The 132,320-nt window shown below is 46.2% G+C and overlaps 5 protein-coding genes and 4 long non-coding RNA genes across 19 annotated transcripts in view; 6 read left to right on the top strand and 3 right to left on the bottom strand.

Annotated features, from left to right (window-relative positions):
- LOC149916580 (uncharacterized) overlaps nucleotides 1–206 on the top strand; it is a 7,829-nt gene extending 7,623 nt beyond the window's left edge. Inside the window, exon 3 of the long non-coding RNA XR_016469568.1 lies at nucleotides 1–206. This exon is cut by the window's left edge and continues 128 nt beyond it. This is a non-coding gene — a long non-coding RNA (uncharacterized LOC149916580).
- Nucleotides 207–340: 134 nt separating this feature from the next.
- Nucleotides 341–1,892, bottom strand: LOC116230835 (transcription cofactor HES-6). The gene is made up of 4 exons (XM_031596211.2): nucleotides 1,748–1,892; nucleotides 1,592–1,678; nucleotides 1,433–1,508; nucleotides 341–1,317 (listed from the first exon to the last, which is right to left on the bottom strand). The coding sequence occupies exons 1-4, from the start codon at nucleotides 1,826–1,828 to the stop codon at nucleotides 917–919; spliced, it is 645 nt and encodes a 214-aa protein (XP_031452071.1). The 5' UTR covers nucleotides 1,829–1,892; the 3' UTR covers nucleotides 341–916.
- A 20,802-nt stretch (nucleotides 1,893–22,694) lies between these two features.
- On the top strand, nucleotides 22,695–38,688 carry LOC149916579 (uncharacterized). 3 transcript variants are annotated; one of them, XR_016469567.1, is made up of 5 exons: nucleotides 22,695–22,972; nucleotides 23,533–23,655; nucleotides 24,344–24,466; nucleotides 27,899–35,578; nucleotides 37,495–38,688. It is a non-coding gene; the product is annotated as an uncharacterized LOC149916579 (long non-coding RNA). The 3 variants fall into 3 exon arrangements; XR_016469565.1 differs by lacking the exon at nucleotides 22,695–22,972 and having other exon boundaries at nucleotides 22,997–23,655; XR_016469566.1 differs by lacking the exons at nucleotides 22,695–22,972; nucleotides 24,344–24,466 and having other exon boundaries at nucleotides 22,997–23,655.
- Nucleotides 23,673–26,399, bottom strand: LOC116230837 (transcription factor HES-5-like). Of its 2 annotated transcripts, none has more exons than XM_031596212.2 (4): nucleotides 26,100–26,399; nucleotides 25,357–25,452; nucleotides 25,135–25,213; nucleotides 23,673–24,437 (listed from the first exon to the last, which is right to left on the bottom strand). In XM_031596212.2, exons 1-4 carry the CDS (start codon nucleotides 26,292–26,294, stop codon nucleotides 23,992–23,994), a joined length of 816 nt encoding a protein of 271 aa, XP_031452072.2. In that variant the 5' UTR covers nucleotides 26,295–26,399; the 3' UTR covers nucleotides 23,673–23,991. The 2 variants fall into 2 exon arrangements, with proteins under 2 accessions (XP_031452072.2, XP_090003301.1); XM_090147175.1 differs by having other exon boundaries at nucleotides 25,135–25,210.
- Nucleotides 38,689–38,845: 157 nt separating the features above from the next.
- On the top strand, nucleotides 38,846–74,853 carry CAB39 (calcium binding protein 39). 4 transcript variants are annotated; one of them, XM_031596427.2, is made up of 9 exons: nucleotides 38,846–39,009; nucleotides 54,633–54,789; nucleotides 61,342–61,506; nucleotides 66,272–66,390; nucleotides 69,217–69,385; nucleotides 70,077–70,136; nucleotides 70,772–70,837; nucleotides 71,820–71,963; nucleotides 72,358–74,853. In XM_031596427.2, exons 2-9 carry the CDS (start codon nucleotides 54,676–54,678, stop codon nucleotides 72,544–72,546), a joined length of 1,026 nt encoding a protein of 341 aa, XP_031452287.1. In that variant the 5' UTR covers nucleotides 38,846–39,009; nucleotides 54,633–54,675; the 3' UTR covers nucleotides 72,547–74,853. The 4 variants fall into 4 exon arrangements, with proteins under 4 accessions (XP_031452287.1, XP_090003298.1, XP_090003299.1 ...); XM_090147172.1 differs by lacking the exon at nucleotides 38,846–39,009 and adding an exon at nucleotides 43,792–44,084; XM_090147173.1 differs by lacking the exon at nucleotides 38,846–39,009 and adding an exon at nucleotides 45,946–46,951.
- Nucleotides 74,854–75,370: 517 nt separating this feature from the next.
- On the top strand, nucleotides 75,371–86,033 carry LOC149916578 (uncharacterized). Its single transcript, XR_016469564.1, has 3 exons — nucleotides 75,371–75,805; nucleotides 78,573–79,276; nucleotides 81,598–86,033. It is a non-coding gene; the product is annotated as an uncharacterized LOC149916578 (long non-coding RNA).
- A 2,622-nt stretch (nucleotides 86,034–88,655) lies between these two features.
- ITM2C (integral membrane protein 2C) lies at nucleotides 88,656–104,985 on the top strand. Its single transcript, XM_031596428.2, has 6 exons — nucleotides 88,656–88,818; nucleotides 96,476–96,613; nucleotides 98,074–98,262; nucleotides 98,549–98,659; nucleotides 101,381–101,531; nucleotides 102,734–104,985. The coding sequence occupies exons 1-6, from the start codon at nucleotides 88,705–88,707 to the stop codon at nucleotides 102,823–102,825; spliced, it is 795 nt and encodes a 264-aa protein (XP_031452288.1). The 5' UTR covers nucleotides 88,656–88,704; the 3' UTR covers nucleotides 102,826–104,985.
- Nucleotides 104,986–107,811: 2,826 nt separating this feature from the next.
- Nucleotides 107,812–109,855, top strand: LOC149916577 (uncharacterized). Of its 2 annotated transcripts, none has more exons than XR_016469563.1 (3): nucleotides 107,812–108,066; nucleotides 108,163–108,326; nucleotides 109,346–109,855. It is a non-coding gene; the product is annotated as an uncharacterized LOC149916577 (long non-coding RNA). The 2 variants fall into 2 exon arrangements; XR_016469562.1 differs by having other exon boundaries at nucleotides 109,343–109,854.
- Nucleotides 109,856–112,791: 2,936 nt separating this feature from the next.
- Nucleotides 112,792–116,374, bottom strand: LOC116230955 (lysophosphatidic acid receptor 6-like). Of its 4 annotated transcripts, none has more exons than XM_090147169.1 (4): nucleotides 115,970–116,374; nucleotides 114,392–114,658; nucleotides 114,161–114,219; nucleotides 112,792–113,949 (listed from the first exon to the last, which is right to left on the bottom strand). In XM_090147169.1, the coding sequence occupies exon 4, from the start codon at nucleotides 113,934–113,936 to the stop codon at nucleotides 112,995–112,997; it is 942 nt and encodes a 313-aa protein (XP_090003295.1). In that variant the 5' UTR covers nucleotides 113,937–113,949; nucleotides 114,161–114,219; nucleotides 114,392–114,658; nucleotides 115,970–116,374; the 3' UTR covers nucleotides 112,792–112,994. The 4 variants fall into 4 exon arrangements, with proteins under 4 accessions (XP_090003295.1, XP_090003296.1, XP_090003293.1 ...); XM_090147170.1 differs by having other exon boundaries at nucleotides 114,161–114,446; nucleotides 114,518–114,658; XM_090147167.1 differs by having other exon boundaries at nucleotides 114,161–114,658.
- Nucleotides 116,375–132,320: the final 15,946 nt, after the last annotated feature.

The following is a 132,320-nucleotide window of genomic DNA, read 5'->3' as shown; positions in this document are numbered from 1 at the left end:
TCTTCAGAAATACTTTCCCCATCCTCTACATGCTCCAACTAACCCTGCATTCGAAAACAAAACCAATGTGTCCAATGCCTCTGGAATCAGGACTGCAGCTGCACCGACACTGCTGTGAGAAGGGAGCAAGTAATGTGCAGCTGGGGCACAGATCACTGTGTGCCACTCAGTGCAGTAACATCAACTCCAATACTTAAGCTAACAATGCTCAGTATGTGAACTGATTAATTAGCAGCACTGCTCCCCAGACACAGAAATACTTTCGTTCCTGGTTAAGATGCAGCACAATGCAAAAAAATCCATGAAATCACTGCGAATTCAGTTTTTTTTTTATTAAAGATTAAAAATAAAAAAAACCACTTGATTTGATACCCTAATATACATAAAGTCACAATGAACTCAAATGTGCTAAAAGCAAAACGTGAATCAAGATGCTCATTTCTAAAGGCACCCCGCCATCAGTCCTGGATGGTTGCAGAGCTCCAGCAGCTCCTGCTGCTCTTCCTTCCCTGAAGGCAAGAGCTGGGCTGCTGCCACGCACAGCTGCTCCGTGAGCCCCTTTCAGGGGTCCGTGCAGATTGAGCCTCTCACGGAGCTACCCGTCAGGATCTAAACCACACGAGGGCTTCTTCTTAAGAGAACAAGGTAGTGAGCGTTATCTGGGCCACTTATAGGGGCCAAGAGGATGAGGCAGGGTTAAGAGACCACGGCTGTGCATCCAAAGAGCTTCGCTACTAAAAAAACTCCCTCCTCCCCATCCCGTCCCCCCACTCTCAGACAAACGCCCCCCAGCTACAAACCGCCGCGCACGCACGCCGTCCACGCGCCGCGACGGCTCTCGTTCAGCCGTGAGCCCGGCGGGGGTGACAGGAGGGCCGCGTTCCAATCCCGAGGCGCTGCCCCGCCGCTCGCAGCGTTACCACGGCCTCCACATGGACTTGGGCGAGGGCACGCCGCGCGTCTGCGCCGCCTCCAGTCCGAGGGCGGGGGTCCGGCCCGGCTCGGCCTCCGCCTCGTCCGAGTCGGAGCACGTCTCTTCGCCGGACGACGGCGAGGGCAGCGCCGGGCCCAGGGCCGCCTCGGCCAGCGGGAGCGCGGCCTCGCCGCCCGGCCAAGGCTCGGCCAGAACGTCCGCCATCAAGTCCCGCAGGCCGCCCTCGTTGAGCGGCATGGACTCCAGCAGGTGGTTCAGCAGCTCGGCCGCCGTGGTGGCGTCGATGCCGGGGCAGCCGGAGACGAAGGTGTGCACCTCGTGCATGCACTGGATGTAGCCGGCGGCGAAGCGCTCGCTGGCCTCGCGGTGCAGCCGCCCGCCCTCTGCGGCCCGGGAGAGACGGACAGACACACAGACACGCAGACAGACAGACGGAGCGGGGTGAGGCGCGGTGCGGCCGGGCCCCTCCTCCTCCTCCCCCCGGCCCGCGGCACTCACCGAGCGCGCGGCGCTCCAGCACGGCCTGCACCCGCCGCACCGTCAGCTCCAGCACCTCCGCGTTCTCCAGCTTCGCCTGGAACCGCCCCGGGAGGCGCCGCGGCCGTCAGCGCCGGCATCGGCCCCCGCCGCCGCCCTCCCGCCGGCCCCACTCCTCACCTCGCCGCCGGCCAGCAGCCGCCGCAGCTCCCGCAGGCTCTCGTTGATCCGCGCCCTCCGCTTCTTCTCCACCAGCGGCTTCCGCGCCTGCGGGCACACGGCGCCGTCAGCACGCGCGCCCCGTCCGCCCCGCTCCGCGCCGCGCCCGCCGCTCACCCTCCTGTCCGCGCGCGGCTCCGCGCCGCCCGAGCCGCCCCTGGGCGCGCGGCCCTTGCCGTGCCGGAAGGACGGCGCCATCCCCGCCGCGCTGCTCCGCGGCCCCGCGCCGCTCCCCGCCCCGCGCCGCCCGTCTTATAGCGGCCGCTTTGCATCGCCGGCAGCCCATTGGCCGCGCCGCGCGGGCAGCGCCGGAGCGTGGGCCGAACGGCCCAATGGCGGCCGCGCGCTTTGTCTGCTGCGGGGCCGCGCGGGCGGGCGGGCGCTGCGTCGCGTTGTGCCGCGTTGTGCGGGGCCGTGCGGGGCCGCGCTGCGGTGCCCGGGGCTCCCGCGGCGGGCTGCGCTCTCGGCCCCTCCCTGCACGGCCCCAGCCCCGCCGGGGGCCGCTCCGGCCGGGTGTTGCGTGCTTACGGCGGCCTCGGGCCGCGCGGACGCCCCTTCGGGAGCCCCCCGGCCGCAGTCCGAGCTGGGTGTCCCCCCGCCACGGCCGTGCCCCTGCGGGAGCGGAATTGCGGAACGCCCGCTTCGGGCGGCGGTCCCCGCGGCCGGAGGCTGCCGGCTGCTCGGCTCTCCGAGCCCTTTGTCTTCGCCCGACCGAAGACGCCCGTGGCGCAGCCGCTGCTCCGCAGCCCGAGGCGCGCCGCTCCGAGCCCCGCCGTGCCCTGCCGGCCGTGCGTGCCGGGATGGCGGCCGCGGCCCCGTCCGTAGCCGGGACGCGTCGTCCCCCCGCCGCTCCCCAGCGCCGGCCGAGGCCCCGGCTTTGTGCCGTAACTTGATGCTGATGACAGTTGGCAGCTGCAGTTCCCCCAACAGACCGAACCGAATAAAAGCATCGGGTCTCTTCCCCGAGGAGAGCGACAGGTGTTCGCTCTCGCTCCTTTGTTTCCCTCTTTTCATTCTCCTCGCTAATGTGTGTCATATTTTTACCGCCCGAGGGAACGCGAGACGCATCCCCCGCTGGAAGCGGCCCCGCGCGCCCGGCCGCCTCCCCGACGTGTGCAGCATAACTGCGCGCTCGGCAGTGCGGGCCCGCGGGCTGAACCCGCTGGAGGTGGGGCTCCTATGGCTCCCCTTATCCGAGGCACAGAATGGCTTGGGTTGGAAGGCGCCTTACAGCCGGTCCTTCTGGCTTCGGCCGCGGGCTGGGTGCGCAGCACCAGCTTGTGCTGCACGGGGCCCCGTCCGACCCAGCCCCGAACACCGGGTATGGGGCGCCCGCGCTTCTCTGGGCAGCAGAGTGAGGGCTTCACCGCCCTCGGGGTGAAGAATTTCTTCCTCACATCTAACCTAAATCTCCCCTCTGTTAGTTTAAAGCCTTTCCCTCTCATCCTACCACTGTCAGACCGTGGGATGGTTCGTGTGTACGTGCCATGGGATGGATTTGTTCCATGCTGTCTCCAGCAGCACAGCCATCAGGATGGGGCCACCCTGTGTCCAAGCCACCCCATGCTGTGTCCCAGCCATCAGCCCTTACTGCCAGAGCCGTACTGCTGCTGGTGGTCCTTGTTTTTCCCTTGTGTTTTAAGGAAATGGTGCTTGGATTTTGGCAGGTTGCTCTATAGGTGATACATTTCATTGCGCTATATACAGGAGCAAAATTGGGTCGTAGCTGTGAATGTGTGGTTAAACATGTTCCTGAGGTTCCTACGAGCTCGATGCACATGGGGCATGATGCTGAAACAGGCACATGCACGTTATTATAAAATGAGTAGAAAAGTTACATGCACACTGATTGCACAGAGCAAGAACAAACCCAAGGGGATGCATCTCACCCCTACTGATGGTTTTAGGATCCAATGTGCAGCACACTGGTGGTGGTCTGCTAGCGGAGCTTGGGCACAGAGCATGTGCTCCATGGCTGTAACATCCCGTTTGTGTTCTGACTGCCTGAACCAACGGCAATGAGCTGCACAAGGTGCCAGCTCTGGCTCTGGAGCCTGTCTTTCTGTGTACTATTTGGAAAGCTGCAGGTGAAATGGGCTGACAAATACTGGTGTCACTTGTGCTGTACATTAAAGATGTATCATAAATAAATATCAGGGCACTAGAAGAGCTGTGGTTCTGGAGGAAAAGCTCAGTGCAGGTTCCCTGCTCCGGCCCACAAGGCTAATGTGACAGATTTGTGCCACTTTAAATGAGCTCCGTCACAGCAGGTGAAACGATTCATGATAACCTCATGCATTTTAATGCAAATGTCAACTGCAATCTTGTAAAAGCAAATGTCCCTTACATACTTTGTCTAATGCTTCACTGCTTGCCCATGCACTGTGGTTCCTGAAGGATGTTTTGGCAAAACTCACAGCTTATCCATACGGCTCTGCACAGGTTAAGCCCATATCGCTTCGTGCATTCCTCCTGCATGGAGGATGGGAGTTTCACTTCAGCTAAAGCTGAGTCCTGCCAGGAACTGCAGCTCCCTCATGTCATAGCACTCATAGCTCAGCCGAAGAGCAAGATGTTTTAGCAGAGACGGATGAGATCAGAGCTTTGCAGCACGCGTTATTCTGCTGGTTTGTGTGCAGAGTGCAGTAACACAGCACACAATGATGGTTTGTAAGTCTTTGTAGATCATATGCAGTCACTAACGTACCTGTGACAGCAGTGGCTGGGACAGCAGTGGAAGACAATCCTGCAGCCTTGGCCCTGCACTGTGTGCTCTGTGGCCCAGATGAGGCCCATCCCCATGAGATGGGGATGCCATGTGCATTTGAGCCATCAGTTGCATCTGAAAGCTCTCCAGAAGAACATCCACAGAGATCCAACACGACTCTGAGAAACTGTGAGGAGTCCACAGCCAAATGTGTGGCCATCCTTGTTTTTGGGCTCGAGAATGACATGATCTGAGCTTTCAGTAGGTCATCCAGCCTCTGTGAATAGTATCATCAGAGCCCGGGATGCAGACGTGATGAGCATGGGCAGCATCCTTTGGGAATGCTCGAGTAGCTTCTTTTGTAAGCAGTGTAACATCTGTTGTCGTTGGAGGCAAAAGTTCTTGTCAAAGAGACACGCCATCCTTATAAATATTAATGGTGCCCATGAATGGCGGTGGGTGTGAGCTGTGGTGGATGTTTGGTCAGCAGGTGGATTGCTCCTTAGGCATCAGTTTGCTGTCATCCAGTTTATTTTTAATATTACCAACTGATAATGTGGCACGGCGAGCAAAGAGCTGCTTTCTCCCTCCTCCTCTCCCCAGAGCCCCTTCACAAATTGAATGTGTCCCCTTAGTGAGTCTCCCGCCCAGTCTTGGATGAAAATTGGTCCATCTCCCAGAACCAAGTAGTGTGCTGGAGCTGGAGGAGCTGCGGGCTGCAGGCAGTAAATGCAGGGAATAAGGAAAGCTGAACAGAGGGGTTTGCAGCGTTGGCCATCAGATGGATCCCTCTTGTGCCATTGATTTCTCTGCTGCTAAAAGCAGGTGTTTAACCCTAAGAGGAAAATCTGCTCTCACACTCCAGCCTGCCTGTTACTGCAGCCTATGTCTGTGCCTTTCAGCACTGAGTTTCTGTTGCCTCTTTCAAAACCATAAAGCTTTTCCTGCCCATTTCTGTTTATCAGCCAACTCAGCAGCAGTGCTCGTGCTCATCAGCTGGGGCACACAGAGCAGCTCGTGCCAGCAGCAGCATTAATCAGTAACGTTCACAAAGATCTCATGTCCGCTCACAGAAGAGCCCCAAGTCTACATTTGCTCTCTACAAAGATTTGGGTTCCCCTTGGACTGCAGGATGTCCTGTTTCTGCTGCCTCAGTGGTGACATTCAAACACAGCGAGTGCTGGGGAGGGCAGCGTGTCCCAGGGTGAGCGCTGGGCACAGCGCTGGGTGCTGGGCTCTGCTGGGGCACAAGAAGGAGCATCCACTGTCAGATCTGCTTCACTCAGGTACAGCCTTCTCATGCACACGAAGCGGCACTGTGGTCTTCATCCCCTTTACTTTAGCAGACGCTTTCATTGCCTTGACATCCTTGCCCCCCAGCCTGTTGGGCTTCAGCAGAGAGCTTGCTCAGACATCACTGCAGAGCGCTTCAGCCTTAGCACTGCGCCTGCTCTGCTAGCAGTGACGGTGGCAGAGCCCCGTGCTGTGCGGTTAGGGACCGTCGCTCCGTCACACTGTAATTGTGGAAGCTGTTTCAGGGAAGTGGGAACAAACTGTCTGAGTACTGAGGCTTTTTAGTCAGATAAAGAAAAACCCGCCCGCGGTGTCGCAGGGAGCAGTTCTGTGGCATTTCTTGGGACACCTCCTGTATTTGATTCCTCTTCGGAAGCTATCCTAATTACGGGCTTCACTTCACCATTCCATTTACCATCTCTTTGTAACAGTGATATTTACATCACTGGTTCCCCTTTCTGATATTTCCATGAGTTCCTAAATGACTTTCAGGCATTCCTATTAATTTACTTCCCAGCTGCTGAGGCCGTAGAGCTCAGCCTTCACCGAGGCTGCAGGCTTCTTTAGATGTGTGCCCCTCTGAGGGGTGACTCAGGATGACTCCCAGTCTGCACCTCTGGCACTGACACTCCACATCTGCTGACAGGACACGGGTTTTATTTTGATCAGATTAACACATACATAATCAGGCTTGGAACTTTGCTCCTGTGTGTTTTGTGAAATGCTCTAGGAAATGTCTGCTTTCACGCTCTGCTGCAGATTTGCATCCCCATTGCAAATTATTGCATCTGTTTAGCAATGCCAGCGTGTATTTTATGGTCAGTTTTGATAAACATCGGGCTTCTCTGAATCAAAATTGGAAATATTTTATTAATAGAGACCAGTACCCATTTCCATGGCTTGTGTTTTCTATAAGTACTGGTTTATACAGACACGTTTCCTCGAAGTATCCAGACAGCAGGGGACATGCCTACAATAATAGTTATTTGTGGACTGTGTCTAGTAGTTCAAGACAGAAGAAACAGCTTCTTTTATCCACTGCACCTTGTCTGAGACATGCGATGCTCACTCTGCTGGCTACTTCTCAAAGGAACTGACACTGTATAGTCCAGACTGCTTTTAATGAATGGGAAAGCATCTTTCTGGGGACGTGCTCTGTCATAGCATCATAGAATCACAGAATCATTGAGGCTGGAAAAGACCAGTAAGATCACCACATTAACCCACCATCACCATGCCCACTGACCACGTCACTCAGTGCCACATCTACACGTCTGCATGTGTTATGGAAGAGATGTCTACTTATCTGTGGGAAGCATAGAGCACATTTTTGCCTCGCTGTCCTGCACAGCTCGTTTACTTGCCATACCACTCTGCCAATTTATGCTGGTGATTGGATTCTGTAATCTGCTGCCTGACAGAGCTCCTTCAGTGGGGAGAGTGGTGTGCAGTGCCATTGGGCTGCCTGCATCCCAGCAAGATCTTTTGGAAATTGTACCACCTAAGCTGTGGGCAAAAATCATCCAACCAAATGTGGGAGATTGGGCACTTCAAGAGCTGCTTCTGCCTTGTTGAGGGAAAGATTTGGGGAAGCAGGAATTCCAGGATCACGGCTGGTGGCTTTCTGTGCTCACTTGTGTCACAGGGAGCACATGCTGGACAAAACACAGAAGCTGGCCTTTGCTCAAGGTAGGCTGAAAATGCTGCTGGCTTATGGGAGGTGGAGGAGCTGCGTACCTGGGAATGTGTCACTCACCTGCTAGGTAGCAGCTCAAGCAGTTGGCCAACATCAAATCTGCAACTGCATGGTTTTGAATTAGAGCTGATGATGAGCCCAGCCCTAATTAGAGACAAGCCCTGAAGGAAAAACAAGATCGATTACCTGCAGAGCTCAGGTGGAGGGTAGAGCAGGTGGTTTTGGTGCAAGCCCTGAGATAGGTAAAGCTGTGTGCAGGCAGCCTTCAGGCTCAGCCCTGGGTGTCACTGTAAGCAGATCCTGGAAGGATTTTTGTCATGGAAAGCACGAGCAGAAGCACAAGTCCCTGCTGGTCAGAGGCTGCAATTCAGCACAGGTGGGGCAGGTAGGGCTGAGGCTGCTTCCTGCACTGCCTGGCATTGCTGCCCTCTCTCTCCTGCACAGCTCTGCATCCCCTGGAGCAGGTCAGATGGAGGTGTAGAAGTTCTGGTTATGCTTTTCAGGTGCTTCTCCTCTATCAGATTGTTACCTTTATACTCAGCATTCGCTATGCTGTCAAATGCATTTAGTGTTGTTAAGTGTTGTTAAGTGAGACTTCTCTGGTGATAAATGCAATCCCTGGTGGGCACAAGGTGCTGTGACAAGTTCCCTTTGGTTGTCACACGTGTTGTGCTCAGCAGGTGCTGTGAGTGCTGGAGTCTGCTGTATCCCCCACACCTCCCCACAGCCATTCATGTTTTCTGGGATAGCTCCTCTTATGTTGTTGTTATGGCTGTTCTTATTCTACGTACTTATTTGCTTCTTGGAGCTTGGTAAAGGGGAGTTGAGCTCTTGAAGGAACTCGAGAGGGAAGTGGAACACGAGCTATAGGTTAGCAGTTAGCAGGGGGGTCAGATCCTGAAACCAAGACCTCCTATTGTGCATTCTGTGTTTCCTAGGAAAAAGCTTTATGATGTTTGTGGGGCCTGAGTGGGGAGGGTACGTGGCCAATTTACTCAAGTGACGTCTGTCTCTTTGTTATATCCATAAAATTATTTGCACAGATTTTGCTTGAAAGAGGAAGTGATCTTAAAATGTTTTGGTCTAAAGAAAAGTCTCCTGTTCCTTTTCCACAGTGAGCTGCTGCCTGTGTCTCCCTCAAGGGGCTGCATCGTGGCGTGCAGTAAGAGGGCAGGAGATAGCCTTACGTTGGCTATTGCAGCAGATTGCTGTCCTGGCACAGCAGGGCCAGCAGGGATGGCACCTGGGCTGCCCCTTTGGTGATGGAGCAGCTTGTCAGCAGCTGACAGGCAATTCTCAGTGACTGCGTTGCTCTTCACTACAAAACATTGGAGGCTCTCTTCTCCTGTGGTGCTGTGGTCTCCTATGATCCGTTTGAAGTTGCAGTCCAGGTCTTGGTGGAAGCTTCTGCTCCATCTTATTAGGGCATTACGATCTCAGTATGAGGAAAGTTGGTTTGGTGAGTGAGGAGAAATAGAGGGGCAGGTGTAGAAAGAAGTCATTTTTTTCCTCAAGCAGGAGATGGGTATGAGGACAGGGAGCAGTTGCAGCAGTTCAAGGTGGCTGTAATTCTGCTTGAGCTCACAATTTTGCAACAGAAGCAAGGAAAAGTTTGCTGTGGAAGCAGAAGATTTCTTGTTCTGTATACGCAGCAACAAGCTGCCTCTTCAGTTCTTGTGCAAGATGAATATCCAGTGAAAGAGAGGAGTGACATGGGGCTATCTTTAATGTCTGCTGTGCTGTGCTGTGCGCCTTCAGGAGAAAGTCTGCACTTGTCACCTGGCAGGGCTGTTCTGTGGGCAGTGGAGCTGGGTGTGGGCACGGCTTTTATCATCTGCTGGATCCTCTCCCCGTCACATCCGTGCATTTTCCCTCTGCAGCCCAGCAAAAGGGGAACCTCTGTTGTGGGATCTCCCTCCTCAGCCCGGATGCCCATATTCACAGAATTTGCAGGAGCTTCATCTTTTTTTTTTTTTTTTTTTTCCCTCTGTTAAATGCAGCTGGACAGGCTGAGCATTCCTGGGGAGCAGCAACAGGCTTGGGAAGGGATGGGGCTGCAGGGGGGCAGCTTCTTCAGCAGAGGAGGTGAAGGAAGCCTGGGGAACCAAGAGGTTTGCCTCCACTCTCTTATCTGCAGATCTTGAGCTTAATAATCACAAGTATATCATCACTGCTGAAGACTTAATTAAGTTCAGCGTTTTACCATCAGCATAATTGCATTAACTGCCTTCCTTTCTTGGTATGCCTTGAAACGCAGTCTTTATAGACTCTCTGCCAAGTTATTCAATTTTAATGTAGCTGGAAACAAGCTTTTATAAAACACACCTCAAACACAACGAATGCCCGCGGATCACAAGGCCTGCCTTGTTTGCAGCACTGAATCAGATCAGCGGAACAAGCCGGGCGTGAAGGCTCTGTGCACTCTCCCAGCTGAGCAGACAGGCCCTGAGCAGCAGCACGGAGCTCGCAGCATCCCCTGGCCGTGCTGCAGACAGCGGTGCTGCTCCGGCTTTTCCATCAGGACCTGTGAAATGTTTGCATTTCTCTCTTCAAAGCCATGTTGCCAGAAGAGCTGTGTCCCCTGCAGCACTGCATTGCTCGAGCGTAACTGAGTTTTCACAGTGCAGCCACTTGTCTTCTGAGGGTAGAAAGAAGCAGCCGCTCTCCCCGCAGGGTGCCGTGTAGGGGTGCCCTCCTGCCCATCGGCTGCCCTGGGATGTGGTTTGTCTGTGCAGACAGACTGCTGCCTCTGCCAGGATGGGCTGTATCTCAGCAGGGGGCTTTTCTGGCAACTGCTGTACAGCTCTAATTAAGCCTTTGGTTGGTTCCAGCGTTTGTTTGTTTGTTTTACTTACACTGAGTCATCTTGTAAGCTAGAGGAAACGCATCCAGCCAGAGCCACGAGTGCCATTTTGGTTGTTAGCACCGCCGTTACTGATACAGCCTTCCTGCTAAGCAGTGCAGGATCTCCCTCATCTTCCCCATAAAGGTTTAACCCCTTTCAAAACCATTAAGGAAGAAAGCTAGATTTGCAATGTGACTCCAGGAGCAGGCAGCGCTGCGGTGCCTGCCCACAGGGTCTGAGCACAGCATCCATTGCAGCAGCATCTGACAAGAGGAAAAGCAAAGCAGAGGGTGCTGCCCCTTCCCCAGGCACTCGGGTTGGGCTCGGATGAGTGAGGGTTGAAAGCCTCGTGTTGGCCGCATCCTGCATCTGATGGGAGGTCTCTGGAGACCACGCCAAGCAGGTGAACTTCAGAAGTGTGATGTGAGCATACTGCTGTGATCTGCCTGAGTGATCCTTTGCTTGTGAATGTACCGGAGATATTTGTGAAACTGCATCAGAGCTTTTGTACCGCTGCATTGTTCTGTCAGGGCACTAAAATTGGATGTCTGCTCTTCTGTCTCCAGGCAGCCATTTCATCTGTTGAACAATCTGTCAGCTGCTGTCTAGCGTCCATCCTGCCATTCCTTCCATCCTCTGAGAGAGCTGTTGTGTTACTGCAGCACTCACACCTCTCTGTATATGGGTACATTCCAGGCTGGATCAAGCAGAAGGCACAGTTCTGTCACAGCCTTTTAGAAGGGCTGCTGAGCCCTGCCTGCCTCAGGGCTGTGCTCTGCATTGGTGCTCCTTGGTGTGTCTGCTGGTTTTGACACCACCGACCACGGCATCCTTGTGAAAAGCCCTGAGCAGATGGTGCATCATCTGTGGCTGCTTCAGGTTGGTTCAGATTAGATCTTACAGAGAGCTGCTCACGTGCTGGTTACACGTTCAGTCCTTCCAGCAGCTTTCTGTCTGCTGCTTGGGGACCCCTCCGTTTTAGTGCCTATTGATTTATTTAGTCTAAGCTGATTAAGCACGTACTCATTTCTGTCTGCCTTTGGGCATTCCCCTTATATCCTGCTCTCTTCCCCAACCTGTCACTCCAGCAAAGCAAGGCATATTTGCAGCTTTTCTGAGGCTATGTCAGCGCAAACAGTGTTGGTCTTGGTTGGATCAGTGCCCTAGGAGTTCCAAGGAATTCCCAGCCTGTCTTAAGCAGACATCCCTGCGTGTCCTCGCTGTGCCAAGGCACAGATGTGCACAGCTGGACATCGCCACCTCTATAGGGCTATACGTGGAGATGAGTGAGCTGGCAAAGGTGCAGCAGCTCCTGGACTTGGTGCAGCACAGGGGAGAGGCGGGGGTTGGGAGCGGTGGGTTTACTTCTGCTTGCTGTGTCCCCTCATGTCAGCAATCCCAGGGTGCTGGCGGGCCGTGCAGAGCTGTCCCCAGATCTCAAAGGGACCAAGGCTGGCCTGGAAAACTCAGGTGATGTTAGCCCATGGGGTCGTTTTCTAACAGATGTGGCAGAAGTCCCAAATACTCAGGCTCGTTCACCACCTGCTTGTTACTATGGGGCAATTCTGGGCTCCCCGTAGTATTTGAAGGCTGTTACCTCCTTTGCTGTGCCCTTCAGTGGTGTAACACTACGAGGACTGGCAGGTTACTTTACACCTTAGGGTCACTGCGGGGCTTTAGATGTGTCAGAGCTGTTGTCAAAGAAAACAAGTCTTTAATTTTAGCTGGAGATGATTGGCTGTGTTTTGTTTATGAAAGACACAGAGAGAACCGGGCCCTTTTCTAAATACAGCAAACAGAAGCCACTTGGGCTTAAGTAGGCTTGTTTTATATATTGAACTTTTGTTCTTTAGTTTGCAAATACTGTTATCTAAATAAGTCCACAGACTGGAAAAGTGAGGTGGAGAAAGGCCGTGACTTCCCCACAGCCACGTGGCAGGCAGCCGGCAGATGCAGCCACAACCCACCCTCCTGCTGCCTTCCTGCACAGTTCCTTGCTGCTGTATTTTTCCTTTCCCTTCTTAAGACATTTCCTTATGTTTCCCCTTCCCTTATTCTTTCTTCCTTCCAACCTGTGGAGAAGAGATGGAGAGGAGATCACAAAATCATTAAGGTTGGAAAAGACCCCTAAGATCCCCAGGTCTCCTGGAACTGAGAGCTGCCATCTCAGAATGGAACTCAAGGGGTTTGTTCTTTATTGGCTACACACTGTACCTGAACTTTACCATTGGCGAGGCAATCCCGGCCTGTCTATCGTTACATTCCCTGTCTGGAATTCACCACGCAAGCAATAGCAGTGTAATAAAAGCCAACAGACAATCTGGTTGCTGCGCAGAGCTTTGAAGTGGGAGCGATTGGCGTGTTGCCCTGCTCCCGTTGGGGCTCAGCCATCCATGTGCCCAGGAGCTGCACCGAGCAGATGGGTTCGGTGCTGTGCAGCCCCTGCTTGCTCTTTCCTAGCCCAAGCATCTAAAGAAATGAGCCGAGTGCAGCTGCACCATGCCATGCATGCACGTGTGTGTGTGTTCCTTCCAAAGCTCCCTTCACCCCCAAGTGACTGGAACCTGCTGGGGCAGTTTCAGCCACGTGGGACACAAAGGCAGAGTAATGCATTAAATTCTTACAGTTTTGTGAAAAGAGGTGGTGGGGTGAAAGAAAGAGGTTCCACTTGTGGTGAGCAGCAGTGCTAGCACAGCCTTTCTCAGGGAGCAGGGGACCCACGTGGTGCAGGGCTGTAGGTACTTGTGGCTTTGCTGTTCGTGGAAATGCTGCTGGTTTTTGTCTTTCAGTTCCTCCCATTGTCTCTTGGTGAAATCTGTCTCTGATGCAGCACTAAAGGTACTGCATCAGCTGTCCGTCTTGAAATCCTCACACCTCAGCTCTTGCTTCAAGTTTTCTGTGGTTCCATGGAAATCCATGGGGTGTTTGTCTCATCTCCCAGCAGGACACATCCTGGCAGCTGTATTTGTGAGTACTCTGTTAGCCAGAGTTTCACTGAGTTCAGCAGCACTGCATTTAACAGGGCTTCATGTAGCCAAAGCACTGTACAAATCACCTCAGTGTCTTGGTGAAATCCAGCCTGCTCAGAGCCAGTCTGCTGTGGAGATGCAGCACTGAGGGGCATGGTTAGTGGACGTGGTGGGCTGGGGTTGGAGCTGGGGATCTTAGAGGCCTTTTCCAACCTCAGTGATTCTGTGATTATGTAATCACCTTTCATTTCCTCAGATACATCTGCCCTGCATAGAGCCAGTGATGGTTTGAAGCCTGAGGAAGCACTGGCGTTTGGAGCAGTTTCCTTTTACTTGATTCAGAGTGCAGAGGAGGATGGGAAAGAAACTGATCATAACTGATCATTCAAACAGCAATTAAAAATAGCAGGGGGAAAGTCTGCAAGCTTTTGCTTGGGGTTGCACGAGCTACTCTCCTGCTTGCTCTTCTAAGGAGAATGGGGCAAAGTCCTCCTCACCTCCTGCACCGTTGGTAGAGGAGCAGGGCAAGGGACAGTGCCCCAACACCCAGCTCCTGCTCTGTAAGGAGCTACAGGTGGAGCTGTGTATGCCTGCACTGCATGCACTGATCACTGGCACTGAAATCTGGCTTTGCTCAGCTTTTAGAGGCACCACTATCTCTTGCAACCAGTGCCTCCAGCAGAGTTGTCAGTGGAGGTCTGTTTCTCAATTTGTTCCAGTATGATTTCAGGGTTTCACTTAACTTTTGCAAACAGCACCAACTTGAAGAGAAGAAGGAAGAGATGTGGCTTCTTGAGAAGAAAATATACACAGCCATCAGCATTTTGGTAGCTCTCTCTCAGAGAACCTTGCCAATGCTGATAAAGGTCCCTGTGCCTGCACCCCTCCTTTTCAGAGATGGCAACAGCACCAAGGGCTCGTCCTCAGCTGCCTGCAATTTCAGGTTATCCTGTACTTGGTCTGTTTACCTTGCAAGCAGTCTGGGATGCATGGAGCGTAGAGCAGCTGTCGTACTGCAGTGTTGTATAAACACAGGGCAGGTGCTAGCTGGCATCCCATCTCTCGTATGTCAGGTATAATTGCAGGAGACGGCCACGGTTCCGCCAGCTGGGTGAGTCCCCAGTGTATTTATGTGGTTATTGTATGCCTGCAAACACAGATTGCCATACCACACACAAACCCTTTCCCCATCAGGATATCCCCCAGCAGCTACCATTGCAGATGAGCCCCTTGCTGTGCTGCTCTGATTCTGGATACTGCCACAGAGGTGTGATGACCCCAGCTCAGCACATTGCTGCTCACTGTTGCTTTTGGCCTTGCCAAATTTCCAGGCAAAAAGATGAAAATTTCAGAGACTGGCATGGAGCTCCTCCTCCCCTCCTCTGCTGTGCTGTACCTCCCCCAGGAGACACTTCACCTCCTTGTTTACAAATCTGTCTTCATGTAACACAAATGAAAGAAAGCACTCAGAAAACAAGTCAGGGCTCCCGATGGGCTGAGCTGCTGTGGGAACCTGGAACATCATGTATATTGTTTGGTGGGGTTTGTTGTGCAGAATCCCAAATTCCCCCGGACTGGGGAAGGAGTGAGGTAGATAAACTGCCAAAACTCAGCTCTGAACTGGTTTCTTTTCCCTCCAGATTAGGCACTGCTGATTTGATCTGAGAAGTGCTCCATGTGGCTGCAGATCTGCGAAGGAGAACAAATGTTGTGACCACAAGGTGTGGTGAAAATGCTGGAGAAAATGGTCCCTGGCAGGGCAGCTGGGACCCCCACCTGCAGGCATGGAGCCTACCCCAAGTGGAGGTGGGAAGATGAGCCAGCTCCACATGCCTCTGCTTTTCCTGCCCATTCCTCACTGTTTTCTCCCTTGGGGGAACTCCACATCAGGTGGGTGGGTCCCTATGGAGATGTTCTGCTGCAGAGATAGCTCCATGGCTGCAGCACCTTGGGATGCTTCTCACCTGGATGCTCCTTTCTGGAGAAGGGTTGCAAGGCTGCTTGGCTTTGAGGTTGCCACTGTTCCTACAGCACAGGGAAACTGCTGGGGCTGCTCAGAGGTGGAGGCAGCAGGAGCAGTGCCCATGGACTGCGTCAATGGGGTGAGTGTAAAGAATGATGCCCCACTTGTATCTCTAGGCCTTGCCTGTGCAGTTCATAAATCCCAGTGGAAATTGCCTGCCGGATCTCCAGCCCTGCGTCTGGATTTGGGGTGGGTAGAGCTGAAGCTGTGCGGTCCCCAGCACCACAGCTCCTGAGTCCTTTTGGCAGGCAGGCAGGTGGTGGTTCATTGTGCCTTGGCAGAAGGGGAGCAGCTTCCTCCCTCAGAACTGGGGGCCTTTGCCATGCCTTCCATTTACAGCTGGCTTTTGGAAAGAGCTCGTGAGCCTGGTACAAGGCCCATGTTATCTGCAGGGGAGGCAATGGGTTTGCTTTTCAAGCTGCAGGCACAGCATTCATGGCTTTACAAGAGATGAGGTTCTGCTTTGTCGCATACCCTCTCCAGGGGGACAAAGTTAAAACAACACCATCGCTTTGAAAATGAGATTAGGGCGAATACTTTTTATATCCCCCACACAAGAGCACTGAGCTTTGAGTATTTGATAGATGGAGGTGATTGGTCCCCCAGCTTCCTCCTTCCAGCTCCATCCTGCCAAAGAACAGCAGCTAAGCCAGGATGCTCAGCACCAGGAAATTCCTCGTGGCACCGCAGCCTTTGAAGGCAAATGTGACCCTTTGATTGACAGCCCTAAATCTGACCGGACTTAAAATAGGAACCTCAGCATTAGTGCTCTGAAATTCAAGTCTCCACAGTCTTCAGATTTTGGCCCAGCTTAACTCCGATTTCAATATACAGGGGTTGTAATTAGGCATTGTGCAAATGGAACCGTTAACAAAGGAGCAAGCTATTACGTGCTCTGTCTATTGAACTCGCTTTTGCTTTGCCTCAGAAAGATCTGGGTGCATGGGGAGGATGTAGTCCTGTCCAAAAGGAGAGGTTTACCCCCACATTGAGGCCAGGCAGCTCGGGGCAGGCTGAGGGGAGATGAGGTGCTGCAGAGCAGTCCTTTCCCTGCTGGGAGCAGAGGGCTGTGCTGTAGAACAGCAGCTCCACGCGCTCTGCTCTGTGCCTGCACCCACCAGCAATAGATGCTGTGCTAGGTGGGCTCCTGGTCTCATCTAAAGTGAACCTCGTTCTCTTACATCTTAACAGGTATATCAAGGAATGGTGCAAACAGGGAGACTCCTGTGTCTGGCTTGGCTGCCAGACACCTAACACATACCTCCTGTAACTCAGAGAGACCAAATACACAAGTCCTGGAGTAACAGCAGCCAAAACATCACACGAAGAGCTTTCCTCTATTTCTCTGTAATCTTCCCCCATTGCCATCTGCTTACAGTACTTTTGCTTGCTAACCTCAGCCAAAGCACCTGCATCAAGCTGGTCCTCTGTTTCACCCCAGAGACGGGAGCTTTTCACAGGCAATAATCTTCTGTCTCTGGTTTGCAAATTCACGCTTTAAAGTTTGGTTGGCACAGAATGGTGGTAAAGGTTTGTTTATTTGTTTTATTGTAATGACACAATTTCACTGCACAATCCCTTCCAGTTATACCAGCATGAAAGTGTTGGCTAAATGAGGCTGATTTTGCTTGTCTGATTTATAGATTCCAGTCTTCAATTTTGCTGTAGTGGGGAGTTTCAACATTAGGGACGCCCCAGCAAAACTGGTAAGTGCAGGTAAGAGTTGCTGGATGCATATCAATTGATTGGCAACCAGTGCACTGTATCTCCTGTTCAGTCACTGCTGTCTCCATGATCCATTGACTGAGGGTGTTTTTGCTTCCTAAGCAAATTCAGAGACAGCCCCAGAAACAGAGCTTTCAGCACCCAAAGCCCAAGTTTGAGCTTTTTGTAGAACCCACATCCTAAAACAAGCGGTGCACCCCCAGCCTGTGCTGTGCAGTGATCTCTCTCCACATCTGTACTGTCTGTCTGCACAGGAACATTTCGGTTGATGCTTTATACCGCTTTGCCTCGCATTCAAACTCTTTGGGAGTCATCTGCTGGGGAGCTGCCAGTGGCATGCTGGTTGTGTTTGGGTTCAGGTCGTGCGCAGACATGCTGGGGAAAGCATTCCTCCCCCGTGGCTGTTATCTCTCCCAGGAGGAATGCAGTGTCTCCTTTATATAACGTGTGCACACTGCACTTTGTCGCTGGGAATGGCCGATGCAAAACAACTGCTGTTGGAAGGATCTTTTATTTAGGTGTTTGAGAAGGGTGCTAAATAGGGACTGATGGTTCTGGGGGTGTTAGAGAAGCAGGGGAATGGAGAAATACTTTGCATTTTTAGCCTTCTTTTACCTGAAAATGGCAGTCCCCTCCACTCACACGTATATATACACACCCAGCAACACACACGTGGACGTACGTGGAAACTGTTAGTTGTTGAGTTACTGAAATGTCCCTTAAAATGAATGTGTGTTGCAGTGATATATTTATGGAAAGGGGCATTTCACATGTACTGGAAGGAATTTTAGTGATGGCAGCCATGCGTATTAGCAGAGCGCAGAGCCCTGGCATGGTGACCACCACCAGGTCAGCCCTACGCTGCTCAGCAACGTGAGCTCCTGGGGTTTCAATGCAGCCACGGATGTTCTTTGGCTCTGAGCAGAGCAGGCAGCCAGAACCCTCTCCTGCTCAGCCCTTTGCCTTTCTGTGCAGTGGAGATGGGGCTGAAATGAGGACTGTCAAAGCTGGGAAAGCACAGCTGGAACGTGGGTATCAGCACTGACAGCTCACATCACAGCTTTAGGACATAGGATGTCTGGCTGGGGATGGCACTGAGGCACGTGAGCATAAGCCTGCTCCCATCAGGATAGCAGCCACAAAAGGTTTTCCAGCTCTTATAAAACATTCACTGCTGTCCCAGTGGCAGTTTAGGTGGAGCAGTGAGCCCTTGGCAGGCAGATCCTTCCCTCTTAAGCTTGCTCTGATACCCAGTAGTAGCGTGGGCTGACTTTCTGGATGGAGGTGTCAGGCAGCTGGAGCAACGCCTGGCCCTTGTTTAGGGAAGGGAATGCCTGCCTGCATGCTGGGTGAGGCCTCTCTGATCTGTGTGCCAGGAACTGGATATAGACACAGACAACTGGATGAAAGGTGAAAGGTGTGTGAATTCCTCCCTGAGGGGCTGCGATTGAAGCTGTAAAACCAAAAGTTTACAGAAATGCTTTAGACCTAGTCTTAGAGTAGCCATGTTTCCCTAGAAAACCAATGGGGATTGTGAGCACGTAGGCTCCAGCTATACTGGTGTTTTTCTTTGGAGCTGCTGTGTGGTTTTGAAGCAAATTTTCTAATTGTCTGCTCTCTCTGCATGCTGCATAGTTTCCATGCATGCAGACGGGGCTTATTTTGGTCAAAACTAAATCAGATGTTCTGATCTGAGCTTGCACCAGGTATACTCTCACCACAATGGAGAACGGGGTGGCAGCAGAAGGTCCTCTGGGGAGCTGTGAGCCATGCACACAGCCACAGGTTTGGCTCAGTCTGGCTGGAGGCCCTTAAAAAGCATGCACAGTAGATGTAACGGCCTCAAGAGCTGCTTATTCAGCCACCTGATCTCCTCCATCACACGCAATTGCACTGCCAGCACTGGAGGAAGGCTCTAGCAGTAAGAGCAGTATGTTTGTGCAGACGGACTTTGAAGAGGTGAGTGCTGGAGTTAGAATGACAGGAGATGTGATTCATGCGATAGGGGGTTGGAGAGGTGCTTCTGAAGTCTTGCCTCACCTCTTTCATCTGTGCAGCCCTTGGCATGTTGTTAATGCTTTTCATCTAGAGATCTCAAAGGTGAGTGCAGTCATCTCTCCCAAGAAGGAGATGAGAAACATTCAGGTGTGGAGCGATGGAAGTGAGAGCCGGGCTTAGAACAAGGCTGATGTCCCATGGCCCATGCAGTCCCTTCACTACTACCCCGTGCTGCTCCTCTGTAACTGCGTCAGCTCGGAGCTACTGACAGCCAGCCCAGCTCTATGAGGAGATAAGCTGAGCTGGGGGGCTCAGAGCTTTCCTCTCAAGATCTGGGTCTGTGTTGGAAAGCTTGCTCTTCTTTTCTGCCCCAGATTCATCAGATTCCCTCAGATGTTATGGCCGAGGAGAGCAGAGGTTCAGCTTGCTGCAGTGGTCCCCCAGTCAGCGTACGTTCCTGTGTGCAGTGCTGAGCAGCAGGGAGCACCGGGAGGCACGGCGCTGCTTTTCCCCAGGGAACACTGACCGCAGGGTGTCTGGCTGGGAGAACCTGTCTGTGTGGGTATTGCTTTGGTTGTGGTCAGTGACCGGGTGGTTCCCTTCTCACACCTATCAAAGTGATATCTCAGCACTTCTCAGGAGCGCACGATGTGATGCGATCGCTATCCCATGCGGATTGCTTGTTCTCACAGCCTCTGTGGTGGGAAGAGTGCAGATCTTGGAGCTTTGTACTTTGCACTCACATAGGCTAGGTGTTAGTAGGGCAGAGGTAGGGAAGCTTGGGGTTCTGTGGTTGCTCCCGAGTAGCTGTTCCCACAGCCTGGATGGACCCAGGGGAGCTCCAGTGTGGAGGCTGGCTCTGCCCTGCAGTGGGAGCTCCTCTGGCACAAGGAGCTCAGCCATGGCTCTGCCGGCTCCCTTCTCTGTCCTGCTAAACTGCTGTTCTGTGGAATGCTTATCTCTTCCTTCTCAGTTCCCAGAAGGTAGAAAATACAGCTTTCCTAAGGGAGTGCATCACTCCTGGTGTGCAGGGGAGGAAACATCGAGCTCTGGGCTGAGGGGGAGCTGGGGGTGCTGCCTCAGTGGGGTCAGTGTGCTGGGCAGTGACAGATGGCTCCTCAGAGCCTGACCAGGACCCCACGTAATCCCATTAGGGTGCTGGGCAGAGCCCATCTGCTGACAGGAGGCAGCGGGCTGAGGAGAGCTGTAAAAAATCCATTTGATTGGTTGTGTTAGCCAAAGAAAACATGATGGAAATGTTAGAACAAGCTCTTTAACTCCAAATGCACAGAAAGATTGGTGACACCCAATGCAAGGACCAAAGCAGTCCCAGAAGCAGACGGAGTTCCCAGACTCTGGAACGTCTGCAATTAGTGCCCGGGGCAGCAAACTGCATTCTTAGAGGGCTGAGATGTACAAACAACTCGTCTCTGCAGCACAGATCCAGAGCTGGTTTCAGTTCTGCTACTTTATTCATGAGTGTGTGAAAGCTCTGACAAATGTGACAGACTTCAGGTTAGGTTCTCAGCACAACGTGACTTCTGGTGAGATGAAATATGAGTAAGGCTCTGTTAGGAACGTATACACGGGAAGCTGTGAGATAATGACACATATAAAGGGAAGCTGAAGTCTTTGGTGTCCTGCTTTCCCCCAGGACTATGGTGCTATCTAGCTGCTGGCACTCACAATCATTGCTGTGTACTTAAAAGCAATTTAGCAGTGTTCTGCTCCTTTTGCACAGGGCTTTGCAGGGTCACCTGCTTTTAAGTGCAGAGGATTAGGAGCCCTTCTGCAGGTCCCGTAGAGGTCATGCAGCGGTCTGTAGCCTCATCCTCACAGAGTGAGCACTCTGAAAATGTGGCTTGTGCTTCTTTTTTTAAGCAAAGTGCTCGACTCCCATGGGTAACAGTCTGTGGGGGCTCAGTACCAATCCTCAGCCCCTGGAACAGCTTGGCCTGATTGCTGGGAGTGATTGTGGGACTGCATGGAGCAAGGGGAGAAGTAAGGGAAGGTGCAGAGATGCCTTGCAGAGCCTGGGTTGTGTGCTGTGCAGTCGTGAGTCTGTTATGTACCCGTCAGCCTCTTGGGAAAGGTTTCAGTCCCGTTTCCTGAGAAAGAAGTGGGAGTTCTCCTATTAGTTTCAGTGAGAGCTGCTCTGGGAATGCAGTTTGTATGACCAGAGCTGCTGTGTACAGGAGTGTTTTGTCTACTTGTGCTCGTGGTATTACTGCATAAATCTTTAACTGCTTTGTGTTGAAGCTGCATGGGAGTCCTGAGCCTCAGGTCCAGCTGTCCTCATAGGACATAGGAATCATAGGATCACAGAATCATTAAGGTTGCAAAAGACCCCTCAGATCCCCAAGTCTAACCTCAGCCCACCCCACCATGCCCACTGCCCACATCCCTCAGTGCCACATCTCCACAGCTCTGAACACCTCCAGGGATGGTGACACAACCACCTCCCTGTGCAGCTGTGCAGTGCCTCACTGCTCTTTCTGAGAAGAATTCTTTCCTAATATCCAACCCGACCCTACCCTGGCACAGCTTGAGGCCATCACCTCTCGCCCTATGGCTGTTACCTGGGAGCAGAATCCAATCCCCATGTACATCAGGACTGGCCTCTTAACTCTCAGCTCACAAATACATATTTGGAGCAGCACTTTGGCAGGGCACAAAGCCCAGCCAAGCAGCAGGCTGTCCCAGCCCCATGTGTGCTCCATGCTCTGTGTGAGGTTTGACACAGCTGAGCAATCTGGCCTGGGTGCATTGTCTTGACTGCTTCCACTGTGTGTATTGGGTTGAGGGCTGAGATCTGAATGTGTGGCACCTCTGTGCCTTCAAACCCCTCATTCCTTGTGCATGCAGCCCCCGGTGGGAGCTGTGCTGCAGCCCTGCTTGCAATGGGGCACAGCAGCAGCCAGGAGGCACCACTGCCAGAGCCCAGAGAAGATGTTTGGAGACATATTTCCTGGAGAGGAGATGGTACAGCTGACAGTGCTTTTTGGTTGTTGGGGAGGAGGTGCCCGTACCAAAGAGTGAAGTAGCACTGCTCTTGTACTGTTCTGGTTCTGATAAAGCCCAATGAATCTGAACTCAGTAACCAAGTTCGTGTGTCAAACACAAGTAGCAGCTGACTTCATGTGTGTGAAGGGTTAGGGATAATCACCTTCTTTACTGAAAGCTGTTGGTGTGCAAAGGATTCTGTCTGACCAAAGTAGGTTTGTACTTAGGAACGTGGCATGGGATCACTTAAAAGAGTCCCTTGGATGGAAAAGAAGGCACTGAGAAATGAGCATCGTGTACTGGAGGCTGTTGGTTGAGCACTGCAGTCTCACTTTTCTATTTTTAAAGCTCTCTCCAGCTGCTGTGTGACCATTCCCTCTGCACCCACAAAATAAAACTAAAAAAAAAAAAAAAAGCACCAATTAGAAACAGGAAATAATAAAACCCACTGACCACAAAGTATGTCCAAATGCACAGAGTAAACAGCCAGAGATGGGGAGAAATACGTATTTCTCACTGATCTCTTTTCGGTGCAGTAACCAAAGCTGATAATTATAGCCAATGAGGCTTTACAGCATTAGGGGAAAGTATGTTTTTATGTTCATGCTGTCAAAACAGGAGAACATTGGCAGCACAGCAGTGTTTCCTAGCCCCTCTCCCAGCACAGCGCTGAGGTTACCACAGGTTGATGAGGTGCATTACCAAAATGATCGAGAAGAAAACAGTGAGTTTCAGGCCCTATTCCGGGTTGGGATCTCTGCTTTACCTGCCCTGTGGCCCAGCTCTGGGCAGAGGAGGTTCCTGTAGCAGTGCAGCAGTGGGTGCTCAGGTCACATGCAGCTTTCTCTGACCTCAGCGGTGTGTGTGGTCATCTCTGCCACCTGTCTTCTGTGTCTTTTCTCTTCCCAGATCCCTTTGGCTGATTGTTATCACAAGCTGTGAGTGCTCTGTGGCTTTGCTGCCTTTTTCTGCCAAGCAGAACAGAATGCTAAATCCAGAGGTGATGGTTTTCACTCTTTCAGCGCATCATCAAATAGATGGCTCTGCATAATTAGCCCCTCTGAACTGGGCGGCTGTTAATTGGTATGAGCAGTGTTTGTTTTCTTGCTTGTTTGTTTCTTCAAAGTGTTTGTTTCTTTCTTCAAAGGCTTTCAACTGCCTTTGAGTTGAAAAACTGAGACCAAATGTCATGAGCTGTGCGGGTTTGTCCCAGTCTGATGGGTACAGTCGGCAGAGTTGTGCCTTCTGCTTGTCAGAGCTGTCTGCAGTGCTCTTGTAAGTCAACCCCAAAGTACTGCTGCAGGTTGACAAGCCCAGCTCCTGACTTCTTTTGTCACTCACAGACATTACTGTAATCCAGGTGATTCTGTGCGTGTGTGTACACACTGCTTTTATCCAAAGCACCAACCGTGTTCAGAGCAGGCAGAAGGAAGGGAGAAACACAGTCACTATCTTCCAAGAGTTTATTTAGCAAATAAACAAAACCAATCTCTAAATGTAACTACAGGTGGCATATGCATAGCTCACTTGTTGGACAGTTGTGTCAGTATGTTCAGGAACAATGTGTGGACACTGAGCAATACAGAGAATATTTCTAAACAGTTTATAATGGCTAAACCAAGTCTTTCCCTTTGTGTTTTCAGCACTGCAGCATTCCTACAGGAATCAGAACTGAAATCTCCCATGGTTGCACAGGAATAGCTGTAACAATAACAAAAATAAGGAGATTGGCTGTTTGCTGCTTTGTTCTGCATGAGATCCCAGAGGTGAGCTTGGTGCAAGAGAGGGTTGTTGTCATCGTCTGATATTCATTGATAGAACATTAATTATTTTAGGATTGTAAGACAAGAAAGCTATATAATTAATATACACTAAAGAGCATGAGAGGATTCTATACAATAATTTAGATGTATTAAATAAATACAAAATAATAGCAGCCTTCTATAATGCAGGCTACACATAGGTTTACTTCGGCTTGAAGTACCCTGGTCTTTAGTACACCTACGGGAGCAGACCTGCTCCACAAGTGTTGTAAAGAAACATATCTATAAGATACATACATAAGAGTGTCTAAGGTTAGGATAAACATTTGAAAACACATTTTACCATGGTCTCCACATATCTAATGACCCCATACTAGGGTTATTATGGGAAAAATTGGGTTGCAGGACCTGTCTGGGAGGCACAGCATCGACCTGGCCAAAACCCGACAGTGAGGGTGGCTGGAATGAATTTTTCAAAGCCTGTTTGTGTTCCGCTGGGTAGAAGTGCTCCTGAGATGGATGTGTGCTGGGAGTATTCCCTTTAGGACTCAGTGGGGTTTTTGCAGTCAGGAGAGGCTGCTGAGACGGGCTCGAAGAACTTAATGCTGCTTTGGAGGTGTCTTCTCCAGACCTGGGTAGGGATTTCAGCAGGTGGTTTAGCAGGCGTGCCCCCAGCGTCTTGTCCATCCAGTCGCAGGTGAGGAGAAGGTTGTGGACCTCATGCATGCACTGAATGTATCCCGTGCTGTACCTCTGCTGAGCTTCGAGGCCCACTTTGGAGTCGGCTGCGTTGAACAGGAGACAACTGGAGTTGGTAAGGGTGCAAAGCCTGCACATCCCACTTCAGCACATTCAGCAGGTTGCTGTTGCTTCCTATTGCTTCCTACCACAACCACTGTGGGGTTGTGGCGGGCCAGTGCCCTGCTGCTCTGGGGGGACAGAAGCTCCGCATGAGGGGAGCAGTGCTAGGCTCCAGGATGGAGCAAGTAACAGCACTCGGGTTTCTTGGTGGAGTTTCCCACTGGGGCAGTGATATCACAGGGTATTGGCAGGCATTCCCCTGCCAGTCTGACACTGTGCTCACAGAGGCCCCTCAAAGACACTGGGAGGTGCAGAAACACCTATTATTTAAGAGCCAGATACCGGCTTCTGGAGAAGGCAGATTGATTCCTGTAGGGATTTGAGCTTGGTTTAATGCTTTACAGGAACGTGCGTGGTTTGCAGGGCTTGGGGAAGGGTGCAGGGAGCGGGCAGCCCCCAGCATCCTGCTGGGCAGGCAAAGCAACAACGGAACAAAAGGAGAAACAGGCGCTGGAAGGAAAATCTTCCGTGGGTTAAAATGTGTTTGGCTCCATCTCCCCATCTAGCGGTGAAAGCCAGTCCAGAGCAGCAGCATGGCATTTGCAAGAGGCTTTGGCCGAGCTGCAGGGGGGTTGAATGTGCAGCCCTGTGCCCCAGGGGCTGCAGAGAAGGGGCACTTACCCATCAGCTTGCTGTTCTGGATGTTCTGGAGGTGTTTCACTGTCATTTCCAGGATGTCTGCTTTTTCCAGTTTAGACTGCTAATAAAGAAAGAGTTCATGAGCTGGGAGGTCGTGAGGTAATTGTGGATTTTCACAAAATACAGAGACCCTCTCCATCCCCTGGAAAGCCAAACAATCTCCATCAGCAGAGGGACATAATCAGCATCAAAACGAGCACTTACATCCAAGTGAAACGCACCAACCACGGTCTCCTTCAGCTGGTCCAAGCAGTTGTTAATCCTTTCCCTGCGCTTCCGTTCGATTAGGGGTTTCCTTAACTGCAGGGAAGAGAATCAGAGAATCACAGAATGGCCTGGGTTGAAAAGGACCACAATGATCATTAGTCTCAACCCTCCTGCTATGTGTTGAGCTGCCAACCAGCAGACCAGGCTGCCCAGAGCCAGATCCAGCCTGGCCCTGAATGCCTCCAGTGATGGGGCATCCACAACCTCCTTGGGCAACCTGTTCCAGTGCTTCACCACCCTCTGTGTGAAAAACTTCCTCCTAAACAGGAGGAGGATGAATTGCATTGATTTATTTTTGGTGGAGAAGGGAAGAAACTGGACTGTGTGGATTTCATGGGGGCAGCTTGGGGTCGGCATGAGCTGGGAGCCACATCCCAGTGTGCAACCAGTGTGGGATGGCATGATGCTCAGTAGGGTCTGTATGGATGGAGAGCCTCCAGCTCTGGTAGGGGCCGGTCCTTTGGGTCACGCTAGCTCTGAATTCTCTTACTTCCACCCCCTATTACTTCCATTACTGAATTTACCCACCAGAAACCAAAGGCAGAGGAGGGAAGCAGAAAACAAACTTACACAGGTCAAATTCAGAGAAAACATCTTTATAATAATAGAAAAAAAAAAAAAAAACCAAACATTCTTTCCCACAAGCAACCGCAGCACCCATCCCTGCGCCGGGCTCCTACCTTCCTCTCCTCCTTGGTGCTGGACAGCTTGTGTGCACCGCCGGCCATGGCTGCGGCCGTCATTGTAATCCAGCCTGTCCGCCCGGCGCTGCCAGGACGGGGCGGGTGGCACTCGGGCAGCGGGTGCTGCCAGTCCCGGCGGGCGCTTTGCCTCTCCTCCGCTCCTCCGCTGTATTTATAACCCAAAATTAGCATGTGAAAGGGAGCTCGCCTTGGCGGGACTTCTTTTCCCACACGAGGGGTCGAGCCCAGAGGTTTGTGACCATCAATCAAAGCTGACAGGGCACCGCTTCTTTTCAATGACCGCGGCGGCCCCCCCAAACGGCGACAGATGTCCGGCCTCCAAAGCCTTGCTTTGTAGGGATCTTTTGTTAAGGAAGAAGAGAAGCAAAACGGGCGTGCTCGGAGCAGCTTGCATGGCTCCTGCTCAATTTGCACAGATTCCCAGGGAGGGAAACAATGGTGGGACCCAGTTGAGTTACACCTGGGAAAATGCCCTCAGCGTCTCTTCTCCCCTGCGTCTCCCTGAGCCAGTGCTGCTTTTTACCTGCCAGCCTGAGCCTCGAGCATCTTCAGTCCTTGAAGCAGCCTCTTAATTTGATAATAGAGTACTGGATTGACCAGTTCCTGCAGGAATTGTTATTGCAGGATAATGGCGATCGATTAAAAAGTGTTGACAGCAGGCAGCTATAGAAACCTCGCTCCCATCACAGAAACCCTCCAGGGAGAGCACTTCACGGACCTCCCGAGGATGTGAATTCTCTGTTGCACACAGCTATGTGCAGGGAATACAGAGCTCTTCTAGTGTTGTTGTTGCTGCGTGCTATTTGATATTAAACTTGCAGACAGCTGCAGAAGCAAACCAACCTTGAGGTGAGCGTAGTCCTGTTGATTCTGTGGGATTTTTACTTCTTTGCTTTCCCCCCTTCTTTCATGCTGCCTCGGCTGTTTTTTTGGGGAAGGGTGTTTTTCTGCTTGGTTCAGTCCTCTGAAATGCTAGTGCAGAAGCAGAGGGGCCTTTACAGCAGGCTTGGCACAGGATGGGAACATGCTTTTATGCTTCCTTACTTCTGTCTGGTTTTGAGGGGGAGCATGAAGGCATTTTTCATGGCTGTGCTTTTGCTTTCTGACAACTGCTTTGGTAACGGCAGGATCCGGCAGTGTCCTACAGAGTCACCCAGGTGAAGCCCTTCAAGTTGGTGTCAAATGTGCCACCTTATGTAAATGGACAGGAAGAAGCTATGTTAGTTTAGAAGCTCCAAAAGCCCTCAGGATCCACTCTTGGAATTTCCCATCACCAAGCACAACGCTGCAGCTGCAGAGCCCTTACTCCACCCCTTCAGCTGTAGGTGGTGATGTACCCCAGGAACGGAGCGAGGACATTGCGTCCTGCACTTGAACACTGTGTGGGTGTATGCTTGTTTGTGTGGAAATGCAAACATTTCCAGCATGTCTGCACTCAATGCTGTCTGGGCTTATAAAGAAAATGTGTCCCCAGACATGTTATCATGCAGGCAGGGGTTGTTTGTCAGCCAAATGCAGGTATTGGGTGCAGTTGCCTGGTTTTATAAGCACCCTACTTGGCAGGGGTGCATGAGGGAGAGGCTGAGATGGGTGTTTGTTGCTTTGAGAGAGGACAGATAGTATCTTGTCCTTTGTGATGCAGCACTGGAGTGGGAATGGGCAGCTTGTATCAGGTCTGTCCCCCGCACAAAAAATGGAAAGATGTTCCACTGGTGTGAGAGCTCTTCACATCTGCCAAACCCCGGAATTTTGATAGATACTTTTGTTTTTTGCAGGTTTTTTCCAGTCGATCAGGAGAAGTGGCTGCATGACTTCTAGCCAGGTTTTGCTTTGCTGGTGGAGAAGAAGAGAAGTCACCTCCCCTGCTCCTGAAGCACACCCCCCCCCAGCAGCACCTTGCACAGAAGAGGCTCCTGGCTCAGCGACCATCCCATGGTTGCCCAAGGCCATATCAGCTCCTGGCTCAGCTGGGCATTGCAGAGGTGTCTGAGAATGCAATATTGCCCAAAGGCTCTGAAACACACCAGAAGAGGTGCTCAACCCCAGCCCCAACCCCAGCCCATGCCCGTTCCTCCCTTGGGCAGCAGGTTCAGGGCTCTGGGAAGCCCCCTGCTCACGGAGCCCCACTGGCTTCTGCTGGCAATGAGTTCATTTCAAGGTTCATTTGTAAGACAGCATTTCCGTGAAAAAGAAGAGCAGCTTTTGCTGTAAACAGTTATTTTACACCTCTCATTCAGGGCAGAACCCTTTATGCTCCAAGCGAGGGGGTGTGCGGGCAGGAGGGCCGTGCTGCCTTTCAGGGGAAGCCTGACATCTGTGCTGGGGATTGTATGGCCCAAACAGGCACATGCAAATGAGCACGGCGCATTAAAGGGAGAGCTTTTTGCAAATTCCCGCTTCCCTTTTGCATTTCGCACTGCCAGGTTTCGCTGAAAGGGGATTCTCCATAGCAAACAAAGCCTCTCTTTTTCCTGGGCTTTCCACAAAAAGCAGAAGGAAAAGGGTCAGTGCCGCTCGGAGTTTTCTTTTTTGCTATTTGTCTGCATTTCACACCCTGTAGAAAGAAAACAACTTTTAACATCTGTTCCTGCAGTTTTTAAGATGGAAAGAAAAGCCCTTGGAAATGGGGAAAGCGTGGCAGATGTTTGCAGATTCCCTCCAACGCAGATGTCTTGCTCTGAAAAAAGTTCCTTTAGGAATCCGTGGCCACAGCTCCTCTTTGACTCGGGACACGCGACTGCTGAGCGAATGAAGAGACGTGGGAAAGCTCTATTAGGACAAAAGAGCTTATTCAAACAAACCTGAGAGCCGTGAACAATCTAATAACCAGCAGAGAAATGGTCAGTGGCCCCAGCCCTGCCGGAGGGGCAGCGCTCCTGGGGCAGGGGCAACCAATGGCCGCAGGAAGGGGCCTTTAGTGCTTCTCATTGCAAAGCTAACTTCACCTCAAGCTGGGATGTGTGTCCCTGGGAAGCAGGGAATGGTGCCGTCGAGGTCTCTTCCACCTGGGTGACATCCACGTCCCATACATGACCGCTGATGCTTTGTGATCTGCATGCCAAGGCCTCACTCTAAGAGGCAGTTGCTGGACAGAAGGGCATTTTGTAGACCCGGTTCAGCTCCTGCTGAAGACAGACAGATGTGAGATGTAGGGATGTGCAGTGGGGCTGCCGAGCTGCTGGGTGGAGGCCCTGCGGCAGGAGAGCCCCAGGAGGAGGCAGCGCTGCGCTCCCAAGGCTGCGGGCTGCCCCTCTCTGCATCCCAGCATCCTCCCCCAGCACTGACATTGTGGTGTAGCCAAAGGCTTCTTCCTTGGGGAGCTGATGTCAGCCCTGTCTCAGCCATCTGTAGGCCAGGCCTGCAGGATCCTCATTTGAAAGCACTGGTCTTTCTTTACTGCCTGGGTGCTCTCAGCTGTGACATGCGTCGAGTTCTTCAGCAGTGCTGTGATGGCTCTAGGATGAAGGGACATGTTTTTCTGGCATGTCTCAAGCAATTTCAATCCCTAGGAGACCAGAGAGAGCACAGGGATGCTTCCTAGTTTCCCATGCTGTCTTTTGGGGTCTATATATTTCTGCTGTATATTTGCTAGAGATTAGAGAGAACAGCATAACGTAAACACAGTGTGTCCCTCAGTCCTTGCTCCACTGCCATGGATAGGAAATTCTCTCCAGCAGCCCCAGTTTGACCAGCCTGAACATTGCCACCACTGCCTTCCCAGTCCAAGGCACCATTTCCCTGCCCTCTCCCTGCAGACAGCATGGTTGCTCTGGGCAGTTGGCTCCAGGCAGCTCCCAGACAGCCATCCTGCTAGATTTGCTTTTGGGTAGGAAAGATTAAATCCAGGCTGCTTCCTTAGGAGCTGCAACCTCCCTGCTAAGTGCCCAGATAGGCTGGAAGCCAGGAGCAGAGCAGGGAGGAGTTAAGCAGAATCATTACAGGTGCCTGAGTACAGCCTGTTAGCACAGCTGCTCAGCTGCAGGGCTCAGGCAGAGGTAATAGCGTGCTTGCAGCTCTGAGCAGGTTTAGGAGAGCAGCTATCAGCAGCTGCAGGCATTCAGTCTGCCCCAGCTTCTCCCAGCACAAACTCAGTACAGCCCCCCGTGTGTTGTGGCCTGGGAAAAGGAGTGGTGTCAGCAGGGTTGGAGAAGGATGCTGCACGCTGTAAGTGTGGGTCCCTGCTCACAAAGGGTGCTGGTGACCAGGCTGCTGGGCAAACAGCACGGGTGGGAGGGGTGTCCTGGCCCTCTGCTGCCAGCTGCTGTGTTTGATTTTGCCCTTTCTGCTGTTAAGGGAGAGGTCTTGCTTTTGGTGCAGGCAGTAATACAGCATTTGTGAAGGGAGCTGCTGGAAGGGTGAGGCCAGAACAACCACCACGTAGGGTGCTGAGAAAAACTCAGCCCTGACATGAGAACTCAGAACCCCCTGCACCCTCCCCAGGGCAGGGATGGCCTGGATCTCCATTGCCATAAGCAAACATTCACAAAGGAGAGGCTGTTTTCACAGTGATTTCAGTCATTATGACTAAATGGTTTTAGTCTGGTGGATTTCAGAAGTTCAGCTCTGGTTCAAAGTTGAAGTTTAAAAACAAAGGTTAAATCTCTTCATGAAAAGGCTCAAATCTGCTGCGTTTGGAACAGCTATAAATCACACTGCTCTGACTTTCTCTGTTGCCCAAGGGTGATTTGCTCCCCAAATGATCCCGGCACGAGAGGAATGTGGCAAAGAGCTGTAAGTGCCAGCGAGGTGACTGCATGCACCAGGTCAAGAGGGAACAGTCAGAGTCTGGGCAGGTAGGACTGCTCCCAGCACAGCAGCATGTTAACCAGTGCTGTTCAGGGATTACTCACTGCCAGATTGTGCCAGGGCTGCACTTCCAGCCTGGCCTTGGTTCAGGACACCCCAGGAGATCTTGCAGTGAGAGGAGCTGTGGCTTTGCTGGGGAAAGGCTGCTGCAGGGACCCTTTGTAACGGCAGGTTATGGGGCTACTGACTTATGCAGCAATGGTTGGGAGGGAAAGACACTGAAAAGTTGAGTTTTCAAGTGTTTGGTCCTTCTTGGTGTCATTGTTTTCCTTCTGGCCAGAAAGGAAACAGACGGGACTCACAGTGTTAGCAAGATCTAATGCTAACATTAGACAGTCCCTTCTCCTCAGCTGTGTTCTCACTTCTGGTGAGGACTGACGGTTGATGTTCTCAATGCTGTCTTTGTGGTTGAGTGGTGGTCTGTCAGGACAACATCCCATGGAATTCTTCATTGGATAGACAGGGACAGGAGCAGGGCCAGAGGTTCACCTGCTGCAAAGGCATTTATGGACAGAGAGGGACACACAAGGCATAGGGTAGTGCTATATGGAATATCTTCATTGTAAGAGAATTCCCACTCCAGAAGCAGTAGGGGATGTCTTTGGAAGTGCTGTTGGTATCTCTCAATCCAGCTGTTGTACCGAGTGCTCCAATCCTCACCAGCCCCAGCTTGGCACGCTCAGTATCCAAAGAATGAAGCTGTGAGGAGTCTGGGGCACAAAGTGCGATGGGGAGCAGCTGAGGGAACTAAGATGGGTCGGTCTGGAGAAGAGGAGGCTCAGTGGAGGCCTCATGGCTCTGCAACTCACTGAGAGGAGGCGGTGGTGAGGTGGGGGTTGGCTTCTGCTCCCAGGTTAACAGCAATGAGATGAGAGGGAACAGCCTCGAGTTGTACCAGGTTGGATCAGTTTGGATATTAGGAAACATTTCTTCTCAGAAAGAGCAGTGAGGCACTGCTCAGCTGCACAGGGAGGTGGGGCAGTGACTGTCCCTGGAGGTGTCCAGAGCCATGGAGATGTGGCACTGGTGAGTGGGCATGGTGGGGTGGGCTGAGGTTGGACTTGATGATCTCAGTGGTCTTTCCAACCTTACTGATTCTGCAATTCTATGATCACATGACTGAATCATCCTCAAGAGTGGACTCCTGGTGTAGGGAATAATTACAATGCTGGTACCAGCTGAGTAGTTTTCAGCTTTTCTTTCACACACACCCCTCCAGCCTTTGTGTTAAGGATGAGCTGATGTTCTTGCCGTTGCTCAACACATCTCCTGTCTGGCAGGTTAGCAGAGCTCCTGGCCCTGCAGGAAGTCTTATCTGCTCTTCTCAGCCAGAAAGCTGCTGGTTGCAACATGGACTCTTAGGCCAAGAGTGAGTTATAGGAAGAAGAAAATCTGATAAGCAGTGTGGGTGGTGACACACTGATAAGGTCTAACCTGCTGTGCTGGAGTGGTGTCTGGGGATGAAGAGCCGTGCATGGTGGATAGAGTGTTCAAAGTGGTTCTTGAACTTTCCTCACTGGGCATCCCTGGGTTTCTTTTTTTTTCAAGAGGGCAGCTCTGGGCTTTCTCACACTTCCTGAAAGTGTAATGTTACCAGATGCCATCTGATAATAGGCCTCATCTATAATGCAGCAAGTGCTTGGTTTGTCCAGCGAGTTCCGTTTTCACAGCAACTTCTGCATGTGTGCCTGGCTCCCAGGCGTCAGAAAACCAGAGCTGGGCACCCATTGCAGCCTCTGCACATCCCACACAGCCCATGCCTTTTTGGCCTCTCGGTTCCTGAGGCTGCAGAAGAAGCTGAGAATGAGAGGCCTTTGTGAGACAAAACTGTCCTATGTGCCTATGAGTAACTTTAGCTTTCATCCCAGTTTGGCCACATGCCAATAGCAGCTTTCTTTTTATAGTACATATGTGTACGTGTGCTGACACCACATCCTGACCCCCTGACACAAAATACCTTGTCAGCATGAATGAGGCAACAGGGATGGCCAGCATTCATGCGTTCATCCTCTGCAGGAAGAACAACTTGCAGCCTTCGTGCCATTATATTGTCCTCAGCCTTCTGCACACCGGCTTCTTCTGCAGGGTGCAAAAGGACAGCCTGCAAGGCAGTGGGCTCACAAACAGTACTTCCTTTGTGCTGCTCACTTCTGGCCTCGCAGGGCTGGGATTGCAGCACCCGAGGAAGTGAGGAAACACTTGGTTAGGTTTTTGTGCTCGTGGGTTCAGTCCCACGCAGCCCAGCTTGGTCAGCAGAAAGACTGCAGAATGGGATGGCGTGTGCCTCAGGGACTCTGGTCCTTACCAGCCAAATCCAGCCTGGGTTGCACGTAAAATCACATCCTGCTCTTTAAGGTAATCTTTGTGTACACACACACACACACACACACAATTAAAGCAAAGAGCTGTAAGATTTCTTGTGGGTTTCGATAGTCATAGAATTATAGTCATAGAATCAGAGTTGGAAGGGATCTCTGAAGACCATCTAGTCCAACTCCCCTGCAAGGAACAGGGATTTTTTTTTAAAGCCAATGAGAGAAAGACAGTCAGGTTGCAGTGCTTACTGTAGAAGTGTCAGAGTCCAGAGACGGGAGCTGATCTTTCACTGCAGATCTGTTTTTAGTTTTATAAATACAGCCTAGTTTTAGCTTTTAAGGTAAAGTAGTGTTTCCTCCTGTCTCAACTTTCCCCAGTGTGTACACAAACACACATGCAGATGGCTGTGTACTTGCATACCTGCAAATTTAAGATTTTCAACAGATACATATTTAGGCATAGAGCTGAGTAAGTTACCTGTGTAAACGCATTTACTTTCAAAGGTGTCCAGGTGAGTGATGCTGAGCTGCAGAAGGGGCTCAGCCCCACCAAAAAACAGTGCCAGGCAGAGAGGCAGAAATCCTGAGTGCCTTCCTCATCTGCAGTCTGTGTTCTCATCAAGGGAGTGAGGAGGAGTGGTGCAGAAGGGCTTTGGAGAGGCCTGGGGAATTGGATCAGAGCTTTGGAGAGGCCAGCGTATTTGCTGGAGTGGCTCAACACAGGCGTGTTTCAAATGAGACTGCAGCAGCTCTGCTGCTAACCCAGCCCCACAGCAGCCCAAATCTTGCTGAACCACACAGAATAGCACTAATCCCATGCTGTTCATTGTAGCAGCACTTTGTTGCGAGAGCTAATTAATTAGTTTCTGTAAAGTCCTTTGAAGGTGTAAAGTGCTAAGTAAGTGCAGAGCGGTATTACCCAGAAGGTGTGGGCTTCCAAGTGTAATGGGCACTATTTAAATACGAGCATTAGTAAACTCATCTGAAAATTTCCTTAAAATGCAAAAGAGCAATGTGCCAAAGGAGGGTCAGCCTCTGGCCAAAGCTTCACACGTGGTGAGGGCCAGGGCTGGGGTACCCAGCCCTGGGTGGGAGGGAAAGGGATGTAAATGGGATGCCCCATCCCTGGAGGCATTCAAAGCCAGGCTGGATGTGGCTCTGGGCAGCCTGGTCTGCTGGTTGGTGACCCTGCACATAGCAGGGGGTTGGAACCAGATGATCATTGTGGTCCTTTTCAACCCAGGCCATTCTATGATTCTATGAATGGGTTGTGTGCTTTATAGATAACTTTCAATTGTTCTACAGCAATAAAAAGTTTATTAAAAGGACATGGTTCAGAAGGGCAACATACTGCTCTTGTTGTACAGGAAATGAATTTGCAACCGGGTTTTTTTCCTGTGATTTTTCTGGCCATTGTTTTTCTGTTTCTGGCAGACTTTACGTGCTGAATTCCTGTGATTTGCAATTGTATTTCAAAAGCAAGTTCTAATTCTGAAATGGCAGCTTGAATTGAGGACAAATCATAGCGAAAAAAGAAATCCTGATCTGGATGACCATTCCGTGTACTCATGTTTTCTGTTGTAAACACTTTCTAGGGAGTGAGAGTCTGTTCGTTACATACTGCTTGAATGAGCAGGCAGACAGCAACCAGCAGGTGTTTCTTTGAGGCCAGGAACAGCCACAGCCTGCAGCAGGGGTGAAATGCAGCTTCAGGAAAATCACAGGCACTTATGAAACTGGGAGATTAGATTCAGCCACTGCCTCTTGGCCTGGTCCAAAGTCCATGCAAAGACTCAGAATTCTTTTCCTTCCAGACTTTAAGTAGAAGGTACCTGAGTAAGTCTGAGTCTTAATGTTTTCTCCCCAGAGCCTTTTCCCTGAGATTCTTTGTCAGGAGGTACAAACCTGGGTCTCCGTCTCTGAATTACATCAATGTATTGCCATAGCTGAGCAGTCATGACCTGAAAAGTAAACTGGGTGTTGGTTTATTTCCTCACTGTATATCTGTCAAGGCACTCGTTGTTTTTTCATGTGCCATATGTCGTGCCCATTGAACTGGCCTTGTAGTTAGCGGGAACTTCTCCCTGCCAACCACGTGGAGAGGTGTGAGATACATGAGGTAAGGGCATTTATTTCTAACTTCCTTGTCTATTTTTCTACTGCTCCCCTTAGCCTCTGTTCCCAGTGCCTCTGCCTGAATGAAACGAGGGAGATCTCAGAGATGATGAAATGATAAGGTGATGAACCACTCTCCCTGCGTGAGGTATTAAGGAAGAGGAGGGATTAAGAAAGAAGCCTCGATCCCCATTTGCAGGACATCACCCATGTTCCCAAGTAAGGATGAGAGTAACCACAAAGCAGCACAGTCAGAGTTCAAGATGTTTAAAACATGTCCTCTACTTCTTTGCTTTCTAAAGTTCTCCCTCTGTTTTTACTTATCCATCTGTGTGGATGTTCCCCATTCCCTCCTTCCTTTCTGGGCTCTCCACTCCATCCCCAGGCCCTGGTTCTTGGGAAGGGACATCCTTGTGGACGTGGTGGGACACAGACCCCGGGGCAATGGGGTCTGTCAGGAGGAAGATGGGATGCAGAGAGGAGGCGGCCGCTGCCTCTGCTCCTGTGAGCAGACACGAAGCTCTTTTTCATCAGATACAGCAGCAAGAGGTCGGGTGCCGTTACGTCATGGCTATAAAATGCGCGTTAGTGGCTCAGCAGCTTGGCTCCATATTTGGTGGGAGGGGAACACGGTGTGTCTGTGTGTCTGGCAGCTCTCGGCCCTGCAGCAAACCGCAGTGCCTTGGTGCTATGGTGGTACTGGCCCCAGCTGCTGCTGGGTCTTTTTTCTTTTATTTTAAGTGGAAAAAAAGTAAATCAAACTTTGGCTTCTGCTTTACACTTTGCCATCAGCTGCTTTTGCTGATTTTGTTACTTCAAAGTCATATTTTAGAGGCAGTTGCATCGCTGATGTCTTAGAGAAACCATCCTCATGTGAGTAACACCCTGAAAGTCTGGTGTCCTTGCAGGGATGTGTTGGCTGGTTTTGGGCTGAGCAAAATGAGCCCTTGGAGCCTTAAGATCCCATTCAGCTGGCTGTGCCTACAGAGCAGAGCATCTGAGTGCTGCCTTTATAACTGTTGTTTTTTTTTTCTTCAGTGAAGTAACTTGGATTTTTGAGTCATGTTTATTCACTTCCTAATTTGCAAGAATTAATTTACAATGGCTGTCTTGGTCAGGGTTGTGAATTAGTGAATTGCTATTGTACCAAGAGGTCCCTCACATGTTGAATTTAATTTCTGAGAGCTTGGAAGAACCGTGCTCCCCCTGCTCACAGATTTCCTTGATGTACACTACATGGTGATGATAATTACACTGAATGAATTACTTGCGTGCTCTTTTTTCCAGTGGTCATCTGTAAAGCAGTAGTGTCTATTTTCCAGGTGTTCTGTTGAATCATTGTACTGGTGCTTGTCTTTAATTCTTCCTTCTCTCTATTCAGTACCCTGACTATTATCTGTTTAAACTTGAATGTTTTTAGCATAACTGCACACTAACAATTTGAGCTCAGACATACACACCCTTTCAAAGCTGGCTTTTATTTCCAGCTCACATACAGGACATACAAACTGCCAACATTCTGCCAGCTGCATGCTTTGGGCCCAGACAAGGCTGGCAAACCATCCACAGCAGCCTTGTCACCTACCTGGGCAGCATGTCCCACCGTGCATTCAGGTCCAGAGCTGCTCTGTCTGCCTGTGAGATGAATTGACATCACAAGTGGATGTTTTTTTCCTGCCCCATCTTCCAGTTGTTCAGGAAAACAACCCCACGGGTGCAGCACTGCTGCAGCTAGCCATGGAGCTGAATGCAAATATGTATGAACTTTGATGCTGGCAGACTCAGGGATTGTTGCAGGTGTGGTCAGAAGTGTTTTCCTGAGCTGACGAAGCAGGCTGATGCATGTGGGCAGTGCAGTGCACAAGGAGGCAGAGCATCTCACAGGTTCCATGCCATCTCTCTGCATCAGAGACAGCACCAGGACCTCATTTTGTCTTTAACAGCTTTTTCATTATTAAATGCTCTCGTTACCCAGAAATACCTTTGCTACTGGTCCTTGGAGAAGGGGAATACCTCCAATACTAGGATCCCCCCCTTCGAGTGTCCTCTCAGTGCTCGTAAGATTTATCTCTCTTTTAAAAAATGTTATTTTAATGACAGACTTCTATGGTTAAGGTGCTTGCTTCTTCTTTCAGCACACTGCAGAGGATCTCAGGGAGAACAAGGGGACTTTGAACAGCGAACAGAATGGGATGTTGCAGGTGGATGACTTGCAAATGATCCAGGAATGAGAAAGTCTCACAAGGGTGAGAAGTTGGACTGTGAAATACTGGATGTTGCTGGCAAAAAGACACAGAAACACATAGATCCAAAAATGCCACACATGGAACAACGCAATGGCTGAATGTGCTGCTTGGGCACATCAGCTGAGCTCTGCTGAGCTGTGTGTTTCCTGGGCCAATGGTTGCTGCTGTACTTGTTGTCTGGGTATGAAGACTTATTTTGTGTGTTCGTGTTGTTTTTTGTTGTTTTTAGTTTTGTTACACTTCTAGCTGGGTGTTGGGGATGAGAATTTCGCCAGGGAGACCCTTCAGGTCCTAAGAGCAGCGTGTAGGTACAGGGGAAAATCCAATGCAGTAATTCAGGTGTTATTATGGAACTTTCTTTTGCTTTTCACCTGCCCAGTCACCTCACGATGGCTTGAGTGAATCCATATTCTCTCCAGGACAAGAGTTCTCTCTTACCTCCCGTTTCCACTCCTTTCACAAAGAAACACCAGGTTGCCTTTTGCCAGCAAGAGGCTCCGATCAGCCTTCATGCTTCTCTGCAAACCTCCTCCTGGCTCTGGTGCTGGAGGTTGCCAGATACAGGGCAGGAGAGCCATAGGAAATGGGAGGAAGAGAAAACTGAACGTCAGATTTTTTTCCCATCCATTCCTTCACGTTCAGACTGGAGGCGGTGGCTGCTGTGTGCGACCTCCCTCCGTGGGGAGCCAAAGGCACTGGCTGCCCTTTCAACTCCTTCAATTCCAATTCTCTTCCAGAAAACGGAGCCCCCAGCACACCTCGGCTGCTGCTCAGCAGTGACACGCCGGGCACGCAGGTGCAAGTTTGCATCGAAAATCGCAGCTTGTAAGAAGTTAACGTCTTGTTCCAGAAAAACACGTTTTATTTGTCCGCTTTAAACTCGCGTTGCGGATTACACCTAGCGGGCGCCACGTGCGTGCCTTTGTTCCGGCCGGGATCATCCGCGCCCGTCACACGCGCAGCACGGCAGCGGGGCTGCGCGCTGCCCCAGGCGCCGCTCTGCTCTCCCGGCTCCGCCGCGGGACGTTCCGACCCTCCTGAACCTTCCGGCCCAGCGCCGCGCCGCAGCGACCGGGCCGGGCCGTGCCGCCCCTCGGCCGCCCCGACAGCCCCGCCCCTGGCAGAGCGCGGCGCCCTCGGCGCTCGGACCTCCGCCCCGGCAGGGGGCGTCCGCGTGCGGCGGCGGGCGGAAGCGTCGCCTCGTTCCGCCGCCGCCGGCTGCTCGCCGCGCTCCGCCGCCGGGCGAGGACGGGCGCGAGGGACGGGCAGCTGCGGCGCCGCAGCACCGCGGGGCGGGGGCCGGGCCGCGCCTCAGCCTGCAGCCGCCGGAGCCGGGCGGTCGTGCCGCGCCAGGGGCGGGCCCCGCCGGACGCGACGCCGAGGAGGCGCCAGGCCGCGGCCCAGGTACCGGGCGGGAGGCGGCGGGCGGTGCGCGCGAGGGGCCGGGCCCGGCCGTCCGGTCCGAGCCTTCGGGCCCGGGGGCGTCGCGCGGCGGGGCGGGGCCGCGCCCTGAGGGCCGCGGGGGCCGCCGGGGGAGCGGCCCGGCCCGGCCGTGCCCGCCGCGCTCCGGCCCCGACTCGCTCGGCGGCGGTGCGCGGTGAGGCGGCGGCGGGCGGGTCCGGGCGCTCGGAACTTTCCCCGGCGGTGCGGGCCGGGCCTCGCGCGGCGCTTCCCGGGGGCGGCGGCGAGCTGCGTGCCGAGGCGCCGGGCCGCTGCGGGCCGAGGCGGCGGGGGGCTCCGCGCCGGGCTGCCGCCGGTCGGGAGTGCGCGCTCGGAGCTCCCCTTCCTCGCTCCCTTGGCCGCGTTGACGGGCCGAGGCGCGCAGCGGGCACGGTGCGGCCCTCGGAGCGTCCGGCGCTGAGGCCTCTTCCTACAATTGTTCCCGGTCGCGGTCGCTGCGGGCCCCGCGCAGGAGTAGCGGTGCGAGGGCGCTGCTCGGAGCCCGTTTTGTGTGAGCTGCTGCCCCTGAAAGCTGTGCCACGGCAGGGAAAAGTTGTTTCGTTTGTTCTTTTTCCTGCAGCCCCGTGGTGTGCTGCTCGCGTTAAAACTAGGAAATATTCAGGGGTTGTTTTTTTTTTCTTCCCTTTCTTAAAACTAAAATTTAATTATTGTATAAGTCACCGTGAAGGTGCACGTGATTTATTTAAAACCTACACGCTGCCTTATGGGAATGGTGTGATTTCATTTGTTTGGTGAGTCAAAGAGTCAACGGCATGACCTGGCCCATGCAGTTTCAGTGGGGCAGGTAACAGCGCTTGGGGAAGCAGCTTAAGTGTCGACCACAGGTGAAATCTGATTAGCATCAAAACATTGGCGAGTTTTTTTTTGTGTGTGTGTGGTTTGCAACCTACCTATCAGAAGCTCCAACACAAGGCCGGTGTTTTCCTTCCAGCAGTGCAGCTCATCTCCAGGAAGCATCTCTTCCTTTTCAGCACTAGAGCTCGTGAAATCATACGGTGTCAGAGGAAGTGTCACATCCTGAGCTCGCACCTTAGCATTTCGACTTGGAAATGATAGATTTTTATCACTTAAAACGCCGTGTGCCTGTAGCCAATACCCACTCCCTTGTACCTCTTGATGTGGCGAGAGCCTTTAACTGGAGAGGAAAAAGAGGCCAGGAAATACTGTGAGATTCAGAGTGAGCACGGCACCTGCTTTGGTGTCAGAAGTCCTGAGCAGTGACAGCCCAGCTGAGCTGTAAGAACAGCACGATGCCCCCGGCACCGTGTCTCACTGGGATCCTGTCTGTCACTGACTCACTGTTGTAAGAGCATTATATTTTACAATTAGCTTCGTGGCTGTCTTGTGACATGGGAAGCTATTGAGTCAGCCAGGTAGTGCTCTCTGGGCTGAAGTCTGCTTGAATGCTTATCTTGATGGCAGCGTGGTACAGGTGGTGTTAGGGGTTTTCTTTGTCAGGCTGAGAAAGTGCCTTAAGACAGGAGGAGATTGTGTCTGGAGTTTGTATGTATGCAGTAACGTGCTGCTGAATTTTCTAGGGGCTGATAGTGTTGATCTTTCGAGTTAATTGCATTCTCTTAGATTGACTGGGGGTTCTGAAACCTCCCTGCCTTCCATGGGCTTTAAAACCTGCTTACAGATAGAGAAGTGTTGAAAAGCAGCACTGCAGTGTAGAACTGATGCTTCTTTAGAGGGTCTGTATTTACACAAATAAAGGAGACTAAGCAGAAGCGCCAGCTAAGTACAGTTTGTGACAATATGTCTTTGAGAGATAATTGTGTTCTTTGGGTATTATCAAGTGCAGACAAATGTGTATTCCTGGGGGTGGGGTGTATGACAGTATTAAGAGAACTCCACCTCTTGGAATTCCTTGATTGCTTTTCAGAAACATTTATGCAGGAGGGAATGGTATCTATTTTGCATTCTATTGTGGAAGCTAATGAGTTTGTTTCATACTAATTAACTGATAGTAGTCAAGAGAGGCTTTACTGTTGTGCTGTACATGCTATGCTTTTCAGCTTTTCTAAAGGCATTTTTGTGAATGCTGAAATTAGTGACCAATGTCCTCACTTCTGAATCCATTCTGGACTATTTGAATTGTTCCAGAACTGTTGATGAATAGTTTGCAGCCTTAATATCTGTGGAAAATATTTCTGCAGGCTTTGATAGTCTCTGCCATGCGCTCAGAGGCTCAAGGCAGGGGCAGGAAGGCGTTGGGATGACCTTCTGAATTCCCTCCTGGCCCTGCTTTTCTGTAATTCTGACACTTTCTGATAGGGTTTAATTACAAGAGCAGCTATTAAAATATGATTACCACTGTCTAATTGGAGACATCTTGCAGCTTTCTATCAAAAATAAGGTTTGAGTCATGTGCTTCTTCAAAATTAATAGTGCCACAGTAGCCACCTCCCCCCACCCGAGTGTGAGCATACAGGTCAAATTAGAAGATGATGCTGTCTTCAATTATTTTAGCAGACTTGATGGAGGCTTTTATATGCACACTTCACTGGTACCTACAGCTTAAGCTGGTGTCATATGAGTTTGGTCTTTCTTTAGCCTGAGCAGATTTTCATGCTTTTGCTATTTTATTTTACAGTAAAATGGCCCATGTGTTTGTCCTATGAGGAGTCCATAAGGACTCCTCATGAAGAGTTGAGTTGAGGATTGACCCAAACTGGAAACAGCCAAAATGCTGTGCGTGCACAGTAAGAGCTGTGCTCCTTCCTCAGCAGCCTTCATGTGCTGTCTTTCTCAGGCAGCATTAATTTAGAAATAGAAAGTGCATTTCTTAGCTTTAAATAAACAGCAGCAATTTGGTTTTTAAGTCCCTTGTTTGGAGAATTTTAGCTGATATTTCTTAGAGTCAGAAGAGATGCTTTAAAAATTCCTCACTGGATTTCAAATATGCTGGAATGAAGCAAACTGTAAGGCCACCCAGGGGGGCACAGAGTTGTAGGGGATATCACAGAATGTTGTAGCCAAGCTTTCTGTTCCTTAGGATTCTGCTCCTGATGAAATCCCCAGCTTGCTTCTGAAGGTCCGTTTGCTTTGTCATTCCTCCTTTCCCTTCAAACACTTGTAGAATTCCTCACTGAGAAGTGAAATGTGTCCAAAACGAAATATGTCTGAAGGCAGTTCAGAAATGGTGAAGCTATAATTAGTGTAGGACTGTATGTTTCACTGAGTTCAGAAACATCCTTCAGTGAAGTTATTGAACAGTTACTGCTTTGATTTTGAAAAGCTCAGGTATAATCCAGCTTCTCACCTAAAAATGGCTGCGTTGGTGACAAATTCCCATGGGCTGCTTTAGCTGGGGACCTTTGGCATGCGATCATTCTCAGGTATCTGACTTCCCAGCATCCTACTCAGGAAATTGCTTAAATAATCTGCAGGCCTTGACTTCCCAGTAGCACCGTGCGCGGTGCCATCCTGATGCCTGAGCACTGCTGGCAGCTTGTGCTGCTGTTGTACGACTGGGGCAAAAGGTATTTCTCTCATTATGCTTTGCTTCCGTTGCTGCGTGTAAAACATGCATGTCACTGCTTCAGGAGATCATAGTTCTTGTAGTATATGTCAAAAGATTTATTTTGGTTGATGTGTTTTGTGTTGGAATTACCCACAGTATAACAGTCTGACATAATCTATCGGCAAAGAAAAAGCAAAAGAAAAGCTTGTTTGCAGAGAAATATGATTTTAGGAAGGAAAACCTGTCAGCTTTTATTCTGTGTAAGCTTTTGGGGTGCTGCCATGTAGTGAAGGTAACGTAAGGAAGCACTGGGAAGTGTCTCCCACACAATTTGTGAATGCATCACTCTTCTAACCTGTAACACCTGCTGCTCGAGTCCTCCGTTTCTGCTCAGCAGAGGTTGGCAGTGAGGGAGGAACTTTGCAGGGGGATTTAAAGAGAGGGCTTGTCGTGGAGGGCTGGGACCCTTCTTTTGCAGGGCTTTGTTCAGTATCTTGTTAGAAGGATGTTGAGGAAGTTAACTTCATCTCTCAAAAGTAGACTGAGAAAAATCAGGTCTTTCAATTTGTTTCACTGATACAGGTCTCAAAAGTTTGATTCACTGATTTTCAGTTTTTTCAGCAGGACCTTTCGTTCAAGTTGTGCACAGGAGCACTCAGAGTACAAGTTTGAGTTTGTGATGTTGTGTCCCATATTGTCTGCTACAGCTCCTGAGTGCTTTCACAGCTCCTTTCCCAATGGCTTCCACTCGCGGTGGGTTACCTTGTTACCTGGTGAATCTGATAGGTGCTGTAAGATGGGTGTACAGCTGGAGACTTTCTGCACTGTGTTGACAGGACAAGGGAGAACGGCTTTAGGCTGAAGGAGGGGAGATGTAGATTAAATGTCAGGGGGACTTTTTCACAGAGAGGGCGGTGAGGGGCTGGCACAGGCTGTCCAGAGAGGCCATGTGTGCTCTGCCCCTGGAGGTGCTCCAGGCCAGCTTGGGTTCAACAGCCTGAACTGGCGACCCAGTACACGGCAGGAGTGGGAATTGGATGGTCTTGGAGGTCCCCTCCAACACAGCCATTGTAGGATTACCAGGTTTTCCCTGTGGCCAGGTGAGATGGGTGCTCTCTGTGGATATCATGGCTAATAGGCAACAGCGAAGGAAGCTTCTTGAAAATACTCAATTTTCTAAACAAGTGTTGTTCTCCACACGGCCATATAGGTTTGTAATCTCTAAGAAAAGCAGTATATTGACTCATCAGTATTGACTAATATGTTTCCGTTTTACATCTCTAATTGACATTGAGCAATGTGTAAGCTCTGCTCACGCAGTAGCAGGGTGGAGCTGGAGTAAACAGTGTTCTGCTGGGAGCTGCCTCCATTCACAGGGCACTGGCTGTGCCATCCTGCTCTGCAGCACACACCCCACGTGTCACAGCAAGGGATCAGCATCCCTGGATCCAAGAAAGCCTCTTTATTGCAGGGATGGGGAATATTTCCAAAAGAGTCACAAGAACTGTGTAGCCACAGCGCAGGGTCGTACTACTGGGAGGATGACAAACCTGTGAGTGTATTGAAGTTTTGAATTCTGTGAAAGACTTTTTGTCTGTTTTCTTCTTTCTTGCCACTTAGAAAAACATGCTGATGTTTTTATTCCTTCATGCCTGTGTGTATCTGCTTTTATCTAGCTTAAAGGAAAAGGGATTCTCTTTACTTTCCTTCTTGCTGGGAACCTCTGTGTACATGTGTGTGCACATATGGATGAACAAAAAAACAGTGGCCATGTAAGCATGGATTTATGATGCATCTCGAACACAAGATGATATTTTTGCTTTGGGACTGACTGCACAAGGCTGCTTGCTTGCTGTAGGAACTGCACTGCATTGCTGCATTTGGGTCGTTAGATTAAATGTGAAGATGAGCTGTGCCCTCACTGGTGTTGACAGGCATCCTTGGTGTATTTTCCAAGGCTGAGAACTTAACTGTGGCAAATCGGGGAAGAAATTTCAAATCTGTGTTTCAGAATGAGCTGTTCTTGAGCTCTTTAATGAATGAAGAGAAGGGCTCTTGGCCATGAAAACAGAACTTTGAATCTCTCAATGAATCTCTCTACTTTTAACTGTCAAAATCCTTACAAGCACTAGAAAGTCTTAGTGCAGCAGAAGTTACTGCAGCTTGTCCCTAACTGGGAGTGTTGTGGAATCATACTTCCAAGATTGATGTCAAAACAGAAAATCTGGCTTTCCAGATCTGTAGGCTAGCTAACCAAATTAAACAATCAAAGCTGTTGAATAATTTGAGAGTTTACCAAGGCTGAGAATTCTGATAGCTGCATCGTTTTTGTTTCTCAAGGCTCCTGTAGAGCCTGGTTTCCTTGGCTAAACTTCTGGAGATGATAACCTCAGTTGGGTTTCTCTTGGTAGTTTTCTGCAGTAACTGCATTCAAGGAAAGCTGGGAGCTTTTATTTTAAAAATTGTGAAACAATGCTAGTTCCTTTCTCCAGCCCAGCTCTTGGAGGCAGATCAGATAAGTGAACTCTGTCCCTCAGTGATGATTCAGTTGTGTTAGTTGGGTTGGCATTTTGCTGTGTTAGTTGGGCTGGTATTAGTTGCTTCCTGATTTCCTACCTGCTATCTCTGGTAGCTGTCAGATGCTTTTGATTTGCAAACGTGTAAATGCTTTGCAGGAGAGATACTGACTCCTGGATAGAAAATACCAGCTATTTCTAGGTTTGGTCTTCGTTGCTTCTGGTGCCTTGTGAATAATCAGATTGACTTGGTTAGGTTGCCATGAAAAGAGCCTGGGCAGATCTGTGAGAGCAGTCTAGACCTTCCCCCCTTCTTGATTCCTATGCTGCATAGCATTTCCTAGCATGGATTGAGGGGTTAAGGTGAAACTTCCTCCTCTCTGCCCCAAAATACATGCTACAATAGGAAAACACAACTGCTTAAAGTTCTGATTCTCACTGCTGATAGTTCTCCTAGCGCAAGCACGCATCGTCTTTGGCCTTTAAGTATGTCTTCCTGTGCTCTACCCCCAAAGAACACACCTGTCTTGGTGTTCTAGGCAGCTTTTGATGCAGCATCATTTTGGAATTAGTTATGTGGAGTTTCTGTATCAGTGTGGTGAATTCTGTTCTTGGGAGGAGGCGTGAATTAGAGGTTGCTGTTTTGCTTGTTCATTTACTTTTCCTAAATTCTTCTCTAGTAAATGCAGTGACATCTTGCAAGCAAGGAGGTGTGCATCTCAGTGCCACAGATGTGTTCTGGCCTATACTGTGTCTTGGTGTTTTTCTTTTTGCTGTTTCAAGTGAAAGCTAATCCTTGATCTTGAGTATTCAGTGAAAAGAGCCTGGCTAGCCTCAGATTTTGCTGATCTTAGCAATGTTTTTCCCCTCTGTCACACTGTCCTTGATACATTGTGCTCAGGATGAAGCAGAGATTTTCATCTGAGAATAAGCTGGGCAGAAGTTCCTTTTGAAGAAAATTAGTTTCACATCCAGTTTGGGCAGCGTGGACACTGGGTTTAAGGTGGTGAAGGAGAGAGCACCAGGACAGTGCTAGCACAGTTGCAGATACAGTGGTCAGTGGGTTGGTTGGTTGTTTTTTTTCACTCATGCAAGTTGTGTCTGCACTGCTAGGGTTTAACAAGGCAGCTGTATCAGTAAACTATTTGTATTGTCATCAGAACTCATCTTCAGTGCCAGAGCCCGGAGCAGAAATAAAGATTTGGCAGAAAGCAAGTTCATCAAATGGATCAGTTCAGAGACTGCCTGTGCACCAGCTCCTTGTGCTTGTTAAGAGGTGATGGAAGGAAAAAAATAACCAAGCAGTTTTTCCCTTTACTGAATGGGGATGTGATGAGCTAGAAGGGAAGAATTCACAAACATGTTGGGATCATGCTTGTGAGCTTGTTTATCGATTACCCCCTTCACCACTGTGACTCAGTGTGTGGCTCCCATCGCTTATTGGCCAGGAACTCCCTTGCAGAGGAGATGTAATCATTGCGTAGGGTGCCAAGTTCTCTCCGTTTGACGTAGCAGGAATCAACTTGGATTCATGAGGGCTGATCTCAGAATAAGGTACACGTTAGTCTTTGTATCGTGCCAATGGGATCTCAGAGGAGTTGCGAGTGGCAGAATGGCGGTGCTGCTTGCGGTGCGTGTGGTTGTGGGTCTCTGCCCTCCTGTCAGGAGAACGCACAGAAGAGAACCCATAGCCGTTAAGCTACCCTTGACCACATGTCATCTCGGCTGGTTTTGAAGTGACTGTTGGAACTGAGGTGAATTGTACAGTATCCTAACAAAAAGAGCCTTTAACTGTGAGCTCCCAAATCTCTTCTTTCAGAAGGGAAGCCTTGACAGACACAGCACGTCACAGCAGAGACAGGTAGTTCCTTATGCTCCAGAGCGGTCAGTAGGAATCATTTAGGTAAGGTGGACACTCCCTGATCTGTCTTCTCACTTCTTAAGTCAGTGGTTTTAGGATGTTTCTGTGCTGTGTCTGCGTTGTTGATCAGTAGCCCATTAACGTGATGTTTTAACATTGTCATTCTTTTCCTGTACAAGTTATGTTTATTAAAGATGCTGTCATTCTTCAGATAAATTACATGGAGAGCTGTGATGGATTTTCTTAAGTGGAATTGGGCTGAGCATGGCAAGTTTCATGCAGACCACAAAACTTGGTCTCCAAAGAGAACTGTAGGCAAAATATTGTTCATTTTCTTGACGTTATTTAAAAAAGTAATACTAAAGCAGAGTTCTTGCTAATAAAAATTGCATCATTCTTGTAGTTTGACCATTGTCAGCTTCTCTTAAAAGAAACCACCTCCCAAAAGTGCGAATGCATTTACATCAGTGTCTTGTATTGATGCTTACCGTTGTCAGCCTCCTTCCTTAAGTAATTGATTCATGCTACAGATGATCTGTTTTCCTTGTGCCCATTGCACCAACTTTCTATCTTAAAAACAGAGCCCTGATGCTGCAGTGCTAGTGGGGTTTCCTGCGCTTGTGCAGTTTCTGAGTTAAAACTTCATGCAATTGTATGTAGTTATGAAACATTACATGTAGACCATATTGCAGTGTGTGAAGGCAGAGGTTAAACTGCAGTGAATTTTTTGCTGCTTTCTTCCCTTTAAAAATTAACCCCTAACTGCATATTTAAAAAAAAAAGAAAACAAAATAACCTGATATGAAGGGCAAACCACTGGAAAGGAATGGGAATAAAACATACAGAGGAACAGAAATAGTTACAAAGGAGATTTTTGCTTTTGCATTTTTACTTCCAAGGCTGAGTAGAATGACGTGTACATAATTGCAGCCTTTTTTATCATGGAAGAAATATTCTGGGTTTTGTGATGATGTGATGAAGGCGTCTGGGCCATGGGGGGACTGACTGCAATGCCAGGTTATAAGAAATGTATTTGACTTTCCACCTGGCCAGAAGTGGGCATTGTCTTACTGCATTTCTTAAATAAGTTCTTGCTTTTTATGTAGTGTGTTTGAGATACCGTTTACTTTTTGTGTGTGTGTGTGTGTATGTATCTATATTAAGCTTACCAAGGAATGGGTGAGGCATCTGCATGCTTCTCTGTATACCATATTGCTGTATAGCACTAAGGTTTGTGGGGAAATGAATGGGTGGGGTAACTCCAAACTGCACACCAGGGAAAGAAGCTGAGTCATAAGATTTCCTTACATATGGAGAAAGAACTAGGATTTCAGATACTGAGCATTAGTACTAACAAGCTTTTGAGCTTGTGCTGGATCTCTGAAACCCCTTAAGTACAGCAGCCTTCTTTTAAAACAATTCTTACTTAGTTTCTGCAAAAGCTTTGTGGCAGTGTGGTAAACTGCAATGAATAAAATGATGCACAAGCACCAAAGCAGAGCGTAGTCTGGGGAGTCTGCAGTGGGTGAGCAGGAGCTAATGAAAGTGGCTGCCCTGTCTCCCCAGCAGGATGCAGATATCTGCTGGAGAAGCAGGCTCTCAAGGAGGAAGAAGGATCAGTAAAGTAATTGAATGGCAAGAGAGAAGTCTGCTTAATGAAGGGAATCAGCTGGCATTCGGTGCTAAAGAAACAAGCAGGGCTGTGAACTGCTGGGGACTTAATTAGAAGGAAATTTTCACAAAGGATGAAGCTGTCTCGTATTATGTGTCTCATTCTTACATAGACATTTATTTTCTGATTCTCCATCTTTTCTGAATCTGTTGAATTGGTCTATTCTGTTCTCTCAATTGTTCGTCGTATTACAGCAGAGAACGGTCAGGATTTTCATTTTTCTCTGAAAGGAGTTTTAATTCTGAGATTTTTTTCCGAGTTTTCATCTTTAAATGGGTGAGACCACGAATAATGCTGTAATGCAGAATTGTGAAACTGCTTCAGGTTCAGCCTAAAGCTTCTGTGTGCTGCAGAGTTAATAGAACAAGTTAATGGTGGATTTTAAGGAAGATGCTGGTGTTTAATGACAAGCAGGAGACATCAGCATGAGATTACATGCCTGTCTTGTACAAAGACAATGTACGTATGAATTCTGTTCCTCACAAGATGTTAGAGCAGTCCAGACTGTTCTAATACTGGAGCTGTTGAGCAGATCCTGGTGGGAGTCAGTGGTGCTTCAGGTACACAGTGTGCTGGAGATGTGACTTCATGCATGTGAAATGGCCAATGTAGACCTTGAGTCCGTGCTTTAAAAGTCTTGGGAGTGCTGGAAAGATGTACAGAAGTGTTTAGAGAACAGCAAAAATGCCTTAGAGTTGTAGTGTGCTCCTACAGCAGTTGGAAGTGCCACTAATTGCTATTTACAACCGTAGCCATTTTGTTAATGGCATAGTTCTGCAGGCAGAGCCATGGTTACACCAAATACTTCACTCTGGAGCTTCCAAGTAGTTGGAGGTGTGGGTTATGCTCTATCAGTTCCATTTCCTGCATGATAAGGAGGTTTTGCCTGTGTTTCGTATTAGCAGGTTGTGCTACTGAGATGTGTTTGAGTGAGTGATGCTCATGCTCCAGTTTGGTTAGCTGACCAAAAAGAGAAGTGAGAAATGGTTCAGGTGCAGTGCCTGGGCCCTAGAAAGCCACTTGATCTTGTGGAAAATGCTTATCCAGAACCAGGGTATGGAGAGAGACAGCAAGCAACAGGAAGTGAAAAACATGGGAGATATTTTAATGATGAATGCGAGTACCCAATTTAAATGATAACCTGAAGGAATGATGCATACTGCCTTTGGCCAGCTGCTCTTGTGCAGCTAGAGGTGGTGCAGCAGTTTGAGGGGGTGCGGCCGTTTTGGGACCATGCAGTGCCCAGAGGCTGGCAGTGCTGGGCTGTGGGGCGGCACTGGGCGCTGCCTGCCTGTGCAGAACCTGCAGGAAGAATGCTTGGGACATTGCTACAGCTGCCTGCCAAAGTAAGGGTGATGTTCTGTCATCCTGCGCGGGAAGGCTGCACTGCTAATACCACACCACTACTGTCTTTGAAGTTCTGGAGTATTTTCTTCCTGAAGAGTATGGCAGCTTGCATAAAAACTGATTCCTGGATCAAAGCAGCGGCTGTCAGGCTCCCTCTGATCACTGGGAACGTCTGAGTGGAGCAGTGCTTTTAAAAATGCATCACTTCTCTCTCTTTCTGTTCTTGTTATTCCAACCAGCCTTCGGAGTGGTGATTTCTAAGTGACCTAACAATAAGGCAAGATAAAGCTGATCTATGATGGTGGTGTTCTTCATATTGGCTTTCTGAAGTCCTTAATGCAGGAGGTACATGAGAAAACAAGAAGTTCTTGGGATAATTCAGTTCTATAGGGACACACGTGCTCCTGCTCCATCAAACTGATAGTACAAGCATACTTTTCTTCTGTAAGAGACAGCAAGTTTTGTCAGTAGTAGGTTGGTGAATTGTTGATCACAGGGTGGACCTCATTGTTTATTCTGACTACGGGCATTTTGTCTTTGTAAATGCATTAACTTATGTATTTGTCTTTATTGAAGACCATCTGTGTGTGCTGTTAGCACTGCTGTATGAACAGGGGAGGGCATGGGATGGGAGTGGAGCCTCCCCTGGTTACACGGGCTCCTTTGCCTTGGGAACCCAAGTGGTTGGCCCTATTGAATTTTTGCTAGATCTTGAGTGGTTTTCTCCATGTTCTGACTACGTACCACCTGGACGCTGGATATGCATTTTCAGTGGGCCTGAGTTTGTTAACACGCAGCCACAAGGGACCCGAAGGAGTTTTTTGCTCCTCCCTCATTAGTAAAAGCAGTCACCCAAACTCTCCTCATGTGAACAAAGCAGCAGGCTCTAGCAGACTATTTTAAGGGAAGCAAGAGTAATACCATGTAATACTGTAAGGCCTAAAATAGAGCAAGAAATTAAGGTTAGTGTACCTGGCTGTTTCACAATGTGGGCAGTGAGATTTTTCTGTACAGAACTCAGGTAGCATTGGCTGAAAGACCAAGAGGGCAGCACGCATGTTGGAAGGCATTAAGCATGGCATGACCAGCCACTCTGCAGAGGTGTTGGTGCGGCCTCCCCTGCGGTGTGCTGTGCAGTTCTGGGCTCCATGACCTAACAAGGAGCTTAATTGGAAACAGGAGTGCATGCTTCTTACAGCATGCTTCATTTAAAGCAAAACCAAAGCTTCCCACTGCCGAGTAACCATGGCTTGTTCTGTAACACTTGTATTATTGTATGGGCAGCATGGTCTCACCCTTCCCATAACAGAAAGATTCCAACTGAAAGAGCAAAGGCTCTGCGCTACTGCATCTCTTTTTTGAGAATTAAAATGTATTTAAAGAGAGAGATTTTGCTTATCATGCTCCTGTATTTGCTCCTGCAGCAACTTCTTGGAGCAGGGTTGTCCACGCAGAGAAACAAATGTTTTTAGCATTATCTGCTGAGTTACAAATAATAATAATAAACGTTTTAGATGGAGCGTATGAAATTGGATTTAATTTGTGTGGTCAGTAAGGACATACAAAGCAAAGTACAGGTGGATCCTGCTGCATGGTGGAGCTGGGGTTCCTGTGCAGGTGAAGCAGGGGTGCTGCTGTCCCATGGTGCCCAGAAGCCCAGCTGTGCTGGTCCAGCTGAGCACATGGCCGTGGCTCTGTTGGCTGCATGCTGTGCTGCTGTTGGGCAGCCCCACTGGGTTTGTGATGTACTGTAAGGTTTCTGCCTGTGGCTGCAACACCAATACTTTGAAGACCCTCTTTTTGTTGGCTTTGCCATGCTTGAATATTGGTGAAATGAAAGGCATGCCTAAGGAGTCCAGAGATTTGTAAAATCCTGCCCAGGGTCCCTTCCAACAAGCAGCTGAAGGCAGGGAGCTCTCTGGGAAGGTGAGGGAGAGCCAACGAGCCTGACGGAGCACCAAGCCATCCATGAACTTGCTACAGCTTCTGGGATCCCTTTGTAAAGCTACAATTAACATTTTGTAATGAGTTCACAAGAAATCCAGGTGCTGGGATGTGAAACAATTACCATTTGACACGATGTGAGGTCTGTTCTTCAGTTATTCACAGAAAATGTCATTTGATGTTGCTTCCTTTTTTTCACTCTGCAGATGTGGGTGGTGGCAGCTCTTTCCGATCTCACACAGATGTTGGCATTGTCTATTGTTGCAGGGTGTTGGTGTGGCTTTGCTGGGCTGAGGAGGGAACAGTTGGTGTGTGTTCTCAGGGCCGCATTAAGCACATCTCTGCGAGACAAGGGGCTGCCCAGCTTTTCTTGGCAGGATGGGCACAGGTCTGTCAGCACAGTTTTGCTCCAGGGTTGGCTGGATCTTCAGTCTTGAGGCCTCAAAGGATGTTCCTGACAGTGCATTCCCTCTGGTAATACAAGTGGAATAGAAATAATATTTATTCCGTTATCTGGAATAAATGAAACACCTTGAAGCAAAAAGCCACCTTTGGCATTTGTGTGCGGATTGCCTTCTTCCTTCCTTCGTTTTCTAAATTGCTTATGAGAAATTCATTCAGAAGCGTCCTTGATTTGAGAACAACACTTAGTATAAATGTATGCTATTATTAATTGATTATCTTCTAATAGATCTGCTAGTAGATAAAGTTGTTTATGACTTGTGCATACGACTTATGCAGATACTGGCACGTTTCATAAGTCAGTGCTGGGCTATTTTTAATTTGAAGAAGCAGTTGAGCAGTCTCTGGAAGGAAGTCCCGTTTTGCAAGTGTAGACACTGGGCAGATCTTAACAACAGATATTTGCTGCTGTTCTTTGTATGCTATGTCTGTTATCCATGTTGTCTTTTAGATTAGAAGTAATGTAGTTGTGACCAAGAAATGAATGCGGACAGACGTTTTCCTGTGTTCTGCTTATTCTCTATGTGTATTGCTGTGGTACTCTTAATTTTGTTTCCCTTATTTTTTATTCTCTCAGAGAAATGCTTGAATTCCTATTACTTTTTTTTCCCCCCTGTTCTTCCATTCATGTGATAAAGTTGAGGCACAACATCCTCTTGCCTAAGGAGTGATGTGTGGTTGGTTTATATCTCCTATGGAATCTGGCCGGTGTTTGTAGCTTTGTTTTTACAACCTTTTGTTACTGCGGAGAGCACAGGAGGTATCTGTGATCTGGAAAAGATTGGTAGTTGGTGGATGGATCTTGCAGCTACCTTCATGCTGTTGTTTTACCTTTCATCTGCAAGTATTCCCATTTGAAAAATGACCTAACTTAGACCTTTTGTCAGCTGTGCTAGGCTGGTGGCAGGTGTGAAATGGTGAAGGCAACATCTGTGCAGCTGCTTTCCTGATGCATGTTTTTATGGACACTTTCTTGGCAGAGGATTGAGTTACTTCTGTCCTTCATCTTTTAACTGCTATCCTTGGAGCAGCCCAAATTGTTTGCGTTAAAAATCGGCATAACTCAAAAATAGTGTAAAATCAACATTTTTAATTCTTGCGTAACATGATTGGATCAGATCAGGTTTAATAAAGTTCACAGCAGATGAGCCAATGTTTGAATCAAGGATCAAAGTACTTGGTGTTAGATAAGAAACTTTAAAGCTATGATTGGCTCGTTAATAACCTCACTGGCGTTGTCTGAGTGCAGAACTTACTCATTTCAGGTTCATATCCCTTCTTTGTAATGACAGTTATCAGTGCTCTGTCAGCTCTCACTGGCTTTTGTGTCCAGCCCAAGCAGAGCTGGCAGCATTTTGAATGCAGGATTTCCTGTTCTTCGCTATCTAGATTAGAGTTCTAGAAGTGTATTCATTTGTAAGAAATTTTTATTGTCATTAAAGTGGAGGCATATGTGTTTAGTAACAAAAGCTTTTGTACACTCATTTATACTAATAATATTTGTCTATTTTGTACACAGAAGTGAATATATACAGAGGAACCAATGTACTTGATTGCAGAAGCCAAGTATTATAGTGAAGGAAAATTGCTACCATTAAGTTTGAAAAAGGTGGATTTGATGTTTAGTTGTAATATTTCCACGTGCTTTATTTAAGCCCTTGCTAGTGATGACAAAGTTGTCTTCCCTTGAAACGAGTCAGGGAGAGACAGTATTTCCAAATGAAATTATAGCAATATTGGCATGAGAAAGTCAGGGCATAGCAAGTGTTAGGACCTACATGAGAGCTGCTGTCTGCAGACTCACCTGCACCGAGCTCTGAGCTCCTGCACTATGTAGGCCTTGCTGTCAGCTTTGCTTTTGTTGTGGAATGAGTATGTATAAAAGTGTGTACCTGAACAGTCACTGCAGTGCAGCTGAGGCACAGTGCCTTGTGTCAAAAATCTAATATAAAAATGTATTTTGCTTGATGGAATTGATTACAATAGCTTACATGTGTTAGTCTCCCCTCATGGGGCTTCTGTACCATATGTGGCTTTGGATATAGTTAATGTACTCTTCAATTTCTTCCTGTAATATAAAGTAATTATTTTAATATGAATCGTTAGTTTCTACATTTTGTGCTTTAAGGGAAACAGAAGCACAGTTAGCATATAGATTTGTGATGGCAAGCTCTAGTTTAACTGTCAAGGGTGGTTATTCCATACATGAATGCCTTTGCTGAATTCTCTTCATGTATGTTGTTACAGTGGCCTTGTGCTTCTATTTATGACATGTTTTTTTTTCCCTTTCTTTTCCAGGTGAAGCAGGAGCTGTAGAAGGAAGACCTGGTGGCTCGCAATCATGCCGTTCCCCTTTGGCAAATCCCACAAGTCTCCTGCAGACATAGTGAAGAACCTGAAGGAAAGTATGGCAGTTTTAGAAAAGCAGGATATATCTGACAAGAAGGCAGAAAAGGTATGATTGGGACTTAACAGTAATTAAATGGAAGAAAACAAAAAGGAAACTTACACCTCTTTGCCCTGAACCAGTTAGGATTTTTTTTATACTGTGATAAAGGACAGCCTATGATGTTCCTTTGAAATGATGTATTTCGCATTGCTTGGCTTTGCATTTTTATACCACTGGCAGCTGTTGTGATACTTAAAATATTTGTCTTGGAGTTGTAGGACATTGCAGGTGTTAATAAGCAGTTCACAGGCATACAGTGTTCCCATGCTCATGCCCACTGTAGTAGCTTTACTGCTATGCTTCTGTGCTTGGCTGTGTGAGTGGTCACAGAGCAGAGTGGCTCTGTTAGTGAAACTAAGCAGCTTTGAGTCCCTGTGGCTATCAGTGGAGTGTATATACTTGTATCTTCTCTTTCTCTTTCCTGTGAGCTTTTTCTTCAGCCCACAAGAAGGTGGCAAGGCGTAAAATTCCTGTGCTACTTTAAATAGGATTGTTTGCTACTTCAGAATCTGTACCTGTTTTTCAGGATCTCAACCTTGCAACAGTCATTTACTTCTCAACTGGTAATCTTGATAGCTTCATTAAAAATTACCTGCAGATTCAGCCTGCGTGCAGCTGCTTCCTACCTACCAACTTGTCAAAGAGGGGTTATTTACAGTTCAGATAAAGTTTTTCCTTCAATCTCAGTACCAGGGCATAGATGCCAACACTTCTTAAAAAAAAATAAAATAAAAAAATCCCTGAAACTGAAGCACAAAACAGAATGACCCCCCTCCTCATGTCTGCCAGCTTTTGAAGCAGGCTATGCTATGCCCCTTGAATCCTCTCCCAGCGGTAACTGTTTTGTTAATGCCATTCTTGGCATCCTTACAGAGTCAAGCACAGGAGTTAGTCACAAACTTTTCCAGTGTTTCTAAGCACAGTTCAGCCAGCCTCTCCACATTGCTTCATCCAGATTTGGCACTACTGCCGAAAGCGTAAGAGAAGCTGGATCTTAACTGTGTAGCAGTCTTTATCCTAATACTGTGTAGGATCAGCATCTTATGCCCCAGTGCCAGGATATGATGTGTTCCAGATTTCTTGCAGTGTACCACAGTGGTTTTTCCTAGATGCTTTTCTGTCTTGCTAGGGCTTTGTGGTCCTGTGCGAGTGCATGCTCTTGTCTTGTTCTGTTCTTTATCCTAGCTCATGACAGAGCGTTAGCACAAAAGCTGGGAGGGTTTTCATTAGCTGCTGCTTTTCTTCTTTCTCTATTAAAGACATCTGCCATGAGAGGAGGGGTAGGTGCATTCTCAGGAGTGTGAGAATGAGATTTGGCACTGCCTTCTTCATGTCAGCCTCACTGTTAATTCCTGGAGATGTAGCTTGATGTTGGAGTCTGTACTCTTTAGTGTCATCTTTTCTTTTTGTGTAGACGTCTAATAAGAAACAGGCCAGCTTCATTCCTTCGTGCATAGCTGTGCACTGCATCACATGCCTTATTCTTGATGCTTTAACTACAGATTATTATGTACAGCTGGCTTCTTGCTGGTCTTTAATCCCATACCTCCATCTTCTTTAAAGACCTCATTTATAAGCCATCTTTGACAAGAAATAGTGTACTAAGCCTGTATGGCTTCATCCTGTATTGTAAGAGGCTATACATTTTGCACAAAGGAGGAAAGACAAGACAAGTTCACCAGGTTAGATGTGAGAAGAGTTAAATACTGACAATCACAAGACTGAGGTGGGTGGTGCTGGCCTCTGTTATCCTCATTATTCACAAAAGAGATCAGCTGGTGAATCTGAATTTTCACAACGCCCATTCCTGTGTGTCCTTACGTGGGTTCTTCAGGAAATAATTGTTTTGTTGGCAAGCCAAGACCTCTGTGAAGGTGACTCTGGCTGTAGCAGGTTATCTTGGGTTCTTAGATAGTTTGCCAGTTTGACAGAGAAAGCTTTTCATTATATTACAAGCCAGTCATATCTTCAGAGGTCTAACTGATTAAACATCTTGAATTCATGCCCACTTCCTATCCAGTCTGTTAGTGCTTTTGTAGCCAGTCAGATAACAACAGTGAGTTTTCAGGGCTGAGTATCATGCTGCATATGCAGTGTTTGTTACTTTCTACGGTGAGAACACCCCTCTGGGTGTTACTTCTGTGCCTGTGTTACTTGTCCTACACTGCGTTGCATCTTAAATTAAGTATATTGCATATCTTTATTACTCTTGAACATGCAGAATTTAAATTATATAAATTAGACTATGAATACTTCAGCATACGTTGAAGTGAACTGAACACTTCAAAATTAATCATTTTAAGTATTTCTTCTACAAAATTAAGTTCATTGTACTGTGTTACACATTATTAGCTTCCAAAGACAAACCAGTGCTTTTCTACTGCAGTATGACTGTTTGCTTTTAATATGCAGTTCAGGGTAGTTCCTACCACGCAGTAGCAACTCAATGCTGTTCTGTTATGCAGAGGATGTGCTCTGACAGTTTCCAAGCATGCTTGGAAATACAGAATTGTAAAAAAGAATTATATTAATAACTTTCCCTAGAAACTGAAGTTGTAATTAATTACCATTTTGAATACCTTGGATTATTTGAAGAAAAAGATGTGAAAAACAGTAGTGGTCATGATGCATCTTAGGTAATTATGAAACATTCTACCCTGTAGTACTGCAAAATGTGCTTTATAAATAGAAATCTGAAGCTTGAGAAGTGAATTCTAGCTGCATGTTAATCTATATGTTTTTGAACTGTGCGTGTACAGGAGAAAAATTAACCAGGTAATTCTCCAGGTCATTTTGAAACATTGTTTAGGTTTGCAGTACCTACTTGGAAAATGAGATTTGAAGTGTCTGCAGAAGCCAACTGTGCCTCACTGCTGACAGTGCCTCCCCTACTGTGGCTGAGTGACTGCTGGCTGCAGTTTGTTACTTAGGACAGAGGCAATAGATGGCCATATTTTATTCTGTCTGAAGGATAACTTCAGAAAGTTGCAAAGACAAGTTCTTTATATCTGAAAAATGTTTAACAAAACTGTTAGTTTTCCTTCTCTTGCTTGCTTTTTTCTTCTTCAGAAAGGAAAAATCTTTCCGTGTAAGTGGGACCTACTCATGAGCTATTGCATTAACGAGTATTTTATTCTCATCTCTTCTTCCTCTTTGGCTTACGTTAGCATTTATTTTTATGCTGCCATTTCATTTAATTTGTGGCACACATTTACTGTCTTGAAGGTAAACATTTACTCACGTAATAGACTTGTTCTTCCCTGCTCCCTGACCTTGGGTTAATCTGCTCATGGCAGCTTCAGTTTTGGCTTTCTGGTAGTAGTTTCAGCCACACTGCTAACTCATGCAGGCTGACTGTTACAAAAAGAGGGAAAAAAACCCAACACCTCAGATTTTTGGCTGAAGTGAAATTCAGAAAGTTACAGTCTCTCTAATTTAACCAGCTCAATTCAGTGGACAGAATACTACAGTGTGCTTCTTTATATGATTCATCTGTCAGATTATAATATAATGTCATGGTGCCAGAGATGTAGATTGAGATTTTATTCAGTGAGCTAACACTGAAATTTACAAAGCAGTGAATTTTTACGTTTGTTATGCACATTTCTGCCATTAATTCGTGGCTGAAAGAAAACTAAAGGTTAAGTACTCTTCCTTGCCAACTGCTGTGGGCTTTGATTAACAACTCAAAGGATCCAGTAAGGGGCAAAGGTTGTTGGTATTCTTTTTTTTTTAATTATTGGAAGAAGGGAGTGAAAAGACAGCCTTCTCTTCTAATGGAACTGGGCTCTTTGTGGCACATGTCTGCTGACAACTCGTGTAAGCATTTTTTGCCTTTAACCTAGTGGCATTGATATACATCAACAAGAATTTAACAGAACTGTATGCTGTGTTTTTGTAAGAGTTTCAAAATCCAATCTACTTAAACTGAGTTATTAAAATAGTATTTACTGCTTTTGATAGTTTTCTAGGCTAGAAAAAATGATTTCTAAACAGAGGCTCAAACCTATGAGGTAGTTTACAGTTTTTTTGTGAACATTTTCATTAGTAATGCAGTTTTTGTAATCACATTCTCAATGTGGGCAGAACAGCCATAGGCTTTGAGCCTGCTGAGCAGCATTGGTTTGTGAGTAAAGGTGAGTATTTTGTCATAAAACTCAAGTATTGCTGCTGTACAAATCTAAATGAAGCATTTGGTATTTTGGGAATATCCTGGAGAATGGAATAAACCACAGTGGTTTGTAGCTGTAAAGATGTGCAGCAAACTTTGGAGTGACAGTCATACTTGTGGCTGCATGGAGTCTTCTTTTTAAGCAATACCTTCCTATCACTGACAAAAAGATAGAAACACAAGAGTTTTTGTTTCCTTTCCTACCATTTTTAGTTCTGTAGTCTGACTTATCATCAGATATTATTGTCTGACACCACTGAATTTTAAATGGATGTCGCAGCATTTTTATTTGAGGCTCCACCCCATGGTTTCTCCTCCTTGGTATTGAGAATCTGTATAGTAAACATACACATCTGTATATATAACATACACCCTGTTTATGTTACGTTAGAATGTATATGATTAATTCCACTTTTCTTTTGAACTTGGGTTGTTTGTTTTGTTTTGTTTTTTATAAATTTCATTGTGCATTTTGATTTTCTAGATTTTTTTTCCTGCTAAATGAAGGCAGCACACTGGGCAATTATTTTGGTATCTGTGTTTTAGGAAGCAATGCTAGGTAGCCTATACAAGCAATACTAGCTAGTCTTTTCTTGTCTGTCTTGAATTTCTAAATTAGTTTTTCACTTAACTCTTGACTTGATATTTACTGTAGCATTACATTTATAGGTGTAACTAACTAAATTCCTTTCTGCATCTGAAATACTTTTAACTGCAAGCATGTCCTCAGGGTTGCCATTGTCCTGCTTAAAACAGCTCCTTGAACCCCAGCATTTCTTCTCCCCTCTTGCTTTCTAAACTGGTGTGCAGGGACAAACTACAGTAGAATTATTTTTTGCTTCTTTTCTTGGTAGCAGTGCTTCAAGGGTATCCCTGTATAGCTCTGTGTTTGACAGACATTCCTCTTCTTTTCCTAGCAAAGATGCATTTCTTCTGAATTATAAAGAAATAGAGCAGTTGTGTGGCATAATATGGCAACCTGGCTTTCTCAGTCTACTTCTGTAGGGGATGCCATGAATCAAAGTATGCAGAACAGTGTGCAGAAAATCCTGTGCAATTGAAATAAAGGAGCAGACAACTGGAAATTAGCAAGAAAATGGAGGCAGTGTGGAGTGGAAAGTTGTGGAGGAGCAAAAAATGATCTAGGATCTCCTTAAAGGTCACAGGATTCTTACTTGCATACCTAGCAAAGCTGGAATGGCTTCAGCTTTAATAGCACATGGGTCATGCTTATGCCTCTCTACATATAACCCACAGATGAGAAGTATTCTTCTGTGTCCCATGCAAGACAGGCAATATCCAGAAAGTTCTCATTCTTTCCCTTTATTAATTTTCCATGTGCTACCAAACGAATGCTTTGGAGTATATGCATACCTTGTTGTCAGATTCATCTAATGACTGAAAATGAGTGCACTCACAGACCATTCATACCTTTTAAGCACGTGAAGAACTAAATGTAACATGGCCAAGCCCATTATATATGATAATCATTTTTCAGTCTTTTATCCCCAAGCTATGCTATGCAAACATATTTAAAGTAGTTCTTCCCTCTCCCCTCCAAGATAACCGTGTTTTTAAGATTCAGAAGTGGATGTTTAGAAGTGTTCTTGTAGATTTTTGTTTACTTAAGACATCTTTACTTCAGTTTGCTTCAGTCCAGCGGAGCCACAGGCATTCCTTGCACTGGCTTCCCAATGTGAGCATTCACTCTTGATGTCTTCTGGACTTCAAATGGGAAGCTTCTGATGCTTCCATTTGCCCCCTGTATCGAAGTTTTCTTTGGAAGACTTGCTTTGTGGGTCCAGCTGCCTAATTGTTCTTGTATATCGAGGGAACCTGAAGATTGAGTAAGGTTCTCTTCTGGGTTTTTCTTTGGAAAGGAAAGAATTCATGCATAGTGACTGTGTGAAGCTGGTATTTCCAGGAGATCTGCTGTGTGCAAAATCTGCAGAAGGAGGGCAGGTGTGTCTCTGGGCAGCTTGCTAGACAAGCACACATCTGTTGTGTTTTCCAGTCTGATCCTGTGTACCTCTGTTTTACAGAATGGAAATGTTGGCCTGTTCCTTTCATACTGTCACTATTCTTTAGGAGATTTTTGAATGGGAAGCTTAGAGGCACTAAAAAAAGAAGAGATTTTACTATCGATAACTTGTTAATTAAATTGCTTGTCTTGTCTCTGCCTCGTTGTTTTTTTTTTTTTTAATAACACATAGCCTTTCTTGCGGAAAGATTATCTATTGTTTTCTTAACAGGTTGTCACTTCATGATTTATTTATTTTTCTCTGTCATGGAAGTGTACAGTTGATAAGAATAACAGTATGCAGCTACAAAGACAAATAGTATTCTCTGTGCTCTAACTTATTTCTTTTTCCCCCCATTTTCTTCAGGCCACTGAAGAGGTCTCAAAAAACCTTGTTGCCATGAAAGAAATCTTATATGGCACAAATGAAAAAGAACCACAGACAGAAGCTGTGGCACAGCTTGCTCAGGAGCTGTACAACAGTGGTCTCCTTAGTACCCTTGTAGCTGACTTGCAGCTAATTGATTTTGAGGTAAGAAAATCGATATTTCATGTATTGTATATGTTAAAATGAATGCATCTGAATTCCTGTCACTTCAATTGGTTTTAAGTATCTTTCAATCTACAGCTTTTGTTTTCTGGCCAGGACAAAGCCAGGAGAAAGGGAACTAAATATTCCAAACTATCCAGAAAACTAAGCTAAATATTGAATACAAAATCAGTGAATTTAGGCACATAATCTGTCCAAAATGGAAGTAGATAAAACACTGATCCTGATGCTATGATTCTGTTAAAATTATGGCATAATCCTTAATTACTGTACTAATACCACACTGAACACCAGCTACAGTACTACATGCTGTGTCTGTATTCTCATCTTGTTAAATTAAATTACTTTGAAAAGAAAATGACCATAACATTTTTGAAGAATTTTAAGTATTTGAGGTAAAGCTATTCCTTTTACTAAGTCTTCAGTTTTTCTCTCTTTAGAAATGATGCAACCTCTTTCATTCTTCTTACTATTTTTTGTTTATATATTAAAAAACCGCAGTATTTTATTGATAACTTCAAAATAGCAACACTTATAGTCAAACATGTCTCTATACAAGCCTCTGTCTGACACTTGTCATCACATCACAGAATCGTAGGGGTTGGAAGGGATCTCCAGAGATCATCGAGTCCAACCCCCTGCCAAAGCAGGTTCCCTACACCAGGTCGCACAAGTAGGCATCCAGGCGGGTCTTGAATATCTCAAGAGAAGGAGACTCCACAACCTCCCTGGGCAGCCTGTTCCAGTGCTTCATCACCCTCACCTAAAGAAGTTCTTGCGCACATTTGTGCGGAACTTCCTATGCTGCAGTTTCTGGCCGTTTCCCCTTGTCCTGTCTCCACACACTGCTGAAAACAGTCTGGCCTCGCCACTCTGCCCCCCACACCTTAGATATTTATAGACCTGGATCAGGTCCTCTCTCAGTCTTTTCTCAAGGCTAAATAGACCCAGTTCACTCAGCCTTTCCTCATAGGAGAGATGCTCCAGGCCCTTCACCATCTTTGTGGCTCTCCGCTGGACTCTTTCCAAGAGATCCCTGTCTTTTTTGTACTGAGGAGCCCAGAACTGGACACAGTACTCCAGATGAGGCCTTACCAGGGCAGAGTAGAGGGGGAGGATCACCTCCCTCGACCTGTTGGCCACACTCTTTTTAATGCACCCCAGCATGCCATTGGCCTTTTTGGCCACAAGGGCACACTGCTGGCTCATGGCCAACCTGTCATCCACCAGGACACCCAGGTCCCTCTCTGCAGAGCTCCACTCCAGCAGGTCATCCCCCAACCTGTACTGGTGCATGCAATTATTCCTCCTTAGATGCAAGACTCTACACTTGCTTTTGTTAAACCTCATCTGGTTTCTTACTGCCCAGCTCTCCAGCCTGTCCAGGTCTCGCTGAATGGCAGCACAGCCTTCAGGCGTGTCAGCCAATCCTCCCAACTTCGTATCATCAGCAAACTTGCTGAGGGTGGCCACTATCCCCTCATCAAGGTCATTGATGAAGATGTTGAACAAGACCAGACCCAGCACCAACTCATGAGGAACAAACACATCACATAGGATAATTCAGTTCCCAACTCCATAGAGAGAAATCACCCTATTTAGTTATAAGGAGTTGCAGTACAGTTGGATTTTTCTGTTTTCCCTGAGGTCCCACAAGAACTGTGTGGCTGTCCAGGAAAGGAGCCAAAGCCCATGTATCGCACTCCACAGCCTTGACCATAAAGTCCATACCACTTAAGACTGCTTAAAGACACTATTGTTCATAACCAAGTTGTTCATGATGCAAGCAGAACAGTTTCAAGTCCTATTGTAGTATGGCATTCCCCAAATAATAGCTTTCTTCCCCTTTATTTTCCTCTCATCCCTCTACCCCACCCATAACTGCCTCTGATTTGTGTTTAATTGTAATATGGTTGTATTTTTTTTCCTCTACCCACGCAAATGTTTACAGCAAACATGAAACATTCGGATTGTTAAGTAAGCAAGGAGACCTGGGAAAGTTGAGATACAGTGTTGAAATATGACAGCCTTTAATTGCCAAAGAAAGGAAATCATGAAACGTCATCTGGATTCTGCTGACCTCTAGATTCTTATCGGCTTCATGTTTACTCAGCTCAGTTTTTAGAGAAGGAAACATTCATTATCTGCTGGTGATGAAGAATGATAACAATTTGTACAAGCTTGCTCTCATTAAAGAGAGCTATTCATTTTATTCTAAGGGGACTTTAGAAGATTGCAAGTAGTTTCCTGCTTTAGACTTTCTGCTACTTTGTTACACAAGGATATTATCTTTTCCCCTCGAGAAACAAGTCATTCACATTGCTTTCTAGGCTGGGCCTTGTCTGCTTTTCAAGGATGGGATCTGGCAGACTGTCCAGCTATTGTTTTTCTTAGAGTTAATGTCGACACACCTGTGCCCCAGACCTGCACTAGCTTCCCATCTCTGACAAAGTCATCAGATGTTGGCGTTCATATTGCAGAACTCTATGATTTGGAGTTTACTGTATTGGAAATGATTTTTCTATTATAGAGAAAGAAAAAGAAACTTTATTTGTGCTTGTTCTCAAACCTGAAGGTTGGTACTTCATTTGCCTCTCTAAAGCTTGAAATTATTCAAAGATGAAGGAAATGCCATCTCTTTTTGGTCAAAACTCTATTCTTCTTGAAGATGTCTCTGCTGGTTGCTGAGCTAATAGAGAAGGAACCATTTACTCAGACTCTTGAACTATCTCAGATGTATTTCAGTGTGACCAGAATGGTTAAAAAAACCCACAAAAACACGGGCAAAAACTGAATGTTTTTTAATCTTTTAATTAGAAACTGTGACTGTTTGAATCTTGCTGGGTATAAAGGCCTGTTTAAAATGTACCTGGAAGTTTTCTTTTGAAGTAGAACAGTGAACAAAACCATCTACTTAGCAAAGTTCTGGAGTTTCCAGATATCTCCCCACTGATCTGTGCTAGTGTGCCTGTAGGAGAGATGGCATCCCTTGTAGAATTGTATCCTTTGTTCTTGCCTTTTTTGAAATGAAGAGGGGGAAAAAAAAAAGCAAACAAAAACGCCTTTTGCACGAGGGAGCCTGAATCCTTCTGCTGGGAAAACAATGGCAGCACAGTTGTACTCTCACCTCTTGCAGTCGTGACTACTGGCACAAGGGTTGGTATCTGTTTGCCCCTGTTAGCTATGAGGTCACTTAGCACTGCATGCTGCTTAACAATAAGTAGGCTTGGGATTACTGTGTACTGTCAGTTCACTTAGGTGAATAATGAGGAAATGCTGTTTTTGCTGCTGAATCCAAAGGAAATTGTGAGATGCAGAGCAAAACTGGCAATGTTAATGAATGAGAGTTGATGACTATATTATGTGAAGGTTGAGTAAAGCAATTTCTGGAACACTGCTCTACTCAGTTCAGAACAAAGAGTGCTGGTGTTGCTTTGGGTTGGCTCGCAATGGAATTGTAATTGAGAAAACAAGCATTTACAAACAAACTCTTATATCCTGAAAACAACAGTCCCTCAAATGCTCCGTGGTAATTCACAAACATGCCATTTGTAAAACTGGAGCCCTCCTACATTTGTTACAAACATTTGGGTTTTTTTTCCTTACACAGTCTTCTTTATGTTGATTAGAAAACTGAGCTGGTTTTGAATAATTGCTGTTGTTTCTTAAATGGTTGCTAATTACATATACCCTGAATTTTATTTGATAACTTACTAATGTGACACGTGGAATTTATAACACTGGGTAGATAGAGATTGTCAAGAAAAATGGTCTGTGTGTGGTCTTTGTGTGTCTGACGTTCTGGGATCCTTCCTGTGGAGTTGCTTAACAGTGTTATTTGTGAGTCTAGGTGTAGCACAAGTTTGCCTGACATTTTTTGGATTACAGCTACCAGGACATAGCCTTGAGGTTGTCTTTACGGCTGTTTCAGATTGCAGGTTAATTGCACAAATCTAGCTTTTAAATGATGTATGTGAATGATGGAGAAAGTGCTTATGTTTATGATCAGCTTTTAGTCTGTACCAGTTTGGCATCTTGAGCTGTGTTCTGACTTGTCTGAGAAGAAGTAAATAAGAAATGGATATATTCAAGATAATATTTTCAACTACTTTTATGCTATCTGGTACTAACATCGTGTGTATAATTTGTGCTGAATTCCAGCATCTTGTTCTCATTCATGCTACTGTGTCTGTTGAAAAATGTGAGACTCGTATTTTAGGTCAGTGGATCAATTCTCTTTGTAGTTCTTATTTGTTTGTTTTACCTCCAAATTGCCAGTTTTAAATAGAATGTTAGCACTGCAGGCAGACGTGCCTTACCAGCAATGGATGGTGGCATTGTGACTTCCCAGAAAAAGGAGGGGGTGATGGAATATTGAGGACATACACATGGAGGCAGGAGCACAGCTGAAAATGTTATTAGCAAAAATAACCAACAAACAAGAATAAAGCGAGTCCTGGAGACGGAAGCTACACAGAATGTCAGATGAAACCTAAACTGGCTTTATTTCTTCATGTAATTAACCTGCAATCTGGCTGAACACCTGGCTGGTAGAGTTTAGAGCACTTTGACGTATTTCAAATGAGTACAAAGAAAAGAAGTAGTATTTAATCCCACTAAGATCGGACTGCAGAGGCTGACTGAAGTGCAGAACTCACAGTGATATGAATGCATGAGATGATAATGAGTAATTCCTGTTTGAATGGTGGGCTTGAATACTGTGTTAAACTGCTTGTGTTTTTGACAGGGCAAAAAGGATGTCGCCCAGATCTTCAACAACATCCTCAGAAGGCAAATTGGTACAAGAACTCCCACAGTTGAATACATCTGCACTCAACAGAATATATTGTTCATGCTATTAAAAGGGTATGTATGCTGTGAGGCATAAACATACTTTTTAATGAAGTGAGAAGTTTTTATAGTCATGGAGAAGCACTGAGTTCTGAAATGTTCTTTCCTTCCTTTGCAGCATGCTTGATTTTGTTGTTTAAGAGCTACTTCCCCTAGGGAAAGGAAAGTTTGAGTAATAAACACCAGATATATACTTCTGCATGATATATGACTGAAAATTGAGAACTGATAGTAACCTAAATTATTCTTACTGGGGTACTGTAAGCATTCTCCCTTTGGTGTATTGTATGATCCCACTTAAGCTATTTCCACTGAAGTTATTTCCTTCTGAACTTACTCATTTATCAAGTGGTGGATGTTTGGGTTTTTTTGTTTTTTTCTTTTAATCAGTGTCCCTTCCAGTTTGCTGTCCTATTCCCTGCTCTTAGCTTGTCTTACATGTTATTTGTAGTGATTCACATTCCTGTAGTCACAGGACCAAACAAAGGATGACTCAGGGTACACAGTGCGTGCCAGGCTACTCTTTCTTCCTCTCTTCTACATGTTTTTTCTGGTGCTGGGTGTTGGAGAGCAGTGCCATACTGAAGACATGGTTGCACACCTAGAATTGTGGATCTCAGATGGGAAAGCAGAAACGTATTTTCAGAGGTTTCTTGTTAAAATGAGATTTTCTTAAAAATTGGCAACATGCTCTCTCCATATAAAAATAATTGCTCACATTTCTATTAGCATTAATAAGGAAAGTTTGAAAATTGGTATCCCAGCATGTTATTTTAGGATAGAATGTCCATCAATATTTAAAGAGCAGAACAAAACAGAAAAAACTGTTCTTGAAATGTTCTTTCAAGTATTCATTTTAACTTCTGTGTTAAAGCTGCTGGGTAGGGTAACTTCATTAAGCTTCTGTGGACTGCAGTGGGAAGTACTTACTCCACTCCCTGGAATAGCAGGGGATAAAGGAAAGGGACATGCTTTCCAGACAGACATTTGCCTACGTTACAGTGATAGCCCTGAGAGCTGAGCCCTGATGAAGCTAATCAAATATATTTTTAACATTTAAACAGGAAGTGCTATTCTGTTTTTCCCTTTCCTTCCTCCTAGTTCCTGGTAGCAGCTGGAGATGCTGACTGAGTTCAGTGTGAAACCTGCCTCCTACACAGTGCATGAGATTTTATTTTAACGCTGTGTAAGAAGTGCACTGCCAGAGGTGCTTTGATTTTTTTACATTTTTTTTCCTGTGCTTCAGCCATGATTCTGGGAAGAAGCAAGATTCTGATGGCAGAGGGACAAAATGACTGTTAATTGTGGCATAATATGAAAGAGAATATTGATTTCAGTACTTCTTCAAAGCAATTTAAAATGAAGCTGAATTTGTGATGCAGAGAGATGGAACTACTTTCTCAGCATGCTCTCATTGAAATGTGACTGAATGAGGGCTGCAACACGGTTGTCCTAATTTTTATACTGTGTTGTCACTCTTCAGAGGGATTGTTGAAACAAATTCATAAGTCAGGATATTTGAAATGGGCATTTAATTAGCTTTAATGACTGCAGTGTTACATCTGGTATCTGAGTCAAATTTATGCAAATTTAAGCTCTGTGGTGACTTACAAAAAGTCCAGTAGATTCCAAGTCTTCATGACAAGTTAAATAGGAAAGTATAGCAACATTTAATGTGAAAATTGATTCATAAGCAAATGGCTTTGTATGGTAATCTAATTAGTGCTTAGTACACACAATGATGTGTTGCTCCAGAAGTATGCCGATGATTTTAAATCAGCTTCTGATGAATTGGGACCAAGGCGTTTTTGGGTGGGAAGTGAAAAGTCGTATAAGAGACTTCAACTGTTCCAGATGTTTGTAAGGATAGCCACAACTGCTCTGTGGATCAGGATAGCTGATGTTGCAATGTGCTGAGGTTAGAATCAGGTAGGCAGGCCCACTGTCATCCAGTTTCTTGCTACTGGTGTGCTTGGGAACACCAGGAGCTAGTAGCAAGCACTGAGGTCTATTTCTATCAAATGGATCTTAGACTGTTGTGAGACTTGGGCAGCTGCTGTTGGTGTACACTTAGATCAGTTGAGAGAACACTGTAGTTTGTATATGAACAAAAAAGCCTGCCAAGAAAGTGTAGCGACAATTTCTAAATGAAGCCATTCCCACAGCTTCATTGTTTTCATCAAAACAGTAATGGGTGTGGTGGTGATGGGTTGATGGTTCAACTTGATGATCTTAGTGGTCTTTTCCAACCCTAATTATTCTATAATTCTCTGGGCTTGTTCCAGAAGATTCTTGTCAGAAGCTGCAGATACACTGCTTGGGGTGGTAAAGACTCAAGTGCAGAGAACAGTGTTCAGTAATATCCTCAAATCAGGGGGCACTGCCAACAGCTCAAGCTGGAAACCTGTATGCATAGATGGATGCTGAGAAATGGTTTCATGAAAGAGCAACCATGAACTTATGTCCAATATTACTGACCATTTAGCATCAAAGCTGATACTAAGGATAATCTTATGTTGTTGGGTGTAACCATACAGCTTTCCTGATGTCTGCAAGTGCGCCAACATGAAAAAAAAAAACCTGATTTTGAGTAAGAAGATATTTTTGTCTTCTCATTTTATAAAAGTAATTTGTATTGGTAATAACTTGGCAGTAAAGCAGCAATGATTTCAGTAATACTTAGATAAGTATTTCAAAGTGAAATTTAATACAGAAACAAGTATCTCTAATTCTCTGAATTTCTGTTTATAAGATAGCACAGAAAATTGTGCTTGGCAATGTAGCATTTTGAAGGTATCTATAAAGAACCTGTGGGTTTTCTGCTGTCTTTTTTTTAAACAGGTACGAATCTCCAGAAATTGCTCTAAATTGTGGGATAATGCTTAGAGAATGCATCAGACACGAACCGCTCGCTAAAATAATCTTGTGGTCAGAACAATTCTATGATTTCTTCAGATACGTGGAAATGTCGACATTTGACATTGCTTCAGATGCATTTGCCACGTTCAAGGTAACTTCCGTACCATATTTAAATAATTTCTGTAGTTTTCTGTTTCTACCATGTGAACTTCGATGTTGTGTGTTACATTCTTGAGCAAAACGGATGTAGAGAGAGAGAGGAGAAAACAAATAGTGGTGTGGTGCAAATGCTGAATGGTGTTCTTTATTTCTCAGAATGTGAGACATTCCTTCAAATATGCATACTCTATTCCCAATAACTTTTTAAAACTATATTTAAATTGCCATCCAATAACACAGTACGTGTGTACTTTCATGCCAGAGGACTTTAAATCTGTTTCCAGCCATGCAAGCTGCATTGAGTGCATTTGATGCTGATTCTAAGGGAGGAGCTCTTTTTTGTCCTAAAACAAATCAAAACCAAAACCAACCTCCTAAAAACACCCCAAAGAAAACAAAAGTAGTTACAGGACTATAAGTATAATATTTATCAGTATCAAATAGTGGCTTCTTAGATTGTGTGTAGTTCTGTGAAGGGTGAGTGTAGCTTTGATTCATGAATGTCATTCTTTAGTGCTAATTCTACAGGACTGTGTGAGTTAACGTAAAACAAAGCAGACATTTCATAACTGGTGCTGAAGCCCTTAGGAATGCACAAGTCTTGTATACCCACAGTTTATTCAGAACGTGTATGTAACATATAAATATTGTAGTGAAAATACTGTTTTTGTGCTCTTTTACAGGATTTACTTACAAGACACAAGTTGCTAAGTGCAGAATTTTTGGAACAGCATTATGATAGGGTGGGTAAATACATTTTATTATTGAGAATTCTGTAGTGCTGTGTATCTTCAAATAAGAAGTCTGTGTTTTCTTTGCTTGTTTAGATGCCTTTTTGAAATTTACATACAATGTGAAACCAAATGAAATCAGTCATTTCTGCCAGAGAGATAAACTTAACGTTAAGACTTTGCTATTGAACATGTGATGAGGCTGAGGCAAAAACCTATTTCAGTGAGAACGCTTTTGTTCCACTAGAGGGAACCCTTTCCCAGGCTATTTCCTTGTGTGCACACGTGTGACAGCCAAACATTTCAAGATCGTCCTCTACTGCCTCCTGGGACTCCTGCAATTAATGAGCATTGTTCATAGCAGGAACTGCTATAGTTTAATGAATAGTGACATAACTGTCTCTAACACATTGCAATCTAAACACTGAAGCCTCCTAAATTATTTTTTTAAGCATACACAGTAGTAATGTGCATATTAAGCATACACAGTAAGCATACACAGACTCAGGAAACTACTGAGATTTCAGATTTTGCTTATGTTTTTGTTTGCAAATTTCCATCTCCTCCAGGTTTTTATAGTAATTTGGAATAAGAGCACTTGTAGCACTTGAAAATGGTCTTAACCACTCTCTCTGTCCTGTGTTTAGTTCTTCAGTGAATATGAGAAGTTACTTCATTCAGAAAACTATGTGACAAAGAGACAGTCACTTAAGGTAAGGCAGTTTTATGTTCTTCTTCAATGCAAAGTTAGAGAGTGCCTTTAATTTCAAATGAGTTGGCTAAATGAAACAACAAGTAACTGCTTTGGGTAGTATTTTATTCTATTTTTTTTTTTTTTACTTGGGTCTTGAGATCAGTAAATTTCCTATAGTCCAGTCCTGCTGTAATTTAGTGTCTAGCACACACCAAGTCATTTCTCTCTCCATGCAGAAGTGACTGTGTGGAAGAGTTTATTCGTGTTGGTTTTTTCAGATTTTGTTTTTCCCCCTTCAACAAATTTTACTAAATTATTTATTTAGTTAGTAAATTAATACTAAATAATTTATTTACGTTTATATGTAAATAAAATACATATAATTCGTTTATTAAATAATTGAATAAAGGGACTCACATGACATAATCAGCAAATTCAAGTTAGTCAGAAATACTGAATATAAATATAGTTTATATGCCAGTTTGTAGCAGGGGTGGCACTTCTGGGGTGTATTATATTGTTCCTGCAGCAGTGCTCCTCATGGTGAGAGATTCTGTGCACTTCATTGAGCTTTATGGCGTTTTGTTTGCTGGCATAAGTCTTAGAAGGTAGAGGAAATATGGGTACAGAATCTTCTGAGGTTTCCACCTTGGTTTTGCATCCTTCCTGGACGAAAAAGGTAGTGAAAGAAGTACAAATATTTTTCATTTGAATTACCATTTTTCTTACCAAACTCTAAGTCGATGTGTAACATTTTTTTAAATGAAAAAAAAAATGAAGTTGTGGGGAAAAAAAGCATCAAAAAGATTTTTTTTTTTAAATTTCAGTTTCAATTCATAGTAACAGGAGATTAAAAGATTTTGCAGTTGCACATTGAGAAAAAGGATGTTTGAATTCCTGTTTTTCTGCTTTTACACAGCGTTGTTGGTTACTCAGAGTGTTAGAAAGTATTTATGAACAAGTTTTCTCATCTCTTCTTTCACCTTGTTTTTCACTTCTAGCTTCTTGGTGAATTATTATTGGACAGACACAACTTCACAATTATGACAAAATACATCAGTAAACCTGAAAATCTCAAACTAATGATGAACCTTCTACGAGACAAGAGTCGTAACATTCAGTTTGAGGCCTTTCACGTGTTTAAGGTAAATTAGAGTAACAGCTTGGGGTATAAAAGTTTTCAGTGAACTTGAACACACCCATCTGATGTTATATATAACACGGAATGATGTGTTTGCTACAGAATGTATCTGTGGAATGTCTGAAATGGATTCTGCAGAGGGTATTCTGTCTAATAGCTTCCACAGCCTGAATTTACTTCAGTTCTAGTGTTTGATTTCTAATTTAAAAATTTTAAAAATCAGTTTTAGAATAAAACTTTTATTTACTTCCTTTTATTTTCTGTGTACATTTTGGATTATTGAATAATCAAAACATCATTTTAAGTTATTGTCATTGCTGTTTTGTTGGCTAGGTTTGGTTTTTATCTGAGCCTCCTGTTTCCCACTATTACGCTGAATGCCTTTTATTGTCTTGCAGGTGTTTGTAGCCAACCCTAACAAGACACAGCCTATATTAGACATCCTCCTAAAGAACCAGACCAAACTCATTGAGTTCCTCAGCAAGTTTCAGAATGACAGGACCGAGGATGAACAATTTAATGATGAGAAGACCTATTTAGTTAAACAGATCAGGGATTTGAAGAGACCAGCACAGCAAGAAGCTTAATCTCCAGTAAACCCCTATAATATTAAACCCAAATTCAGCAGTTGCTGTTAGATATTCAGCATCAGGCACTCTTATCGATTCATGAGGAACATTACTGCTAATCTGCTGTTCAGTGAACGGTTTTTGTTTTTCTTTTCTCTTCTTTAGTCCAAGTTGAAAAACATAGCTGCTGCTTTCTTGCACAATGTGGACTTTCTTGATATTTGTGTCATTTCAGAATTCAAAGACACTGCTTGTTTGATGAGCCCTGAAAAGAGAGATTCTAGGTTCATGAACGCAAACATATAGATAATAGTTTGGTTTAGGAAAGAAGGTATTAATGTAGTTAAGTAAAAGGTTGCATGCTTGCAAATCTGAATAAATCTGTATGTTTGCACTTACCTTGTTTGAGATACGAGCACAACGTGACCTGTGCATACCTGGCACCATAGTATAAGATTATATGCCTTGATAAAAAAATAAAAAAAAATTGTGCAGTGCTTTATTTGTAATCAAAGGGGAAATGTATCTAAGATGTGAGCTTATTGGGATAAACAGTTGTCTTGCAAATAAACTGATATTGAAACTTAGCAACTTTTAAAAGAGTGAAATCTCAAGGTTCATAAGGAAAATGTATATATGCCTTTCACTGCTTTCTAGATTTTTTGGACATGATTTGATTTTTCTGAGAATTGACTTGTAAACTTGGAAATATGTTCTAAGGGGTTTTGTTAATTTTGCTTTAAAGGTATTTCAGACAGTAGACCTAGCAGTGACATTTTGCGTTTCATTTCAACGATGCTTGCTGGTTTCTTTTGTATATAACTCCTAGGCTGCTCATTTCTTTAAAATATGATTTAATTTGTACAGCAGAGGAATGTTATTGTATTAGTCTGTAACTATTACCTAATATTGAGTTTTGCAAAATGAATGCTCATATGTAATTGAATACTTCAGATCACATGGAAATGCTGATTTAACGATCGTAAGTACTGCAGCATTAAAAGAAAAAAACCACCAACAAAATTCTTTGTACTCACTTATCTAACAGGGTGCCATCAATTAGGGTAGGCTGATGTAGAGAACTGGAACCCTTTCTGCTAGAATCTTACTGGATAATATTGGCCTTATTCAGTTAAACTAGCGTTGTGCTCACCAGATCTGCAGATGGCAAACGTGATGCTAAATTAATATGGATTCTTCTTACTTCTGGGGAGCCTGCAGTGCATCGTTCCTTTCTTACAGTAGTTAACTCAGTATGTAGTTGTGCAAGTGAATGAGTTAATTCCCTCTGAATTCAAGAAACATAATTACATAGACGTCCTAGAATAACAAAATGATTTTCCTTTGTTGATTTTGTTCTTTAATGCTGCAAACTATCAGTATTTATAAAAACAAAAAACCAACTGATTTTGCACCATTTTTTTTTTTGTTACTGTGACCATACAAAAGGAATCTACTAAATATAGCTAAACAATGTTATTAAAGTTGTATTTATCCATCATATAGTAATGCTAAGATCACAACCAACCAAGCGTATGGATTGGAGTCTGAAAGTTCAAATTCTGCATGGCTGAATCTGATTGAGAATGCTATAGAAAATGTTTGTTGCTTCCTGTCCTCTTCCTAATTAAAATATTTCGCAGTCAGCAAGATGAAACTCCTAAGTGATGTTTAAGCCTATTAGAAAGCCTTCACGAGGGAAGTTGGGCAGCTCCAGAAAATTCAGTGTTTTCACCAGTAGTTTAAAATTGCTCTTAACGTTTTAATTGGCCTTTTTCAGGTCCTTAATGTCCTTTGCAAACGGATTCATTTTGCCTACTGGAAGGAAAAGAGCTGACTCTTCCTGGCCATTGCTTACGCAGGCAGGCAGGATTGGCCACAAGATGGTATTGTAGTTCAGTACTAACAGATGATTATTTTCTTGGTTTATCGTAGCTGAGTGGAAGAAAACGTTATTTGCCAAGTTACCAAAAGGCTTCCTCTTTAGAAAAATGTAGAAGTGCTGAGGAGTTATGTATGGAAAGATGTGAAAACATTTGGGCTGGGAAATAGGTTACTGTATCTTAGGTCTTGGAAGTAATGGCTAAGGTCACTTCTTTAGTATGTGGTAACATTTGAATGTTGGCTTTTGGAAAGAAGTATTAAATTAAAGCTCATTTGATGTGCTCTTTGTATTAAAAAAAAAACAACAAACCAACTATTGTTCTGGAAGTGGTTTCTTATCTGCTGGAAGGCTTGAAGATATTACTAAAACTTATTTAAATGTGAGTGGTTTTTGATTTTGTGCTTTTTTTCTTTTTCTTTTTTTTTTTTTTTCTTTTTAAATAAGAGATGTACACAATTGTAATTCTACTTCCGTGGTAGCATTTCATTTCTCCTGAGGAAAATGCGTTTCTTATCCAAAATAATCTGGCTGGCCCCATAATTTAAATTGAAATAAAATTTTGAAGAAAAAGGTGTGTTTTGCTGTGTTTCTGAAGGTGGTGGTGTTTCTTGTGGCTGTGAGTCTTTGTGTCTTTGTCGCCTTAGAGATGCTTAATGTTCTCACTTTTACCTATGAAGTCATTCTAAACCATGAAAAACTCCCGGTTGTGAAAATATTTCTGAGGATCTGAGACAAAATGCTGTATTGGAGATGCCAGTTTTCATTTATTGTGAGAAGTCCTTCTTCCCTGTGCATAGTGGTATTTGCTGATTCTGTTCCCTTTTGGCAGTGACCCAGGGCAGAGAAGTGATGCTGTGTCCTGTGTGATCTCCAGAGTCAGGGCCTGACAGGATCAGTGGAGGTGAATACTGATCATCGTAGCCCTTCCTCCCAGATTTCAGGAGCAAAGGTCTGTGGAACTATCTCACTTTTTTCTTAGGAAATGCTCTGGTGTCTCTCCTGTGGAAGCTGTCTGCCTCTGTTGCTGACATGCTACAGAAGTTCATTTCCTGCTGTAACATACCCATATTGCAGACAGAAATACTGGGTCAATTACAGCCTGCTGCAGTAGCTCCACTTGATGGAGCCTTTGTATAAAACTGCCGTATATTTTCCCTCAGAGGCTGCTGCTAGGTTATGAGGGGAAGGACTGCCTTATGCTGCATGGCTGTTTGGCTGACACAGCTAATGGAGAAAGGCATGGGAAAGCAAAGAGATGTGTTGACTTTGCACAATGTCTTTTCCCTGCAGAGCTGAGCAGAGGGACCTGGCGCGAGAGCTGACGTCTCTGAGAACTGGAGCCAAAGCTGCCCTGGAGCACATGGGGACAGGTCCTGGACAAAGCAGTCTGCAGTAAGTTTGCCTCTCTTTGAGACCTGACAGGTTGTTCCTAGCAGGCAACTTCATCTGCTTTTCCTTTTGTATTCTTTTTCCTTATTCCAAACCTTTACAGGCTGCTCAGTTGAATAATTTTCCTGTCCCCGATGCTTTCCCATACGTGTCCGATTACAGGAGCTGGTGCCATCTCGTTGGGTGCACGGCTTCATTTTCTGTTGGCCTTTTGGTGGTCACTCATGATACTTCAGCTCTTCTTTTTCCAAAGGTTTTGTCCGTTGCAAGGCTGTTTTAAGCATTCATAGAATCTTTATCAAGGAATGCTTTGGATTGGAAGGGACCTTTAAGATCATCTAGTTCCAGCCCCTTCCTGTGGGCAAAGACACCTCCCACTAGACCAGGTTGCACTGTTTCTCCTGGTTTTTCAGCATATATTGCATTCTTTGAAGGAAATTGTTTCTTGGAAAAAGATCTGTTCTGCTTCCCATTTACAGGCATCTGCTGATTTGTCAATTGAAAAAACAATCCAACAAAACAACACAAAGCCCTGAGTTATACAGCCCACGTATAACCAGATTTTTGGCAAGTGTGATTGCGTTCACAAGAAAATATTGTCTAAAAAATGCAAGCTCTCTTTTAGAAGGCTCATACTGCACATTCTGATTTATGCAGCAAAAGTAAGGATGTTTTTTTTTTCTTGCTCGGAAGCGTACTGATCAGAACTGCTCTTCTGACACTTCTCGTAAATGGAGCGCTTACACTGAAGGTTTGCTCATCATCTATTGCAGGAGAATTTTCCAGTTAGGCGGTGGCGAGGCTGTGTGACCCCAGCACTCAGCATTTCATTGGAGCTGGGAACGTGTCATGCATCAGATGTGACACTGGGCTGCCTTACGGTGTCCTAATGATGTTAAAACGAAGGGACTGAGCTAGGGAGCGTGTACAGAAGGAAGGAAGAAAAAGATTATGCTGTCTTGTGAAGGTGGAGTTCAGATTTTTGGGAACAGCATCTCAGAAAAAAAGTATGGAATTAAGAGAAAACCTGCCCCTAAGAGAAATGAGAATAAGTGGCAGGCTTGGGGCCATGCAAAGAGGTTGAGGAATACTGGAAATAGCTAAAGGTTCAGCTGGATATAAAGCTTAGCTTGCAGCAGCTGAATTTCTTGCTCTTTTTACATCTCTGGAATTACAGACTGCTGGGTTACGTCAGCTAATATCCAGGTATTACATGAAAACAGCATTTAAGGTTTAACAATAATATGTTATTAGAGAAAACATATACACATATTTTGCTCAAAAATTGTAACTTGAGTAGGAGAAAAATCTCACAAAGAAAAAAGAATTCATTGGCTGAACTGAGTGCTCATAATGTTCTTCCAGGCTACAGAGCAGCAAGGAAATCCAGTGGGCTTAATTGTGCATTGCTGTGTTTGCTTAGTGTTAGAGGGGCCCTTATGGTGTGCAGAAATACTGATTTGGGTTCAGTCTGGTTGTAGATCATCTCAGAGCACTGTTCTAGAAGGGAAAAAAAGTGTGTTTCAGGTGATGGTGACAATGGGCCACCTCTGCTATGCAGATCTTTATGAGTATGGCTCCTTGCTGGCAAAAAATGCATAGCTAATAGTGATGACTGTTGAAAAATAATGTGTTGTAGCTGAGAATGTTCTCTATTAGATGTTGTTGTTGTGCTCTTTGTAGTGATTGTAGTTTCCATGGAAATATGAGGCATTACTTTTGGAGCGACCTACACACTAAAATTTCACTGCTACTCTTCAGTCTGAAAATGTTTCCCCTTTGTATCTTCAGAACATTGGAATGAACAGAAAGCTACTGTGGGGCAATTTCCATTTCTGAATAGGTTCTGGGTGAGTTCCCTTCTCCTGGCCCAGTTTCTTCTGAGCTGTGTTTTTCTTTTAGTTTCATCTGGTATGAATTAAATTTCCTTGGCCACACACTGCAATCTGCTCATTAATAACACGTGGCAGCTGTGCACAGGTGTTTTTGTAGTTGGTGGTGTGCTTTGGTACAAGGTTTGTATGTGAAAAAGCAAAGTAAGCCAAACTCCTGACATCGGGGAGTTACTGGCAGCTCCAGAAGCTCCAGTCCAAAAAATCCCAAGTCCTTCTTTTACTAATAAAGGTCTGCAAACCTTGGGTGCTACCTGTAAGTGTGCTGACACGTAAGTTGGCTGCTTGCTCTTCAGAAAGAACACCAAAGTACAGTCTAGATTGAGGGGAAAAAAACAACGCTGTGCAGGTGCCCCCCCGGGAGAATTGTGGCTGTGTTTGTGGTCCCAGCAGAGCTCTCAGCATTGCTGTGACACTGTGCTGCAGTGCAAACAGCAGCTTTGTCCCCTGTCTGTGGCTCAGGTAGCTGCACCAATCCACCTGTGGTAGCTGAACTGTTCTGCTGCGGGGTACGATGGTCTGTGAATCATCTGAATCCCTTCTGGTGCTCCCACTCCTTAATTCTGCATTCCTACAGATTCCTATAAAGGATTATTCTCCTCAGCACTGTTTTCCATTACTTAATCCCTCTCGTCCGCTGTCTGATTCTTCACTTTAAAAAAATCCCATCTTTGTGACAAATCTCTTTGTTCCCGCTGTGGCCCATCCCTTTCAGTTTCTGTGCCTTCTTTTTCATGGCCCTTTTCCAAGGGGCTCTCTGGAGTATCATGGGATCCAATTCTGAGTTCTCCAATTGCAGAGTCTCATATGAGTGCAATTACTTACGTCTAATATTTTTTCCTAACTCTAAAGTTTGTCAGCTGGTGTCATTGCTGCAGGTACTGTGCTGTTTCCTGTGAGCCATACGACTGGAAAATAGCGACTGCACAAAGTGAGAGTGAATAATGACTGCAGACACGTGGGCAACACTCTTGGACCAACGTGTTCTTCTACCCCCTGCCACCATTTTGTGCTGTGTGAAGGCTGCTGGGAGTAATGCTGTCTGAGGTCATGTGCTGGAGTGAGGTCCTTCAGAGCCTGAACCTCTGGAGATGTGTGCTCTGCTTCTGAGGGGTCTGCAGTGTCCACATTCATTGTACAGGGAGGTTTGGATTTCTTTGGGGAGGGGAGGAGGAGGGAGTCCACAGATCAAGGGTCAAAAGTTTTATGATAGCCACAAGATGGTTTAATTTGATTGCTGTTTTCATACAGTGGGGATCTTCACCTGTGGGAGGCAGAAGAGAAGCAAGAAGGCAACTCTAGGGGACTGGCAGCTCTGCCCTGAAGTTCCTCACGCTTTGAAGAAAATTCCTGTGCCACTTTAGGCTCTTTTCTGTCTTTTATTATTTTTTTGCAGAGGATGTGGAGTCAGATTTGGGACAGATGGTGGTTACATCAGTTTCGGGGTTTGAAACGGTTTGAAACACCTCAGACCTGGGCAGGAAGTGTCTTGTGGCCGCAGCACGCTATGTAGGTCAGTGCTGTCTGGCAAGGCACGCATTGCTGGAGAAATGAACGTCTAACACTGCGTCGTGGTGGCAAGGCAAGGAAGTCTGCAGCTGCTCTTTATTTCTCCTGATCAGGGCCATGATTTGGGGTCCTTTGATGCAGATGAAAATGGGAGGATTTCAGCTTTTTCAAAGCTCAAAGCATTCGTCGTCCTATGAAAAAAAGGCATCAATCAGCCAGATGTGATTCAGATCTCCCCCTTCTCTCCCTGCAGGGAATGCGAGGGTTGGTTTTATTTGGGTTCATTGTCCAAGCAGGGCATTATTCCCACTTTATTTCCCACTCTTTAGATCTCCCCTATGGAAGATCGTGTTGCAAGTACTGTGTATTTTCCCAAACAAAATGATGTGCTTTAATTAAATTTCCTGTTTAAAATTCAGTTATTCATTAAAGGTACCTCAGAAAGAGCTACCAACCTTGGGTATACAGTCCTCTGGCTGAAGAGGAGGACTACAGGGATATGAATTAGACATTATTTCACAATCAATTTAAAAAGTGGAGAGTTTCTTGGCCAATTAGCTATGTAGATGTATTCTGTTCACCTGTTAATTAGTCTGAATGTTTCAAGCTGACACTGCTCTGTGTTGTTAGCAAATCAGCATGTGTTGGCCCGGTGTTTCTCTCCCCTGGAGCCTGGGCTTTGCTGCTCTCAGTTGGCTCTCACAGCTGGGGCTGAGCCTGAATCCAACCCCTGGTAGCTCCACGCTCTCCTTGGGCCGTTGGGTGTTCTGGGTTTGCAGATAACTTCCAAAAGGCCTTTTTGTGACGGACGCAAGCAGATAGAAAAGCTTTGCAAACTTCAAGCTGCTTTTATCCGCAACAAAGCGTGTACAGTTCTCATCAAACAATAACATGTTTATGCATTTCTGTGCTGCTAGTTTTTGTTTTCCACTGCTCAAGTGCTCTCTGTGCTGAGGTTGAAGCTTTCAGGGCCCAGCAGCATTCTGGCAGCAGATCTCTGCTATAACAGAGAGTCCCTGTTTCCTCCTAGCATCTTTCATCATCTTGCCTCAGCACAAAACATCCTCTGCTCTAGAAATATGTTTCTTTTTCTCTTATCTACCCAAGGTTCCTTTGTCTTTGAATTTTTTCTTTTATATTCTCAGATGTAGGACTGGTTTGACTTTGTTTTCCTGCATCAGTGGAGGAAAACCCTCCTCAGCCAGTTAGAGAGACAGGAAAATTAGGGTAATCAGAAAGAGGGCTTTTCTTTCTCCCACATTTTGATGAGCCTGGCTTCTAATGGTGTTTGCTCAACCTGTGTGCAAATAAGCAGGCAGAAGGTGCCATGCTCTTTGCTTAATGTAAGGAACATTGGGCAGTAGGTAGCAAAGGATGGTCAAAGGAAAAGGAGCAAAGATTTCAGACAAGTAACTTGGGCTGAAGAGTTTTCCCCAACGAGTGAAGTGTCAGTGAAGCTGTAACAGCTTACTTGTGAAAATGTGAGCTGCAATCAGAATCCAAGTGTGCTTTGATATGGTTAAAAGTTTGAAGAAGCAAGGCATAATTTTTTGGGTTTTGTCAAGACAGTGTAATCTCTTACTGTCTAGTAAGGTGTGATCAAAAAGAGATGCTGTCTGGGGGTGGCAACGTGTTCTGGGCAAGTGAAGTAAGTGATGTGTAAAGGTCAGAACTCCCTGTTGATAAGATAAAGGTATTGAAAGGGCAAAAGGACCACAGAAAACCAATTTCAGCTCCTGTGTCATTACAGCAGGTGCTGTATGAAGTGGGTAGAATAGCTGAATAAAGCAGAATGGAACAAAGGCAGGATATTTAAAGCAAAATACAGAAATAAATGAGTCATGCCCTTTTATTAGAGTGGAGGGAAATAAATTTCTACCTCTGTTAATTTCTGAATGTGATACAAAAGCAGCCTTGAACAAAAGGAAAAAGAAATCCTCATTTCATTTCATTCCTCTAACCCAATCAACTAAAACCCCTTTATTCTATAGAAGCTACCAATAATGTCCTGTTACCAAAAAATCAGTATTTTTCAGGAGACTCAGCTTTAATCTTCCTTCATAATTGAAGGGATGGGGTGTTTGGTCTTAAATAAACACATCTGTAGTCACGAGTGTGTTGGATACACAGCAGGAATGGAAGCATGCAGTACTGGTAACTGGGATGGTGCTGTATGAGGACAGCCAGGCTGTCAGTGAGCTATGGCTGATGGGTGGAAAGCACAGGTTTATTTGGAATAGATCATCCCCATGTAGTAATGTAGTGATTTTTGGACATTTGATTGGGTTTGGTGTTCCGTAGGGAACATTTGACTTCACGAAAGCAATGCGTATTTGGGGGAAGACCTTTTCCCTTTGTTTTTCCAAGAGATGACTACTGTTTTTTCTTTTGTAGATTTATACTTCAGATCCTCTTGGCCTTCTTGATCATCAGAAAGAAATTCAAGAATTTGTTTTTCTGCAAGTTCACATTGGATGCACAGGATGTCCAGCGCTCACACAGGTGGTGCCTCTGGAGCTGTTCATAGCAGGGTGGGCTGATGCTGCCCAGAGAGTTGGCTCCTCATGCAGGTTGTCCATATGCTCTGTTGGTATAGAGATAAACATCATGCAAGAAATGGCAGTCCAGTAACGTGCACTCTGTGTGTGTATAGGGATGTTAATGTTGACATCATTAGTGTTTGGTCACCTAGGTGATGGATCTTGCTGCCATAGTAACCTAAAGGCTACATTGCTCATCAAATATGAATTTTAACAAACAGGAGTGACTTAAGGTGTTTGTATCTTCTGTCCCTCTGTAACTGCCTGCTGCTCTTTTAAAATATTTACAGGAATTGTAAAATGAGACTCTGAAGTAAATGTTCTGTTGCATTCTTCCCCTCCTTTTTTTTCTTGGAACTGTGTCCTGGAAAAGACCCCAAACTTACGCTGAGTCATTGAACTCAGGATAGAGATTTTTTGCAGAACGACAGTGCTATTGCTTATTTGTTGGCCTTTTCATCTCTTGCCTCTTTACTTTTCCCCCAGTAGGGAAGCTGATGTTTTGGTTTCTATTTAGGGCTGTTTGAGCCAACTCAGTATAGGACTTTAGGCATCCACATGGCTTTGTCACCTGTGTGCACGTGCCCATCAGCATGCTTGCAGCCACGTGCTGTGCCAGGGTCGTGTCTGGAAAGTGTGAAGATGTGTATAGGGACAAGAAACTACAAGGTGAAGTGTGTGTGCTGGAGAGAGGTTTCATAGCAGCCTGTTCTGGATGTTTCACTGCTGAGTGTTGCTCTGTCAGTCCCTTAGGAGACAGATGGCTGCTCTGGCAAGTTGGCTGAGGAGACATCCTTTATGGCTGACTTCTGCAAGGGGCCAAGGTCAGTAAGATCAATATGCTCAGGTTCTGCAGCCCTGTTCATGGAACTGGAGCCCTGTCACAGGAGTGTGGCAGGCACTCTAAATAGGAGTGCCTATTTTTCCCTTAAGGAAAGCCAGCTGCTTTTCCTTAATCCTTTGGGAGATAAATAGAAGCTCCATGTTGTCAGCTCAATTAGTACCTTTATCTTAAAGTTGTCTACAATAGCGAGTAACAGAAATAAAAGAAGAAGGAGCAACTATAATAGGTGGGAATAGGTAATGCTTCTGGCCCTGCACTGAATTGTTCATGCTTCTGTAGAACTGCAGCAACAGAAAGCTGAAGGTTCCTAGATTGGGTGTTCACCTTCAGCTTCTTTAACACTTGAGTGAATACGAGGGGGAGTGGGCAGATGATTCCCATTACTTAAAACCAAAAATAAAGTTTGGTACCCTTTTTCCTCTTCGTAATTTTCTTCTCACAGGAGAGGTGAAGTAACTCATGGGCAGATGCCTACCAGGCAGTTCAGGGTTTGAAGGAATGCTTTTTTTTGTGCAGGTCGTCTTGAATTCATTTTGTTCCTTCAAACCTGGGGCCTTCTGAGTAGAAGCATTACAGTTATTTGTAGTTGGATCTGCTTTGGCTTTTTGTTGGTGCTGCAGAACAGAGGATACTTCCATAGCACAGGCTAGATCAATTTCTGCCTATTGCCAACTCTGAGCTTGAATTTGTGTAATAGGTGCTGATGCCATAAACAGAAGCATTCCTGTCTCTTGCAATGAAAACTCTTTGTCAGCCATGCAAAAGGGAGATTGGGAGATTTTTTAAGTACGAATTATGTTCAGGGTATGTCTGTGTGTTGCTAGGAGGGATGGCAGATTCTTCCTGTGTGATCCAATTCGCAGTGGCTTTGGGTATGACAAACAAGGTACTGACAGTTTTGCACATGAAAAAGGCCAAACAGGGGATGTCCAAGTGGTTGTTTGGCGTGGATTCTCAGTGTGACATTTTTGTCTGCGTGTTTGTCTGACATGCTGGCCGTGGGTTTGATGCTTTTGTTTTGCTGCTGCTTCTGATGTGTGTTTTTAGTACTGGGTTCAAGGCAAGAAACCAAGAAGCAGTATTTTAAAAAACTAAGGAATCAGGGTAAAAAAATATATAAATACAAGGGTGTCTGCTGTGCTTTAGACAATGACCCTGCACTGGGCACAAATTTAAGTAAATACAGAAGAGGCAAACAGGTATGAAAGGAGATTCAGGCTCTTTCTTGCTCAGTGCTCCAGACTGTTAATATTGAAATTTCCATCTCCTAAGAATTACTGATAGCATTACAGTGTTCTGTGATACTTCATCCCTCTTGGGTTCAAGATAATGGCAATTTTCCAAGCACGTAACATAAAGCCCTGAGATGTTCATCATGATCTGCTACTCGAAGAGACAGAGCAGAGGCATTTCAGAGGACATCATTTCTCTCTGAGCCCTCAGCAACCAAGATCCTGGAGAGACACCACCTTTTCTTGCCTTCTTCCCTGTCTTGTGTCTTCTGGGGGACTGGTGGTGATATTCAGTGACATGCTCCATTCTGTTCAGTGTGTTGTTTCACCCAGGCTGAGCACAGTTGCTCACTCATAACAAGCCCTGCAGTGGAAACAGAGGATAGTGATACTACTCTGGCTCGTTTGGCTGCTGGCTTGAAAGAAGAAAACTGAGAGATAAGAAGAAGAAAACAAGAATCGATTGGATCAGACCGTTGTGTGTGTCTAATGCTAAGTGAAACCAATCTGCCTAACTGCTCCACCCGAGCTCTATGCATCTGATCAGCTCGGTGGAGGGCTGGGGGCATTTCTTTGGCTTGTGGTAAGTTGTGGCTCAGCTCATGACACGAGCGGAGAGCTGCCTGCTGTTGTACTAGCTGGCTTTGAGGCTGCAGTTTGCAGGCAAGCAAAGTGGCAGAGACTTGTATTGAGGCTGGCAGGTGGGGTGGCCTTTGCTCACAATATTGCACTTGCTTGATTCATGGGCAGGAGTTGGTGAAAGCTGGGGGCTGCTGGCATAGACCAGTACACACCTCTTGAAAGTAGCCAGCCTTTCTGTAGCTGACTAAAATGTGTGTTGCACTCAGGACTGTAGCTGCAGGCACATTTGCTTGGAGCCAGGCACCTGACACCGTAGGAACTACAGTCAGTGGTGCTTCGCTGCCTGCATCCAAGCCTGGTGTTACACTGCATCTGTACCAAGTAACTCTGTGTGATGAGTCTGGTGGCTCCAATTTGGCTGAGCTCCTCACAAAGGAGCACTTGCCCACCTGTCAGACCCGACAGGTCTGCTGGCTTTGTGATATCAGTCCATATGCTATGGGGGTCAACCAGCCTCCCAAGACCCCTTTCTGCTCTCTTTGCTCGCAGGTCCCTGGCAGGAAGGTGTGCTTTGGTTCAGCTTGTTGCTTAAAGAGAAGACACGTGCCCTGTGCTTTTCCACTTCCTGAAGATCTTTCATGTCTTTTGTTGTCTCAAACCAGCATCTCCTCTGCACTCCATTTCCCTTGCTTTTGTAATTTTTGTGTTAACGCTTGCATTCAGATGTAAAGGTAAGAAATAGAGCCTTCCTGCTTCTTGGGCTTCCTCACACTTCAGGCTGGAGTGCTGCTGCCATGCCACCTCTTCTCTTCCCTTCTCACCATCCTCCTCCCCTTTTTCACTTACTCCTATTAGGATTGTTTTTGATGGACAGTAAACATCCAAATGTTAACAAGCATCCTGGCTCTGGCCACTACAATGGCTGATTTATTGTAGTGGTTCATGTCAAATCAATTGTGCATCCTTTTAAAAATGTACCTACTTTTTGTTATTTTTTTTAGATAATGACTGGTGGATGATAAGCATTAACTTCTTGTAGACTGCAATTTATAAAAGAGGTACATCTGGGGGACCAGGAGCCTGCCCATTTCCAGGAGTGAGACTAATCTAGGATAATTCTTACTATTAGGAGAAAATTACTCACCTGTTATTGTGAAGTACATAATGGTAATACATTTCCTTTCACCTTCCTTGGTGGCCCAGTGCGTCCTGCTGCCGCCTACCCATCGGTTTTGTCTCCAAGAAGAGGAGAGAAGGAACAAAAGACTCCATCTGTGAGAGCTGTGATGGGGCAGACGTGCATCCCCAGCTGGGTGCAGCGTGCCCTCCCACGAATGGCAGTGAATCTGCTCTGCTACTGATGAACACTGTAACTTTCCATGGAAACTGCTGCGTTGATTCTCTGCCTTTGGCTGCAGGTAATTGCTTTGCCTCTTGCAATTATTTGGGGTAACCAGAAGTAGATTGTACAAAGAGTAGTAAAATCCATCAGTGCATCCTTCCCTTTTGTGGTATCTTCCTTTAAGAGTGATTATTTCATTTTTTTTAGCCCAACCTCTGTCTGTGCTTTCTGCCCAGCTGATACCTTAGCAGTGTGGCGAAGGAAGGGAAAATGAAAGCTGTGTTCATTTTTACAGCATGCTATCCAGTACAATCCCTTACTGGAACTGCAGTGGGAAAGCAGAATGACTTCAAAATTCACATTTTCTCCCAGCCTGATACAGTTATGGACTGTTAATACAGTGGGTTGGATTCTGAAATATATACAGCCAGAAACAAACAGAGTCTGGCTGGCCTAGTGTGGATTAAGGCAGTTTTCTTATGCTCCCTCTTTAATCATTTGGGTTTTTTTCTACATGAAGTGGCACACCCTTGAAATGTGAGAACAGACAAGGCAGCAGACAGTTTCTGTAATGAAGGTTTATAAAATTGCCACTGATCCATTACTTCACAAGTACTGTCATGCTGCTGTGCTTAATGAAAGATCAGTCAAGTAAACTGTTCCTGGGATTCAACTTAATTACATGCAAGAGATGGAGACTCTGTTATCAAGGTCTAATAAAATATCAGATGGTTTTAATGAAGTCAGTAAGGTGGCAGCTCTGAAGTGAAATGTGCTTGATTAATAATGGAAAGACAGTAGATTTGTCCAAGGAGTGTTATAAATTCCATGTCAGTTCTCCACTGCAAGGTGAGAGTCACCACTGTTAAGCTGTGTTGGTGAAAAACTTTGGGTTCATTGTCACTGCTCATCCTCTAAGGCTCAGGCTAACGGGCCAACAGCTGGAGGAGATTTCCTATTGAAGGTGTTTTTTTTTGTAATGCTTGCAAAGGAAGCTGTTTATCCAGCTGTGTAATTGAAATCAGGAGATGCCTCGGGATGACGTGGCTGTGACTGTCACTAAATACTAAACCATTAAGTGAATAATGATGCTTAAAGTGTTTAGGCTTTGATTTTGAACTCATTTAATAAACATTTGGATGTCTTCCTATACATTTTTAAAATACATATTTTGGATTTCCAATTTAATCAGGAAGGCTTTAAATTATTTGCTGGGAGAGGGGATCCTCAAACCATCTCACTTTGAGGCTGATGATGGTAATGGATGCCCTGGGCCTGGAGTAGAATCACAGGCCAGTAAGGCAGCACCTAAAGTGCAGGATAAGGGTAAATCAGCCTCAGTGGCAGCCCAACTCAACTGCTTTTACACTAATGCATGGAGCATGGGGAACGAGCAAGAACAGTTGCAGGTGTGTGTGTGCCTACAGGGTGGTGATGTCATTGACATCACTGAGATGTGGAGGGGTGGCTCTCATGATTGGAGCATAGGGTATAAATTCTTTAGGAAAAAGAGGAGGTTCAGCCATCTACATCAGTGATCAGCTGAAGTCTGTGGAGCTCCTGACTGTAGCAAGGGGGTTGGAACTACATGATCTTGAAAGGTCCCTTCCAACCCAAACAACCCTATGATTCTGTGGTTTGGATAATAACTTGCCTTCCCCACCAGTTTTGTTTGAGGTATTCCAGTTCTATTCACAAACACTGGAACTGGTGTTGTTTGGGGCACTTGTGCATGCTTCCATTAGCGCAGGGCAGTGGGCCATCAGCTGGGGCTTGCCTATGGAGAATAATGCTTCTGGTGTAAACTCTGAGCAGAAAACCCCCCAGCACACACTCTGATGTCAGTTTGGCACATTTGATCACTGCTGCTTTCCATTTGGAAGACAATACTGGCCATAAATGGGAAGAGAAAAACCCGATTTTCTCCATCTTTAAGCTAAAGATCTGTGCATCAAGCTTTTTATGCTGCTTATCCAGGTGTACTGAGAGCTTTCACACTGCTTTTACTTCACTGCGTTTCTATCTCTTCTCTATTGTGAGAGTGGGACGCACTGTGCGTTTCTTGTACTGAAAGCCGTGTGCCAGGAAGAGCAGAGCCAGAGCAGCCTGAACAAGTGCAGGCCCAGGCTATGGCAGAGAGCAGGACCAGCAGCAGGTGGTGTGGAGTGGGGCACAAGGATTTCTGACCCTCTGCTCCTGTTCTCGGTGCTTCCTGGCTCTATCCAACACCATCGTTTAGGACGACCACTGCAGTTAGGAGTCTCCCCTCTTGCACGGTCAGTGTGAGATGTTTGGATGTGGTTGTGATGCTCCTGGTGGTTCAGTGTCTGAGCTCCTGCAGTCAGGTGCTGCCTTGGAAATTCTCTCAGTGCAGGATGAAGCTTGCAGTTCGCAAGCAGTGGGATGCTGGGAGGGCTGCGCAGCCCCACGCACCAAACAATGGCGAGTCAGCGCTGTGTGCGGTCGTTGTGAGTCAACTCTGAATCGTTGCCAAAGGTGCCTTTTGCAAACAAAATTTGGCGCTCTTTTAGCAAGGGCTTGGGTTTGTAACATGATGTAAAGCACTCAGTCGCACAGTGAATCCTCCTGGATCGGAAGAAACGCTCACAATGACTTTATTTATCAATAAATACCGTGTTTAAGTGGATGAAATCAATGGAAGGGTATTGCTGTGTTTTACCACCGGCAGCGTGCAGCTTTCCTCGCTGCCTACGTCTGCCCCGGAGGTTGAGAGGGTTTCCTTAACGCGTTGGGTTTTTTTCCCCTCATTTTGTTGTTTTCACAAAGCCGGCAGCGTTCGTTCGCTCCGCTCCGCGCGCTCCTCGGGCCGGGCACGGACGCGGCGCTCCTCGGGTGACAGCGGACCTCCGGCGGCGGCTCGGGGCGGGGGCACGGCGGGGCTGCGGGCGGAGCGGCGCCTCCCCGGGGCGGTACCGGCGGCGGCGGCGGCGGCGCGGAGCCATGGTGAAGATCGGCGTCCAGCAGCCGGCCGCGGCGCTCAAGCCGGAGCAGGAGAAGGAGAAGGCGGCGGGGGGCGATGGGGCGGCGGGCGCAGTGCTGCTGCCCGCGGGCGCCGTGAGTGCGGGGCGGGCGGGGGCTGCGGGCCGGGGACCCCCGGGGTGACTCTTTGCGCCCCTCTTTGCGGCGCTTCGTGCGCGGTGCGCGAAACGAACTTCGGTGAGGTCCGGTCTGTGCTCGGAGCTCGCGGCTGCTGGAAGGGCTGCCCCGAAGGCGTCGGGATGTGCGGATATCGGTCTGTGTGCCAAAGGGGTTGGAAGTTTGGGGAGGTGGGGTACGGATGGGGCAGGATACGTGCAGTCCTGTACGTGCAGTCCTATGTGATCCGTGGGCAGTGTGGACCCGAAGCGCCCGAGCGCATCCTTTAGTTGGGGTTGTTACTGTGGGGAACGTGGTTTGGGGTTTGGCAGTGGCGGTCAGGTTTCAGGGTGTGACTTCTTGTGAGGCTCAGGGCTGGCGTGGAGAGGAGCAGAGCAGATGGGGCAAGATGAAAAGCTAAGGATGAGAGCACGCGTAGCTTGTTTCAGCTGTTCTGCAGTCCCAGTTGACACACGGAAGCCAAATTTGCTGGGATGGGCAAGGGCTGGTGGAGGGCAGAGGGTGGTGGTTCCTGTGGCTGGAGCCTGGGGCAGCCCTGGCTGATGCAGGAGGACAGATGTGCTTCTACATTCCGAAATGCACAGAGCTGTGTGTGCAGTCTGAGCACTTACTGAACCCTGATATCTCCTGATCCAAACCCTATGGGGAGCTGTGGGTCTGCTCCATTCCTGCAGCTCTGCAGGGCGTTCCCTGCTACAAGGAGCTCCCCAGAGGGTCGCTCAGCTTCAGAGGAGTTCATGAGGTCACCCCTGTGGTCTCCCACGTCACGAGCTGGCATGCTCACAGCTCTTCTAACTGCTTTGTCAGAGTCTGAGCGCTCGGTCTGATATTAATCCAGCTCATAGAAGCCATCCCAGAACCTGCAATGTGGAACCTGGCTGACTGCGTTTTCTTAGTGATTTCCAGACTTGGTCTCATCACATTAGGAGAGAAATAGCGGTAGGCTTCTTCCTGCCCTTGGTGGCAGCCCTGCGAGCAGCCTGGGGGCAGGGCTCACACCAGACCTGAGTGCTGCCCCCAGCCCACTCCCCATGGTGGGAGCAGTGCCGTGCAAACTCAGGACCTGGCTGCTTCTGATGAGCAGAATGAGAACAGGGTTAATAGTACTAACATGGGAAGTAAAGGTAGCAGAAGTGTGCTTCCATCATAAGTACTGCCAGATCCCTGCAAGCAAAGTTACCCTGATTCAGGTTGTGACAGATGGAAGGAATTGGCTTAAGCAGCAAATATTGAATCACAGAATCACTAAGGTTGGAAAAAACTGTAAGATCACCTGGTCCAACCATCCACCCATCCCCGCTGTGCCTGACCCAATACTGTGGGTTCTGTTCTTTGCCTTCTGCCTCCTGGGGAGCACTGTGTTGTTCTCTTAAGCCCACAAGATCTACAAAGGAACTTTAAAAAGTGAATTTAAAATGAAGACTCTAATGATTCCTTTATTCCAGCAGAGGGGCAGGCGAGGGAGACAGCGTAAGTGACAGGAGAGCAGGAGTTGGGTGGAGGGGAGGTGGTGACAGGGGGGTGTCAGGGAGCACGCACACCGATGGGGTGGCCTATCAGAAAGCTATTTTTCAGGTTATTTATGATGCTGGATTCTTCAGTAATGGCTTTCTAGATGTAGTTGGTACACATCTGGACGGAGGGGTGTGCTGCCCAAAAAAGCTCCAGACTGTGAGGCTGATCGTGCCGGAGCCTGGCTCTCTTGCCATGCCCTCTCCTGCTGCCAACAATTCCTGTCTGTGTCTCTTGCTCTAGCTGCCTTGCAGCAAAATCGCATTGGTGACATGCAAACGAGATGCTCTGCATTCCTTTTCTCTTTGATCCTGCAACTTCAATCCCAGTGATAGGAGCCAGAGCTGGAAAATGATTCAGCAGCAGCTTCTGCAGACTGTGAATTTTGGCAGGTGCTTGGTACATGCAGAGATGTGCAAGTGGAAGATGGCTGCAGTAGTGCTGTGTCCCAAGGAGCGGTAGGCAAGGGCTCCTGACAGCAGGCTGGCACGTGATGAGCCTTGTGTTCATCTGCTGTGCAGCTTGGGTGAATTGAAAAGAACATACAAGTTAACTTCAGTCAGAAAATTAATGTGATTTTGAGGCAATATCAACTTGTTAAGGGCTTATAAAAGAATCTTGTTGTCGGTAGCAGAAGCTGGGGGATGCAGCATCCTCCTCAGGCAGAAGGCAGTCTGAGGCTATGCAGTCAGTAACATCATTTGTTGTATTCGTTGGAAAATATCTTCTCAGATGCATAATAGCATTCAGTGAGTTTTAATTGAACTCCAGATTTAGAGTCTGGAATGGAAATGCATATATCTGCCATGCCTTTAATGGCTCTGGGATACACACACTGTGCATTTGTGATTCATTGGGTTTCATTAAAGTCTTCTGCTTCATGAGGGGTAAATGAAAAGAAATAGGGGGAAGAGCTGCACAGTGCCACCATCTGTGGGGTTTCTCAGTCTCCTCGCTGCCACAATGTGCCTTCTGGTGCCTCTGGTTGTCCCTGGCTGTTCTGATGTCTGTGTTGGCTGCAGGGATGCTGCCTTGGGGGTGCTTGGAAGGGAGGAAATGGTCTGAATTGGTAAAACACCTCTGGTCTGCTCCAGTCAAATGCAGGACCTGGGTCTCATACTGGACTCCAGGCATTAATATTTCATATTCCAGCTGAACATGACAAGGGATCTGACTAAAACTAGAAGGGGAGATTGAGAGGGAATGGCCAATTCTAGCAGATACAGTACAAATGAGACTGAATTTGGAACGTGGCTCTCCTTCACCACAGAAATGTGGACTGCAGAGCTGCAGATGTGGAAACCTGAAATCTGCTGGAGAAACATATTCCCCCCAGGTGCAGGAGAACCCGTGCCTCTGTAGCTCTGTGTGTGGAAGGAGCTGTTGTGCTTACCTGCTTTGGGCATGGGAAAAACTGGGCATGGGGGTTGAAATTAGATGATCATTGTGGTCTTTTCAATCCAGGCCATTCTATGATTCTGTGAAAAACACAGAAACCCAAAAAACATTGTGGAGGAGGAAAAGCTGAGCTGGTGTTTTCTTCCCAGGTCATGTGTGGCATTTACATGCCTACGAGGGAGGACTGTGTGGTAGGGTCTGGGCTTTTGCTTGTTTGCTTAACCCATCCTCTGGATTTGCTTTGCAGAGCTGTCCTGCAGCTGTGGCCACATGCTGAACTCACATAGAACAGTAAAACTGAGAAGAGTCTCCTCTCTTTTGCTGTTTGCTAAACTGCATACTGTCTCTTTGTGGTGAATTTTTAAGCAGGGCAGACTCGGGCAGGGTTTTCCTGTGCTGCTGCAGGAAGAAGAGGTAATCACTGGCAGTGTATTTTGTTTTGGAGCAACTGGTGCAGCTTAACGTATTTCTGCTCCTGTCTGTTCCATGGGACACGCAGCCCTCCAGCTGTGCGCTCTGTAAGAACAGCCCTATTTCTGCAACAGGCTTGGTTGGCTCTGCTAATGCCCTGAGTGGTTTTACTCCCAGGAAATAGAAGGGGGAGGCTGAAAAGCCTCCAGCTGGAAGCTGTTGCACCTCAGCCAAGAGAAATAATAGATATAGAAATGAATTCCTCATCCCTGTGCAGAGAGGGAGAAGAAACAGCCCCTTGCTTCAGAAACGAGATGGGACAGGGAGGAAAGAGGAGGTTTGTGTCCCTCTTGCTCGTTGGGAAGAGGGAAGGGAGGACCACTCTCATATGCTAGGCTGCATTTCTAACATCCTGCTGGCTTTGTCAGATAGCAACAAAGCTGTGGTTTTTAATTAGCCAGCAGTTGTTTTTGATATTCTAATTCACAGTGCTGCAAAGCGACTCCTGAGGCAGGTGGCTTTGTTCCTTGTCACGTGCAGCCCTGTCGCTTAAAGATGCGATTAGATTCATTTATGGCAACCTTTTGCCTTCAGTTGTGATAGCCTCTTTAATTACAGCCCTCCTATTTGGCTCCCAGGCATCTCTGAGTCCAAAAGCCATCGGCTGTGCTCCCCGTGGAAGTGCTGCTACGTGGCCCTGCACGAGCACTGCTCAAGTATAGCAGAGAACTTCTGTTGCCTTGGAAACCATGTGCCATATATATATATGTATGTGTGTGTATATATATGCCTGCATACACACGTGATTTTCTTTCCTGATCTAAAGTCATAGGAACACTCATCAGTCTGGAAGGGCCGTCCTGTCCTGTCCCAGGGTGGTGGCTTTGGTGGGATTCACTTGGAGATGCTCAAAGCCAAGTCCAGAAGGGCTCACTCAGTACCAGCTTATAGCCCTGTGTCAGCACTGTGGTGACCAGCTGCCAGCTGTGCTTTTTTGCAGGTGAAGTCAGTGGGGGTGTTGTTTACAGAATCACAGAATGGCCAGGGTTGGAAGGGACCTCAAGGATCATGAATCTCCAATCCCCCCTGCCACATGCAGGGCCGCCAACCTCCCCATTTAATACCAGATCAGGCTGCCCATGGTCCCATCCAATCTGGGTCTTTTGTTGCTTCAGGTCTTCACGTTCTGTAAAGCAGTATTTGATTTTTACAAGCAATCTGGCACTTCATATGCTCAAGATATAGGCCTTGAAATTATTTGCCCTTTCCCATCTTTGCTTTTGGTTGCCAAAAGTAAGTACGCAGCAAGATCAATTAGGTTTTCTGATGTGAGTTTCTTACATTTTGATCCTGCTTGGAGAGGAAGGCAGGGCTGCCTGTGGCAGTGGCTGTAATTGCATCGGTGCATCCTTCACATCAAGAGCGCAGACAACAAGCACCTCCTGGAGATGGCTGACGTGTTTTACTGCCTTTCAGCTAGAGCTGCTCTCAAAACTCTGTCCCTTTGAGTATTTACTCCATATCATTTCTCTCCTCACTTGTCAGTCATCAAAATCGCATCTATTTTTAGCGGCCCCAAGCTCCTGTGCCATTGGAGCTGTGCATTTAGGCACATGCCAAGCTGTGCCCCCTGCTCATCAGGCCCTGCAATGTCTAAAATGAAAGATTTGAAAACCCTGTGTTTCATAAATGCAGGAGAAAATGGATGATGGAGAGCTCAACAAATGCATCTGTTAATCAGCAAGATGTGCATGAGCAGATCTGGCTGTAGGCTGGGTATTACAGTATTGTTAAGGATATATGTGCTTATGCAGCCATAGCAAGTTACATAAATATGGAGGGAGAATATCTCAAATCTCAGAGCAGCCAGAGGAGAGAAGACTTTGAGCGAAGCGATGGCTGTGATGTTTCTCTACCTGTGTAATTAGATGTCATTCAGAAGGAAATAGAGTAGAGAAAACTGATAAGCTCTGAGGATCTGCCTGCCCTGAGCTGTGTTCCTGGAGGAGCTGCTGTGCTGTTTTGATCTCCTGGCAGCAGCTGACGAAGGGAGGCAGACAGAGCTGCTTCAAAAGCTGAAGAAGCAGGAAGAGGGCACGCGCTGAGCCTGGCTTTGCTGAGGATGCTGTGAGTCATGGGGAGCGAGGCAGGACACAGCACCTTTCATTTCCACACGTTGTCATCTCCAGCAAGACACCAGTCAGGAAGAGAGACTGAAGATCTATTTTTCATAAAGCCTGACTGTGCTGTTAAGACATCTGAAAGATGGCAGCTCATTGGGTTATGGCTAGCAGCTCGCACTGGCTTGTGTTTCCAACGGCCAAGGACCTGCAAGGACTTCTGTATATATATTTTTAAAGGATAAGTTCTTCAGAAAGACACAGCAGTCCCAGTGGGGAGTCTGCACTGACCTTGCTTTAAGAAAGTTGTTGGTGTGGATGTGAGGTCTGGGTGCAGGCTGGGGAAGAGCAAGGTGTGCTGCAAGCCAACTGCTGGCACTGGGGAGCCAAAGGCAGCTGGCAGGCTATGCTCACGGGCTCTCTCCTTCTCTGAGCACAGAGTGCTGGAGCCATTGTTGGCCTGGTGGCTCAGACCCTTCCCAAACCCGTCTCTGCAGCAGAGCAGTTTCCCTACACTGAGTGTCCTCAGAAAGCCTGGAAATTCTGAAGAAAATCCCCAGATTAAATTAAGGCTTTTTCACCCCGAGGCTGATTTGAAGACTCCTGTACCAGACGGTCTGTAGCATGACCTCTTCTCCTCCCAGCTGGGTACCTCCACCCGCGCTCTCTTCCTGCGCCCTCCCTGTGAGCAGGCACGGTGCTGAAGCATATGGGATATCCTGTGCTATCCAAGAAAAGGAGTTCCTTTTTATACTCCACACCCTTGCCTGCTGCCAGGCGCTGGGTCGAGCATCTGCAAAGGGATTGTGCCTGCACACTGGAGCTGACTCAGCTCGTCTGGGGATCCAGATTGTGCTGGAGCTGCTTCTGCTTTGCCCGGTGGGATGAAGTGCCTATAGCACAACACTGGGTGAGCAGGGGCTCTCCTTGAGACATGGATGCCTTCCATAGGGAGAAAGAGCAAGCTGTGCCTTTCCCACAGGTTGCACAGTTTTTTGAGGTAGAAGGCCGGTAGGGTGGCTTGTTGCAAGAAGAGCATCTGGCTGATGAATTCTTGCAAGATACTGCTAAACATCTGCTGGGTGATGTTACTGTTGTTGAGTGTTAATATTCTGGTTGCCACCTGAAGCTCACTGCCAATGGATGCATGGTTGTTTGTAAATTACAGTTTGTTCCTAGTGACAAGGGTTGGTGGCCTTCAGATGTGGAAGGAGAAGGAGATCTGTATCTCCGTGAAGGTTTGAGCTGCTGGTTTGTACACAGTATACCGCAGGGCTGGAGTTAATTGTTCCTGCCCAACACTGTTGTTAGCCTTACCGTCTTCATTAGCCACTCCATCAGAAAAGTGGCCGTTGAGCTTTTCCTTCCTCTGTTAGGCTTTGTAGTGTTATTTTTCCATCTTTTCCTGATGTATCACAGCTTCCCCAAGGGCAAAGCACTGAGAATCTTCCCCACTTCCTCCCAAATGCAGAGCTTGGGTGGTGTGTTACCAGCACAGGAACCCAACACCTTTAGGATGACATTTGCTTGCGGAGCATTAACCGTTTTTCCGGCTGTTCCTCGGTGTCAGCAGCAGCAGAGCTTTGTGTTCCTTTCCACCCCCACTGGCTGCACTGCTTCTCCATTGACAGGTACCTGGGGAAATGTGTTTCATGGAACACTTGACATACAGCATGACTCTCTCATCGGAGCTGTTCGTGTCAGAGAACCTTTAAACTTCCGCAGAATTGTGATTTTCTTTTCTTTGTGGCTTGTCACCATTGCCACCCCTCATCTGTAGGAGGAGGGGAAGGAGAGAGAGGAGATGAACTTCAAATGCTTTATTTTTCAGCTTGCTTTGTTTGCTGGAGGAGTGGCAACAAGCTGATTAAACACCAATCCTTCAGCATAGGGAGCTGGCAGTGTGCTGCAGGTCCTCCAAAGCTGGGACGAAGGGGAAATGCATACAGATTAATTTCTGCTGGAGGTGTGCTCCAACTGTGGCTCCACAAAGCTGGTTGGGAGCCTTGGGGTTTCGCCCTGACCAAAATGCATCCAGATGTGAAATCAAGTTGCAGGACCCTGCCTGCATTCTTCTCATGCCCCAAGCTTGTGTGTAACCTTTAAATGACATATTGTTGATTTTCTGGTCCCTTTGGCAGCAGCTGGTTGATGCTCTTGCTCTTGCCTCACAGGAGGAGCAGGCTCCCGTGGTGCAGGGCCGCAGGTCATCGCTCAGCGGGGTGTGCTACCTGACCATGGGTCTCCTCGTGCTGCTCCTTGGCTTGGTCTTTGCATCAATGTATGTCTACAGATACTTCTTCATCACGCAGGTATGGGTGAGCTTGGAAGGACGATTGGCTCCTCAAACAGGAGCAGTAAAGCAAACTGCACCGAGCCTTTGATTTGTGCTGCTGCTTGTTGCTTTGCACAGTGGGGATTTGGGAGCTGGTAAAAGTGGGCCCTGCAGATGGGGCATGTCTGAAGTGCTGTGCTAGGCTCACCTTTGTCCTGACTGTCAGGCAGAGCCTTCCAGACATCCCCATCTTCCCCTCTCTTGTGTTTTGTTTTGTGTTTTGTTTTTTTTTTTTTAACTCTCTGAAAATATGACCCGCAAGTTCAGCCTTGTAAACCCAATGTTACTGCTGTCAGTGGTCAACCAGTTTTCAAAGCTTGGCTGATTGCAGGGCTTGAGCAAGCCCTGAAGAGAGCAGGGGGTATAGGCAAGGCAAAGCAGCATTTTGCAATGGGTTTTTTAGGCTGTAGCACAGAGAAACTCTGTGAGCGTAACAAAAATAGATGCTGCTATTAATAAAGCAAGCAAAGCAAGCTGGAGATGAACTGGCAGATGGGCCTACATCCTCTGTTAAATTCAGCACCTTTTCTTCCATGTGGGCTTTGCAGAGCTCTGCCTGGTGAAGGCACTGGGCTGGCAGCGCTGTGGATTTAAGCAGCAGTGGGTCAAAGCATGGGGAGGGAGACACAACACAGCCCCATTTTAAGGAGGAAACTGCTATGCTCTGTGGCTTGCTGAGTGCTTAGCCAAGAAACTTCAATCATCAGTTTGCACTGAATGCTTCGTTCTGTTGCTCAGCCAGCATTTGTCCACTCAGCAGTGTCTTTTTGTACTCTCCTTGCTCTGTACATGCTTATGCTGTCAAATTAATTTGCAGTCCTTGTTTTCGAGTACATCAATTATTTATTACTTGTGCTCACATATATCTGGTCTGGAAATCCCATGACAACCATAGGGCTGCTCAGCTCTCCTAAACACCTGTGGTAATCTGGTGGGCCCAGGTACAGGGATTTTGGTGCAAGCAAGTTTGTGCCTCTGGACTGCAGGAGAGCAGTGGCTTCTTTTTTTCTCCTTTTGCATCTGCCACATACAAACTATGAGTACCTTTAGAAGTGATGCTTTGCTTGCTCCAAGCCTATATGCCTTATGCAGAAAAACGCATTTCTGTAAGCTATGTCTGTGGAACAGCCCAGCTACAAAATGTAAGAACCCACAGGCAGTTTACCTTTCTGCTGACCCTCTGTGAAATCCCGTGGGGCATCCTTTGTTTCCCTTGGATCTGACCAGCAGGAAGGGAGGCGGGGTTGTTTCACAGGGGTGTTTTGAACTGCCTGCATCAAGAACATCCTTTAGCCAACAGGCTGAGCTTGAAATATGTGCCAAACGCCTGTTCAAAAAGGGTATTTTTACCCATAGTTTTTGCTGTGTTGGCTGTAGTTGTTAATGGGGTGTGGGGTATATGTGTGTTGTGCCTCCAGCTGGATCTCCTTCCCACAGCTTCCCCGCGAGAGCGTGTTTCACTGCGGTGTCCTTTATGAAGACTCGCTATATTCGCCGTTCAAAGGGCAGCTGGAACTGCACGAAGATGTCAAGATTTACATTGAGGACAACTATGAGCAAATCAATGTCCCGGTGCCCCAGTTTGGAGGGAGCGACCCTGCGGATATCATCCACGATTTCCAGCGAGTAAGGGGCTCTTGGGTACTTTCTGGGCATAACACTGTTGCTGTTGTCCCATATCTGCACAACGATCTCATTTTTGAGATGTCTTCCCTCTCAGGACCCTGTCTGAGCTTTTCTAACCTGCTCCTTGTTGTTCCTTAGGGTGGACTGAGGTTGCTTTAGTCAGCAGTGCTTCTGGTTTGCTGAACAGTACCTCCTTCCTGCCCTGCTTGGCCTCCTTTCACCCACCTTTACAGCCATATTTCATTGAGAAAGGCTCAATTTGTTAATTTCTCTGCTTGGAACACAGGGTCTAACAGCTTATCATGACATAACGCTGGATAAATGCTACGTCATTGAGCTGAACACCACTATCGTGATGCCTCCACGCAACCTCTGGGAGCTGCTGGTTAACGTGAAGGTATGGCTGCAGTCCTGCTTTATTTTGTGTGCTTTTCTGGGCTCTTGGGAAGCACAAACAGAAAATGGTGTCTGTGAAAGTGAGCCTTGGACCTGGCAGAGCTGAGTTTTCATGCAGAGCAAAGCCTTTGTGGGTTGCAGCTGAAACAATCACTTTGCAGGCATCACAGTAATGCAGACATGACAAATGAACCTGACTGGGACGGCACAGAAAAGCAGCAGATCCCTTTCCCCAGGTGTTTACTGAGAGTTGGGGAATCAATAGGGGAAAAAAAAATCCTTCCTTTCGCTCTTGCTGCTGCATTTTACATTTGCAGAGCTGTCAGTGTCCCATGGGGAATACTGGGCCCTCTGCTTTTACCCCTTTGGGGTGTGATTTGGGCTGCTCTCCCTGCCGTGCTGAGGGCTGAAATGCAGCTTTTGATCTACTGCAGTTTTGCTCACAACAGGCATTAATTGGGTTTAGTACTGTCAGTTTTGTTCGGTTCAGAGGCTCATGCTGATGTATTGCAGTGACTGAAAACAGCCTTAAAATAGAGCACTATTAAATCTTAACAGCAGGGAAAAAAAAAAAAACAGGATTTTTAAGGCTGCAGAAGGTGAAGCAAAGCCTTTAGTCTGGCTTTCTTACTCTCTTCCATGAGGGCCTGTTTTAAAGCAAAAAAAACCAATATAATTCCCTGCAGTGTGATGAACTTTGTGGGGTTAAGCTGAGAGGTGAAAGGTTGTGCCTTGAGAGATGCCCGATCTCTGGTCCTTGTCAATCTCCCAGCTTGTTTCCCAGCACTCCTTGCCATCTCATCCACTGTGACCATCTGTTTGCTGTGCTGGGAGCCCTGCTGAGCTACAACACACGTTTACTTACAACTCACTCCAAACCACGCACTGTGGCAGGTGACCAGTCCCCAAAGCAGGGGAAATGGAAAAGAGAGGATTGCACAGGCTGATGGCAGAGCCTCATTAGAACACTGGCAGACTGGAAATGCTGGTCACGTCCTCAAATAACAGGTATAAAATCACAGGGAGTGAAAATTATACTTTATCGGAAATAAAATTTAAAGGGGAATAAAAATGCAGTTAAGATGGTTTTATGACTATTATGACCTTAATTCTTTAAAGAGTGTACAAAGCAGACGTGAGTTTAAATAACTTCATGATTATTGGGATGGATAAGTGTCCAGTCTGTCTGTGCAGGTTTTAATGTGCACCTTGGAGACATCGTTTTCGAGTGCTTAGCTTGGTCTTATTGCTCACAAAAGTCTCTTGCCATGAGGCAGTAGAGCAGGCTGCCTGGAGGTGTGCCCTTCTCTGAAGCGTTCCTTGCTGGTCCTTGCTTTTCTCCTCTCAATCCCGTCAAGTTACCCATGAATGAAACTGATTTCCAGCTGCAGGTTGAGTTTTGAAGGTGTTCAGTGGCTTCAGCCCTACTTCTAGCACCAAACCTCAGTGCAGCAAGTAATTGTAACCGCTTTTTCTGGTGGCGCAGGCACTCACTGAAGCCTTTGCCCTTTCTTCAGCCTGCTGCCTGCTCGTGGTCCCTGCAGCCTGTAGGCATGGCTGTGCCCAGCCCAGATCTCAACCTGCTGTATGCCTTACTGGGCCTCTCCTATCTGAGTGTTTTGCCTGCAAATGGCAGCTATGCTGCTTCTTGCAAGTGTCTGTCTGGCTTTGTGTGACGGTTCGGTGAACAGAGCTGCATGAGTACCTGAGAGTAAAGGATGGAAGGATGCTCCCACTGTGCAGTTGCAGGAAGCTGGAGATGACCTGGTTAAATGATGGATGATCTACGTCTTTTGTAGAACCCGATTAATTTCCCAGTGGAGATGCTGGAAGCTTTAGTTTTCTTAAAACTGTTGGCAGAGAATTGATGGTATCGTGTTTGTTGTGCAGTGCCGTGATGGAGGAGAAAGAAATCCTGATTATCTCAGCTCCCACAGCTATTTAAATCTAAAACAATGAAAGGACTGGATTGCCTGTGTGTGTGCCTGTAAGCCGTGCCAAGGCTGGGGCAGATCCTGAGCCCCAGTCCCCTGTGTTAACATGAGGGCTCGTGCCTGTAACTGCACATATCGTGTGCCCTCTCCTGTGCTACCCCACTGAGAATCAGTAATTGAATTTCTTGCAGAACAGTTGTGTCAGTGTAATACAGGCTTCCACTAATAGTCTTGTGCTGCACCATTAAAAGAGAGCTGTATCGATCCGAGACGCTCCGCCAGCCCAGCAGCACGGAGCTGACTTAATGCAGTGTTTCCAGGTACATCTCTGTGGAGATAACCAGTCCTGTGGTGGAAATTGAAGAGGTGAAGTTTGAAACCGCTGTTGTTGCTTGCCTTTTCATCTCATATTGCTCCCTCTTGCAGAATCTGCCAATTCTTTTATTTCTTTGATGTACCTTAGGCAAAAGACACCATAAATGAAGCTCTGCTTCATGGCCTGGTAAATATCCAGTCTGCTTAGAAGTGTCCCCAGTCCAAGCTGTGCTTGTAGCATGGCTGCTCATTGCCCAGGTAGCCTCTGGGCCCCTCCAAGCTGGGCACAGCTTGCAGACTCCTCACTGCTGAGCAGCTCCCTGTGGCAAGAGCAGTGGCCTCCCATCCCTGAGATACTCCATTTCCTCTCTCACTTTTTCCAGTCCCCAGTGACTCTCTCCTAGCAGCACCTCTCCTTAATAAGAGATCACCACATTGGTCATGCTTTATTTTGGTGGAAACTGTCATTTCAGAAAGGGACATACCTGCCTCAGACATACATCATCCAGGAGGAGATGATTGCGACTGAGCACGTCAGTGACATGGAGCAGCTCGGCTCCTTCATCTACCGCCTGTGCAGCGGCAAGGAGACCTACAGGCTGAAGCGGAGGAGCACCAGGAGACGTAAGAGCCTCACAGTGCTCAGCTGCCCCTGCATCCCAGCCCTTATTTCTGCTGTAACAGCCTCAGGGTGAGGTGGGGGGTGGGAGGGTGGTTCCCTGCAGGTGGAAGCACACAGAGATCTTGACGTGTTTCCCACCTTATTCAGCTGAACCCCAAACGTCGCTGCAAATGGGTGCTGGCTGCTGTCAGTGTTTCTGTTGTTCACCTAGTGGGCTAATAGAAACATTAATACAAATACTTGCAGGAGCCTGCAGTTCATTTGCACGTGGATTCCTGAGGCCGAACTAATAGCAGTGTTACTGGGAACTGTTCAGAAAATTTCCTTAATGGGGATAGTGGCAGCTATTCAGAGCAGATTAAATCTGCAAATTGCCTTAAATTAAGTTCCTAATAATATGAAAAAAGTTCTGAGGAGAGAAGATTAGACTACCTTAAACTGATTTCACGAAAAACAACAGTGTGTATTTTATACACAAATGCTAATGTTGCTGCAATAATAATAATAATAATCTGTTTCAGTATTTGTAGTTATCTGTTTATTTTCATGCCTTATCTGAAATATGAGCCTATTCTTGGTTTGGCTCTCTGGGTGGGCTGTGTGGTGCTGACGGTGTCTGGAAGCTGTATGGGGCTGAACATGCTGCTTTCCCAGAGCAGCCCCCATAGCCCTGTGCAGAGCTGCAGCCCTGGCTTGGTCCTGTTTGTCAGCAGAGCATGACCAGGCTTGTATCTATCTGCTGCTGCTGCCCAGAGATGAGCTCCTGCACCACAGGGACATGGGGAACAGCTGTTGTTCTCCAGAGAGGCTGAGGCTTTGGCAGCATCAATGTGTGTGCTGATTCAAACAGCCAGTAGGTGACGATTTTAAGCCCACGTTGGCTCTGTACCAGCCTATAGCTTCTGCTGGTTTTGTGAGGATTTCTGGTCTCAGAGATAACAATGAGGTGCTGTCAGCTGAAGCCAGCTGGTCCCCTGTGGCTCCCCAGCTCATGGCAGCTCTTACTGCAGGACCAGGGCCTGGGCAATGGAGCTGTTCTTCCTAAGATGAAATTATGCCATGTTCTGTATGGGCCGTGTTGTTACTTCATTTCAGCATTCAGCAATTGCATCCCTTCTGCTTTCCTTCCCTGGCTTGATGCAGCTCTTATAAATGAACGCTGGTTGAGTTTTCTCCTTGTCTTCTCTCTTTTTATCCCTTGCAGGTATCAGTCGACGTGAGGCTGGGGACTGCCACCGTATTCGTCACTTTGAAAACACTTTTGTCGTTGAAACTGTTATCTGCAAAAAGTCATGAAGCCCCCATCCAGCTGTAATCTTCCATGGCTTTGCTTGCACACACATGCTCTCAGCCCTCTTTTTAGACTTGATAATCTGTCTTACTTTCTTTACTCCCTCTCCTGCTTGTGCAGCTCTAAAGCCTTGGGTCTGTCGTGGCCTCGCAGTTGATTCTGTTCTTTTTTCTCCTTACTGAGATGTTTTGCTGGGCTTAAATTTATGCAGCTGTCACAGATGGCCTTGAAGCAGATGCAGCCTCTTCCACCCCACAGGGTGGGGATCTGTTTTGGGAGCAGGTTTTGGGTAGAAGGGACGGCCAAGAAATAGGATGCTGGAAACGGGTGCTCTTCTCCTGTCTGAGCAGTTTCATGCTGGCACTGTTGCGAGGCTGGGACAGAAGGTATACTACAGGAGGAGAATTACCATTCTGATGCTGATGTAATGACCAGGATATGTCATCAGATGGACTTAGAATTAGATGTGAGGTTACAAACAGGGTGATTCAGAAAGCTTGGCAGAAGGAGGGTTTCTGTCCACACCGAACTGTGGTGCTCACAGTTTCTTGTCCAAATGAAGACCAAGTTTTCAAACAGTGAAAGCAGCCCGTATGTGTTGTTTCTGCGTCTAGCTCCTGGCTGATTTGGAGTGGCATACCTGGAACCAGCCAGGCTACCATCCCTCAGCCTTCAGTATAACAAGAAAGTGGTGTCTGCTTGTGGCTCCTGAGCTCATCTACTGCTGTTTTGCCTGAGTAAATAGAGGTGAACCTTTGATACATGCTGCCAAAGCTGCCATATATGGGCTGCTGATGGAGCTGGGTGCTTTATTTCAACTCACCTCTCCAGACCAGCTCCTGCCTGGAAGATGAGTTATGTTCACATAGATCTGTCTTTTTGAGTTGTCAGAATCCCATCTGTCCATGGCTGGGTGCCATGCCAGCATGCAAAGTGGTATCAACAGCAGAATCAGTAGTTACTGGCAACTGCAGAAACAGGGTGGCTTGTTTTTTTTTTTTGTTATTTGTTTGTTTGGTTTTTTTTGAGAGCATATTCCCATAGGACTCCTCTGAAGAAAGCTGTTTTGATCATAATTCCTATAGCCCACCTGTGTGTTGTGTCATCTGTAGGCACTGCTGGAGAGCAGGTGTTGATACAAGGCAAGATTCAGTGCATCAATATACTGCAGAGAAATTGTGTGAACAAAATTGTGTTTCTATTGATCATCAGAAAGAAAAATTGCAGGGTAATTAAATATTCTTCCCTCTGTTCCATAAATATAGTTAAAACTAATGAGGTTCTTAAAATGCAGGCAGTTTTTTAACTTGAAAGAACAGCTTGGCACATTCTTGTTAATTGGTTTTCAGCAAATCTGGACTTGTTCATCTGTTGAAATGAGCTTGTTGTTTCAGGAAGAGAAAGGATAAAGTAAATGCAAGAACTCAGCAGGACCAAAAAAATTAATGTCTTTGAGAATCAAATTTCTATTAGTAGTACTGTGAGCTAATTATATGAAAACAAAACAGTACCTTAAAATGATCACATAACGCAATAACAATTAGTATGTCCTTAGAAGCCCAGATTATTATTTTTTTATATAAAAAAAAGAGTCAACCATAAACATTAGATTTTAATAGGTAGAGGAGGAGATGCTGATCTCCTGCTTTAAGGTGGGTGTGAGATGTCAGATTGCATGTGTTTCATACAGACCGGTGAGGAAAGTTTCCCACTGCCAGAGGAGTATTTGCTTTTATAGTACAACTGTTTTTTCCAACTACAACTTGCTATTAGCCCTAACCTTTCATCACAAAGTGAATGATGGGAGTCAGAGTATCGGTTTGCTCGGTGGAAGTATCACAAACTGGTAAATTTAAGCCCTGCATTTCTCTCTGTTTCCAGGATCCTAAGCCTGCACTCAGCTGAGCGCTCAGACCTTTTCCCTTCCCTCTGATCTGCATGAATTAACTGGTCATTGAATATGCTAACTCCGTGCAACCCCGCAGCTGTAAGGACAAGCCCTGATTCTTTAAGGTGAACTAACGTGGTTGCTGTTTCATAGGGTGAGAATGCAGTTGTCTAGAAAGAAAACAAAATGTTTTGTATATTTTGTCTGGTAGAACTCTTACCTCTTAGGAAACATCCATGGGATAATAAAATCTTTTACCTCTGATACATAAAGTGTGTGTTTGTTCGCAATGAAAACACGTTTGAATTTACCTCTTCTATACCTGGGTGCTTTTTCCATTGTTGGGGTTCTGTAGAAGGGATTTGCATTCTACAGTAATCATTTGCCAAAGCCTGTTCTGCAGCTCAACCTATTAATCTGGGCTGACGTAAAGATGGAAATGCTGCAGCTTGCAAAGGTGTTTTCTGGAGTCATGTCTGGAAAATCCACTGTTCCTCTGTATCTGTGCATCAGGAAATTCCTGCGGCTCTTCCAGAGGAGAGGTTAGTGAGTAGAAAGCTGTGATCTGCGTGGTGCTCTGCCATGAGATTGCTTACTGGGAAAATCAAAATGTTGTCCTAAAAAATAAGTGCTGAGGAGATGATGTGTGTGCACCTATTAGGACCATCTGTGTCAGTGTTAGTACAACAAATAGGCATATTCTGGCTACTGATGACCAGTGCCTGGAATATTCTTCATCATCACTACTGAAGTCTTAGTTTTGCATCTAGCTAAACATTTGAAGGGTAATAGGCAAGATCTGCTGTTACAGTGAATTTTAAACTCATTTGTTTTGACCATGAATGACTACAGGATTTCAGGATAACTTCTGAACTCAGTCTCCCTGCCATGGAGCAGCAGCAGCCCATCCCAACACCCTCAAGCACATTCCTTGGAAGCGTGTTTGTCTGTGTGTCCCACTGCAGGCTGGGGCATCTTGCTGGGTTGGTGGGGAAGTCCCGTGGAGCTTGCCTTGTTGTTTGTACCCAGCCCATGCGGCTCAACAAGAACAGATACCTTCTATTGATGCCAAACTAATGAAAGACTGTTCTCACTCTTGGACACACTTACATATGTGCCTTAGGATGTCCAAAATTAGGCCCCTTTGCTTCCTGGAGAGTAAGGGTACATTGGCTAAACACAGTCTTGTGAACAGCAAAAAAAAATACACACCTGTGCTCTTCATTCTGATAAAGGAATTTGAGAATAGGTTTCAAGGTTACTGAAAAAATTATCAGTTTATGTTTGTGACTCCATTTTCAGTCAATATAAATACATTATCAGCAAATTTTTGAATGGAATGTAGAGTTGCAATCAGACATTCAACTCAAAGAAAAATCTGATCGTGTCTCCTCCAGTCATAAAATTGATAGCTAATGGTGGTACCTATATTGAAAAAGTGTTTTGTATCTGAGAATTTGCTGTATCAAATAATGTTATTGCTCTCTTTGTATCGGTTGCAATCTCCATGGAAGTAAACAGGAGGAATTACTTTTGGAGCAACCTAGACAATTCCTCTTCATTCAGTGCAGCCCAGGCAAGCCAAAGGGCTCGACACCTATGGCCCTGTGCATCAGATATTTATACTGGCTGGTATTTTACATAACAAAGCTGACTTCAGGACAGGGTGATACTAGCTGTTGCTTTTCCTGGTAGCTGCAGAACAGCCTCATGTACATAGGAGAGTTCTGCTTCTCTGCACGAGGACCAGACCTGATTGCTCTGAAATGCAGCAGCATCTGACGTGCTGTGCCTGCAGGTAAGGAGGTAAGTGCTGAGCAGAAATAACAACTGTGTGTCCCTGCCTGCTGCTTTCAGCATCTCTGCTGTATTCACAATCTTGTTTTAGGCTGTCTTGTTGATACCTTAAATGGGTGGGTTGAAGAATCAAGAAGCAGCTGTTTCCTTAAGCTTGCAGAGAATATTTTCTCTGGGAATCTTGTTATTTATAAGGAATGTGTTTATGCCAGCTCTGATTAACCGTTCTTGCTAGTGCAAAGGAATTCTTCAATGGGAGCCACGATGTTGTTCAATTCATTTGGATTAATTAATCTAAAAGGCCAAGTGTATAACTTCATAATTGGGCTTTTAGATCTATATTTGAGTTCAATTGAAATCATACCACGCAATAGTTGAGATATTCTCATGGTCAGACTAGGGAAAGAAGCTTCAGAAAAGAGGACAACTGATTGAAGAAAACCTCTCAGAATTCATTGTCTTTTAAAGAGATTTCCCCAGGATTTCTCTCTATGCCCCATCCATTATTAATGGAGCAACTAATTTTTAATCTTGCTGTTCTGTGGTTTTTGTGTTCCTTTCCTTTGAGGAGGTAAGACAAAGGCTTTGGATCAGGCCCCAGCTGCTTCTCGCTGTTTTCAGATCGTGATACCATGATTGCCTCTGCTCTAATAAAGTCACTCTGCGTGGGCTGTTCTCCCTTTTCCATGAATTGAAATGAGTGTGTGTAAAATGCAGAAAAGCAGCCACAAGCAGACCTGTGAGTGTTAACACAGTGCAGGTGGTCGCAGCTCAGTCTGGGCCCCTTTGAGACACAGGGCGCGTTTGCAATACGTGTTTCAGACCATCTCTCCCTGGGCATTATAACAGCTTTTAAAAAAGATTCAATTAAGATGTCAAGGATGTAAATGGTCTCTCTTCCCCCCCCTCCCACGACAGTGTTAGCTCATGAAATGGATGAGCAAACAGCAAGCCAAAGCAAACCTCACTTACAACAGCAGGTAGCAAGGAACAAACCTGCTGGCCGGGTTGCTGAGTGGGGAGAGGAAGGCATGTCGATCCCGTAATGAGGTTTGCAGAGGAAATGCACTTTGCTTTCATTCAACACTTTGGATGGAGTTGTTTAATCGCACCAAAGGGTAAATATTTGGCATGAATCTCCTTGGCAATCTGAACTCATTCAGCGCTCAGCCTATAGCAGTTCCTGCAGTGTTGCCTTTCACCAGAGCAGGACTTTGTGCTCGCCTGTGGAAAATCAGCAGGTCTTTAATTCTTCAGTTTGCTTTTTCCCCACAGTTTCGCATTAACATCAAGCTGGAGAGCAGGGCCGAGAGCTGCTCAGCTCCTGCACCAATGGTGTGGGGCTGCCACAGGTGTCCCAAATGGCGGTGGGACGGCGGCACGCACCTGTGTCCTCATGCCCAGATCCTCCTCATGTGCAGATTTTAATCTGCTTGTGTAAGCGTCCCAGTGCTCATCCAAGTGTGAAGTAAGCGGGGAAGCTCAAACCAGAACTGTAGTGTCTCCGGCCACCTCTTTTCCTTGCAGAAATGCGGATCAGTGGGGTGTGCTTTGTCGTGAGGCAAGACAGTGTTTCTGTGCAAAATCCTCACTGGGTGAAGGAAAGCTTTAAAAGTACTGCCGTTCTTCTGATGGCAGCTGTTCTTAAATTTTGCAGGTGAGGAGAAAGGAGAGCAATCCCTTGCTGTCTACACACAAAAGAAGCCCTCCAGCCACCATGCTGAGGTGCAGCCTGCCCAGGGAACGGCCGCCCAACGGGCAGCGGGGACTCCTCGTGGAAGCAAATCCCAAAGGCAATGGGATATGTGGGGAAATATTTGGGTATTGCTCTTTTTCATTGCTGTTTTGGGGTTGGGAGGGTGTTGATTTTCATGGATTTTTTTTGTTTTGCATCTGAACAAAGCCCTGTGGCAGAGGGCAGCACCAGAAGGCAGCATGCTGTCAGGCCACACAGCACCCAGCAGCTGCATTGCTTGCTCCCTTGTCGCTGCTCTGCTGCTTGCCCGTACCTTCTCCTGACGTTTTCTCTTTGTGGCAGCCCAAGGGCGGGAGTTTTTCCCGCCGATTTACTGGACGATGCCTGCACGCTCCCACAGCCACCACAGTCCCTATGGATCCCTATGGATCCCTCTCCTGGCACTGGTGCTGCTGCTGAGATCTCCCACAGCAGCTTCCAGAGCGGGCACCTGCTGAGGAGAGCTGCCGTTAATTTACCACCCCTCTGCTCTTTGCTTTGATTTCCTTCTTTGGTTAATTTTTTCTTAAAAGTTTTTATCTCCTTTAACTGTTTAGTAACAGATGTTGGACATCGTCTTTATGAATAGGAGTGAAGTGACAAAAAGAAAGCTAAAGCAAACCTGACACCAGCTTTGGGTTGTGTCTACCAACTTCCACCCAGGGCTGCAAAAGCAAATCCCAAACTGCTCTGAAATTTTGTCTACAGTTTAAAGATTCTCCTGAAGAACCTTCAGCCCTGAAGGATTCTGCTGCTTCATCTCTAACTTTCTTTATTCTCCTTCATTGTTCTTCCTAACAAACACCATTTGCATGAAAGCAAGGCCTTTTTTCCTCAAGAACTGATCTATCCCTATTAGTTATTCCTTGCTGGGAGGCTGACCATTGGAGTCTCTGCAGTGAGCACAGTTGGGGATTCAATCGCACCCTCCAGGCTACAATCCTGGCTTCATTTCCACAGCTGCTGACTGTGAAATAGAAAAGGGTTTCTAACATCAGGTGCAGCAGAAGTTGATGGAATGTGGTTTGCAGTGAGAGTAGGGTGCACTAAAGAAATGGAAGTTTCATCAGTGAATTCCCCATCTGCTCTCTGTTTGCTCCAGCAGGGTACCTGCACTGTGGTTCTCCTCCATAGAATGGTTTGTCACCTTCTGCAGCCTTGGACTGCCTTTTCTTCATCTCCTTGGATTTGGGAAACTTGCCTAGCAACACTTTGTTCTGACTTCATGGGTAACCAGTGTGGCACAAGACTTTTCTGGGAGCCCTCAAACTGATCTGCAAAGGTCTTCTATTCTCCCAGCTCCTTCAGGGTTACCTTTAAGTTTTGCTGCTTTGACATTTTTTATTTGCCTGGGAAAATAATTTGTGCCCAGACAGTTTTGTCAAAACTTTAATAAGAGAGGGTGACCTACATGGTTCTGTTCACATCTGTGTTCAAAGGACATGTAAGCACTGGGTGAGAGCAGGAGTGTAGACCTCATGTGACCGATGTGACTGTAAGAATGGTGAAGGGCACTGAAAATAAGGTTCTTGAATGTATGCAGATGAATTCTGGAAAAACAACTTCTTCATCTGAAGCAAATAAATTAGTTCTCGATATGGGAATCTGGCTGCCTTGCTCTGCAAGCTACACAACCTGAAGTTCAGGGAGCAGGGTAGGATTTAGGAGTCCTTGTGCTGTGTGTGATGCCCTCAGGGGTTGGGGGTTTGTGGCAGGCTAGCAGTGAGGGGCTGTGAGAAGTGAGAAGAGCCCAGTAGAGTGCATCCCTATTTAACTTGGAATGGGTGATTGAGTGGGGCACCCCAGAGCATCTCAAGTGGCAGTGAACATGTCTCACTGTGCAGCAGGGTTCTGCTCCATGGTCCTCGCTGGGCAGATGCAGGCAGAAGTTTCTGCAAGAGCCTGGAGGTCAGATCAAGGATGTGTATTTCAAAGCTCAGCCTCTTTTGCTTTCTCATGATTTATATAAAATGGCCTGCATAAACACATTCATTATTAATACTAATTTATTTCACTCTGCATGAGGGAAACAAACCTATCCACAGGGCTTTTACAGCTCCACTAACTCTGGTTTGCAGAAAGTCCCATTCATTTATTTCTGCCCCCTTCCAGCTGGGATGTTTTCGATCCTAGTAGCACAGCTGAAGTCAGACTGGTCTCTGCTGTCTGCAACTTCTCATGCATAAACCTAATTCAAATACTGTCCTCCATTGTCTCAGACTGGCTGGCCGAGTAGGCCTGGGTTAGATGTCACCCTGGGAGATGGTTTTGTTATCACAAAGTTAATACTTAACAGGGAATGGTCAGGATTGCATTGATGTGCTCTGAAGTGCAGTCTAAACTGGATTTCCTGGGTTTGTAATGCTTAGTTTCAGATGAACAACTGACTGGCCACGTTTAGAACTCTAAACTGCCAATATTTGCTCACAGGTATAAAACCAGCTTAATCTCTTGGAACGGAGACAAGGATTAATAGGAATCTGTGGTATATAGCAGACATAAAATTTTACATTCTTTGGTGTTTTTCTTCCTGGGAAATGTTTGTGATCCTTCACAGAACAGCTGTTGGGATTCTTAACAGCAACCGTTTTGTCATGTTAGAAAATGTGGTAAATGTCACCCTTTTGAAGCAGTAGTGTACGTAAATTGGAGTAAGGAGAATAAGTGAGATGAAATGATGGATAAACAGAGATGATGTAGGTGTAGTTTGCCTTTCACAGTATTTAAAATACCAAGAGTCATTGGAGTCTATTGCTAGAAGTTTCTCAGTGGAGGGAAAAGTCTTTGCCTTTCTCATGAAATCAGTGCCTCTAAACTCTGAAGCTGAGCAAGGAAGCTGCTGTACTCAACTGAATTGTACTGCTACACACTGCTCAGTTACAAATCCAGGAGGGGGCTGCACAGGTCAGGTGTGAGAGGCAGAGCATCCTCCCACCAGATGTGTCCAGGGCCGTGTGTGTCTCTGACTCTGTCACAGCAAGGTCAGCAATGGGAGTGCTCTTGTCACTGTGTTGTGTCATTTCTGTATCTTTATGGCACTTTATCTGATAACATCACCATCACCAGTAAATGCGGTCAGTAAGAGAGTATGCAGCAGCTTTGCTGAATGAAGCGTGATTTCTGCCTGTGCCCATTGCAGCACTCTACTTGCAAAGCAGAATAAACTATTTCACACTCCTTGTCTGGGAGGAGGAGCTGCCTTGGGCTGCAGAAATGCAATTGAAATCAGTTTCCCGTTATACTAAGGCATTTTTTGCCTAATGAGGAACTGGCACAATCTCTGTTCCTATATTCAGGCATTATTGGTTAAAGTCATCACCCCCTTTGGTGTCCACTTTAACCACTGCTAAGTCTTCTGCACCAGCACTGCTTTTCTTCTGTTATACATAAACCATGCTTCCAAAAGGAGTCTGAAATCTCAGTGATAAAGCCTTTGTGTCTATTGCAGTGCAGCTAAGGGTAAGCTGTGAACAAGGAGGCGATGAGGATTTGCTGTCTGCTGGCAAGGAAGCTGGCTAGATTTTCTGAATTTTTACTGAAGGAGGAAATGGAAGATACTTATGTCCACATCAAGCTTGCATTTCCTTCTTCAGCAACTGCACTTCTTTAGTGTGATCTCGTACAAAGATGTGGCGACATCATAAACTTTCACTTTCTCCACACACAAAGTGGAGCTCAGGAGGAAGTCAGTTCTTGGTTTGTGCATAATCCTTCTCACAAACATACAGAGAAAAGTCAGTGCAGAGGCTGGAATTAGTATCCCTGTCTGGGAGATAATATTGCAAGGATCCAGCTCTATGTGAATATGAACACTAACTGCTTCAGTTGTCATCATTCTCAATGGGAAAGGGACTGGCTGCTACAGAGCAGTGCTGGAAGCAGCAGTGTACCCCAGGCACTGAGTTGCCTCTCTCAGGTTGGCACCACCTCGTCATTCAGGCTATCTGGATGCCTATGAGCACTGATAAGAAGTAACTGATTGGTATGTGAGGCTTCTGTCAGTGGATTTTTTTTATTGCCTCATTTGTTTGGGAAGTGATAGTGCTCATCTTCTTCCAAGGTACAAAAAGTTGTTTGAGGTCCTATGGTGCTGGCTGCTGCTTTGGGGTTTTTACCTTACTTCCCTGGGAATTGGGGTGTTGTCATCTGTTTGCTGCTGCACTGGGCTCAGGCTTTTTATTGCATGTCTTGTTTGGTTTGGCTCTGTGTATGAAACTACTTTTGTAGCCAACCAGGAAGGAATGAGTATGTGAAAAGCCTGTAAGAAGAGCTAGCAGGGAAATCTGGAACTCAGTCTATAACATAAGCATGTATGATCAGGGCAGGAGGGGCAACAGGATTTAATCTGAAGCTTTTCGCCATGAACTCCATGTCTCAGCTTCTTTGCAGCCCAAGGCTGTAGTGACTGAAGGCCTGGAGGATTGCAGGTGTGGTATGGACATGGAATATGCTACCATCTATTACTAAATACTTTTTTTTTTTTTTTTCCCGAAGTAAAAGGGAATCACATCCAAAGAGATATGCATCACTATTTACAAGAAATAATTTCAATTCTTTTTATCCATAAATGACAACACAAAGCACTGTGGCACTGTGGAAGGGAAGCAAATAGGCTAGGAGCCCTGAGAATGGGCTCAGTTCTGTTCTTTTTATGAAATATTTTCTCATTTGAGTATTTAAAGTAAATGATTTAAAAAAGTAGTTCATGGTCCTGTACCTTTCCGGGTAGCATCTCCACTTGTTGAGCGAAGTAACTAACGTTCAGTGTGCGGATCAAAGCTTTCTTCTTGGTGATTTCTCACTTTGTTTTGCAACGAACCTTCTGCAGACTCCTTTAAAACAAAATAGTAACAGACTGCATCCAGACAGCAGTTCAGATTAGCCCAGCAAAGCGTGACTTGAAGGATGTCCCGTAGCACAGTGTGACAAGGGACGTGCATGATGCTATTTCTCACCAAAAAGTACAAGAAGAACATCACGTGGTAAGGTGTGAAACAGACCAAAAACGTGACAAAGTTTGTCACTACTACCTTCTCTGCTCTGGTCATGTGTGTCTGGCAGTTCTCTGATTTCCTGTGGTTTCTCAGACACCTGACGATCTGAATGGTGCAGAAGGCCATGGCCATCATGCTGCCAAAGAAGATCATCTCCAGGGTGATTATCAGGCCTGTGTTTTCCCATGTGCTTTTGGAGAAGTTGTGGAAGCAGGATGAGGTGGTGTTGTAGCTCTCCTCATGAAACTGGGAAGTAGACACAGTCCCAGCCGAGATGCTCAGGCAGATGACAGCACAGACCAGAGTAGCTTTCTTGGTGGAGCGCAGGATGGGAGCCATGAAAGGGTGCTGGATTGCGATGTAGCGGTCTACGCAGATGCAGAGGGAGATGAGGATGCTGCCATACATATTTATAAAGTAAAGACTCTCCAAGATGGAACAAAATATAGACCCGAATTTCCACTTGTTCTGAAGGTGATAGGAAACGATTTTAAAAGGAAGAGTGAACAGCAGCAACGTATCCAGGAAAATAAGGGCTATCAGGTAGACTGTAGATTCTGACAGCTTTTTAGCTGGAAAAAACAGGAACGAGAGGGCCATCACATTGAACAGCAATCCCAGGATAAATGTGGGAGTGTACATGATCAGCTGGAACAGTTCTACTCTGGGGTTGATACTGCTGTTGGTACAGGTGTCATTCATGTCTCCAAGTATACTGAAAGAGAAGAAAATCAGCTGCACCACAAGGAAGACTGAAGACCACATCTAAAACCTGATACAAAGGCCAATGACATCTGTAAGTGTTTGCAGACCTGCAGACAATTTTTCTTCTCGGTGTGCTGGCTTCCCAACCTGTAGAGACTAAGTCTTCAGAAGAAAAATGAAACTTAGGAACCCAAACATTTACTTAAATTAGCCAGACTTACCCAGCTGGTAAACTGCTGTCTGCTGCAGAGTGCAGCAAACGTGCAGCGGTTTCTTCTCCCTGAGAGGGGATTAAAAATATCAAGGTAGGCAGGTCTGAGCAGGGGTCCTGAAGTAATCCTCTGTTAGAAGAAGGCTGGACCCTGCCCTCAGGCTATCCTGATAAGGATCAGGAAAGCTCTCATTGGTTTCTGCTGTCAGAATCACTTACAAATCCAAATGCACAGGGATACCTGGTTCTTTCTTGCAGCCAATTCTTTCACAGCAGATGTTGTCTGTAAATAAACCCTTTAAAAAATCTTTTTGTTAGAGCCCAGAAACCACCTTCATCTGCCTCCCTGTAACTGTTGTTACTTTACCTGGTGCTTTTCACACATGAGTTACTGACACTGATGCTGTTTCATTTTGGATTTGGCAGCCTGTCATCAGGTGGACAGTGTATGTTCCTGTTCTGCAGACCAAGCCGCTTCCCTGGCGTTTCAGAGGTAAGCTCTCTTGCCCTGTAGTTTGAGACAAAGATCAGCACAGTGGAAAAAGAATTCTTGCATAAAAACTAGTAATTATTAGGAAGGAAGAGCAGGTTGGTAGTTTGCTCTGAAAGGACATGCTGATGCCGGGTAAACAGTTCTGTAAGCTCTTGGTTACATTACAGAAATGAGAAAAACAGTCCCAGAAACTCAGTCCTGATGAGGAGAACAGCTGCTGGCATGACTGTGGGTGCCAAAAAGCATCCCTCTGCTGGGTCAGGTGCAGCCTGCATGCTGCTGGAGCAGGTACAGGCTTTATTCAGACTGCCCGCCCAGGTATGTGCGTCCCTACATCTGGTAGTGCTGCTGGCTCTGCGCTCAGTAGCCTCCTTTGCTGCAGAGCACCATAAAGGACATGGGGGCATGGCTCAGCAGTGGGGCAGCAGCCCTGACAGCAGCGCAGCTCTGCTGCTGTATGTGAGAAACTGAGGGAAAACAAAGAAAATCCCTTATCCAAATACAACAGGACGGGAAAGCCTGACGTTGAGAAGCACTTTGGGATCTGAGTGGCTGGAAGGGAGAAGCATCCCCAGTGATGCAGCGGGTTGTTTAGCACCTGGGAGCTCAGCCGTCCTGCATCAGCAGGGCTTGGGACTTTGCTGGCAGTGGCACTGGGCCCCTGAGGCAACAGATTCAGGTGGAGTTACAACAGATGAGGGGTTACACTGATGAGATGAAGCTGTGCAGAGGCACTGCACCGAACAAAATGGAGTCCTGAGCCCGCAGCGTGCTGCTCTCCTGCGGGGTCCCCGTCCTTGCATGAAGCACTGCCAGACCTTTTAATGCTGGGAGGGAACTGACTGCTGACAGCCAAAGGGATGACAAGTTGGTTAAGGAGTTCCTGAAGAGTTATTAGTATTGAGAAAGTTCTTTGCTGCATTGCCTTTCTGGAAGATTTCATTAGACCCTTCTTTTTCCTTCAGTGTTTGTTGTTGTTGTTGTTGTTTTAAATAATAGAGTGTCAAAGGAAATTCTAGGTCTAGGAAAATAAAATAAGAAAGTAAAATTTCAGCTTCTTACGCAAAATTTTACTTGGTACAGGTCTAGTGACGATTAAAAGACATTTCAGTCTAGCTTGATGTATAGATTTCTAAACAAGAGAAGATGCCAAAGGCTGGTTCGTTCTCTCTTCAGAAACAAACCAAAAAACCCCAGCAAGTAAACATAAAAAATATAAGCAAAACAGATGACACAAAGTACATTTAGTTTTCAGATCATGTAGCAAGAAGAAGGTTTCTAAGGTAAGATTTCCCTGTAATGTAATACTGTCTCTTGCCAACTCACCTTTGGGCTATCTCTAGCACTGCTTGTTGACTTGCTCCCCTTGGCTTGTAGAATTCTTGAATCTTGTGTGTTCTTTGAAGGCTGTGGAGTGAGCTGCGTGCAAAGAAACAGCCAGTCTGGATGTTAGAATCCACGAAGTGCTGCTGCTTTTTGTTTCATCACATACTTCCATTACAGCAACCCATCCCCACTCTGTCTACGCATATGTGCTATGTAGGTGATCCGTCACAGAGCTCATTTGAGGATGTAAATAGTTTGCTTTATGGGGCTCACATCTCCGTGAGTCACCCATTCAGAGCAGTTTCCATTAACAGAGAGGAAATTCTGGCCCTGCAGAGCTTTGTGTGACTTCTTTCTACAAGAGTGTTAGCTGCTTTAACCTATATCCTGAGCTACTGCTGTCAGTGCCTCTTCCTTTTCGTGCTACCAGAAATGAAAAAGAGATAACCAGTTTTTAATGGTGATTTTAAATGTTCATTTTGAGTTGGTATTAAAGAAATGAAAAAGAAAAAAGGAACAAAGGAAAAGGGTTGCTTTTACATCTGCTTTACTGCTGAGAAGCAGGGAATTTACCTATGAACAGTGTCAGATGCTGACTTTGTTAAGGGAGAAATAGGAAAACTATTTTTTTTTTGCCCATTGTATGTGTTTTTGCAATCCCCTTTACTAAAAGGGGAAATAAGGATGATGGGGGTAAATTTGGGGCTGCTCGGATGTGGAACAGAACCCAGCCATCACAGATCTCCGCTCCCTTGTTTGCAGATGTTCTGATACCCAGTGTTTATAAGGATTGCTTTTTTGTCAGCAAATATCCTGGCAAGTTTTTTAGGGAGGATTCTGTAGCCGAGTGGCCAGGATGGCATGCAGGTGGTGCAAATTCACTTGGAGAATGTGTGAAGCTGAATGGGTGGGAAAAAGTGATGCTGAGGGATGACAGCAAAGGGGAAATGAAACAGTGTGAGTAACATATAGAAGGGCTGGGATAGTCCATGACGACCTCCCAGACTGTTGATTAATAGTGCAACTTGTGATGCAGGGGCGAGGAAGCTGCGGGCAGGCGAGGTGCCTTTCTTTTCACACTATGGGCCTTTATCTTATGCTGATAGGTTGTGATTCTTCAGTAGGAGCACAAGAGTGGGTGGGCTGTCTCTTGTCTTGCAGTCTGATTGTTTGGTCTGCTCAAATCTTGCACCTCTTTGCTCGTCACTGATGCCACCAGTGAGCAAAGGATCACCTGATCCTACGTGTGTCACCTCATTGCTTTTTCCTAACGAAGGAGCTGTTCCACACACATTTTGACTTGTGTTGAGATCTTTGCCATTTCTCTGTGACCACTACACAGATTTGCCCTTTAGGTCACGCAGGCAGCCCTGGGTGGCAGCAGGTTAGGCTCTGCTGGTTCCTTGTGCTCACTTTTGGGGCTGACCTTCCCCTAGCAGTGCCAAGCTGCACCAGCCAGTTCAAGGTGCTGGTTATCTAAATCAGAGTCTAATTAGGGAGAAAAATAATTGTTCTACCCAAGAAGAGAGAGCATTCTCTGCTATGGTCCTCTTGCTTTCTTACTTGATTTCCCTCAAACGCCCTTCAACATCTCAATTTTCAGTTTCTTTCACCTCTCCCCTGCCCTTCCATGTCCCCACCCCTGGATTTTCCCTTTTTTCAGAAGGGCTGCTGTAGCTCTGTGCTGGAGATGAATCTCTGGGACCCAGCCAGAAGGGAACAGCAGTAGGGAACACCAGGCTGTTTAGCAGATACCTCAACAGGGCAATGTGCAAAGCCTTAGGATGGTCCTGGTCTACTGCTGGAGTGCTTGTCTGGGATCACCATGAGGGGCTGAGCTCATCTCTGAGCCATGTGGTCCTGCTGGAGGGCTTCAATGAGTGGCACAGGAACAACAGGAACAGGAACCTTCCCCTCTATCCCCCTTGGCTGGAGGAGGCCTAGAGGCTTTTGGATTTTGTTTCTGCTCACCCCGAGCCACGGATCGCATCCTGGCTTTGGGCCATCACGACATCCCCACAGGACTGCCTGCGACCTCCAGGAGAGCCCGATGCCATGTCCTTCTACCTACATTTCTTGGCTCTGCAGTCATTTGTTATTGAGTTGCTCCATCTCGTGGTTGAAGGGGAAATGAGAAACACAGTTTCAGCCCTGCATTGTCTCAGCCTCTACCTATGTTTGATCACCAGGAGGAACAGTGAATCCTGTAGCTCAGACGGCTTATCCCATAACTGCCTCCACCAGCAAAGTGCTTCGCTCCCTGCATTTGCTCTGCTGTCCACACCGTGCATGACCCAGGAGTAATGAACAAAGGGAAAACCAAAAGCTCTGCCTTTTGTGTCGGGCTGAGGGGACAAAAGCACAGAAACAACTTCTCCATTGAGGAAGTGACCATAAGCATTGCTGTTGAGGCCAGGAAACTGCTGTGCCAGAACTCTGACTCCAAGGGGAGGCCAGCTCACCAGCTTTTAGTGTCCCTTGGAAGGACGCAAAACCTGAAGGAGGAACCTGCAAACCTTGGCTGTGCAGCAGAACTAGGACTGTCTCAATGGAGAAGGGTTCTTTCAGTGGTGGAGGAGCTAAATCTGCTGCCTGAGTGAGCAGGTGAGCTGATGCCTCCCTTTGAGGTGGTTTTGAGTTTGTTGAAATAGGTGACTCATTTCAATAGAGATATCAGCTGGGGATGCTGTGTGGGGCTCTTGAGGATGTCAGCTTGTTCTGCTCTCAGCTGCACAACACCTGCTGCCAAACTGGAGGGGACCTGTGGGCCATGCTGCCACTCTTCCCACTGCATTACCTTTGGCTCAGCCCAGTGGGTGTCCAGCAATGCTGATGTACCCACAGAGGGCCCCCACACCGCAGTGTGCCTCTTTCCACCCAAATGGTTGACTCATTCTGACACTTCGAAGGTGGTTTTATGCTTTTTTCCTACTCAAACCCTCACTTACTTTTGCCTTTAACTCATACCCAGGTTGGATATTTAAAAGAATTTCATCCCAGAAAGAGCACTGAGGCACTGCACAGCTGCCCAGGGATTGATGGGTCACCATCCCTGGAGGTGCTCAGAGCTGTGGAGATGTGGCACTGGGCTGGGGCTGGACTTTGGGATCTTAGGGATTTTTTCTAACCTAAATGATTTTATGATTCTATGATATAACTCCAATCCTTGGCAGGACAAAGCAGATGCTTCAGCTGTCCAAGGTGGTAAAAAATCAATAACTGAAGATGATTGAGGAGCTTTTGCTTTGTTTTTCGTAGAGCCAACATGCACATACAACTGTGTGTCAGGGACTGCATAACTGCACCTCCTATTCAAAAGCCATGCACATTTTGAGCCATCCAGGCTGCTTGTGTGACAGAGGAACTGTGTCTCACCAGCGTACTGCTTGTGGTGACCAGCATCAATCAGCCTCCACATAGCATTTGTTCTCAGTGTTTTCCACACCTCATTTCTGGAGGCGTGTGAACTAGCACAGCATGTGTGTACAGTGTGTGACAAGTTACTGCAGCCTGGAGGGCCTCAAAAATCATTATGAGAAAATGGTTAACTAAGCAAGAACATAAGAGTCATTTTAGGAAAGAGAAAAAGTGCTTCTAGTAAGATGTCCTGTCTTTGACTGAAGCCAGCAGTGGATGTTTAGGGGAAGAATGTCAGAAAGTGGGATCCTGCTGCTGACAGTACTTCCAGCAGCAAGCTGCTCAGTGAATAAGGAAAGGGTGGTCATAGAGCTGTTCTCACTGAGTTCCCCAGGTTACTTTTTTCTTCCCATTTCCCACAGAGCTCTTCTGCTGACATATATCTATGCAGTGTGTGATATACTTGTGTCTATTCAGCGGGCACGTCTAACATTTTATTCTTGAAAACACAGACATAACCATTTTGTTAGTATTTTAGGAGATCAGTTAGAGAAGAATTGTTGAATTATGGCTCTGGTCTTCTAAAGGTGGCAGAGATCAGAGGGCAGCAAAGCTCCAAGTGTGGTTGTGATGGATAATGAATGTAAGAGATGAATTAGAAAAGCAATCACAACCATCAGAATGCAATAGCAGTACTTTTCCCTGAATATGCATTGAAACTCCCCGAGAGCAAAAAGTGGTTTTTTTTGTCATTTCATTTTTTATAAATTCATTTTGCTTTCTCAGAGTTTTGCTGTATTATTTCATTACCCAAACAGCATGTGAATGCAATTCTTTCTCTTCTGGCTGTGTGCTTGGTGTGGCATGTGTCATTTTGGTGCTTCACTTTGTATCCCGTTGATCCAGTGTTACCTCTGCCAAACGCTGTGCTGATGAGGTGTTTACTGCACTCAGCCAAGCCTTTTTTAGGGTGATTTGAATGTCTGCACACATCACAAGGCACCATAGCTGCCCTTCAGGGTCAGGCACTCAAGTCAGGGAGTTTCCATCCTCTCCTAAATGTAACTGTTCTGGTGTCATCCTGGTAACACCAGAGGTGGGATCTGTCATCTTTTCAACTTTACGCATGGGAAATCGTAGCAGAGAAATGCAAAAGGACTTTCCAGAAGTGGTACAAAAGAGTGGAGTGCAATTTCCCAAATCCAGATATCTTTTTCCTGATGCCAACGTTATTTTTATGCTGTTCCTTCCCAGGTCAAACAGCACTGCATTAATCACATCTCAATATTTACACTTCTTTGGGAAGTCCTGTGATGTTCAGAAATGACTGCTGTCTCCCTTTCATACGAAGAATTAACTATTCCCAGTTGATAGGTGCATTTTTTAACTCTGCTGAAGCCACGTACAACATGCAAAAGAAGTTATGAAGAAAAGATAACGTTTCATGTTACTACCCATATATATACACCTTCTCTGATTTCATATGAATTTTTCAATTTATCTTATTTAATTCCCATAACATTTTATGTGGGGTGAGACTGTGCTTTTATGGTACAGTTGATGCAGTTACCGTACATGCTGATTGCAGAAAGGATGAAGAGAAGAATATCTTTCTCTCCCTTTTTTCCGTAGCTGAACTCAGGAAGTGGTGGCCTTCAAGCAGACCTTGTGCCGTTGTAAGAGCGTTGATGGTGTTTGTGCAGAAGCATAGAGTGGTGGGGTTTGGGGTTGATTTTTTTTCGGTGCTGCTGCACAGTAATCACTTTTTTCATAGCTTTGGTTGCTAACAGAGAGAAGGTTGTGTGGGATAAAGTCCATTTGCTTGTTTCAGTCACGTTCAGATGAAAAGCAGAGGAGATCTCATTATAGCTTGGTGTCCCTTCTTGTCATTGGCCCTGTTTTGTATTAGAGTGCAGGGACCTTGGCTAGAGCTAGCTTTTGAGACGCTCTCTCTTCTCAAACCAGTTACTACATAGTAACAACATGCAGACTCAGAAAGAGAATCCTGACCTTCCAGCTCTATTTTTAACACCAAACCCTTCAAAAGCCATCGACTGATAACCTCGTGGGCAGCATCTCACAGCCTGCAGACACTGGTGGGAGGACAAAGCTCATCAGCAGGGCACCAGGGACAGGAGCTGGGACCCAGATGCTGTGTGCTGGCCAGGACATGGTAAGGCACTTTGAGTGGCGATAGCTGGTTTGTCCCCGTCTTGCTGTCTGGCACAAGAGCTCGTGGAGCTGTGTGGTAAACCAAAGCTGGGGAGCAGCTTTCGGGCTGTCTGAAAAAACAGCAGGCAGTGTGGTTTGTCAGTGTGAATAATGCCTTTGATGCTGGTTGCCTATAAAATGAGGAACTTGAAAGGTTCGATGCTTGTGAGGTGATAAATCCAGACGTGTTTGACTGTCAGATTGTAGAAAAGAATTCTTGAACCACATTCAGGATGTAACTGACATGACTTAAAAATATGCTTAGAAAAGCATGCAGCAAATGGCGTGTTTAACTGCCTGAGCACTCACTGCATGGCAGAGGAAGGTTCTGTCAGGAAATATCCTGCAACATAAGTGGCTTTAGGGGAAGCAACTCTTCCCAGTGCCCTTCATTCATCATTTTGTATTAGTCTACTGAATCTCAGTAAGTTCTTGGCTTTGAGAAACAACAACAACAAAAAGAAATGTCACACATTTTTTATTTTTATGTTGCGGAAGTGGTGGTTTTCTCTATCACGTTTGTAAGTGAAGGCTCTCCATGTTGTTGCTTAGGTTGATATTCGTTCGGGTTTTTTTGTGCTCATAATTATTCAGTAAGGCAAAATTTTTTACAATATTTTTTGACTACTTAAGGACTTTGATGGCCCTTCCACACTCCCTGGTGTGGCACATATTCCACAACAGGACATGTCATCACAGATGTGCATCCCAACCTCTGCTCTGCATCTCTGACCTTTATGTATGCTGAATGGCTGTCCCGTTGCCCCTTTGGTTTAGTTTTGCCTTGGATCTGCCTTCTCTGTTGTTTGTGGTCCAAAGATACGTAGATTGCTCGAAAAGTAATGACTACTTTTTATTTCTATGGAAACTACAGTGGATACAAATTGTACAGTAACACTATTTGGTAGAGTAAATTCTTGGCTACAAAACACTATTTTTCAATATAGTCACCACCAGTAACTTTTGCCTTTTCACCAGCAGTGAACAAAAGCCTGCATGCCATACTTGTAAATATCTGTACTAGCAGAAGTGACCCACTGTTTCACAGTTGCTATGACAGCGTCACTGCTGAAAGACATCACTCACCCCTCACTGTGCTCACATCCACTTCTTGATCTCCAGAAACATTCAGCAAGCATCACTGAATGTCAGTGAGTGCCATCTTTTCTGCATGGACGAATTCAGTTCCTCTTTGCCTCATATGCACTTCCATGTCAGATGCCATTTTGTCAGAACTGCCCCTGTCTCTCACACAGCAACAGAACATAACGGGATGTTGGTGGGAAGGCTTAACCTCTGCTGCCATACCACTGACATCCGCCTCTGATGTTGTGGGCTAACATCATAAACTAGGAGGCATTATTTTTGGAGCAGCCCTTGTATATATAAAAAAGAAGAAAGAAAAAAAAAAAAGGCTGAATTTATGAATTTTCATGATCAGTAAAACTTCCCATTGAGTCAGCTGAAATTTTGGGAATTTTGCTTTACTGCTAATATTATACTCTTAAGACTTCCCGTACTTATTAATTTTTAGTGAAATCAAATTCATTTGTATAAATACAGCCCTGATGAAGTTGTTACAAACATTGATCAGGCCACATCCTTTTCCTGTTGTTTTCCTGGTAAGCAGTTTTAAAGGCAAGTATTTAAACATTTTAGCGTAAAAATCCTCTGCTATTGAACATTTCTTTGTAAATAACCGCAACCACCAATGCAAGAGCATCTAGGACTGTAAATTGATGCTTAGTTAGCAGTCTGGTTTGTGATCTGAGTGAAGGGGAAGAGAAAAAAAGTATTCAATTTTTTAAATTATTATTATTATTATTATTATTTTTAACTCCGGATTTTATTAAAAACGAATTTCATCCTCTTACTTTGGCTCAGCTTTTGCAGTGCTGACTCCTGGTTCTTCTGCGTAAATTGTTCCAGGATCCAGAATACCATTTCCTCCAATCCGCTCTCACTAACTTAAGAACAGTACATTAGATCAGATCTGAGATGATGATGAGTCCGAGCTTCTAAAACATTATTAGAGTCTATATAGGGCCTGCAACATTTCAGCCCATCATAAATGTGTTCCTCACCAGTAGGAGAAGAATGATCCTGGACTGAACATCTGTATTACTTGCTTCCCTCTTCTTTAACCCATTTATTAAACTAAGATATATTGACTGTTCTGTGTAGGATAACTCCTGTTTACAGTTCTGGATTAGAAGATGCACATTTGGAGGAGAATCTTTAAATCTAACTCCCTTAGAAACAAATGGATACACCATATGACTGTGGATTACCCCTGTTCTGACCAGCAGCTTCCACACCAAAAACCAAGGTACCACTGGCACAGGTATGTGATGCTATTGTAAACCTATTTGTATTTGTTAACTTGGTGCTAGTTATACCATGACTCTTCATTTTATAAATGCTGAACCTGCAAAGTGATGCGAGCTGGGTGGTCCACCTGTTCTCCTGCACACCCAGACTGTGCTGTGCTGCTGGAGGAGCTCCCAGTGGGACTGGGAGGGGTCTGGAAGCTGCTGAGCCTCCTGGCAAGAAGGAAACCCAGACTGACTTTTCATGTTGTTTTCATGTCATGCAGCAGTCATTTCATTACCCCCTGTTCTCACCATATTCTCCACCCCCAGACGTAAACAGACCTTAATTCTCCCGGCTCACAGAAATGAGAAGGAAGGTGACTCAGTCCCATACCTTCCAATATACAGGAAAAAGCAGCTTTTTCTCACTGCTGAGGGAAATCTGGGGCAAATTCCATGAACAGTCTGAGCTGCGGCTTTCTAGCAAGTGTCAAACCCAGACAGCCCGTAGCCAGGCCGCTCTGTGAATGAGCAGTGCTGGTGGAAAAAGACCAGCTCCCCGTGGCTGCCTGCCCTGCTCTGCTGGCCCAGGCACAGCAAGGTGCACCCACTGCTTCCAACAGCCTGTGGGAAGGGAAGCATCCTGTCTGTCTGCTGCTGCTGCCTGAGACTGAGCTGTGACTTTGTTCAGCTGGCTGAAATAGCTGGCAGCTTTGACCTTGCTAGATGATGTCTGCGCTTACATCTTTGGGCCAGTCTTTGAGTTTCTGAGTTCTAGCTATAATTAAAAAATGGGAAAAAGTGCTCGGCCTTGTTGTCAGCCACTCTAAAAAAAAAAAACAACAAAAAAAAACCCACAAGGCCAGCAGAAACAAACCCCGACAATTATTTTTAAAAGACTTGAGGAATGACAGTAGTGGAAATCCATTTGGAAGCCCTGGCAGCTCCTGCCAGTATAACACTGGTATTTGGGTAGTTGTGGAGCTCACCGAAACTTGTGGGCACACTCTGCACCTTTCAGTCAAACAAACTGCAGGAAGAGCCTGGGCTCCATCAAAAGAGGGGTGGCCAGCAGGGACAGGGAGGTGATTGTTCCCCTCTACTCTGCTCTTGTGAGGCCCCATCTGGAGTACTGCATCCAAGTGTGGAGCCCCCAGTACAAAAAAGACAGGGAGCTGTTGGAGAGGGTCCAGAGGAGGGCCACGAAGATGATCAGGGGACTGGAGCACCTCCCCTATGATGACAGACTGAGGGAGCTGGGCTTGTTCAGCCTGGAGAAAAGAAGGCTGCGGGGTGACCTCATTGCAGCATTTCAGTACCTAAAGGGAGACTACAAACAGGAGGGGAATCAACTCTTTGAAAGGGTTGATAACTGCAGGATGAGGGGAAATGGTTTTAAGTTGAGGGAAGGGAGATTTAGGTTGGACAGTCAGGGGGAAATTCTTTACAGAGAGAGTGGTGAGGTGCTGGAACAGGCTGCCCAGGGAGGCTGTGGATGCCCCATCCCTGGAGGTGTTCAAGGCCAGATTGGATGGGGCCCTGGGCAGCCTGGTCTAGCATTAAATGAGGAGGTTGGTGGCCCTGCATGTGGCAGAGGGGTTGGAAATTCATGATTCTTGAGGTTCATTCCAACCCTGGCCATTCTGTGATTCAGTGCCTTTTTCAGCAATAATTAAAAATCAAGGATCCAAAGAACAGGCTGCTGCTGCTGAGCCCCTGGGGTGGGTGCAAATGCTGAAAATGGTTGAGGTTGGCATAGTATCAGCCACACTGAGCTCTCATTCCTCTTAAAATACTTCTGTTCTTGGAACTGAAAAGCGTTCCACCCACCTGTGGCTGGATTGAATGCAAACAGGGTGGAAGGGTTATCTGGTCACAGCTCTCAATTTATACAGGGGTCAAATAAGAGGCAGCACGCAGCAGAAAGTCAACAGACAGCAGCTTGAAAGCAGGAGTCAAAATTAATCATGGCTTCATGACCAGGGGTATTTCAAGGACAGAAAGCTGAGGGAAGAGCTCACTAAGGGCTGAAGGAATGGAAATGGCTCCTTGCTATTTCCTACCTGCTGGGCATTGGGAGGCAGAATGCAGTGTGCGTTCTTTAAAAGTGTGTGTGTGTGTGTATACATATATATTTACATATATATACACACACATAACTGAACTAGACTGAAATCTGTGGGTGACGGCTCTCGAAGCATTTGTTTGTGCTCTAAGTGAGTAATGGTGTAAGACAGAACAGCCACTCGCTTTCCAGCATAAGCGTGGAGAGGGAACATGTGCTGGTTCTCGCATGCTGTCAGCATCTGTGTCAGTGCTGTCTGACTGCAGCGCTGCCTTCAGTCCCTGCATGTTTGTGTGTGCCCACAAAACTGCAGTCAAATTGGCTTTTACACAGCCCAGCCAGCACTGAGTTTGAGAGTGCTGTAATAAGTAAGAAATGGTCCAGGAGAACTACCTGCACTGAAACTCAAAAAAAAAAAAAAAAAAAAAAAAAGGAGAAAGAACAGAAGGGTTTGCTGTACAAATCAAGCTAATGTGATTTAGCTTCGTTTAGAAAAGTCTGTAACTCCAAATGAGTCATGCTGCCTACTTTTCGGAAAAAGATTTAATTTTCAGGATGTCTCTGCATTTCTGTAACCTGCTACAAAAACCTAAAGGGAAATAGGTCTGAAGCTGTTAATGCTTTATTGAGCTTAGTGTTACATAAAACAACAACACACAACAAACCACACTTGCCGTAGTTTGGTTCTGGCGTTTTAGCCTATACTTTACCTCCTACTGTTTTAAAGAAGTTGTGCCACACATGCTCAGCTGTGCAGCGTGGTCTAGCTCTGTAGGTTAGAAGTGGAGAGCTGGAGATCTACGCAGTTCTCTCTGCAGCCAGGGCTGTAATGTGCTGGGCATGCTTAAGCAGGATAGAATCCTAGCATCGTTTGAGTTGGAAGGAACCTTGAAAGGCCATCTGGTCCAACTCTCCTGCAGTAAACAGGGACATTGATCAGGGTGCTCAAATGTGGTGCAGTGGAAAAGGGGAGATAATTTTGGAGGAAATCCTTGCAGTTATTTTGATGGTTTTATGCTGTTTCAGCATTTCTTTTCAACTGCCATAGCAACTGCTTTCCTTCTAGAAAGCGAGCCTTGCTTTCACGGGACTGGAGTTCTTTGCTTTTGGAAAAGACATGGTGTGGGAGAAGAGAAAAGCCCATATTCTGCAAAAGGTTCCAAGTACAGAGGTAGCCTGAGGTGTCAGGATCCTGTCTGTTTCACACACGTTTATACGATTCCAAGAAATACTGGGGACAGTTCCCCCGCCAATTGAATCCTGAGCAAAGGGGAAAATAACTGTAGTGCAAAGTTAGGTTATTTGTAAACAAACAAATCAGTGGTTTGAGAAAAGCACCAAAATTTTCACTTTTTCCAGCAACACCAGGCAATTAGTAGATTTCATATAGATTCTAATGACTGCCTGTTTGAGCTCTTCTTAGCCTACAAGGGGAGTTGTACATGGCCTTCTTTCCAGGGCTCAGCATCTGCTGTAATTATGGGGCAGCAGAGATGCTTCATAAGTAGCAGTATGGTTTCATCTGCAGGATACAGATGTGCAGGTCTCTCAGAGAGGCAGTGTACCTCAGAGATGTGATTCTGGAGCCTAGGTGTCCTAGCAGCCTCTGTCTTTGGCCAGGAAAGACTGGAGTTTGTTGAGGGCAATCCAGATGTTAATCATTTGAATTGCCAGAAGCTTTTCACTGGTGGCAGAGAGAGCTTCAGCTGTTCCTTGGCATTTCAGCCAGTCAGGAAATACTGCTGCTGGGAGGACCACTGGTGAATCAAATGGTGATGCTGAGCCCTGGCAGTGGTGCGGAAGGCCAAAATTAACCTTAGTTTCATTTCAGAACATTGTACAAAAGATAAAATAGCTGTATATATTTTTACATATGTCTCATATGACTGGACAACGTACAGCCTTTTTCTGTTCTCCCTCCTGCCTTTGACTGGACGTTCTCACGTGTTTTCTTCAAAGCTGCGCTTCTTCTCTTTGATCTTGTGTGATCTTAACATGGCAATCATAACTGCGAATGCGGTTGTTTGCGGTTTCTAGAACAGCAACATGGTTTTACCCATGCACTAACAAAGTAAATGCAGCCTTTCTCAGAATGAAGATTAATTGCGGAACAAGGTTCTTCACTTGCATACAAGTGTGCTTTGCCAGGGTTTGGGAAATTTGACAAAAGCAGAGTAGACTGGGGCTCCAAAACAGAACACAAAGGAGCAGTTCTCCCATCATAATTTTTTAACATTGAAATCTGCTTGTTTGTGAGGCTGTTGCACTTCACCAAGTAAAGGATAAAGCAGGTCATTTTTCAAACCTTCCCCAAACCTCCTGGCTTGCAAGCAGCATCCTGCTGTCTGTGCACCAGGTGGGTACAGGACCAGGAGGATGCCATGAGGCAGCGCCTGTTGTCAGGATGGGAGCTCTTGTCCTGCAGATTTCTCTCACCCTATGGGCAGCCCTGGGGCTGGGGCCCAAAACATTATCTCAGGAGTGCTTGAAGAAGTGGTGAGCTGGAGCGAAAGGAAGTGCATGGCAGGTTGTGGTTGCTCCCAAACACCTGCTTGTTGAGTGAGCTTTGAGATTTGCCACAAAGTCTGCAGATGTACCCAGTCTCCCCATGGTGCTGCCACCAAAGTCAAAAAGTAAGCACACAGTTTTCTGTGTAGGTGGTGTATAAAGCAACAGATCATGATGCAGAGGAAGTGCCAGATGCTGGGGGAGGCTTTTTTCAGTTTGGCAGGTGGCATAATTTAGTGTGGATGGTGCCCTGCTGCCTGGCCTGGCTGTGTGCAGTCCTCAGTGGCAAGCCCTCATCCCGGGACTGGGTGCTTGGTAGAGAAGTGACACATATGGCCTGTTAGCAAGGCAGAAAATGGCAGTGATTTAATAATACTAAATAAAAAAATCCATGGTTCTTGCATCCATTTTGCTCTGGTGATCCCTGTGTCATGCAGTGACACTGCATATACTGCAGTGACAGCTGCTAGCATTTCTTTTTATTTAATAGATATTTAAAAGTGAAATGCACAAGAGCAGATTTTCAGCCAGGGTCCAAGGCAACGAGTCATGCTGCTCTGGGCATGGTTTGACATGGGTTTGGGCCGTGCTGGCTGCTCAGCTCCTGCCCACAGACACACCGCACTGCTTCCCGTGCAGCCGGCGCTGCTGTGAGCACTGTGTGCTGTGGGGTGACGTTCTGACTTCCTCAGATGAAAGACACTGTAGAACTTCAACTATTCTTTGTCTGATGATGCGTGCTTCACTGCAGACATTTGCTTTAGTCTACATGTTGGCCAGATGTTAAAAAGGTAATTGGAAGGTTGAGAAAGACCTCTAAGATCCCCAAGTCCACCCCCACCCCACTGTGCCCACTGCCCACATCGCTCAGTGCCACATCTCCAAGGCTCTGAATGCCTCCAGGGATGGTGAGCCCACCTCCACAACTGGTGCAGCTATGCCAGTGCCTCACTGCTCTTTCTGAGAAGAATTTTTTTCCTAATATCTAATATCCTGGCCCCACAGCCTACAGTTTTGCTGCTTTCTGAAGCAGTCACTGTAGCTGCAGAAGCACAGCCTATGCAAGGCACGCTCGGGCTGAGAAGGACTGCAGGCAGCTCCTTCTCCTGGCAGGCTGCAGCAGACAAAGCTTGCTGCTATGATTGCCACCGTGCACTGCATGCTGCTGCATCCTCTGTTCCTCTTCCTCTGGGCCTTCCTTCCTCTCGCAGACAGCAGGCTGGTGGCTGAGGGAAGCAGCAGCTTCCCCTTGGGGTGGCTGAGCTCTTGTCTTCATTCCCTGCATTTTGGCAGTACGGGGACTGCAGACAGAGCAAAATGTGTTATGTGGGGGGGGGGGGCTTGTCTCTGTGTTTCTCTACAAGCCTAGCAAGCATACTGATTTGAAATTCAACCAAGCCAGATTTCTCATCCTTAGTGTTGTGTAAAGGCAAAAGTGGGCACATTTCTCATCAGTTTGTTCAGGGAAGGCATGTTTCGACCCTTCTTCATAGTGACAGTTCCTCCTGGGAAAGCCAAATTCCCTTTTGGTGCGTGGTGGCCAAGGTCCCATCATGCTTAAAGTGCTGCTATTTGTGGCTCTGCTGCTGAGCTCCAAGCACTGCCAGTGAGCTGGGGAGGAGAGAGCATGGGGCACAGGGCTGCTGATCTCCCTGCCCTGTGTTGTCACCCACAGACTCGTGGGCCTCCCAAAGCACACTGCCACTCTGCAGCACTTTCCTCACCTTTGGCTGAAAAGATGGAGGCCTGAGCCTTGTAGGAAGGAGTTAGTCTAGAATGGAAAATGTTCTGAAAGTGAGGGGGGAGGAAACTTTCAAAGCCACTTTGATGAGAGAGGAAAAAGTCTGCATACCTTTGAGAACACCATGGCATTGATTCCTCTTTTGTTCACTTGCATGCGGGTAGGACAGGTTTAGTTGTGGTGGGGTGTATGTTTTGGACAGGCTAAATTGTGGTGCTGGTGCCCAAGTGAAGTATTGCTTAGAGCAGCACACTGAAATGTGAGGTTGAGGAAAGATATCTCTGAAGATCAGCTTTGGTCTTCAAACCGGTTTCAACTTTGCTTTACGATCTGCAGGCTGCTTCAGGCGTGGGGTGGCTGTTCTTCTCACTTCTCAGATTTCTGAACACTTGAAATTGTTTGATGTGATAAGCTGCTAGCGTGACATTTATTTGAGAATATGAGTTTTTATTTAAGCTCTGTCTGTTTTATGCTTTTTTCAGCTGGTGTTTTTCATCAGAATGAAGTGATGTTGGCCTGTCCCTGCAGGGCACGTGCCTGCTTTGCCCATGGCGAGTCAGCACTGCCTGTGCTTTGCTCTGGGCTTGGATCCTGCCTCAGCTGCCTTCTGCTTGCAAATCATGCAATAGTTTTTTTTGGAAGGCTATAAGAGACAATTTTCCAACTAGCTCGTACACTTTCTATTAAAGCAGTTATTTCAAAGGGATTTGCAGGGCAATAGTAGTTTTTTAAAAGTTCAGTATACTATAATATATATAGTTCTATAACATTTGAAGTCAGTGGAGTGGCATTGGTATAAAGTTTTGCTCTCACGTAGGACTGGGAAATTTCAGATGAGATAATCCATCAGGGAAGAACAAGATCTAGAAAGTCTGGGGAAAAACCTGTGCACGGGTTTTATCTTTTTTCTGTTTTCTTTTTCTTTTGGCTGAACCACTCTCATGCTTGATGATCTTTCAATTGCTGTATGAGTCTACCCACTGCAGCCTGGGAATCACGTTCTCAACTGAACAGATGCTAACTAGTTGTAGAGCGTTGGTGGAGTAACGTACCATTGATAAAAATGCCCCAAGGGGCAGTCAGCACTCTCTTGTGTCGTGGAAGCCTGGCCCAGCCAGAGAGGATGATGGAAGAGCCCCAGGTCCAAAAGCAGCTCTGCTGCAGGCTGCTATAGGCTGCTGAAGGAGGCATCTTGGATGGGTTCTGCAGAATGGAGACACAACTATCTTTCCTGTAGCCCTGAACTACAGGTAAGAGCTGACAATCAGTCTGAGAGTCACATGTGAAAGGGGAAGAAAGCACAGTGCTGGAATAGTGGGCTTTTTTATTGCATGGTACTAAGAAGCTTGTTGTAAAAACAGCATTTGGAGTAGCAGTTCTGGGCAGGCTGGGAGACATGAGGGGAATAATAATTGTTTCTGAAAAGAAGAAAGCATCGTGTGTTTTGCCAATAGAGTGATGTATGTGCATTAGCTGGACACGCGGGCTTCTTTGTAGTAGCTGATTTATTCTTTTTTGATATTCTGTTTCTGAGTAAGTCCTTCCAAAGGACTAAGCTAATCCATGTGAAATATAGACTTCTAATGGCTGTTTTTGATTAGCACTTTTTTTTTTTACTACTAGGACAATGCCTCTTTTAGCATGCGGTATCTGTGAGTCCCTGGGAGAAGAGCTGGGTGTATGAGGGATTCACATTCAGGTTCTTGTCATTTGTCTCTGAATTAGAAATAACAGCGAGAAAGAAAAAAATCTCTACTATTGTGAAGTCTGAGAATTGAAATGGCGAAGTCGTGTACTTAATCAGGAAAGCTTTTGTTGTTGTTTTTGAAATGTCAAATGCTTTTCAGTTTTATTCATCATCAAAAGTGTTCTGTGCAATCTCGAGTTGCTCGGGGTTTTTGATTGCTGTTCTCAGTGGTTTAAAAATACAACCGACAGGAGATTCTCCAGAACTAACAGTAAATTGGGCAGAGGAGGCTGTATGTAAAATTCTGATCTCAAAAGCAATATAATTTTAGCTGGAGGTCAAGGACGTAATTCAGAGATGATATTTAAATTTAAGTTCATCTTGAAAAGCAGTGAATTGAAGGTGAGATCTACTTACTGAAAATATATGCTCTTTTTGTGCTAGAAGATTTGACTACTGTAGTAGCCCTG

Source organism: Phasianus colchicus, chromosome 10, assembly GCF_987193195.1.
Source record: "Phasianus colchicus chromosome 10, bPhaCol1.hap1.1, whole genome shotgun sequence".
NCBI lineage: Eukaryota > Metazoa > Chordata > Aves > Galliformes > Phasianidae > Phasianus > Phasianus colchicus.
This window is presented reverse-complemented; position numbering and strand designations above follow the sequence as displayed.

Coding starts and splice junctions, on each gene's coding strand:
- LOC116230835 (XM_031596211.2), bottom strand. CDS start 1,828: ATGGCGCCGTCCTTCCGGCACGGCAAGGGCCGCGCGCCCAGGGGCGGC. Junction 1,679..1,747: donor AGCCGCGCGCGGACAGGAGG/GTGAGCGGCGGG, acceptor GTGTGCCCGCAG/GCGCGGAAGCCGCTGGTGGA. Junction 1,509..1,591: donor GGCTGCTGGCCGGCGGCGAG/GTGAGGAGTGGG, acceptor GGGCGGTTCCAG/GCGAAGCTGGAGAACGCGGA.
- LOC116230837 (XM_031596212.2), bottom strand. CDS start 26,294: ATGCTAATTTTGGGTTATAAATACAGCGGAGGAGCGGAGGAGAGGCAA. Junction 25,214..25,356: donor TTGGTGCGTTTCACTTGGAT/GTAAGTGCTCGT, acceptor TTTCTTTATTAG/CAGTCTAAACTGGAAAAAGC. Junction 24,438..25,134: donor CCAGAACAGCAAGCTGATGG/GTAAGTGCCCCT, acceptor TGTTCAACGCAG/CCGACTCCAAAGTGGGCCTC.
- CAB39 (XM_031596427.2), top strand. CDS start 54,676: ATGCCGTTCCCCTTTGGCAAATCCCACAAGTCTCCTGCAGACATAGTG. Junction 70,137..70,771: donor TGGAACAGCATTATGATAGG/GTGGGTAAATAC, acceptor TCCTGTGTTTAG/TTCTTCAGTGAATATGAGAA. Junction 70,838..71,819: donor CAAAGAGACAGTCACTTAAG/GTAAGGCAGTTT, acceptor TTTCACTTCTAG/CTTCTTGGTGAATTATTATT.
- ITM2C (XM_031596428.2), top strand. CDS start 88,705: ATGGTGAAGATCGGCGTCCAGCAGCCGGCCGCGGCGCTCAAGCCGGAG. Junction 88,819..96,475: donor TGCTGCTGCCCGCGGGCGCC/GTGAGTGCGGGG, acceptor CTTGCCTCACAG/GAGGAGCAGGCTCCCGTGGT. Junction 101,532..102,733: donor GCGGAGGAGCACCAGGAGAC/GTAAGAGCCTCA, acceptor TATCCCTTGCAG/GTATCAGTCGACGTGAGGCT.
- LOC116230955 (XM_090147167.1), bottom strand. CDS start 113,936: ATGAATGACACCTGTACCAACAGCAGTATCAACCCCAGAGTAGAACTG.